The 132,188-nt window shown below is 55.0% G+C and overlaps 44 protein-coding genes across 44 annotated transcripts in view; 22 read left to right on the top strand and 22 right to left on the bottom strand.

The window, feature by feature from the left end:
• Positions 1 to 474: 474 nt before the first annotated feature.
• Positions 475 to 3,063, bottom strand: E0L32_005963 (uncharacterized protein; the record flags this gene model as incomplete). The annotated part of the gene is made up of 2 exons (XM_031140542.1): positions 475 to 2,698; positions 2,759 to 3,063. 2 exons carry the CDS (start codon positions 3,061 to 3,063, stop codon positions 475 to 477), a joined length of 2,529 nt encoding a protein of 842 aa, XP_030995203.1.
• Positions 3,064 to 4,255: 1,192 nt separating this feature from the next.
• Positions 4,256 to 5,071, top strand: E0L32_005964 (uncharacterized protein; the record flags this gene model as incomplete). Its single annotated transcript, XM_031140543.1, has 1 exon — positions 4,256 to 5,071. One exon carries the CDS (start codon positions 4,256 to 4,258, stop codon positions 5,069 to 5,071), a length of 816 nt encoding a protein of 271 aa, XP_030995204.1.
• A 387-nt stretch (positions 5,072 to 5,458) lies between these two features.
• On the top strand, positions 5,459 to 6,820 carry E0L32_005965 (uncharacterized protein; the record flags this gene model as incomplete). The annotated part of the gene is made up of 2 exons (XM_031140544.1): positions 5,459 to 6,160; positions 6,476 to 6,820. The coding sequence occupies 2 exons, from the start codon at positions 5,459 to 5,461 to the stop codon at positions 6,818 to 6,820; spliced, it is 1,047 nt and encodes a 348-aa protein (XP_030995205.1).
• An 858-nt stretch (positions 6,821 to 7,678) lies between these two features.
• Positions 7,679 to 8,599, top strand: E0L32_005966 (uncharacterized protein; the record flags this gene model as incomplete). Its single annotated transcript, XM_031140546.1, has 1 exon — positions 7,679 to 8,599. The coding sequence occupies one exon, from the start codon at positions 7,679 to 7,681 to the stop codon at positions 8,597 to 8,599; it is 921 nt and encodes a 306-aa protein (XP_030995206.1).
• A 198-nt stretch (positions 8,600 to 8,797) lies between these two features.
• E0L32_005967 (uncharacterized protein) lies at positions 8,798 to 9,703 on the bottom strand (the record flags this gene model as incomplete). Its single annotated transcript, XM_031140547.1, has 3 exons — positions 8,798 to 8,941; positions 9,010 to 9,239; positions 9,301 to 9,703. 3 exons carry the CDS (start codon positions 9,701 to 9,703, stop codon positions 8,798 to 8,800), a joined length of 777 nt encoding a protein of 258 aa, XP_030995207.1.
• Positions 9,704 to 10,173: 470 nt separating this feature from the next.
• On the top strand, positions 10,174 to 11,931 carry E0L32_005968 (uncharacterized protein; the record flags this gene model as incomplete). The annotated part of the gene is made up of 1 exon (XM_031140548.1): positions 10,174 to 11,931. The coding sequence occupies one exon, from the start codon at positions 10,174 to 10,176 to the stop codon at positions 11,929 to 11,931; it is 1,758 nt and encodes a 585-aa protein (XP_030995208.1).
• A 440-nt stretch (positions 11,932 to 12,371) lies between these two features.
• On the bottom strand, positions 12,372 to 14,059 carry E0L32_005969 (uncharacterized protein; the record flags this gene model as incomplete). Its single annotated transcript, XM_031140549.1, has 4 exons — positions 12,372 to 12,842; positions 12,923 to 13,156; positions 13,219 to 13,850; positions 13,936 to 14,059. The coding sequence occupies 4 exons, from the start codon at positions 14,057 to 14,059 to the stop codon at positions 12,372 to 12,374; spliced, it is 1,461 nt and encodes a 486-aa protein (XP_030995209.1).
• A 610-nt stretch (positions 14,060 to 14,669) lies between these two features.
• On the bottom strand, positions 14,670 to 15,521 carry E0L32_005970 (uncharacterized protein; the record flags this gene model as incomplete). The annotated part of the gene is made up of 2 exons (XM_031140550.1): positions 14,670 to 15,181; positions 15,239 to 15,521. The coding sequence occupies 2 exons, from the start codon at positions 15,519 to 15,521 to the stop codon at positions 14,670 to 14,672; spliced, it is 795 nt and encodes a 264-aa protein (XP_030995210.1).
• A 1,489-nt stretch (positions 15,522 to 17,010) lies between these two features.
• Positions 17,011 to 18,108, bottom strand: E0L32_005971 (uncharacterized protein; the record flags this gene model as incomplete). Its single annotated transcript, XM_031140551.1, has 3 exons — positions 17,011 to 17,530; positions 17,588 to 17,937; positions 17,992 to 18,108. 3 exons carry the CDS (start codon positions 18,106 to 18,108, stop codon positions 17,011 to 17,013), a joined length of 987 nt encoding a protein of 328 aa, XP_030995211.1.
• A 1,003-nt stretch (positions 18,109 to 19,111) lies between these two features.
• E0L32_005972 (uncharacterized protein) lies at positions 19,112 to 20,380 on the bottom strand (the record flags this gene model as incomplete). The annotated part of the gene is made up of 1 exon (XM_031140552.1): positions 19,112 to 20,380. The coding sequence occupies one exon, from the start codon at positions 20,378 to 20,380 to the stop codon at positions 19,112 to 19,114; it is 1,269 nt and encodes a 422-aa protein (XP_030995212.1).
• An 831-nt stretch (positions 20,381 to 21,211) lies between these two features.
• E0L32_005973 (uncharacterized protein) lies at positions 21,212 to 23,061 on the top strand (the record flags this gene model as incomplete). The annotated part of the gene is made up of 5 exons (XM_031140553.1): positions 21,212 to 21,343; positions 21,407 to 21,417; positions 21,499 to 22,328; positions 22,380 to 22,932; positions 22,986 to 23,061. The coding sequence occupies 5 exons, from the start codon at positions 21,212 to 21,214 to the stop codon at positions 23,059 to 23,061; spliced, it is 1,602 nt and encodes a 533-aa protein (XP_030995213.1).
• Positions 23,062 to 23,995: 934 nt separating this feature from the next.
• E0L32_005974 (uncharacterized protein) lies at positions 23,996 to 25,369 on the bottom strand (the record flags this gene model as incomplete). Its single annotated transcript, XM_031140554.1, has 2 exons — positions 23,996 to 24,812; positions 24,870 to 25,369. The coding sequence occupies 2 exons, from the start codon at positions 25,367 to 25,369 to the stop codon at positions 23,996 to 23,998; spliced, it is 1,317 nt and encodes a 438-aa protein (XP_030995214.1).
• Positions 25,370 to 26,401: 1,032 nt separating this feature from the next.
• E0L32_005975 (uncharacterized protein) lies at positions 26,402 to 28,090 on the bottom strand (the record flags this gene model as incomplete). Its single annotated transcript, XM_031140555.1, has 1 exon — positions 26,402 to 28,090. The coding sequence occupies one exon, from the start codon at positions 28,088 to 28,090 to the stop codon at positions 26,402 to 26,404; it is 1,689 nt and encodes a 562-aa protein (XP_030995215.1).
• A 1,937-nt stretch (positions 28,091 to 30,027) lies between these two features.
• E0L32_005976 (uncharacterized protein) lies at positions 30,028 to 30,733 on the top strand (the record flags this gene model as incomplete). The annotated part of the gene is made up of 2 exons (XM_031140557.1): positions 30,028 to 30,123; positions 30,302 to 30,733. 2 exons carry the CDS (start codon positions 30,028 to 30,030, stop codon positions 30,731 to 30,733), a joined length of 528 nt encoding a protein of 175 aa, XP_030995216.1.
• A 488-nt stretch (positions 30,734 to 31,221) lies between these two features.
• On the bottom strand, positions 31,222 to 35,166 carry E0L32_005977 (uncharacterized protein; the record flags this gene model as incomplete). Its single annotated transcript, XM_031140558.1, has 8 exons — positions 31,222 to 31,754; positions 31,823 to 31,895; positions 31,969 to 32,624; positions 32,692 to 32,797; positions 33,286 to 33,469; positions 33,736 to 34,151; positions 34,216 to 34,422; positions 34,483 to 35,166. 8 exons carry the CDS (start codon positions 35,164 to 35,166, stop codon positions 31,222 to 31,224), a joined length of 2,859 nt encoding a protein of 952 aa, XP_030995217.1.
• A 390-nt stretch (positions 35,167 to 35,556) lies between these two features.
• On the bottom strand, positions 35,557 to 36,522 carry E0L32_005978 (uncharacterized protein; the record flags this gene model as incomplete). The annotated part of the gene is made up of 1 exon (XM_031140559.1): positions 35,557 to 36,522. One exon carries the CDS (start codon positions 36,520 to 36,522, stop codon positions 35,557 to 35,559), a length of 966 nt encoding a protein of 321 aa, XP_030995218.1.
• A 902-nt stretch (positions 36,523 to 37,424) lies between these two features.
• On the bottom strand, positions 37,425 to 38,814 carry E0L32_005979 (uncharacterized protein; the record flags this gene model as incomplete). The annotated part of the gene is made up of 5 exons (XM_031140560.1): positions 37,425 to 37,509; positions 37,561 to 37,594; positions 37,915 to 38,515; positions 38,577 to 38,689; positions 38,742 to 38,814. 5 exons carry the CDS (start codon positions 38,812 to 38,814, stop codon positions 37,425 to 37,427), a joined length of 906 nt encoding a protein of 301 aa, XP_030995219.1.
• A 459-nt stretch (positions 38,815 to 39,273) lies between these two features.
• Positions 39,274 to 40,477, bottom strand: E0L32_005980 (uncharacterized protein; the record flags this gene model as incomplete). The annotated part of the gene is made up of 3 exons (XM_031140561.1): positions 39,274 to 39,756; positions 39,821 to 40,073; positions 40,137 to 40,477. The coding sequence occupies 3 exons, from the start codon at positions 40,475 to 40,477 to the stop codon at positions 39,274 to 39,276; spliced, it is 1,077 nt and encodes a 358-aa protein (XP_030995220.1).
• Positions 40,478 to 40,991: 514 nt separating this feature from the next.
• E0L32_005981 (uncharacterized protein) lies at positions 40,992 to 42,101 on the top strand (the record flags this gene model as incomplete). The annotated part of the gene is made up of 4 exons (XM_031140562.1): positions 40,992 to 41,097; positions 41,147 to 41,229; positions 41,356 to 41,814; positions 41,874 to 42,101. The coding sequence occupies 4 exons, from the start codon at positions 40,992 to 40,994 to the stop codon at positions 42,099 to 42,101; spliced, it is 876 nt and encodes a 291-aa protein (XP_030995221.1).
• Positions 42,102 to 43,210: 1,109 nt separating this feature from the next.
• On the bottom strand, positions 43,211 to 46,699 carry E0L32_005982 (uncharacterized protein; the record flags this gene model as incomplete). The annotated part of the gene is made up of 7 exons (XM_031140563.1): positions 43,211 to 44,279; positions 44,333 to 44,501; positions 44,747 to 44,914; positions 44,969 to 45,496; positions 45,556 to 45,754; positions 45,810 to 46,567; positions 46,645 to 46,699. The coding sequence occupies 7 exons, from the start codon at positions 46,697 to 46,699 to the stop codon at positions 43,211 to 43,213; spliced, it is 2,946 nt and encodes a 981-aa protein (XP_030995222.1).
• A 1,208-nt stretch (positions 46,700 to 47,907) lies between these two features.
• Positions 47,908 to 49,878, top strand: E0L32_005983 (uncharacterized protein; the record flags this gene model as incomplete). The annotated part of the gene is made up of 1 exon (XM_031140564.1): positions 47,908 to 49,878. The coding sequence occupies one exon, from the start codon at positions 47,908 to 47,910 to the stop codon at positions 49,876 to 49,878; it is 1,971 nt and encodes a 656-aa protein (XP_030995223.1).
• Positions 49,879 to 51,225: 1,347 nt separating this feature from the next.
• E0L32_005984 (uncharacterized protein) lies at positions 51,226 to 54,930 on the top strand (the record flags this gene model as incomplete). The annotated part of the gene is made up of 1 exon (XM_031140565.1): positions 51,226 to 54,930. The coding sequence occupies one exon, from the start codon at positions 51,226 to 51,228 to the stop codon at positions 54,928 to 54,930; it is 3,705 nt and encodes a 1,234-aa protein (XP_030995224.1).
• Positions 54,931 to 55,492: 562 nt separating this feature from the next.
• Positions 55,493 to 57,258, top strand: E0L32_005985 (uncharacterized protein; the record flags this gene model as incomplete). The annotated part of the gene is made up of 2 exons (XM_031140566.1): positions 55,493 to 55,846; positions 55,903 to 57,258. The coding sequence occupies 2 exons, from the start codon at positions 55,493 to 55,495 to the stop codon at positions 57,256 to 57,258; spliced, it is 1,710 nt and encodes a 569-aa protein (XP_030995225.1).
• A 417-nt stretch (positions 57,259 to 57,675) lies between these two features.
• E0L32_005986 (uncharacterized protein) lies at positions 57,676 to 58,770 on the top strand (the record flags this gene model as incomplete). The annotated part of the gene is made up of 1 exon (XM_031140570.1): positions 57,676 to 58,770. One exon carries the CDS (start codon positions 57,676 to 57,678, stop codon positions 58,768 to 58,770), a length of 1,095 nt encoding a protein of 364 aa, XP_030995226.1.
• A 787-nt stretch (positions 58,771 to 59,557) lies between these two features.
• On the bottom strand, positions 59,558 to 60,190 carry E0L32_005987 (uncharacterized protein; the record flags this gene model as incomplete). The annotated part of the gene is made up of 1 exon (XM_031140571.1): positions 59,558 to 60,190. The coding sequence occupies one exon, from the start codon at positions 60,188 to 60,190 to the stop codon at positions 59,558 to 59,560; it is 633 nt and encodes a 210-aa protein (XP_030995227.1).
• Positions 60,191 to 61,042: 852 nt separating this feature from the next.
• Positions 61,043 to 62,590, bottom strand: E0L32_005988 (uncharacterized protein; the record flags this gene model as incomplete). The annotated part of the gene is made up of 4 exons (XM_031140572.1): positions 61,043 to 61,144; positions 61,209 to 61,872; positions 61,915 to 62,513; positions 62,570 to 62,590. The coding sequence occupies 4 exons, from the start codon at positions 62,588 to 62,590 to the stop codon at positions 61,043 to 61,045; spliced, it is 1,386 nt and encodes a 461-aa protein (XP_030995228.1).
• A 1,952-nt stretch (positions 62,591 to 64,542) lies between these two features.
• Positions 64,543 to 65,235, top strand: E0L32_005989 (uncharacterized protein; the record flags this gene model as incomplete). The annotated part of the gene is made up of 1 exon (XM_031140573.1): positions 64,543 to 65,235. One exon carries the CDS (start codon positions 64,543 to 64,545, stop codon positions 65,233 to 65,235), a length of 693 nt encoding a protein of 230 aa, XP_030995229.1.
• A 602-nt stretch (positions 65,236 to 65,837) lies between these two features.
• E0L32_005990 (uncharacterized protein) lies at positions 65,838 to 66,170 on the top strand (the record flags this gene model as incomplete). The annotated part of the gene is made up of 1 exon (XM_031140574.1): positions 65,838 to 66,170. The coding sequence occupies one exon, from the start codon at positions 65,838 to 65,840 to the stop codon at positions 66,168 to 66,170; it is 333 nt and encodes a 110-aa protein (XP_030995230.1).
• Positions 66,171 to 67,060: 890 nt separating this feature from the next.
• E0L32_005991 (uncharacterized protein) lies at positions 67,061 to 68,014 on the top strand (the record flags this gene model as incomplete). The annotated part of the gene is made up of 1 exon (XM_031140575.1): positions 67,061 to 68,014. The coding sequence occupies one exon, from the start codon at positions 67,061 to 67,063 to the stop codon at positions 68,012 to 68,014; it is 954 nt and encodes a 317-aa protein (XP_030995231.1).
• A 1,672-nt stretch (positions 68,015 to 69,686) lies between these two features.
• On the top strand, positions 69,687 to 71,529 carry E0L32_005992 (uncharacterized protein; the record flags this gene model as incomplete). The annotated part of the gene is made up of 2 exons (XM_031140576.1): positions 69,687 to 69,762; positions 69,860 to 71,529. 2 exons carry the CDS (start codon positions 69,687 to 69,689, stop codon positions 71,527 to 71,529), a joined length of 1,746 nt encoding a protein of 581 aa, XP_030995232.1.
• Positions 71,530 to 73,117: 1,588 nt separating this feature from the next.
• On the top strand, positions 73,118 to 76,246 carry E0L32_005993 (uncharacterized protein; the record flags this gene model as incomplete). The annotated part of the gene is made up of 6 exons (XM_031140577.1): positions 73,118 to 73,269; positions 73,374 to 73,752; positions 73,827 to 74,861; positions 75,215 to 75,511; positions 75,573 to 75,587; positions 75,830 to 76,246. 6 exons carry the CDS (start codon positions 73,118 to 73,120, stop codon positions 76,244 to 76,246), a joined length of 2,295 nt encoding a protein of 764 aa, XP_030995233.1.
• A 624-nt stretch (positions 76,247 to 76,870) lies between these two features.
• On the top strand, positions 76,871 to 77,950 carry E0L32_005994 (uncharacterized protein; the record flags this gene model as incomplete). Its single annotated transcript, XM_031140578.1, has 1 exon — positions 76,871 to 77,950. One exon carries the CDS (start codon positions 76,871 to 76,873, stop codon positions 77,948 to 77,950), a length of 1,080 nt encoding a protein of 359 aa, XP_030995234.1.
• A 1,861-nt stretch (positions 77,951 to 79,811) lies between these two features.
• On the top strand, positions 79,812 to 80,452 carry E0L32_005995 (uncharacterized protein; the record flags this gene model as incomplete). Its single annotated transcript, XM_031140579.1, has 2 exons — positions 79,812 to 79,822; positions 79,897 to 80,452. 2 exons carry the CDS (start codon positions 79,812 to 79,814, stop codon positions 80,450 to 80,452), a joined length of 567 nt encoding a protein of 188 aa, XP_030995235.1.
• A 560-nt stretch (positions 80,453 to 81,012) lies between these two features.
• Positions 81,013 to 81,613, top strand: E0L32_005996 (uncharacterized protein; the record flags this gene model as incomplete). Its single annotated transcript, XM_031140581.1, has 2 exons — positions 81,013 to 81,029; positions 81,100 to 81,613. 2 exons carry the CDS (start codon positions 81,013 to 81,015, stop codon positions 81,611 to 81,613), a joined length of 531 nt encoding a protein of 176 aa, XP_030995236.1.
• Positions 81,614 to 91,223: 9,610 nt separating this feature from the next.
• On the bottom strand, positions 91,224 to 93,089 carry E0L32_005997 (uncharacterized protein; the record flags this gene model as incomplete). Its single annotated transcript, XM_031140582.1, has 5 exons — positions 91,224 to 91,334; positions 91,392 to 92,454; positions 92,527 to 92,763; positions 92,832 to 92,908; positions 92,985 to 93,089. 5 exons carry the CDS (start codon positions 93,087 to 93,089, stop codon positions 91,224 to 91,226), a joined length of 1,593 nt encoding a protein of 530 aa, XP_030995237.1.
• A 738-nt stretch (positions 93,090 to 93,827) lies between these two features.
• On the bottom strand, positions 93,828 to 99,604 carry E0L32_005998 (uncharacterized protein; the record flags this gene model as incomplete). The annotated part of the gene is made up of 7 exons (XM_031140583.1): positions 93,828 to 95,560; positions 95,632 to 95,838; positions 95,886 to 96,015; positions 96,082 to 96,169; positions 97,461 to 98,138; positions 98,220 to 99,411; positions 99,481 to 99,604. 7 exons carry the CDS (start codon positions 99,602 to 99,604, stop codon positions 93,828 to 93,830), a joined length of 4,152 nt encoding a protein of 1,383 aa, XP_030995238.1.
• A 924-nt stretch (positions 99,605 to 100,528) lies between these two features.
• Positions 100,529 to 102,327, bottom strand: E0L32_005999 (uncharacterized protein; the record flags this gene model as incomplete). Its single annotated transcript, XM_031140584.1, has 2 exons — positions 100,529 to 101,872; positions 101,929 to 102,327. The coding sequence occupies 2 exons, from the start codon at positions 102,325 to 102,327 to the stop codon at positions 100,529 to 100,531; spliced, it is 1,743 nt and encodes a 580-aa protein (XP_030995239.1).
• A 6,010-nt stretch (positions 102,328 to 108,337) lies between these two features.
• On the bottom strand, positions 108,338 to 111,538 carry E0L32_006000 (uncharacterized protein; the record flags this gene model as incomplete). Its single annotated transcript, XM_031140585.1, has 3 exons — positions 108,338 to 108,703; positions 108,784 to 111,205; positions 111,414 to 111,538. 3 exons carry the CDS (start codon positions 111,536 to 111,538, stop codon positions 108,338 to 108,340), a joined length of 2,913 nt encoding a protein of 970 aa, XP_030995240.1.
• Positions 111,539 to 114,317: 2,779 nt separating this feature from the next.
• E0L32_006001 (uncharacterized protein) lies at positions 114,318 to 115,553 on the top strand (the record flags this gene model as incomplete). The annotated part of the gene is made up of 1 exon (XM_031140586.1): positions 114,318 to 115,553. One exon carries the CDS (start codon positions 114,318 to 114,320, stop codon positions 115,551 to 115,553), a length of 1,236 nt encoding a protein of 411 aa, XP_030995241.1.
• Positions 115,554 to 118,074: 2,521 nt separating this feature from the next.
• Positions 118,075 to 119,890, top strand: E0L32_006002 (uncharacterized protein; the record flags this gene model as incomplete). Its single annotated transcript, XM_031140587.1, has 3 exons — positions 118,075 to 118,151; positions 118,238 to 119,063; positions 119,150 to 119,890. The coding sequence occupies 3 exons, from the start codon at positions 118,075 to 118,077 to the stop codon at positions 119,888 to 119,890; spliced, it is 1,644 nt and encodes a 547-aa protein (XP_030995242.1).
• Positions 119,891 to 120,085: 195 nt separating this feature from the next.
• Positions 120,086 to 121,206, bottom strand: E0L32_006003 (uncharacterized protein; the record flags this gene model as incomplete). The annotated part of the gene is made up of 2 exons (XM_031140588.1): positions 120,086 to 120,370; positions 120,439 to 121,206. The coding sequence occupies 2 exons, from the start codon at positions 121,204 to 121,206 to the stop codon at positions 120,086 to 120,088; spliced, it is 1,053 nt and encodes a 350-aa protein (XP_030995243.1).
• Positions 121,207 to 122,036: 830 nt separating this feature from the next.
• Positions 122,037 to 124,731, bottom strand: E0L32_006004 (uncharacterized protein; the record flags this gene model as incomplete). Its single annotated transcript, XM_031140589.1, has 3 exons — positions 122,037 to 123,098; positions 123,174 to 124,450; positions 124,509 to 124,731. 3 exons carry the CDS (start codon positions 124,729 to 124,731, stop codon positions 122,037 to 122,039), a joined length of 2,562 nt encoding a protein of 853 aa, XP_030995244.1.
• Positions 124,732 to 126,278: 1,547 nt separating this feature from the next.
• Positions 126,279 to 127,814, bottom strand: E0L32_006005 (uncharacterized protein; the record flags this gene model as incomplete). Its single annotated transcript, XM_031140590.1, has 8 exons — positions 126,279 to 126,331; positions 126,392 to 126,564; positions 126,623 to 126,708; positions 126,768 to 126,909; positions 126,974 to 127,176; positions 127,247 to 127,477; positions 127,545 to 127,599; positions 127,690 to 127,814. The coding sequence occupies 8 exons, from the start codon at positions 127,812 to 127,814 to the stop codon at positions 126,279 to 126,281; spliced, it is 1,068 nt and encodes a 355-aa protein (XP_030995245.1).
• A 1,261-nt stretch (positions 127,815 to 129,075) lies between these two features.
• E0L32_006006 (uncharacterized protein) overlaps positions 129,076 to 132,188 on the top strand; it is a gene marked incomplete at both ends in the record, with an annotated part of 4,969 nt that continues 1,856 nt past the window's right edge. The window contains 6 exons of the mRNA XM_031140592.1: positions 129,076 to 129,219; positions 129,278 to 129,533; positions 129,593 to 130,220; positions 130,276 to 130,409; positions 130,477 to 130,769; positions 131,558 to 132,188. The exon at positions 131,558 to 132,188 is cut by the window's right edge and continues 1,856 nt beyond it. Coding sequence (XP_030995246.1) covers positions 129,076 to 129,219; positions 129,278 to 129,533; positions 129,593 to 130,220; positions 130,276 to 130,409; positions 130,477 to 130,769; positions 131,558 to 132,188 — 2,086 coding nt within the window. The remainder of the gene's footprint in view (positions 129,220 to 129,277; positions 129,534 to 129,592; positions 130,221 to 130,275; positions 130,410 to 130,476; positions 130,770 to 131,557) is intronic.

Here is a 132,188-nt window from a genome sequence, read left to right on the forward strand (position 1 = left end):
GGTCCGGAGGGGGGGTGGTCCAAGATGTGGGCCTCCGACTTAGTTTTGGTTGATTAGGAATGGGGTTGCAAATGGCGGGGCTTTTCATGGGTGGCGGCTCAATACAGAAGAGCAATACGAGGCCTGATCCAGATCGTTGTCGTATGGATGACCATTCACCTTTAGTTGTTCAGTCCGTGCTTGTGTTTTGTCTGATACAGCAGTGATTACTTCTGAAAGACTGTCATAGTTCGTTCGGGAAGGCCCGCGAGTACTCGATCGAATGGCGTCTGGTCTGCGGAATGATGTTGGGTCACTCAGAAATGTAAATCTTCTCATACCTAGTACTTAAGAGACGCCGAACACATTGAACCCGTAAAAGCAACCCTCCATATCAACTAACAGTTAAGTTGGCCATCCGGAATAATCCGCCGAGAGCCATGCCGCCCGCGACACGAACTCGACAGTTTAGCCCACGTCTTGCCGATATAGCCCTCACCCAAAACCAGCACCAAGTCCTGGCACACCTGGAGTAAATAAAGGTGGTGGCTGCGTCTGACCAAAAGCGGCCCATGGAAGACTCTGGTTCACGCTCAATATTTCACTACTGAGGGTGGTCATCATCTCAGAGAAGAAGACCTTGTCCCCTTCCATCCATTCGAACGTTACCGCCATGACCGCCTCATCAGGGGAATCCAAAACGTCGTGTACCATGTGAAATGATACTTTCTTATTGGCGCCCAACACACGAACCTTCTTGGCGCGACACCGGTGCCGTGCGTGAGTGTAAGACCCCTCAAGAGTTCCAACCTCGACATCGAGTCGCCTCAGCACCTTTTCGTGTGACATGAGCACGTCTTGCGGCGCCATATGGCGGTCTGGAATCCCAATGTAGGAGACAAGGACGCGCTCTCCGATGAGCATAGGTGCGAGCCGCCGCTGAATGTTGGAGACCACATGCTTTGGCAGCGTGATGCCGCTCGAGTCCAGCTGCAGGGCTAGGCCGCCTGGACTGGGCCTAGCGGAAAGGCGCATGACACAGCCGTCATCTTCACAGTCAAGCACAAGTATATCTGGACCCTTCTGGACCGTTTCGGTGGAGACTGACAGGAAGTACAAAACATCTTCCACGTCTGCAAAGGTTTTGTCCCAAGACTTAGATGTGGGCAGAACCAGAGTAGTCGATGGCGTTGGCTGAGACGGTATGAAGGAGTACATGGGAGAATACGAAGACGGAAGGGATCTCATGGTGGGTTGGAACGGAGGTTCAAGGAAGCCGGGGGCGTTTGGCGTGGGAAGGCTGGCCCACGGCCAGCTCCCAGATGATGGGGGATCTTGCAACGAACTGGCTTGCTGCCCAACGTCTGATTTGGCCAGCCATGCTCGATGCCGAACTTCGTTAGCGGCTTGTGAGTTCCCGAGTCCATCGAGCGCATCTGCTAGAATCTCCATGGTCTGCTGAACCGTGTCGTCTGCCAGCGAGGCTCCCTCCGAGATCTGCTGATCAAGGAGGACATGGCATGTTCTTTCCGCGCTTTCGAAATCTCGTACCTCCATGTAGACCTGGGCTTGGCGGCATATAGCAGAAAAGGCGTCTGTGAGGGAACCTCGCTGGGTGAGTTCGTTGAACATGAATTCGTCGAGCTCGTCATCGTCATCGGGAGCCAAAGCTTCTTGTCTTGGGTCTCTAGAACTGGCAGCGGACGCCGGTCGGGAATGAGGCGGGCTCGAAGAACGAAGCCGATTGGAGGCTAGTAGCAGCTCCCCCTCACTTTCGTTCGAGTCTAGTTTCTGACTTTGTGCTGGATTAGGCTCGGGGGGGCAAGAAACCTTTTTCTGCCACATATCCCCAACCTTTGCAGCCAAATCGTCCATAGTGATGGAAGAGCTTTCCGGCACACTGCCCAATCGAGATTTGCCGACGCGAGGCTCGCCGGCTGGAAAGGCTTGTTTCAATTGCTGGGAGTTTTCCCATTTCTCCGGGGCACTTTGCAGTGCCTCTTTCAGAATGTTGGCTATATAGGGGTAGGGCCCGTTCTGGCCTCTTCGAATCTTGACCATCTGCGAGTGGTCTGCGTGTACAGGGCGTATGGTCTCGGTCTCGCAGCGCAGCCGAGCAGACTGCCTGCTGACCATCATTTCTTGCTCGCCGCCTCGCTGCCATTTGCCGTCCACTTGGACGACGGTAGGCGTTTCGTGATTCTCCACGAAAGAGTAGATCTTGATGGAGTTAGCAATCCTAGAAAAGCTGTCGGCCAAGCCTTCCAAAACAGCTGAGTCGACTCGAAGATCCCTAATCAAGTTCTCGTTTGGTTGGCCCTTGACCATGACTTGCAATGCCTTAATGTTGAGACCTCCATGAGGAACGCCAAAGAACAAGATAGACCTCACAGGAAGTCTTAATAGAATCTGCGGTTTGAGGTCCGCCAAGGCCTTCTTGATAATCAAACCGCCGAGGCTGTGGCCGATGAAGATGATAGGTCTGTCGTGCATGGCTGGGTGACTGCGGATGCCCATCAGATCTTGCATGAAACAATTGCTATAGTCGCCGAGGGAGCTCTGGCTGCGGCTGCCCTGGAGAGCTGAAGGATATCCGTAGATGAGTATGCGAGCTTTCTGTTGGAGATCTTTGGGTAGGTAGTCGAGTAGCCACATCTGGCCCCTTGAGTTGACCCACGAGCCGAAAGCATGGCCACTTAACCCTGTCACGGCAATGATGCTGTTTGATTCTGATTAGTATGTCGAAGATGCTACCACGGAATGCCTGGAGGGTGCATACTCTGCCGCCACGTTCCCTTCTGTCTCATTCAGGGGAGTGAAGCCACAGAAGTCCTTGTCAAGCTCGATGCCATTGGCATCGGCATCAAGCCTTGGAACGCCTTCTGATTGATACTCGATTGTCGCGGTGTGCTCGTTGCCGTCCGGATCCGAGATGCTTGGGACGAACGACCTGATGATTACGCGACTCTTATCATCGCTGTGAAAGCATTTCAGTAATTCCTCAGGGGTGCTATAGTCGCATGGAATTTCGTCAATCCGATAGGTCAGGGATCTGACCGTTCTGGTTGATATTGTGTGGTTCATGCTCACATGCAGGGAAAGACGGAGGGTAGTTTGGAAAAGAGGGTAAAGATTAATGGGCGAGAGGACAGTGTGGTAAGTGCGAATGATTGTTCTTGGGAGGTGAGCGAGGACACAAGCGGAGATTTATAGTAATGATGCGCAGGGCAGGCCAAGAAAGACGTCTACCTCTCACGCTGCGAATCGAACGCCGGCTAATCTTAGATCAGGCTGTGAAATGTCAACTGGGCGGTAAAGAGCCATCTGCACTGTCGTATCAGGCCTTGCCAGCGCATTTCTGACAGAAAGTGATATTTTTATTGGCTTGCCGCCGCGGTCAAGATTCTGGGGGCCGTAGCCTGATGATCGATGAGGTTCAGCTGGCGTCACAAAATCAAAATGCCAAGACCCGATTATCCAGTACAAATTCAGAGCTGCACACCATCATTAGGAATCAACTTGACAATTCCTGTTTCGGTGCTACCCCAAAGCTGCTGCGCCCAGAAGGGGGGCGCTTCCTGAACTGTTAGGCTACAGCAAAAAGCCATGGAACCTAGAAAAAGGGTAGGAATCGATTTGCAACCTTTGGCTAGATATCTAGTCGCATAATGGTGGCTGTCATCGAGGGATGCCACGGGCAGCCTGGAGTGATGGGAATCGGTTGAATTCTGCATATGTAGGCGCCAGGCAGTGACGACATGAGGGCCAAGCACTGACAAAGGTCCAAGACCAATATATTACGATGAACAGCATAAGAAGACACGAGCACGCAGAAGCTCCTACCTGATACGGCTGAAGCTCTCTCTCTAGAGTAGAGAACTGAATCGCATATATGGCAGAGATTTGGGCGGCTACAAGGCGAGTGAGGCATTGAAGCACGCCACCATCATTGGTTGCCTTGTTGACCGTAACCACAGGTCTCTCAACGGTCTGCCTAGACTAAGCCGCCACTTTCTATCTCAGGTGGTGATTAACCTAGAACGAGCGAGAAGCATTTTCGTGTGTCACTTTGTGGCACGAGTGTGTAACCATCGGGAGCTGTTGTGACAGCACTCTTGCATGTTAGACTACCCCGTTGGTGCTGCCCACCCGTCCTTAAAGTCATGGCGTTGCCCAGACCCCTTTTTCTCAAGCTCATTCACAGTTGTCTGGGTATATCCCTCATAAACTCGGTCACCCAAGTAGTACTGGTCAGCTCCAGTCTAAAATTGCCGATATGAACTCGTCAGCCGTTCAACTTCTTGAGTTGAGGCATTCCTCTGAGAGGCCTGGTACTCCAAGGAGTCCTCCTCTGTACGGCTCCAATCACAGCAATGAATCGGCCAGGACAATTTCCAGCACTTCTGAGAATGAGGCACCAGGACGCGTGCAGTCTGAGTCGCCAACACGAGTTGGATCACCTCCTGAGTCACCTGGCTCCCGTCAATCGCGGGCGGAATACACAGAAACGCAACGCCCAAAACATGGCTGGTTGTCTTTTAGTCGCGCGAATGATGCGTGGACATATGAGATTGCCAACATGATATTGAGCACGGTTTGCCTCGGAGTTATCGTGGGCATTCTATCTGGTGTCAACGGCAAGGCTCTGTTATCTTGGACACTACCTATCCAGCCTAACTCGCTCATCTCGATTTTCGCCGTTATCACCAAAGCTTCACTGGTGTTCCCAATGGCTGACTGTGCCAGCCAGCAAAAATGGATGCTCTTCAGTGGGAGTCGGCCGAATAGCCTCATTCGATTCGAACAGTTCGACGGTGCTAGCCGGGGGCCATGGGGGTCATTATTACTTTTATGGCATAGACGGCTCGAATCACTACCTGGCTCCATTTTGGCTTTTCTGACAGTCCTAGCCCTTGCTATCGACCCTTTCGCACAGCAAATCATCCACATTTCAGAACGCACAACTCCAGACGATGGGGCTTCTGCTTCCACGTTCCTGGCGCCAGCTTATAATTCTGGCCTGGTGACTTATCGCACTACACCTGGTGAGCCCTCCACGTGCCGTACCGGACCCGAACTCGCTTTAATATGAAAACAGCCCAGCTCATAGCTCCGGGGATGCAAGGGGCAATATTGATGGGGGTCTACGGTCGACCGTTGGGCTGGCCCTACACTTGCTCGACAGGAAGCTGTACCTATCCCGAGATATCAACACTGGGTGTCTGTGGCTCTTGTCAGAACGTCACTGCTCAATGCACCGTTTCCATTAGCCAGGATACTGGCAGTACGGTAAATTGGAAAAATATCACCACTCCGGGCAGCTTCAATCTATCCACCAAAGTCGTAAATGGTGGAGTCCGAGCCCATTGGAAGACGACGCTCACGTCGTCAGCGAGCTTTTATCTCCAGAGTCTTAAGCAGCCAGGACTGGTGAACTTTGCTACATGGAAAGAATCAAAGACCGATACCTGGCAGCAAAATGGGACCACTCACGAATGCAGGCTCGAGTTTTGTGAGCGAACGTATGCAGGATTCAACGTCACCAATGGGACTCCAGTCACACCCACCATCTCAGAGACTGGGCTACGCTGGAATGGCCAACACTATGGCGACAATGCTCACTTATGAGCCTATTCAGACAGATTCCGGGAGCGGACTAACGTACAACATCAGCAGTAATGATGTGACGGTGATATCGAAAACATTGAAAGATCTGTTCACCGTGACAAACTACTCTGAAGATGCCACGCTAGACGATGAGGACGCTGGGGGGTTCGACATCTCTGGTGCAATGTATGACGAGGACTTGGGCAAGCTTGTTGGGCTGGTCGCGCAGAGCATGACTTGTTATATTCGCGACATGAACTCGACAAAGATCCTGGTGCCCGGGACGGCGTTTCACCGGGAAGCCTATGTATCTGTACGCTGGCCTTGGCTATCACTTCCTGCAGCACTCGTGGCATTTGGAGCCATGATGTTAGTCTGGACCATATGGTTCAATAAAGTCCGGTCCGGCCCTGTTTGGAAGTCGTCGAGCTTGCCAGGCATACTGCATGCTAGGGCCGGAGATCAGGCTTCGTCAGATGTGCGGGACTTGGAGAAGTTGAGCGGGATAAGTGATGAAGCAGAGAGGACTCAAATGCGGCTGGTGCGGAATGAGGTTGGAACACTACGACTCAATGTGAGAGGAAGTGATGATTGATCTTGACGTCCGGCTCTGTGGTGGCTCGTTGAGGCTCTGGAATTCGGGTGACGGCGACTTCTCTTTGTGGATTTGGATCTAATAACTAATCATCTGTCTGCCTACATTACCTTTACATAATACCTTCTCTTGAGGCACATGCTCCATCGGTGATCGAACCATACAACTATACCGAACAAATGAGGTTTCAAATCTAGTTTCATCAAGTCATCGCTGGACGTATAGTAAGACATGCCAGGGTCTCCTCATTTCCGGTCCTAACAACCAACCTCAGCATCAGCACTTTCTCCACAGGATATGGTCAGAGCCGAGCAGGGCGAGGGCGGACCCTGCATTCCGGCCGTCGCGGCATACGCGGCATCCAAGATCGTAGCGCTACGTCACGCAGGGACTAGAGTGTCACACGAGCAGCCGGCCCTGAACGTCATGCACCTGCACCCGGATTTCGTGCTGGGCAGCAACGACGTGGCCGCCACGGCGCGCAGCGTCAAGTGCCTGGGGGGCACCAACTCGGTCATGCTGACCATCCTGCTGGGCAAGACGATGGGGCCATTTGCCGGCGCCAGTGCCCACGTCGACGACGTCGCGAGGGCTCATGTCGCATCGCTCGACGCGTGGGCGGGTCCCTGGTGGGAATAGTTACATTCTGGGCCGGGCGGCGTGTTGGGCTCGTGCCAAGGAGGTCGTGCTCGGGGTATTCCCCGAGACGTAGGAGCCGAGGCTGCCCGTGTCTATGGTTGAGATTCCCATCGATGTGAGTCTCTCACGGAGGGGATTCTCGGGATCGAGTTTGCCTGTTTGAAGAGCAGGTCAAGAGTGTGTCCAGATAGTTTCTGGAGCTGCTGTGTGTCAGCCAACACAAGCAGCAAAGCAAAGCCGGATTTCCATGGTGGTGGACGGAGAGCAAACGAGTCAGGAGAGGGTGTAAAACTGGTTATAGTTAATATGCTTTGAAGAACGCATTGCGCGGCGGTTTCAGGAGGCCTTGGTCCACAGTGTTTCTCGTAAGTGCCAGTCATATCATGGCAGCCTCCCCAGATATATTGATTGATTTATCATGGGCAAATCGCATCATGAAAGTGCCGGAAAGATTTCCGTAAGCAAGATCCACGTGCAAACACGCCCCGTCACGCTGACTGGTGGAGCGCTCGAGAACTTGGAAAATAAGCGACCCTGGTGACATCGGCTGCCCTATCACGGACTGGTGTCGTTCGTGTTGGCAGTAGCGCGCATAGCCAAGCGAGCAGAATTGTTACCGGGGGCCGTCTTTGCCCAAATCTTGGTCTACCTGGGCATGCCCACATTCCCGTGCCTCGCTTCTTTCCACTTCATGTACTACAACCAAGCGGCTCCCCCCCACCCATGAAGGAAATCGCCGTATAAGGAAATGTTGCAAGGGACCTCAAATAGGCACAGGGACACACTTACACCTCTGAAACAGATGGTCGAACACACCTTCTGCATGCAGCCTTTGAGCAATCCTTCGCCCTAGAGACGATGAGTACTACCACGGCGACCATCACCGTTACCACCATGACTCTGCCCGGCCCCGCTGGCACGGCTCCACCGCCGACGCCGACGCCGTCGTCGCAGACCGGCACTGGCACTGGCACTGGCATCGGCGCCGCCGCCGCCGCCGCCGAGCAACATCACCAACTCCGGCAGGACCCCGAGCAGACCTTCACTCTGTTCCCGGACCTGCCCGCCGAGCTGCGCCTGCGGATCTGGGACTTCTCCCTGCAGCCCCGCGTCGTGGTCCTGCACACCCGCAAGGCGCACTACTCGGACCCGGACAAGCAGCCGGGCAGCGTCGCCCTGCCGCCCTGGAAGAGCAGCTGCCGCAACCCGGCGGCGCTGTACGCCTGCTCCGAGTCGCGCTCCGTCGCCCTCGAGCGCTACCCCGTCACCATCCCGCTGCCCGGCGAGGGCAACCGCCGCCCGCACGGCCTGTACCTCGACCCGGAGCGCGACACGGTCGTCGTGCTCGGCGACTTTGACGTCCAGCGCCTGCGCAAGCTCAACGACGTCATTGAGATGCAGCAGCTCGAGCTTGAGCCGCTGCGGAGGCGCTACGACGCATACGACGGCCCCCTGTCGGAGAGGCTGGGCATGAAGCGCGCGGGGCTGAGCGCCGCCTGCTTCACGAGCGAAGGCTCCGGCGCCATGCTCGCCGCCTTTGGGCGCACCGCCCTTAGGAAATTCGACGAGGTGGTTCTCGTCCTGCATTTCGAGCTGACGCCTCCCTCCTGGTTCACCCGTGGGTCATGTTCCCTGGAGGAGTGCACGCCGGATAATTTTCAATATCAACGCTTCGCAGAGGGCAAAGGGAGGAGTCTCAGGGCGGGTTCTGGCTGGATGGTCGTCGGCAAGAACCCGCTTAAGTTGCGAGACCTGGTCTTCAAGCAAGACGGGTGGTGAGAGGTGTCCCGTGTTTCCGCGGCGGCCTATCGCATCTCTTGTACATTATCATGCAGCGGATCTTCTTGTTTGTCGTTTCTTGGGATACTTAAGGAAAGCCGGACACGGTCGGTCCTGGTTTATGTTGGTATAGCGTAGTCTAGATCAACAGGTATTGTACATCATTTTTACAGTTGCTCTCGGGCCCAATAAAACGCTTCATGCTGATATTCTCTTGAGTATCCTCTCCCTGACGACTCTGCTGGCCACTTCCGCGCCGGTCTGCAGGGACACGGCCCCGACGATCGCGAACATGGTGGTGGTAAGGACGACGGTCAGACCAGACGACTGGAGATTTTCGGGCTGTCGAAAGAGTCCCGTTAGCACATCTCCTTCCGCCAGAACAGATCGAAAACTCTCATGCGACTCACCAGCCGTGGTTTCCACCGCAGGACACTGTGCAGGCCAACATCTGCGGCCAGCTGTGACAGCTTCTCCTTCGACACAAGATCCTGGGGTTGGTGTACTGCAAGCTTGTCGACATTGGCGAGCGCGGGATGCTCGAAAGGCTCGCGGCCGTACGGGTCCTCAAGCTTAGCATCGGCAGTGGCGGGTGAAGCCAGAATCGAGCGAGTTGCCTCAAGAGCGATGATTTGACGCCCTGTCCCAAGTTCTGTCAGTTTTGGAATCGGGCAGTGCTAGAAGGACAGAGCGAGACCTACCAAAGAACGCAAGTCTTGTGTTGAATCCTCTCCTGCCTCCGTCGAAGCTCTTATGTGTCACGGCCAACCACTTCAGCTCGTCGGGGAGAAGTTGGGCCACGTCCTTGCCGAGCAGGCGCTCGTACATGCGCTCCAGCTTCTCCGGGTCCTCATTGACCTTCCAAATTTGGCGCTTAGGATCCTTCACTACGTTAATCGAGAAGGGTGCCTTCATGCCCTCGGGCGTGTACGCCCATCGCGGCTGGTCTTGGGACGGTGACGCAGCTGGGGATTCGGGGGTTTCATTTCTTCGGGTGACGGTGGTGGAGAAGGAGCGCGTGCACTGCCTCAATCCTGAGGCCTTGCATTGCCTCGATACGACTCGAGATATCCGGAATGCCTGCCTGGGGACCGTGGACGCCATCTTTGCGGCAGTTGCGGAGAAATGGTCGTTGGTAGATGAAGTAGCACTTCGGAGAGAGCTTCATGATATTTTTTGCGGATCCTTTCTGCCAAAGCCAATTCAGCACATGACCACGTGATGGGCGATAAGATAACTGCATTGTGCGCGTCGAGACCACTTTCCTCTCTGGGCTACTCTGTCGCATCGCTAGTCCCCTGTAAAACAAGGGCCAATTTAGCTCAATTAGTGCTAGACCTGCCGTCATCTGCACCTTTGCGGGGAAGCTGGAACCTGTACCTAGTGTCTGTCCTTGGGAGAGACGCGACAGAAGCGTGACGCAAAGGACACCTCCAGAGAAGCTGAGACAAAGCAATTGACGATCCCTTGCCTCAACTTCAAAACTTCAGCCATTGCCTGATTGCTTTGCTGCAGCACGCCATGCCACATCTCTTATCTCTCTGAGCCATCTCAACCTTATTGGAGCTGTCGCCATGGCAAAGACACTCTCAGTCGCGCCGAAGCAGCCGCAGAGCTGCGCAGCTCTGCTTGAGAAGCTGTCGTCCGTCCTTCCTAAGGGCCACCAATTCGGCATCTACCACCTCTCAACACCCCCGACCAAGACCGATGCGCTCTGTCATCCTCCACCCGACCAGAGGCCAGACAGAACATACTGCGAAAACCATTTCCTCGCCGTCACGATCAAGTCCGAGTCCAAGCCGTCCAGCTCCGAGCCGCACGCTGATTGGCGCCCTGTGATCGTCCTCGCCCTCGAAATCTTCATCTTCACCACCGCCTACTCGAGCATTTTCTTCGTATCAAAGGCCGACTCTACCGGCTACCTCCACCTCCTGAATCTCCCCAAGGGCACACCATCTCCGATCCGCGAGGTCAGCTCCGCCTTCCTCGCCTACCTCATCGACAAGCGCCGTCGCAAAGGCATCCAGACCACCGTCAACCTTTTCGCTCGAGCGCAAGATCAGTACCTCTTCCCAGGCAGCATTAAGAATGGCGGGAAGCACGTGCTGGACGACAGGGGCCTCGTCAAGTGGTGGTGCCGGGTGCTGGACCCTCTGCTCGAAGAGCAGCAGCAGAAGCAAGGCTCGCCGTGGCAGGTAGTTAAGGGCTACCTGCTCATCCCGGGCCTCGATCATTACGAGACACGAGCTTTCATACCGCGCACGGCGACCAGCGCGGCCAACTGGGTTCTCGGCCACCCCCTCGAGAAGATCTCTCACTATTGCCAGGAGTACGACTGGGTACCTCCGCGATGCCTGATCCCCAAGTACCCCGACGATCCCAAATCGCGATATCGTGATGAGCTGGACGAGGAGGCGTCGAACAAGGAGCAGAACAGCGGGGCTTGGAGGAGCGTCAAGACTTTGGAACAGTTCTGGGAAATGATGTCCTTTCGACAAGAGTGCTCGAGCGGCCGGATGACGGGTTTCATCTGGGTTGTATTTGATCCAAAAGATGCTGAGGTCAACAGAGGACGTGTTGGGGGAACGCCTATGCCCAATGGAACTCCGGATCAAGCACCACCAGGCACGCCATCGAGAAACCGACATGCGCTCAGCTCCGCGACACCAAAGTCCAGTCCCAAGAAGACGTTTGGATCTCCATCCAAGCAGGCGGACCTTGGCAGGGTAGAACAAAAGAAGAAAGCAAAGGATAAGAAGAAGAAAAAAAAGATCCTGAAAGGTCCAATCATACCTCGGCAACCGCGCATCAAGACCCGGCAGCGCAACTACCTCGTCGACCGCCCGGTCTCGTCAGCATACTACTACTGGCCCGCCGAGGGCCGAGGCCAGAAGATCGTGGACGAATCCGACTACAAGCGGTGCACAGAGCTGCTCCTAAGGCTTGACTTTGCCACGCTGGACAAGGCGGCTGGGAGCACGAGGCGCTGGATCGAGGAGGTTGGCATGGGGTCGCAGTGGGGGCTCGACGTGCAAGGGAAGATGGAGATGCCTCCGGCCGCGCAGGGCAGCGGTACTGCCGCAGGTGTGGTCAACAACCTGTCTGGACTGGTGAGGAAGAAACCCATTGAGGGCAGTGAAGGACAAGGTCAAAACGGCGCTGGCGTGAATATGCTTGGTGCGGGACTCGTCAGAAAGAAGAGAAAGGAGAGCACTGACGGGGCTGAGCCAAACACTGATGGCTCGTCCCATCCCGCCCCGTCCACAGCTGAGGAACCAAAGGTGAACATGCTTGGTGCTGGGATGGTCCGGAAGAAACCCAAGTTGGCATAGGCTTACTTACAGGCTTGGTGATTGGATTGGCGTCTTGGCGGAACGGGATTGGTACGGGTTCTCAAGAGTATTCTCTCGAGAAGAATAAGGTGCTTGGGAATTGTGTGAGGAATTCACAGGAGTACACTGGATTGTTGCGGTCTGATACCAAAACGCGAAGAGTTGCTCTCGCGATCCGCATCAAGGGGCGTTAGGATAGTGCAAGTTTATAGGCTTGTATTGAAGAGAACCAATATCAAAAGAAAACGTTGACTCTATGACCAAACCAGGCGTTGAGGCGTGGTATCTCTGTATGTAGGTAAAAGTAACTCCGGCTCCCATCTAGACCTGTCTTTTTTGTGTCACCGTAAATCACCAACCCCAATCCATATCTATCCCGTGTCCCGGAGATCAAAATGATACAACTGCAGCGTCTACAAGGCGAACGAGGTTCGTTCACATCACCTCTTCTGCCGCTTGGCGTCCCGCGCGTCGCCGTTCTGGTCCGCCAGGCTCCGCAGCTTCTGCTCCACGAGCTGCCTGGCCTCGAGCAGGAGGACCTTCTCCCCGAGCCGCACCTCGACGGCGTCGCGCAGGCGGCTGTCCCCGGCGGCGACGGCCTGGTCGAGCAGGACGCGGTCCTGGTCCGCGCTCGTCTCGTACTCGGCGAGCCGGGCGTCGAGGGCGGCCTGCGCGGCCGTGAGGTAGATCTCGTCGCGGCGGGTCTTGTCCGGGACGGACTCGGGCCGGACGTGCTTGACGGCCTTGAGGAGCATCTTGACCTGCTCGTCCATCTCGTGGGGCAGCTCCGTGAGCACGGCGGGCTGGCCGCTGGCGGCACCGGCGGGGAAGAGGCCCGTGGAGTCGGCCTCGTCGAGGTTGCGGTCGAGGATGAAGCTGTCCTCTAGCTCTTCGGGTTCGATGGAGTCGGCCTATAGGTGGGTGGAGGTTAGTACAAAAGCCTAGCGGTAGATAGGAGCTATAGGGGTCGTGGTGATGGGCATGAACGTACGATTTGTGTCCATTCTTGAGGGGAGAGGTTGATGAGCGACTTGAGGGACGCGAACACCGAATCCCATGACAGCTCGGCCACATCGTAACGGTGATGCCGGGACGTGGTGTAGCCATATCTGCGGAGAAGCTCGCTGTTAGGCAGCGGGCCGTAGTAGTTGAGGATCTCCTCGCCGGCCTTGATAGGGCGCAATGCGGTAGCGGTCAGTGCGTCCTCTCCGTGGTTGATGTGTGCCTGTGATGCGAGTCAGTTCCAGCTGAAAGCGTCTCATGTATAGTCAAGATTGTCATTCTTACGTTGAACTCGGCATCGGCATTCAGGATATCCGCCATGGGCACCATGCCCATCGTAGTCTTGCCCTCCCTGTCCTCAACCCACTCATCATCCTCATCCTCTCCGCCCCTTTCCTCGTCCTCGTCCTTGTCGAGGTCAAACGCATAGGCCATGATGGTGCTGCCCATCCGGTGAGCGAGAGCCAGGAGCTCGTCCTCACTGAGCCTGGCGCCGGCCCCGGCGTAAAAGACGTCGGCGTGCTCCTGCACGACGGGCAGGATCTTGCTCCTGATCATCGAGTCGGCCTCCTCCTTGCCGACCTTGGCCAGCACCGAGCTGGCCTGGAGCTGCCGCAGCTGGTCCTGGGACCAGAACATGAGCGTCTCGAACTCGGTGGGCAGGACCTCGAGGTAGGGCTTCCAGGGCGAGGCGTCGCCGCGCAGGTGCTCGTAGATCATGATGAGGATGAGCGAGGTCCACGAGTCCTGCGAGCGGTCCTCGTGCTCGTCGTCGGCCTCGCCATCCTCGGTGGCGTCGGCCGGGGGCGCAAAGACGGCGGGCAGCTGCCTCACGACCTCGGAGGTGGAGGCGCAGATGATGCTGCTGCGCGGGATGGTGAAGAGCACCGTGTCGGGCTCGATGTCGGCGGTGGCGACTGCATTAAGGTGTGGCGCGTGTGTGTGAGCTCTGATCATTCATGGAAGTGTCTTGGCGGGTGTATGTGTGGCTTTTAAGCTTACCTATGCCGCGTCCAGCGTGCCGGGGCCGCAGATCCGCTATCCTGATGTGATCATGGAAGGTCGCGCCCGGCAGGGACTTGAACCAGTCCTGGAAGGCCTGCGACTTTTGCGCAAACGCATCCATCTTGTCTGCAGTGGTGATGGACTGACGTGCTGGGGTTTCCGGCGCTTTTTTTTCCGTGTATGAGAGAGGAAAGTTTGGTCTCACCTCACTCAACACGCATAGATGAGAAGGGATTGAGAGACACGGGTACCTGCGAGGGAAAATGCTTTGGGCCAAGTTACCTCAGAGCTAGCCTGTATCGCGTGCTTTGCTATGGGCAGACGATAGTGTGCAAGTAGTTTTGGCGGCCATTTCCTGAGCTGAAAGTCTGCTCCGAATTTTGCTCTGATGCAGTGGGTGGCTCGTGCTTTAAAGTGGGCAAATGTCTTGGCATTATTCCCGTTTCTGGCCAAACAGCTTTGCGGATTTTCGGCAGTTCCCTGACGGCCAATACTGGCCATCACCTGGATAGCTGCAATTTGAACTCTTGGGCTTCGAGTTGGTTGTCGGATTGGACGACAGAGCACGAACTGTGTGTTGGTTGCTCAGACTTGGTCGATAATCCCATGCATTTTGACAGAAACAACCTTCCAAGAATACAAAATCTGTCCACACAGTTGGGAGTTTATGGTCTGGGAAATTAAATAATCCGCCCTCTGATTCAGAGACCACCCCTTCTGAGAACCAATCATTACCATGGAAGAAGTCCAACCTTCTCCACGATCTTGCCCGCATCAGCATCTCTATGGCCCTCGGCCACGCGCAGCAGTCTCTGCCCACCCTCGCTGGGATGGGTCGCGCCCATCTCTTCATATATCTTCCCTTTCAGTCCTCCCAGGTCCGTGTTACAGAGGCCGGGGCTGACGCTGAAGACCTTGATCCCGTCCGCCTTGAGCTTGTGGTTCCAGTCGAGCATCAGCATGCTCAAGGCCGTCTTGCTGCAGCGGTAGCCTATTGGGTCAAAGTCGATCTTCTTGGGCCACCCGGCTGGCTGCGGCGGCACGGGGAAGTAAGACTCGGCAGCCTGGGTCATCTGCGACAGGCCGGCGACGAAGAGCAGCCGAGGCTCCTTGGCCTTCATGAGCAAGGGGACAAAGGTCCAGGTGACGACGTTGGTGCCAGCCACGTTGACATCGTAGGCCTTGTTGAAGGACTCTCTGAGACCCATCGTCCCTTGCTTGAACTCAGTGTCATATGCGGCACCTAAGTAGCATACGTTAGAATGCCTCCTTTATAAGATCTATTCAACATTGGTCTTACCAGCATTATTGACAAGAACATCGAGATGACCATGGGCCTTCTTCACAATCTCAAATGCCTTCTCGATCGACTCATCACTGCTGACATCAATCTGGAGCAGCTCGACCGTGTTGGTTGAATCTGGACATTCGGCTTTGACCTTTTCAAGGGCAGCAGCACCCTTCTCGAGGGTCCTGCTGCCGAGATAGATATAATAAGAGTTTGGTGATTGGAGGAAGGCTTTGACGGTTTCAAATCCGATGCCGGTATTGGCACCAGTGACAAGAATGATCTTGGGAGTCATTGTTGGTTCTTGCGTAGATGCGAGGGGTAGAAAGGGCAGTGTCTTGAAGGAGTGAATTGCGTCTTGTCACAGCCGATAATTATCATTCACCGATGGATTTCTGCCTTTTTATAGACATTCGACATGCTCTCTCGGACTGTATCAACACCCCTAACGGAACTCTACTTGTATCTGATAATTGCATTTAATACATGAATAAGTGGAGCCGGAGGCAATTATTCAATAATCGAGGCGGCAGCTCCTAGCGGACTTAGGTCAACTGCAGGTCATACCGGATTTAATTGAATAACTCGGCGTTAATGACAATTGACGACAATCAGATGTCACGGGATTGTTGTACGTGACCAATAACGACAGAATCGATCAATGTCAGGTTGTCTTCATCGACTTGTACAAAAGGCACAAATCGTAACATGTGGGACAGTGCTCGAGCAGTATCTGAGTCTTGTCTTTACTTGCCTCACTGGAGATCGTTGCCTATTCTGCGGGGAAACCAAGTGATGCCCAGGGGTTCGTGCAATCCTGCGGGAAGTAGTCATCGTAAGGTTCAGAGATTGCTAATGGCTTTCACCGCTCTGGCTACCCACTCCGAGCTTAAAGCTCCGATTACAGTCGGTTTGATGAACCTGGTCAGAATTAACAGAGATTACGATAGGTCAGCCTCCCTAATAGTTTGCGCAAGAAGAACAGGGTTCGGATATAGCTATGGGGCGTTTGCCGTTGGCATGTTGTGGCAGTTCAGTTGACAGCAATCGAAAGAAAGGTATATAGAAGTGAATAACACCCTCTTTTCTTCTCTCGCTTCTGGAGCATGCCATAGTTTCTGTTTGGCTCCGTTTACAAGATACCGACAACAACACAGCTACTCTGTATTCAATACCATGCGCTTCGGCACTGTTCTCTTACTGCCATCCCTGTTCGCAGGGGCACTCGCCACCGTCTACTGCGGGTGCAGCAACGGCGGAATCAGCGGCGTTAATCAAAAGCAATCGGATTCATGCCAGGTGCACGATACCAGCGGGGCCACGGATGCCTGTAAGATGTACCAGGGCAAATGCTTATATCCCAAGTATGTCTCGATTGCCGCTCCTGTCCTATCGAACAAAACTGGTTCTGGAAGTAGGCTGACATTACGGCTCATAGTACTCTACATCTGATTGAGTGCTGTGGCAACAACGGCTATGGCATTGCTTGCCATTGATGATTCGGAGCGGGTTGGAGCAGGAGCGGATCCTAGGATTAAAGCATCGAACTCCTGTACCATAATGAGTTGTTTGAACTTTCGAATGCCAGGAAGTTCCTACCACGGAAAGAGGTGATACAATGTCAACGATGCTTAGAAGTTGCGCGCGGTGTGGCGAGGATACTCTTAGGTTCTTGCGGGCCGCAAGCTTTGCATAAGCATTATGGCAATCAACGGTAGATAAACACATAGAGAGTTTTTAGGATTCCGTATTGGACTAGAAGCCCCAACCATCAGTTTCTCAAACTACAAGTATGAGGTATCGACCCAGCTAGTGTAGTCGCTTCCGATAATGCTCCCAATCGTGAGCGGTGCACTAATCTTCGTAGCGAAGCTCGCCCTGTTGCCACTCGCACCGGATCCGGTGTTTCCATACTCTTGGAAGGTTACATGACCAGTGTTCGGTGTGCTACTGCTCCACACGGTCCAGCCGGCACTGTTGATAATGTTCGAAAGGCTGCATCGCTGGAAGCAGACACGGGCATACTCCCTCCACGGGCGGCCGAGATACACGCTTCCGGCCGCCACTGAGAAACCCGAGGCGGCCTGGACAGCGCTGTTGTCGATCACGTAGTAGCTCGGATCAGAGGACGAATCTCGCCCATTAGCAGTGATGTAATGGCCCCCTTCAGTAACGGCGATTACAGACTTGGTGATCCAGACCCGCGCGTGCTGCCCAAACACGAAGTCAACTGCGCCCTGTATGAGACAGTTGGCGTATACCTGGTTGCCAGTCTGTGCGAGGAGTGTGTCCTGGGAGCCGTAACTGATATCAAACCAAATCAGCCAGTGCTTCGAAGACGACGAAGAAAGCCGGACTTACAGTCCGACGCCGTAATAGCCTTGCGCAGTATTATAAGCAGATAGTGCCACGGCCTGCGACCCTTTGCCATAGGTATTTTTGATGTTGATATTGTACACTGCAACGTTCTTCGACAAGTTGATCAGCGCCGAGGTGTGCTGATCGTCCGGAGCACCACTAGCGAGACTAGAGCTCCACTGAAGATTCACAGCATTGTTACTGTAAGAGGCAGTGTTGGTGGTATAGCCATAGATGGTCAGCTTTCCAGCCAGAGAAGGAATTGTGACCTGCTCGGTGTAAGTGCCGCCATAGATGAAGATGCTATGCGCCGAAGTCGAGGTTGTTGAAATGGAGTTCACAGCATTCTGGATCTGATAAACAGTTAGCTGGTTGAGGCAAAAGAAAGCGGGTAAGTTGGGACAGACTTTGTTGTAGTTGCAGCCTGAACTGCACACCGTGATGCTTCCGGATGGGGGTGAAGTTCGCGATGCCGCTGCCACCAAACGCAACAACACGCCAAACACTGTGAAATGGGACAACATAGTGATTGGAAGACTGAACGAAGAACGAGAAAAGAAACTCGTTGAGGAGATTCTCGAGGGCTCAAGGTGGTTTTGGAACAAGATCTTGGAGCCATACTGATACCTTTATGCGACCTTTGTTTGGTACTTGACTTACACCTGGGCCTCGCCAATCGGTCTCGTTCCAGATCCAGAGTGCCGGTGCGAGTGAGAAACCCCACCAATCGTGCTTTTTAGCATAAAGCAGGGATCGGGCGGAGGCTATTCAAGTGCTGCAGTTCCAAGATAACCCCACCAATTACAGAGCCAGCAACGCTTCTGGGCCATTTTGATTTTGATGTTAGTTGCATTGAGACAATCGACTTGCCCCAATGTTGCATGCTTCAACGAGCCGTTTTCTACGTTCTGGACTCAGAGACTTTCAACCTCGGCGCTCGTGATGTTACATCGACTTGAGGGGAAGGGGCTTCGCCATCAATCCGATGGCGCTCTGCAAAGAGTCTATCCTCGATGCTCCATTGGAGGAATATCGACTTTGCTAGGACGACTTTGTTGCGGAGCTTCTCCTGGATATTGTCGTCGATAGTGTAAGTAACAATGCTCCTCTTGGTCCTGTGTATCTAAGCAGGATTCCTCGTCTCCAAGACGGCAGACGGAGAAACACAAGCGAGTCCAAGACTTGGCCTCTCACATCATCTTGCTATTTATGCACTTGCCTAGCCTTCTTCTGCTTGCCATCGCTACTCTCGAGGCGAGCCCGTAGTTGCCGCTGCAGTCATGGATCCACTGGCAAGCGAGCTCGTCAAAAGAGCCATACGCTGCACCTTTCCCGGCCCTGCCAACGCTTCATCGGCAAGCGAGCCCCCGAAGGTATGTTCACTGGTAGGACTTAGTCCATATCATGGTCACTCACTAATGAGAAGACCAGCGAAATCTACACCCATATTACAACATTCTTAGAACTAGGCTCGGTCGAGTACATAAACTGGAGAAGTAACACGGGTCTCTATTTCTCTCTAAGTTGCTACTCTCCTTTCTTTTCTTTAAGCTCCTGCAACACCTTGGGATACTCTGAGGCCGCATGTTCCTCACAGTCAAAGTTCAAGATCCACTCTTCTCGTTTCAGATGCAGACCCTCTGGGTTCTTCCATATGGCATCCCAGTCTGCCTTGTGCCAGCCATCCCTCGTTGACACACCAGTAGCTTGCACCTTGTGCACTCTCTCGTAACGAATCTTTTCATACACTCTGACAGCATCGGTGATATGCTCCTTGCCGGCCTTCTCGAGGCAGACCGCCATCGTGACACCGTCCTCCATTGACTGACTGGCTCCCTGGATCGAGGTAGGGAGGAACGGGTGAGCCGCATCGCCAATGAGCGCGATCCTCGCCTTGGGAGAGATAAAGGTCGGCAGCGGGTCTCGGTAGACGAGCTTGAAGTCAAAGAGACGATCTGGGGGTGTAGCCTTGACCACCTCTAGCACCACTGGGTCCCACCCTTCCAAGCACTTCAGGACATCTTCCTTATTGCCAGGGAACTGCCAGCTCTCCTCTATGTCGGCCTCGTCTTTGTGCGTGCACACCCAGCTCATCTCTTTGCCGTTTTTGACGGCTGCAGTGAGGAAGTGGATGTCTTGGCCCATCCACCCATTATGCGTATCGCCGTCGACCAGGTGCTTTGTCAAGTCGTTCTTAGCAAGCTCATCTGTCGCGAACCAAGCCCGGTAGACTGCGTACCCCGACGGCTGGGGTGGGTCCTCGAATCCCAGAACGATCTTGCGGCCGCGGGATCTCACTCCCTCACCAGCGAGGACGAGGTCTGCACGGTGTGTCTCGCCGTTCGCCTCGATCCCGGCACCCTCATCATCCTCGAAGTAGTTGGTCACATTCTGACCCAGCCGAATATCGATACCACGAGCAAGGGCGTGGCGGTACACGATCTGGTGCAGCTCGCCTCGGTGACAATTTACTCGCGGACCCCAAGCTGCGTGCTCCTCGGCGAAGGATTGCGTAGTGACGAAGCGGCCCTGCCAATCATGGTAGTGAAACTTGTCAGTTTGGTGCATGATCGGCTGGATCTCCTCCCAGACGCCAGGCCATTTCTGGAATATTCGAGAGGAATTCTGCCCGAAGCTGATGATATCTCCCAGTGGTTTGAGGTCGGCCACCTTCTCGAAAACGGTCACGGAATGGCCTTTGCGGTCGCATTCAATGGCAGCGGTCAAGCCACCGAAGCCGGCGCCGACGATGATGACTTTGATGCCAGTTGGTGGCTGATTGGGATAAGCGGTCATGATGAAGACGATGAAGGGAATGCTCAAACAGATAGTAACTAGCAGCACGAGACTAATGAGAGACTCTGCGACAGATCTCGGTACGGCGTATTGCTGCTGAAGCAGCCGAGGTGTGAACAACGAGCCTCGCGTCGAGGGAGGCTAGCTGAGTTACAATGCAGGGCCGGCTCTCCTGGCCATCGGATCATGCATGCCAGTTCTCGACGGCACTCCCTGATATCTGCAACATTCGGAATGAATGGAGCAACGATGCCGAATGCCGTGCCTTGGCGATGGCTGAGCGGCGTCAACTGCCGACAAGTCAGCTACCCCGCATAACCCCATATCACCCCGGAGGCCCTGATTGCTCGGATCTATTGATGCGCGCGCCATGCCTATCAAGTCGAAAACAATAGCACGGTAGTGTATGAGCAGGGTTACCCCACCTTTTGCTGTCGTCGCGAAGCGTGTCAGAGTAAGATTGCTGGCAACACGAGAGGCGCGGAGTCGGGTAAACGCACAGGCTATGGCCCCAAGGGTCCGGAAGGAAAAGGAGGGTGGTATTGCACATGGCGATCGCGTTAAGGGAGGGTTGCACAGGCCCCGTTTCTCCTATTAAACCAAGACTTGAACTTTCAAATTTCCATTTGCTCGTGGTTTTTCTGGCCCTTCCCAATCTCTTGGTACTGACAGCAGTTCAACTTTCCTTATCCCTGGTGACACGATGCCTTTTGGAATCCTGGAGTGCAAAAAGATGGAGGTCGTGCCTGGCACGGGTAAGACTTGATTTATACCAGCCGGGGATATACCGGAATGGAAGTCGTGAGCTAACCGTCCACGAAAACAGCCTTCATGAATGATCAAGATGATCTGCCACCGGAGTTTGCAGACGTCCCGAGGGACCTCCTCAAGCACGGCAAAGGACGGTATAAGGATGTCATCCTCGTGCCTCAGCCATCCGACAGCCCAAACGATCCCCTGAATGTGAGTAGTCGGCAAGTTTGACCCGTCAAGATGGAATTGGAGTAGATGCTGACAGTTATGAAGTGGCCTCAATGGTGCGTGACGGAATCTCTTTCCCGAGTTGCAGTTCCTAGACCGGCAAGACAAGAATCGCGCTGATGACGATGGAAAAATAGGCAGAAAGAAATGATCCTCCTCATCGTGGGCCTGTCGGCCGCCGTCGTCGGTGCTTACGGCCCCATGCTGTCTCCCGGCTTCGTCGAGGTTTCCCAGAACCTCGGCATCACCATCGAAACTCTCTCGCAGGCCACCGCCTGGCTGATCCTGTGCATCGGCCTGGGGCTGTTCCTCACCAACCCTCTCGCGAAGATCATCGGACGTCGGCCGGTGTACATCATCGCCATCATTATCATGTTTGCCACAAGCGTCTGGGGCGCCGCCGTCAAAGACTACAACTCCTTCCTTGCCAGCCGTATCCTGGCGGGTATCGGCATGGCGCCGTACGAGATCCTGGTTCAGTGCACCATTGGCGACTTGTACTTTGTGCACGAGCGAGCGACGCGTATCGCTGTCTGGAACTTGTTCCTACTGACGGGTATTGCTGGCGGAGCTCTGATCGCCGGGTACATCATCGAGCTTGATGGCTACCAGTGGACATTTGGAGTGTGCGCCATCTTCTTTGGTGTCCTGATGCTGGCTGTCATCTTCCTTGTCCCCGAGACGGCGTATCGACGAGATTCCGTGGTGGTAATCCCGGACACGCGCGAGAAGACCGAGGATGGCGGCGAGGGACACATGAAGTTGGCCCACGAGCACGATATCGAGCATCATACCATTCCAGTATCATATCAAGAGGAGACGGCTGCTACTGAGAAGAAACACACATATCTACAGTCTCTCAGGGTCTTCACAGGGCGATACAGTTATGCGCCCATGTGGAAGGTCTTTACGAGGCCAGTGGTGCTATTCTTCTACCCAGGAATCCTTTGGGCATTTCTCATCTATGGTCAGTCGTGGTAGTCTTAGATACAGATTAACATTACTGACCAATTCATAGGTACCACCATCACGTGGATCGTGGTCTTCTCTGTCGTGAACGGAGTCATTTTTGTCGCACCGCCATACAACTTCACCGTCAGCCAGACTGGTCTCATCAGTCTGTCGCCATTCATCATGACGGCACTGGCAGAGATTGTATCAGGCCCGCTAAACGATTATGTCTGTCTATATCTGACGCGCAAAAACAAAGGCATCTACGAGCCAGAGTTCCGACTGCCTCTGATGATCGTATCTGTGATCTTCGGTACCGTCGGCTTCTTTGGCTTTGGTGCAACAGTCCAGTTCCAGACCCACTGGATCGGCCCCGTACTGTGTTTCGGCTTTGCCAACGTGAGCTTGGTGTTTGCAGCCACTTGCGTGTTTGGGTACGTCGTGGACAGCTATCGGAAGCACAACGAGGAAGCGTTTGTCGCAATCAACGCGAGGAACCTTCTCACCTTTGGCTTGACCTACTTTGTCAATGACTGGCTGAAACAGCAGGGCCCGCTTGTTGTGTTTTGCATTCTTGGGGCGCTGTTCCTTTTCGTCTCCTTCTTGACTATCCCCCTCTGGTAAGCATCCTCTCGACTTTCTAAATGTCTTAGTTGCTGACGGCCTTAATCAGGATCTTTGGCAAGAAGCTTCGAAGCTTTACGGGCAGGAATAAGTGGCTCCAGGACTTTATGAATGACGATTCGTGAACAAGCGAATCGAGCGAGATGCAAACATCCACCCTTGGGTTAATGAAAGAGGGATAACTTGCAGCGACAAAAGGATTTAAAACAAGCTGTGACGTCTTTCGAACCCTGCATCGATGTTGTCTTGTTTGTTACTCGAGCATCATTCTCTCCAGCTAGGGTCTCCCACAGGTATCATGTCGATATGGACACCATACCATAAGAGAATACAAATTAGATGGCCCATTTGACTAACAAAATCACCCAAAAAGCGGTCATCATACTGTAAGCGGAATATGGGCTAGTAATGCATTGTCATGTCGTATCACGCATTAAAATGTGAGTGTCTAGGGGGGGTCCAAACGAGTCAATCATGAGACAGTCTCGTTTTCGGGATACTCAGCTGGATAAAAGCCATGGTAGCGTAGGTCGAGAGAGAACCGTCCAGTGGGATTGTTCTGCTTTTCCTTGGATCTTCTCGATGAGGCCAGCCCTAGCCAGCCACAAGACGGTGTTTCCGTTCCATTGACCTTGTGGATAACCTTTTCGGAGTTTGAGGTGAGATACCTAGGTGTGCTCGATGTCGAGGTAGATGAGCTCTTTTGCCCTTTAATTGCTAGCAGAAGCTGCCCGATGTCGGGTACCTCTCGTGACCTCGAGTCCACCCTAGTGAAATACGTCAAAACTCACAAAGGAGAAGCGGTTACTGTGTTAGGAGAATCTTTTGCAAGCCACACGCATTTAGAACCCCACACGGCGCTTCCTATGCCGGAGATATATCCCCGAAATTGCCCAGGGCGAGGGGAAAGAACACGTTGATTCCGCCTCTCTTTTGAAGGATAGTCTTATGAATGTAGCTTTTCACTAGTCAGATATGAACAGAGCCAGTGTGTTTATCCTTAACCGCGTCTAGACATGATCTCCTTGCTGCCTTCTTTTGTCTCCATTCGAATCCCACCTACTGGATATTCTTGCGCACTGTCTGGGAAAAGAACTCGGGAGCCACGCGGTTGCAGCCAATCCCAGAGCACTTCTGGCCAAGGATGTTGGCACACTGGAACACCTCGTACTGAATTTTTGTGTTCCAGTAAGGCAGTCCTAGCGTCGCGTTGATGCCAGTGATGTTGACATTCTCAAACTTGATACCAGGGCAAGGATGTAGGGCCGAGCAGTAGATTGACGCGCCAATGTTGTATCGGGAGGTGCCCGTGTAGTTGACCCAACGAACGTCCTCGATGGCCAGCTTGGACGTGTTGCACCCGTGACCTCCCTCACCTGCATAGATACACTGGCTGATCTGGATGGGCAGGGCTACATTCTTGAACCGGTAGTTCTGGAAGGTCACATTCTTGACACGTCCGCCGCCACCACCGCCCCCGTCTCCATTGGTGGTCTTGTTGAGATAGTCGCCTTGCCAAGTCTTGATGTAGGCACAGCCCGATGTGCTGATGCATGTGATGTTATCAAAGACGATGTTACTGACGTAGTCGGGCATGTCTGGGTACTGGCCGATGGAGCCGATTGTCGTGCCCGCCCCATTAATGCAGGTGACGTTCTTGATCAACATGTTGGTGGTGTTCCCCTTGACGGCAATGCAGTCATCATCGGTGTGGACGGTGGCGTTGTGGATGAGCAAGTTCTCGCTATTCCAGGAATCGAACCCGTCCGTGTTGGTGGTGCTGTTGCCATCGGTGCTCGTGGCGTTGGAGTAGTAGTTCACAATGGAGACATTCTTGCTTTGCCATACAAAGCTCGCCCAGAAGATGGGTTGGACACTGGACGCGAGTCAGTCAAACTAACGCAAGGCATAAGGCATGAGAAGTTTCTCCCACATCCTCAGATGGTCCATCCAGACATTCGTGGAATTGAACACAGTTATCTGAATCGGACGTCCCGGCATGTTCCCTTTGCCTCTGTTGAATGTATACCAAGCCTGGCCTGAGCCGTCAATATGCCCTCCATCCACGCCCTTGAATGTGACATTGGTGCCGCCAAAGAGCCATGCCGTCGTATGGTTCTGATAGATGACAGGGTAGGACTTGAGGCGCCAATAGGCAATATCGGTAGAGTATTTGAGGGTGCCGTGCAGCTCGACGTCACAGTTGACCAGATTCGTCGTGTTCATTACGCTACCGATGTTGAAAGTGTTCTTGGTAAACACCACTGTGCCATCTTTGCCGCATCGCTTGAAAGCATCGAGAATGGATGGCACGTCATCCACAGGCTTCCCACCGTGATCCAGCGATTCTGGATATAGCTCGCATCGATTGCCCTTCTGACGCACAGAGCCAGCCACAAGAGTGGCGAGCAAGAGCACAGGTGAACAACGCATTGCCAGTTCCTTCGCACCACGGGCAGACCGTCCGTCAATTACAGTGTGACTATCAAGAAAGATTTAACCCAGCATCTTGTGGTCCGGGAGTTGATTTTGTACTCGTCGTCTGGGCTCTCTCTTCCGCCCAGAAATAGGCATAGCTCCACCGATCGTCATGGCGTGCCGCTGCTTACCACACGTTCCTACACGTTCTCTGAGATCGGATGGTTTCCTGATGAGGCACAGGTGCCGACTATTAATAGGACACAATTAAGGAAGGATCCGCACTGCTTGAGAGACTAGTTGCGGGGTGTCACGTTGCACTTAGTGTAATCCCGGTTCGTCGGCTGGGCAAGCATGGAGCGATGATCAACGGGGCGTAGGAGGACATTCCTGATCTAAAAGCCTTTCTGCGACAACACGGAGGATAATTAACACAGATCTGGCAGGAGTAAGTACGCTCGCAAACCATTTGATACGACTATCAAACCAAGTGGTTGGAAGATAAGTAGCAGAACTTAGAGATTAGGCTACAACAATATGACAGAGGAATGATAACTGCGACCAATCTTGGAACGTGTGCCACTACAAAAATGGATATCATAAGGTCTCAGTGAGTTGCAAGCCTCGGAAGGTGGCCCCAGAGCAGCATTTGGACCTTTGTCTTGAAGTCAGGCAACAATGACAGGGAAACAAAGGCGTAATTGCTGAGTTTTCTTTCACGACAACAAGCCTTAGATGTATCTCTTTCAAGAACGAGCAATAGCGGTTCCAGATGCACTTACGTGGGGTCCACGATTACCGCCATAACTTCCGTCCCAGTCTTTTCCCTCTCAAGGAAAATAAGATATGCTAGGGGTGAATCGTTACAAAAAGTATTGCGCTATCAAAGAGTCCAGTTCCATGTACTTTCAGGTTGGCATCGTGTATGCGCCATTGACAATGAGAAACGCCCCCAATCAATCCTTCGGCCTCCGAGATCCATCCACTCGGGTAATGCCAACACAAAGGGGACAACAAATGCAATCTATGTTCCACCAACTCGTTCCTCTAAGCGTTCCGCCGCGCGTGGCGTTCAACCTCGCGCTGGAATGCCGAAATCGGCTCAAGTACCATACAGCGTAGCGCATGGTGGTCAAGCATATCTCGTCCAATGCCACCTGAGACGGTCAATGCAGGAATTGGACCCTCGGCATTATTGAATACGGTGTCCAAGGCGGACTGGACCCCCAGGATTACGCTCATCCCGATCGGCTGCTCACCGAGGAGCGTGATGCACCCAGGTCCTCCCGGCGCTCGGAGGAATTGTAGAACTAGGCGGTTGTCTTTGTTCTCGGACCAGATCTCAAAAATCTCCACCTTTGGCATAAACTCGAGGGCTATCAACATCTTCACGGCCAGGTCCACAACGGAACTCAAATGGCCCGGGTGGTTGGCGAACGTGTCTGATGTCAGAGCGATGTGCTTCAGCTCCGGCCATACAAACATGCACCGGTTTGAGACTTGCGAGATGGTCTGGTGAAGAAATCCAGACTGCAACTTCGGGATGGTGTAGTCGGCGAGGAACCCCTCTGCGGAGACGATGTGTGAGAGCGCGATCTTTTGGAGATCCAAGCAACGGAGGCTGTCGCAGATCGCTTCGGTATTGGGGAAGTCAAGGCAGATCGCTCGTCCACGATGGCCCAACCGTAGATCTGAGTCTTGGAAAACTATCAAGGCGGTAAGGCTCTTCGGGAGCGGAGATCCTCGCTCTGTTCGGCCCAGGTTCGGCGCAGGGAAAATCTCTCCACGACGACGATGACCGCACAGAAAGTCGACATAGTCTGTACCAAAAATCCCATGGTTATGCCCTCCAAAACCGTCGGGAAATTGCTCGTGGGAGAATGCAGTGAGGCAGGTAAAACTCTCATCAAGGAGCTTGGACAGAACATTGGGGGCCACAGATCGATAAAACTGGCGCCGCAACACCAATTGTGACACGACCGGCAGCTCGGGGAATCGCCTCTCGCTGTGGAAAGAGAAGTCCGAAAAGTCTAGGTTGAGCGGCCTCTCTCCCGTGATTCGGGCAATTGCTCCAATGGATTCACCAAGCACGGGGACTCGGTTCCAGCCACGGCAGTCATGATCATCAACAGGCTCTTTGAGCCCGAACGTCTTGCGGCTATGTCGATGCGTTCGAAGGAACTTGGCCGGGCTGACTACGAAGTCCATCAGGGCCGGATCTCTCGACTGCAATGGGTAGTCTGGGCATAGGCGGAAGTCGCGAAAGGTGTGCTTGCAGTCGCTTGGCGAGAATACGGCGATATCAAGAGTGATGCCTTCCTCAAGGATGCCCCTATAGAGACCCGGTCTTGGCCGTCTCCAGGCTGCCATGACCGAAAGAAGATTCCACAGAGTGTCGGTCAGGTATATCTCGTTGAGCTTCTTAGTCTCGGCTGATTCCGGCACCTCGGACTCTCCGCAATCATACTCGGCAAGTTTGACTTTCAGCCAGATGTGCTTTACTGCCTTCCGGCGCACCGGGTGCTTCGTGATGATTTCGTTCATGTCGTGGACTCGGTCATTGTCAACAACGATCGCTGAGAAAATCAGGGGCTCAAAGTAGCGCTGCCATTGTTGATCAACGGCGGCATAACCGGCGCGCACAGATGGCCGGGACGGATCATAGGTACAGTTCTCTGCCACAATAACCCAGATCATGTGGCGGATCTCATTTGGAAGTCTAGACCAGTACTCCATGGTTTCGTCCTTTTTGCTCCACCTGGTGGTTGAGCTGAGTGTTGGGTAGGATTTCCGAGCTCGTGATCGAAATTCAAGTGAGGTTCGTCCTCCTTGAACACGAATGCCGGAGAGGTGTTGAACTCGGGATATGAATTCGTTGTCGAAGGCTTTGAGTTTGTCTTGGAGTCTGTAGTGGAAAGAGGTGTGTATGGGAGTGTGCACCTTTCTTGATGAGTGTTGCAGAGAAAGGAGAACTCGGAGAGCAGGTCGTGTTGGGTCGTATATATACTAGAAATCTTTTGACCACTTGTATTCACTATTTAGTGCCTGGTTCGGCATCAAAGACATTGTTCCTCGTCATGAAAGCAGCCAAGCTGTTCCTTCCCGATGAGTGCAACAAATGTCCAAGATCCATTGTCCGAGTTTATATTCACTCCGGATTTACAACGATAGCACCAAGCGGTCTTATTTTACCAACCCATCTGGGACATCAGCCACTGCTGCTCTTCTTGACCTGATGAGGCTTCCGACAGATTCAATCTTCTGAAGTTAATCCTGCCGACAAAAGGAGATAAAGCCTAGGCAGAGACCCTGGTGCCATGGTTTACGCATTTGTACAACTATTGGGCCTTCACCTAAGTTGCCAACCTTTTCCCCGTATATATGTGTTGATCCTGGCTTCGAGGTGTTAACCAATGGTGAACGCTATCAAGTCTTTGTCTCAAAGGCAAAGTAAATTGCGTTGGACTTACCGCATGTCTTGTTCAACATCATCAAACTCGGCAAACATGAATATTGTGGCCATTAAAGCCGAGAGGTTATGATTCTTCGACAAAGAAGTTGTTCGTCCACTAGTATGAAATAATTTGCCAACAGGGCGCATATTCCCAAAGACAAAGGGAAGAGTACGATTCAATGAGGGGATCGGATTTCTGAACCCCAAACAGAGGAATTGTCTTGGGAAATGATAGGGAGTCCAAGTCCTTAATTTTATCGTGGGTGATAATATGAAGACCTGAGAACACGGCCATTGAAGTGTGCTGTTTACGTAACAGATAATCTTGCCTATCAAAGACTTAGGGATGGCGCTCGCAGACAAGCATACTATTCACAACTCATGGATGGCCGACAGTCATTCTGTAGATCTGTCGATTCAATTGCTTTCTGAGCCTGAGAAGAGACGCGATGCTTCCGCCGTGAGTCGTTTGAGAGCACTTCTTGCGGCAAGTTTTACTCCACGAAGGGCCGCGTACTAACCCCATATGGACGTACATTGTGTACGTCACAATGTACGTCCATATGGGGTTAGCTAAAATTTAAAGTGATTTGCTGAGACGTGCCAAGGCGTTCTCTCAAACAGGTGAAAGGAGCACAAGTTCTCTGATCAACTTGTCTATGTGAAAAGGCAAGGTGCTACTCGGGTTAGCCTTCTCTTGCCCGAGGAACAATACTTGTGAGCAACAGTATTAGCCAAGTGGACTCAGAAGGAGCTGTGTCACTAATCGGTAGAGGCCGATAAGACAAAGTCTTGTTGGGGTGAATGCGAGGATCCTGTGCAAATCCAAGTTGACTACCGAGTGAAAACAACTCGAAATGCACAATCAAATCTCAATCAAGTGGCCCCTTGTTCAGCAATCCAAGACTTTCACCTCAGCACGATTTCAGTTTCTTTTGACTTTTGATATCAGGATCCAAAAGCAAATCAGATGAATTTGCCTAGTCCAAACTTTGCCCGACAGTCGACCCCTTTCCACACAAACACCCATCCATATAAACGCTTCTCTCCACTCTCCTCCCGAATCTGCTTTCTCTCCTCTCCCACATCACATCGCATCCCGTCTTCCTTCGGCGTCATCATCAAGCATCGCCTTCGTGGTATCGCTCACTTCTACATTACCTCAATCCTCAATCCTCAATCTTCAATCATCAGCCACATCGCCCTCACCATCAGCAGCATGGCATCTCCCGCTCCCAAGATGAAGGGTGCCCTCACCGAGCGTGACCTCGAGATCATGGCCAAGGCCTGGCACTGCATGAAGGCTGAGCCTGAGGTAAGTCTTCCCATCACCATCGACTTTCATCCCCCAAAGCATCATTTTACGCCTTGCTCCTCTCCATGCGAATGCCATTTCATCCATCCAACACGCCTTCAAAGTATCTTCACAATGCTCAAAAGCTTTCCCATACGTCACCCGCTCTTCTCACTAACTTTCTCTTCCTCCCACACAGGTCGACTTTGCCAAACTCGCCGAGCTCACCGGCATGACCAACCCGCGCAGCGCCGGCAACGCCTGGCGCAACATCAAGACCAAACTCTTCGCCGACCTCCCGCCCGCCGAGCCCGCCACCCCGGGACCCGGCCGAAAGCGCAAGACCCCTGCCAAGAGCAGGGCCAAGGCCACTCCCAAGGCCGCTGCCGCCCCCGCCAGCGACGACGAAGACAACAAGCTCATCGCCACTGCCGACTCCGACGTCGACGAGCTCGAGGCTCAGAGCCCGACCAAGAAGCGCAAGAGCCCCGCCAAGAAGGCCGGCAAGAAGGCCCCTCTGTCTGCCGCCAAGGTCGAGGACGACTCTGATGAGGACGGGGAGATCAAGACGGAGCCTATCAAGGCTGAGGAACAGGAGGAGTACATCGAGGAGGACGTCGGCGAGATCTGAATATGCTGAGGCATTTTGCTTTTTCTTTCCTTTTAATTATTTTATTTCCCCTCAGCTACGTACCAACAATCTGTTGGGTCATCATCGGAATACTCAGGGACACAGGTTTTGCTTGACTGTTGCATCAATGAGAAGTGATGTCACCGCAAGTGCGTGTATCACCATGCGTCTTTACATGGAAGGAGGAATAGCATTTTACAGGTGCACATAGGCACAGACGACAGGGCTCTCTCGCAGGATTACATGGATTCATTGAAATGACAAACGAATTGCACAAGTAAAATTCCGCAATTAGTCCGCAATCCCTGGTAGTGACATGAGTTGATGAATTAGCCTGGACTGTTTTGTAGCGAACGAATTACATCTAAAAATCGGCATCTTTCATCATACCCTTCCCCTCGTTGTGCAGAGATACGCACTGCCTCAACACGACCCAGCATCCACTCATCATCCAATCTCGACCCAAAGCACCCAGCCAACCAGGTCCTTTATTTCTTAGCCAGCATAAAGATCTCGCCCTCGGCGCTGTTGTCGCTCGTCACCATCAGGCGCGTGCCCGCGGGGTCCCACCCCAGGCCCGCGAGGCGGAAGCAGTTGCTCTGCTGCAGGCCCATGGACTGGCACGAGCCCGGGTTGGCGGCGCCCCAGATGGTCTTGAAGCCCGTCTGGCTGTCGGCCTTGGCGACGGGCTCGTAGAGGCCCTCGGCGGTCTTGGTGAAGGGGATCTCGATGACGCTGTAGCCGGAGGCGGGCTGGCGGTCCCAGGACCCGTGCAGGGTGACGTACATGTTGGCGCCGTCCTTGTCGAAGGCGTTGGTGATGGGCGCCGTGTGGGCGGGCAGGGTCAGGCGCGGCGGGACCGACTTGCCGACGCAGCTGGCGTCGTTGAAGGTCGCGTTGGGCGTCACGACGAACTGGTCGCCCGTCTTGAACTGGGCGTCGCGGATGAGGTTGGCGCCCCAGACGGTGAAGCAGGTCGGGTAGCCGTACCAGTTGTTGTTGGGCTTGGTCGGGTCGCCGACTAGAGGTTTTGCCGGATCAGCAAGATGGGCATGCTTTGGAGAGGGAAGGCAGTGGGGAATGGCTTACGGTAGTTCAGTTCCTCGCCGGGGTTGTCGATGTGAATGTCGGTGGACTGGCCGTTGACAGTGCGACGGAAGTCCTTGAAGAGCGAAGCATGGTTAGCATCTCACTCATCAAACAACGCCACTTCGTATCAGCCGAAAGGTACTCACATCGCCGCTGTTCTCCACACCCCAAGCATGTCCAGCCGGGTCGATTGTAATGCCAACCTCGTTACGCAGTCCGTAGCCCATCTGGTAGCCATCGGTGTTGTAGCTGTATCCACCCGCAGGCACCTTGCTCATGTCGAACGCCTTTATGCAGGCGCGCCCCGTGGCTGGGCTCCCGGACTGATAGTCCCAGTTGTTGTTGCTGCCGACGGCAACGAGCACGATGTTGGGCGCCTGCGGCACGACGACCATTGTGCGGGTTGAGTGGATGCCCTGGCCGATGCCGCGGATGACGACCTTTTGGTTGCTGACCTTGCGCGTCGCGGCGTCGTAGTCCCACGCCCAGGCCGTGGTCTGGGAGCTGGCGTAGAGCGTCTTGCCGTCGGGCGTCAGGGACAGGCCGTGGTTGAGGCCGACGTTGGTGACGATCTGGGTGCTGCTGTTGACGCAGCCGTCGGCGCCGAACGTGTGCACGCTGACGCCCCTGGTGGCCTGCAGGACGAGCATGTTGCCGAGCGGGTCCCAGATGACGGTCCGGGGCTGCCGCAGGCCGCCGAGCAGCTTGGTCATCTTCCAGCCGCTGTCGACCCTGTTCTGATACCGGGTGGCCGTGACGCCGGTGCAGCTCGTGGGGAAGGGGAGCGGGTCGACTGCTTGCGCTGCGCGGGAGTTGTGGGTTAGCGGTGACTCCCTTGCGGCAGGCCAATACGTCTCGATAGAGCTTACCAGAGCTGCTCAGAGCAGCCACCGCTGCAACAAGCTGAGACCAACGCATCTTTGTTTTGTGGAACGCTGTCACGGGTGTAAAGGGAAGTAGTCGAGCGGAACGAAGCTGTACCCACAGAATCAGACTACGCCTGAAGGTCCAGGATCCAGGAAACGAGGATCTCCAGGTCTGCCGAGACCCGCCAGATGCGGTAGATGCAAATACTATATACATCACCCCTTCTCCCCGTGCACGCTCCCTGGACAGCTACTCTCTGGCGGATCGAGCCAAGCCGCATTAACCGATGTAGCATTTTCACAGGCGACTCGTCGTCATGATGCCGACCGATTATTACCCAGGGGGGGCAATTGGACGATTGATGAAGATGTAGTAGCAGCTGTGTTAATCAAGGCGTGGAAGGATCCTCGGAAGACAAAACAAACGACTGTCCAGGTCAGGTTATTGGGGCGAGCAATATGGGGAACGTGACGCCAAGTCGGATCAACTATATCGGCATTGGCACAATTGGCATCTGTCAGAGCAAGGGTTATGGGTGAGGTCGTCGAATCAGAAGTTCGAGAGCTGTCGGCACAAGGAAATAAGCTCTCCTATACGGGGCTGCCAATGATGATACTGCGGAGGGTGGTGTGTGGGAAGGGTATTTGGGCGGAGCGAGGAGAGGGATCGGCGTAGATTAAATGCCAATTAGGCGGAAGGTGAGCTAATATCCGGGGAGCAGGCGACGACACTGCTTGAACGTTCGAAGGAACGGACGGCACCAGCGTGGGAGGCTCCCGGCTAATTGAGCCAGAAATGTCCATGTCGAGATGGCAGATGCAAACTCATCTGACCCCCCGTGTGATTGGACACACTCGAACCCGGTCCGGGATCTGGACATCACCACTATCATCGCCTTTGAAACGATAACCGGCTTGCATCGCCGTACATCACGAGCATGTGACTTCTTCGGGCTATTGTGACATCGTGATTCATTTAAGTTGGTGGACGAATACAGTCCAATGATCCCTTGACCTCAGGGTTCTTCAAAGACTCTAGTCTCTCACCTTCGTGTCATCCGTTCTGCCAGGTCCTCTCGAGCCTCAGCAATCATCTTGTCCAGGTCAACGTTCCAAACATACGCCTGCCTATCGATAATGTCCTGTCTTATAACATCGTAGTCCCTCCCAAGCTCCGAGCTTCGCCACTCATAGATGTTTGCCGCCCTCCGACTACTTTGGGGCAGCCACTGATCGCGCTCCCTTCTGTTGGCATCGAATGACTGGAAGGCGACCTCTAGATCGCTAGCACTCTGAACACTATCATCATCCAGGATAGACGCCAGAGTGGCGCAGTCCTCGAGACAGAATCCGGCGCCGGCACCGTGGTGCGGAGTACTGGCATGAGCCGCATCTCCCACAAGACAGATGCGGCCTTTGCAGAATGACGAGACTGGGTTGTCTGCGAGATCAAACAGTCCCCACTACCGCGAGTTATCAATATCTACCTTGCAAATCTTATCTCTTTCGGGGACCTGGTCAACTCACTTTGTCGAAATCGCCCTTGATCTTGTCTATCAGGTTAAGGACGTTCGGACCGAACCCCTTGAAATCCTCCAAGGCCTGCTCCTTTGTTGCGGGCTGCACCAGGCTTCCACGGTTAGGCCATTCATTGGGGTCTGAGACAAAGGCAACAAGATTCATTGTCGCGCCCCGATTGACAAGGAATGTTAGAACATGACGGTCTGGTCCCATCTGTAAGGTGCGCGTTAGGATACACATGAAAACCTTAGCTGGAGTGCTGGCATCACCTACCCAAAGCTGCGCATTCTCTGCCTTCTCCGCCCCAAGCGCCTCGATGGCATCCTCCATCGGTATCAGCCCCCGATAGGCATACTTGTGACTGTACTTGCACCGGGCCTGCGGGCTGTCCTTGCCGACAGCAACCTCTCGCGTGCGCGACTTGATCCCGTCACAGCCCAGCACTGCGTCCGCCTCCGCGGTCGACCCGTCGTAGAACCTCATCAACATCTTGCCCGTCGGCCCTTGCGTATCATCGACAATGGTATCGAGGCGCTTATTGAAGTGTGCGATATCGCCTGGCAGCAGCTTCACCATCTCCTCCAGGAACCTGGCGCGGTGCACCCCGCCTCCCTCATTTGGCCCACGCCCGTCCACCGTGAATAGGGGCTTCAACTCCGGTGCTGGGACGGTGGAGGTACCGTCCAGAAAGTCAAACCATACCCTATCCTTGGATGGCCACTTGTTGCGCGTGGCGATCTTGTTGAAGCCGTCGACGAGGCGGGGGTCGCATATCTCCATCGCCCGCACGCCGTTTGGGTGCAGACCGACGCCGGCGCCGATCTCGCCGAAACCGGCCGACTGCTCATAGATGGTGCACTGGATGTTTCGCCTCTGGAGAGCGATGGCCAGCGTCACGCCCGTGATACCTCCGCCGATGATGGCGAGGTGGAAGGGCTTCTTTTGCGGGGTAGCCATGACGTCTGGTCAGGTGCAGGTGTCGGCGAAGCAGTCTCAGGGCCTGAGTGTATCGTGGATAAGATGACCTCGAATATTAAGTGTGTTTAGTATAAGAGTAGAACTATGACATCGATTTCGTCGCTTAGAAACACAGTAAACAACCACTGCAATGCAGTCACACAGAAACCAGAGCTCAACGCCAGTCTCGGTGCTGGTGCCGAACCGGACGTCGCTTGCATTTATCCGAGACTACCACAAGATAGATCGTTGATGCTGACATGCATTTGTCTGTATTCAGTGATAGCTCGGTCCCTTTGTCTTCCAACGTGGCAATGATAATCCACACCTGCGCCGCTCTACCCCGAACCCCGGGTTTTCTAGCATGGCCCTTTTCCGCATCCCGGAGCTTCACCCCGCTCTTTTGAGCCAGTACCAACCGCCGGCAGTGAAGATACTCGCGATCAAGAATAGTCTCCAGAATGCCCTCTCAATCCAAACCTTCGCCGCCTGCTGCTCCCGTGCCTTCCACCCGCCGGTCGCCGCGTTAGCATGGGGGAACTCCTCGTAAGGCACGTCCTTGCCCAGGAACTGGCAGAGTGGCTTCCAGCCGTCCTTGATGTCCCACTCGAGGAGCCGCTCCTTGGGCACAAGACCGCGGATCATGTTACAATGCTCTGGAATATTGCATATTATCAGTAAAACCCAGACAATGACATCACGACTGTCGAAATTGACACTGAACGTACCGCGATACACCCACTTGCCATTCCTCTTGATCGCGCCCGCCATGTCCCCGTCCGGCGCCCGGAAGAACAGCGGCCACATGTACCGCTCGTAGACGTGCCACGCCCAGAAGCACTCGCGGTCGACCCAGCTGGCCAGGTACCACGCCCAGCTCGAGTTGGCCCGCACGAGCGTCCGCACGACGCTTGCGTGCCACGCGTCCTCGTCGCCGCGCATGTTGAGCACCACCTTGGCGTCCGGGTACGCGGCGACCATCTCGGCGGCGAAGACGCTGGCCGCGGCGTCGGTGACGGCGACCGAGTGGCCCAGCAGCGCGTCAAAGTCGGCCGCCGTGAGGCCGCCGGACTCGCCGTCCTCGACGCCGAACCACTTGCGCCGCGCGAGCGCGCACCACCCCGGGGAGTGCACCTGCTCGTCGAAGACGATGTCCCAGCCGTGGTAGGTGTGATCGTAGCCCAGGATCAGCAGCGCCTGCTGCAGGGACTCGGTCCCGCTGCGCGGCGGGCCGACGCAGATGACCTCCATCGGCCGGGTGCGCTTGCGCGGCGGCGGCGGGCTGCGCAGGGCGTAGACGTGGTTCTCGAGGAAGCACCACCACCAGCTGTTGAGGCTGGGCGCGAGGAAGGACATGGTTGTTTTGCAATTTCTCTCGGTGTATTTCGAAGTGTTTTCGTCGTTTCACTTGGCGTACGATGTGATGATGTGATGTCTTTAGTCTCTGAGCGTGTCAAGGCTGGACATTGCAGCTCGGCCGGCGCATCGGTATAAATGGAGATTCTTAACAGCACACACTCCGTGGTCGCTTAGGGTGCGGTTGATTGAGCCTGTCCAGGTCAGGCCGTGTATAGAGTAGGTTGTTGCCCAACCGGCTATTTGAGACGGGGAATGCGGAAACAGCTCACCATGCCTGGAGAACTATCCCGGGAAGGTTAAAACGGACATGCTATCCCGGACCAGCGCATCGAGTGACCGGCTCCACCGGCCCAGTTTGTGGGGTGATGGACCATCCTCCAGGAAGAAATGTAGATATGTTGTCGATCATAATGTCTGTTCTATGTCCCCAAAGTTCCCTCCGCGCACCCCTGAGCCCCTGTCGCTTGCTCAGTCTCCTCAGGCTCGGCTCCGGCGCGGCTCAGGATCTGGTCAGCAGAGATCAGGGGAGACAACCGAATCTGGTTTAGTGTTGCTTTCTTGAATTTTCTAACCTCCTAGATCTCAGACATGAAAGGTAATCTCTTGACTCTTTGTAACTGCCTGAGATCTAGTACAGTAGATGTTAGGAACCAAATTGCAGTACGGCATCACACCGCAAGCAACTGAAGGTAGCGAATAGGCTCGCTTCGTTCTTGATGGAGGATTTTTATACAGATAACCTTTAAGCCGGATGTGATTACTCATCTCACAACGCCAAAGTTATCGAAGTTAGAGCGATCGCAGAGATTTATTTGTTATGTGACTACCAGCGTGAGTCCTCACCAACTATGCTTTACCTCAGTCCATGGATGTATCACCAGACAAACTCGATCAAAACCTTAACTGGTCGGGGAATCGCTGGCTGCAATGTAGTCATAACCACATGGATACTTCTCGACGAGATAGCGCATATCATCAAGAGCCCTAGAATGTAAATATCTATATGGAAATACTTAGATATCTGGACAAACTTACAATTCTCTTGGTTCGGTGTTCCCAGAATAATGAGCTGAAGATAGAAGGTTAAATCTGCTTCACGGATTATCAGCACTCATCCATGGCTACCTTGATAAACAACGGAGTTAGATCAAAGGGCTAGGCGAAGGAAAAGCATTTACATAGCGTAGAGTATATTTCTGTCCTCCCAATCTTCCACTGGCTCTGACTTGGGTATCAGCCGGTGATATTCCTCCATGTAGTGCCTCCCAATCGAAAATCTCGCAGGCCTCCACTTTCCCAGCTCGCCTACGGGTTGCCAACAATTTTCGTTAGCCGCTGGAAGATAGATAAATGTCAATGAAAGAAGTGAGTGGCTTGTTTGCAACTTACACTCGTTGTGGCCCCAGAAAGACCCGGCGTCGAAGATGAGAGGCTTTTGGGTCCCTTTATCCTTCTTCACATTGCGAATTTGGAGGTCTCCATGAACTAGTGACGACCGAAGGCTTCTCACGTGCGTCTCCATAGGGCGGAGGAGTCGTGGGATTACCTTCTCTAGGAGATTAACCGCTAGAGAAGCCAGTTCCATTGAGGATCCTTGAGCGTCGTTTTCATAGTCTAGGATCTTGCGCATGCCCCGGGCAAAAATTTCCTCCCAGGAGTCACACCAATCATTGTCCTGTGGGAACGCACCCATATGTGTGGTGAGGTGGAAACCGAATCTGCCCTGTGGCTTAGGATGTATCTTAGCTTGTTCGAATAGTTCGGAGCTCCCCTCGTGAAACCGAGCAACCATGGTGCAAAATTGCTGCATATCAGGCTGCTCGTTTATGAGATCGTAGAAGCTGCTGATGTAAAAGGAGTGATCCGGTTGCGACGAGCAAATCCCCCAGGCAAGCGGTTTAACAACATTGTCGGGTATAATCGAATAGAGCAATGACATTGACTCATACTCCCCTCGCAACATACTCATCCCGAGGTCACCCTTGGCTATCTGATATACTGTTAGTGAGACACGGGAGCCATCTTGGTGGAGAATACAATCAGACAATGACGAAGTAGCGCCGGGTCGTTGAGTCGTCCTTTACGAGCGAGACTCGTAGTGGCCAAGACCAGCCACTGTCTCCGATGTAAGTAGATTGAACCCGATCCCAATCACCAACGATACCTGTTGCTGGAAATTAACTTTGAAAGTTGCTTTTCAATTTTTCTTATCTTACATTTCATGATTGCCTCATCGACAGAGACATCACCAAGAAGCGCGAGCGGCGGCTGCGGTTTTGTGGAGAGCATTGCTTGGGGTTTTGGTTGGTCAGCAATGAACTCGCCTGTATCCCACAACATGGGCCTTAGACTGTTATGCTACGGCGGTGACAGATTACTGAGCAGCAAAGAGAAAAGAATGGGGAGCTAAAGTACTTAAGTACTTCAAATAGTTGCGTTACCAGCACTGCAGTGTCGGAGTTGCCTGGGCGGGCAGCCAGGCGAGGGTAGGTTCCAATTTTGGAAGGTTGCGGGTGCACGGGACGGTCTTGGGCTAGTCAGTTAGAACCTGACATTAGTGCTACCTAGTTAGGTATCTGGGAAGAGACTTATGAGGTACCGATCTACGTCTCTGCCTACTTTGCTCAGTAGGCTGGCAGGCAGTCCTTGAGCTTCGCGATATCAATTACAGATATAGACCGGACAGAATTAGTTTCATTCCTGTAGAGTCCGTGACTCCGTATAGAGTCAAGACATGAATGTCTATAGTCATAGCTCCTCATGCTGTGATTTAACCTTCTGCTCATTGGCGATCTTCTGCAAATCCGACAGAAACGCCCACCGGCCAGTCCCCTTCCAGCCTTTGGCTTTCCACCCATTTGCGATTGCTGGATAGTATTCCAACGTCTTGTACATGGTAACATCGTGCGCCCATACCACCAATACTCGCTCATCGGCATCAAACTTCTCTATACTCTCGATCGTTTTTTCTGCTGCATCGAGATCCTCAGGAAAGCATCGATCTAGGCCCAGAAACTGGAGCATTCGCGATGCCCTAGGATGGATTTGCAGCAGGTGCTCGGCAGGACAAGGTCGAGGAACTATGTTTGGGACATCAATCTCGTCCGGGAGTGGGAGAGAATGGGTAGGCCGAACTTCGCCCGCGAGGTGAACACTGTCGGCAGCCAAGAAAATGTATGTATCTGGGTCGGCTGATGTCCTAGCGAGGGCATTGATATGTCCAAGGGAATGCTAGAGGGGAGGGCTGGTCTTAGCAACCCATGTGTCAGGCTACCCCAGAAAAAGTATCACTCACCCCTGGTGCATTGAGTAGATAAAAGCTCCCATCTCCGAAGTAGTCGTACCCACGCAAGCCACCAATGTCAATTGTGAAACGCTGATTTTCCAAACCAGTGATCTTTCGGCCCAAGACATCGGACTCGCGGAAGTGCGAGTCGGCAACTGTTGGCCAGCCAGGCATGAAACGATCGACGATACCTGGACCCACGACAAGGTCAGTCGACGGTGGGAAACTAGCAAGGTTCCCTGTATGGTCCCAATGTATGTGACTATTGACTTGCAATTAGCACAAAACTTGTGTTCTTTGATGCAGGCGATGAGCTTGCCTCCACACCACAGCATCAATATCGTTCAGGTCAGTCCCGCCGTCACGCAAGATATCGACAAGCTCCTTCTCGACTACGACCGAGGTGCCGGATCTCTTGAGCCGCGCGACAGTGTCAGGAACGAGCTCTTCCCAATCCTTTTTGATGCCGAGGTCAAAAAGGACGTGGCGATTATTATGTGTGATCAAAAACGCGTAGGAGCAAATGTCAAAGGTATCGAGACCGGCGAATCGAGGATAGAAGAGATCTCTACACGGAATTTTGTATGCCCAGGATGTGGTGTCGATGATCGACACGGACACGGTGGAGTTTGAGGCTGGGATTGCCACTCCCAATGGCGATTCCATTTCAGCTTGCTTGCTTCGAAGTTGGAATGTAAGCGTGGAATGAAATTGTCGAAGTGAAGTTTGTGGAAATCTCAGGGTCCCCTGCGTAGAAGCCCGAATGAATCCAGTTGATTGCGAGGAGGGCACGCACCGTCTGCGCAAACGCACGCTGCGGCCTACGTGGATAAAGACTGTCCTCACCGGTCGTGGGGGGAGTGTCGGGGAGAGCGGAGGTGCCTGTCTGCACATTAAGGCAAGTAAATGTATTGCACTTGTACCTCCCTCTGGGAGGAGAGCACAAGTGGCACCAGCGAGAGGGTCGTCGTTTATGTGGTGTGTGTGACCTGAACTTGTCACATAACCCGAATTTCATCGTTTAGCAAACCGTGGACAGCAAAACAGGGCGGAACACGGATGAAAGTACATATCACCCCTCAATTCCGACGTAGTCATTCTGGCCGTGACAACTGTCCTAGGTAGGTACGATGAGGTAAAGTGAAAATTGATCTCGGGGATCTCCCCCTTCACCCCGAACATGGAGGCTGCGCACTCTTGCACCCCTGCAAACTATGAGGAGCATTGGCCGCTGTGCGCTACCTTTTACATCTCTAAGAGAGGCGGCGAAAGGAAGAAATCGATTTGTTTCGCTCTTTCACGGGTCAAATTATCAATACCGGACCTCTCCATCAGCGCCAACGAGAATGGGCGAAATCCGTCCTCGGTCCGGTGATAAGCCGCCCGAAGAAGTTAACGTAGTGGTGAGTGGCGGCGGAGTAAGTTTTCTTTTCCACCACACTGGTATCTTTTGATGCCCCAAGTACTACCTTAATAGATTCTCCCTTTATTCCCAATAATCTACTGGATCTCCAGGTGGCTAACAAAATTACCATCGTCCGCAGCCTTGGGGACCAGGCACGCCATGGCCACCAGTTCCCGTCAACTCCTCATGGCTTATAGCTGATGCATTGCCTCGAGTTGTATTTCGAGATGGCCGTCCCAATATTCGAGTGATTTTATATCCGGATCCGCTGCCCTCATCTTGGAAAGCAGTCCGCGAGACAGTGCCGCGTTTCTGGGACGGCGAGAAGGATTTCTTCCGCTTGTACCGCGACCCTGACGAACCGCCACAATTCTCGGTCACCGCGGTACTCCATATGGGGATGTTGGATAAGCCCCGAGAGGCATTTCGCCTTGAAAAGCACGGCTATAAACTCGGCTACCAGCTCCCGGATGTTGATGGCAAGTATCCTGACCACGATGATCTGACTGGGGGGGGAACTTGGGCAGGGGTGCCGGACAGGCTCAGCACCGATTTGGACATTGACACAATACACCGTAGAGTGGAATCTGATATTGAGGTATCCTATCTGTTATTCTGGCTAATTACCTACTTTGTGCTGATGATACATTGCACCAGGGTGCCAATATTGTGATCTCCCACGACCATCCACGTTTCATCTGCGGTTACGAATACTTCAATTCTCTAGCAAGCCTTTTCAACCGCCAAGAGAAGAAGAGGGTGCTCTTTATGCACACGCCAATTGAGCATGAGAGCAGGGACATTCAGCATGGCGTGCGCATCGCGGTGAAGGTTCTCGAGTCTATGGTGGATGACTTGGATCATCAAGAAAGCTATGCAGAGTAAGGTGTATCTAGTATTATGAAGAACACCATGCAACCACATGAGATCAAGAGACCAACATATGCTCGTTGTAAATGTCTTGAAAGCTCTACCCATGTTCCTAGGTATTGACTCGTGACAAGGGACACATTGTACCCCCTAGAAATACTATTCGAATCCCACGATAAACACCAACGCTAATATGTCGCTTATAATATGCAGCAATGGCCAGCGTGTTTGTGCCGATAAGGCACATAAATTGTCATGATTATAATACCACTGGCTTGTTCTGTCGCTAAAGGCATAATTTTGTTCGTCACTGGGGGCCTCGGTCTTCCAAGTCCAAATGGTGGTCCATGGTGTGTGCGCTGTCCTTAAGTAGTTGGTGATCTTGGATCATAATCATGGTTGGAATACGGTCGATGGAAATATGCTCCTAGAGAAGAAACAGCGCTGTATTTATGCACCGCTGCTCTTTTACTGAAAGGGGTGTCAGAGCGAGTGAAAGAACACCTGGGCAAGCTGTGGGGCACATCCTTCAGCATTCGATCCTTGGGCCGCACTACAACGAGCGAGAAACGCGACCTTCTGCAACAGATCTCTCCTTTGAATAAGAGCAGGCTACCGCACAGAAACTACGAACGGGAGAACTATATCAGTTCATATTCGATAAAAACCCCTCCTAGGATTAGGCAGCTGTATTGTCAAGACCTTCAGGTAATCCATACCTGAACCTATTTCTTAGGAACCCATCTCCCTGCCAGTAGGGATACCTTGTATTCAAAACTCTCCAGCTCTTCTGCTGGCTCCAGTACCTGTCTGTAACTTGGTCCAATTTTCCTTCTCGTTTCCCTCGCGCTGTTGAATAGCTCTTCGGCCTCCTTAGTTCTCTCGACGGTGAGCTGGTCAGTTCTCGCTCCAATCACCAAACCGAGATGGTACCTCGCCCGTGCGATTGCTTCCTCACTACCTTTTCATTAGCCAGTGACACCGTGCTGGGACTCGGGTAGTTGCACATACGGCCAGCTTAGTTCGATATTGCTGAGGACTAAGCGCAAGTGGGATCTATATATGCATCAATTTCGCTGTACGCGTTGTTGGGGGAAGAGGGCTGATGAGACAGCGTGGAGCACTTACTCTGCCTTATCCAGCTTTCCTTTGAGCCGGTATAGCTCAGCAACCAAGTACAAGCTGTTTTTGGTGTGCAGATTCGTCTCGCCGAGGATCTCCTTCCTTGTATGGTAGACGCTCTTGTGTAAGCGCAATGCTTCGTCACCCTTACCAATATTCATCAAAACCACCCCGAGAATGGAGCGGGCTTTCTGTGTCGATGCATCCCTGTCAGTGCGTCCAGAGCAACAGAGCTGGCAAGAGTGTCGGGCTAGGTCTTCAGCGCCCGCCGCGTCCCCTTGGTAGAGCTTTACGAGAGCGAGATTTTTGTATAGCTCCCCGAAGTGCCAAGGTAGCTCATCCTCAGTGGCGTGTTTCTGCTTGAGCGTCTGCGACTCAAGGAACAATGGCAATGCCCCATCAGCGTCCTCGAAAGAAAGCTTAGCACAGCCCACGTCGTTTTTGGCATTGGCCAGCTGCAGAGCCGTAGAGGAAGTTATGACTTGGCCGCGCTCTTCAATCAACCTGATCCTATCTTCCCGAAGTTTGAGGGCATGTTCACACTTCTTCAACGCAGTCGCCCGTCCGCTTAGCCCAATAGTCTCGTGTACCGACCCTCCGATCGCAAGAAGGTCCGCGTGCACCAGCGAGATCTGTTCCGTGCTGGCCAGACTGCTGCAGACCTGCTCCCCCGTATTCAGGACCTCGATAGCGTCACCTGATAATGCACGTTCCCACATGTAGTTTGTGGCCGTGTCGGAGAGAAGTGTCGCGAATTCATAGGTTGGTTCCGTTTTCGGGGACCAATCCCTGTATACCGACATTAGACTGATGATGTGCGGCAAACACCGCTCGCATTCCACGACTGTCAGGCTCGTCGGTGTCTGCAACTCGTCACTCTTGGGGAACTCATGCCGAACCATGGCCACAGCACGCTTGAAGACAGTATCCAGGGAACGAGCTCCGGTATAATCCAATTGTTGAATGATATGTCTTTTAAGAACCCTGTGCATCGATAGGAAATTCTTGCCCAAGTCACTGGTCACTCCGACGAGGTGCCGATCGATTAGACTCTGCCTGATCTCGTTGAACCTAAAGAAAAGAATCAGCAGGTCTGTGGCATTCTCGATGGTGACGAGACTTACTCGAATCGCTTATCTTTTGATAGGAAGTCAAGGTCCTTGTCTGTCCAATCACCGAAAAGCATATCTTCGTCGACTTCATCGGGGCTCAGCATGGCCATGAGTTGAAGGGTTCGCCGAGCCTCCGGAGTGAGCGAGTTTAAGGCTAGGCGCCAGGCTTTGGCCATCGGTTCTCCATAGTGAAAATTTGTTGACACTCTCGAATCATATGCCTAAATTCTTTTGAATTGAGACGGGGCCCGGAGATTGTCCAGAATGCTATTCAGGGGCGCTCGTGTGCCTTCGACATAGCCTGCCACATGTGATAAGAGGAGAGGGAGACACCAAGCTCATGTGAGATATTGCGAGCTATGCTGACGGTCTCTGGAGAGTGCGTCTGGGTTGCATGATCAACGACCCCGAGTATGAGCTGCGCACCCTCATTTTCGTCGAACGCATCCAGATGAATACCAGTGGCTGCCCAATGCGAAACCACTCGACGCTGCGTTGTCACGATGATGGAACCGTGGGAACCAGGGGACCAGAAGAGTGACAGATCGACGTCAGGATCATCTGCATTGTCAAAGACCAGAAGCCAATTGCCATCTGTATCAAGTTAGTCAGACTCTTTGCTTACAAAGTCTTATCAAGGCAATGTACTCTGAACCAGCCAATCCTTTACTAATTTCACATTGGTGACTTGATCTTGAACGGCGGAAGCAGGAGTCAGGGCTCTTGCGAACCGTGCAAAGTATGTCAGTAGCTCAACGCTGTTTTCGGCTCTGACCCAGAAGATGTAAGCATAATCCTCTCGAAAGCGGTAGGTATACTCCAATGCGACCTGGGTCTTGCCCACTCCGCCGATACCGTGAATGACACATGAAGTTTGACCAAGTGATGGTGGGGTCCTTGCCGTGTTCCTCGGACGCAGGTTCTTGTGTAGATCATCCAGTACATTGTCCCTGCCCTGAAATCGATAGTTGCGGTGAAATGGAACGCCGTTCACTACAATCTGCCGCCGCAGATTCGCTTGGGTCAACCCAATGATGTGTTCGTGAGCGCGAACCCCCAGGCGGGTCCGGGCGATGTCGACTTGTGCCTGAAAGCTTGACGCATTCTTAGCCACCTGGAGACGGGTTCGCTCAAACTCCTTGCGCAAGCCGCCAAAGCTCAGACGCAGGAGTAGTTCTGGGACATGCGGTTAGCACTTATGGTTGCACATTCTGATGTGACTGGTAATGTCTCACTCCATCGCTTAGATTTGAGGAATAACACGGTGTCAATGCAGAAACTTATGTAGTTGAAATAAAGCTTCCTGAGGGGCTCATCCAACTCATATGCGGTGGGGAAGAGTGAACGATACTCTTCAAAGAGAGGGAGTTGCTGGGTCATCTCGGTAATCATTTCACTGATGGCAGCCATCGTATCCACGAATGTGTACCCAATCTGCAGTCGGTCAGCGACAATACTGGCTTGTTTTGAAAGTCTTACGCGGCCGTACCTTCAGTATCGCCTGGAGACTGCCCCAAACAAAACATGCGATGTCACTAGCCTGGCACACGGTGCTAATTGCAGCAGTAAATTCCTTAATTTGCTCAAGGACCGTAAGCTTCAAGAGTCGTCCCAGCCCACGCAGCGCCCTGCGGTCTTCGAGATCTCTTAGATAGATGTCGAAGGTGTCGAAGGAAAGCTTTGTGTCGACCTCCCCGAGATGTTTGCCCAGCCGGCGCTTCTGTACATTGAGTGTCTCTTCCCAGCGCACCCGCGACCTCATTTGCCAAGCCATGCCGCAGCAGTAGATACACTCGGGGGTTGCTCCTGCGCAGTTGGGACAGAGAAAGGTTGGAGTCAGCCCAGGCTGGAGATTCAGCGCTGAGGGCCGAGATATAGGACCAAAAATGACCATGCGACACATTTTAAGGCGAGATGAGGCCTCAGGGGGCCGGAGGTTGGGTTGCAGGTGTTGGGCCCAAGGCACGATTAGTGAGCGCTCGGAATGGGGGCCAAGAGGCAGACTCGGTGATGGCTTGTCATCGATGAGAGGGTGTGGGAGGACGAATATGACAGGATGGTAGTACGGTTGAACAGGAGGATAGGAGAGCATGAGATGTGAGTGGAGACGGAAGAGAAATCTAGCGAATCGAATGCGCTTGGGCAAGGCAAGAGCATTAAGCGCACGAAGAGAAGTTTTCTCGAGCCTGAGAGATTCATCAAGATGAGTTGTGTTGGCAATTTGGCCATGGCTTGCCCATTGGGCCTCTATTCTTGTCAGTTCGATCAAACATCAAACAGATCACGAAAGTTGGCTGTCAAACCCGATAACGTGGCACTCGTACCATGGCTGCCGAGGAGGTGCAAAAACAGGTCAGAGGTGTAGGAAGGGTAGCACATAAATGTGCAATGTCAGTAATGGGGATGAGTGGGGATCATGAATTGAATTGAGCCCTACTATGTTGAGACTTGAACTATTGCTGAACATGAGGAGTAGATATGTCACTGATTCTTACTCTCTCTAGCGAGAACTGATAAGAACAGGTCGAGCGACTGACCAGTTTGAAACGGTCGAAAGAAAGTGTGCCGTTAAGTCTCTTGATATACCAATGAAGTAGCCCTTATCTACTGTTTTCTTGACAGAACTTCAGGAAATCGTGTATCGGTGTAAGAGAATCAAGTCCAACATCCTAGAGGAAAGGCAATTCTCTCTGCCCAGCAGCGACAACTCCATAATCCTTCAAGCAAGCCACCCTAACACGTAGAAGTGTCAAAAGTAACCGCTCAGGGAGACCTTATCTTAGTCTACCGTCTTGGCTCCCAGCCTCTAGACCTCATGCTATCATGATATAACACAGAGTAGTGTTGGTATAGAGCATATTGGATACGGAATGAACCACTAGCACCGTGGGGCAGGGGCCCGGTCAGGACATTGCCCTGTGGCCGTGCAGTCAGGCTATTTTTTATCCAGCCGGTAGAAACAAGTTATCAGTGACGGAGACAAGTGTGGGGCTATTTCCGAGACGGGAAACCGCCAGCATAGGTGGGTTTTTCCACACAGAAGAAGACAATAGTGTCTAGCAAGGGCTCAGGCTCGGTTCAGGCTCAGACCGTATCAACTCACCCTTATGCACGAGGAAGGAAATTGCTGAGGGGAACTTTCGGGTGTGACATTTATCTGTAATGACGACATTCGAGCTTTCTTGAGATCATGCTTTTGTACTCTTGCTTCCACGAAAAGCTGTCTGTTGATTTCTTATCCCATCAGCAGACAAAGTGGAATTCTGACCCGTGCACATAAGGATGACACTGCCATACAAGAGACCGGGCTCCTGGGATCTTGGATATCGAGTTGCTCTTCAACACGGACGACATTTAGAATGGACGTCCAAGATACAGCCAACGAGCTAGAGGCATGGATTAAGCGCTCGCTACCGAGGCGCATCTCAGCCGCACACGACTGGATCTCAGCTGCACATGACTTGGCATGCGCACCTGCGCAAAACCAAGTTTTACCGACCCAACGTCGATGGAATCTATCTCCCACCATCGTCAAGCCAAAAGGGATAAATCAATCTCCCTTGTGTTACCCCTAGGCCCCAGGGACCATGCGTCTTATCAACACAAAGACGCTCCGGCTGAGCGAGTTCTTCGGCGATGCGGTCCCCGAGTACGCCATCCTCTCCCACACATGGGGCGACGAGGAGGTCGACTTCCGCAGCTGGTCCATCGTCCAGGACTTCGACGCCGAGGAGGCCAACCCTTCTGGCGCCCAGCGTCGCCGCCGCCGCCTCCGCGCGGCCTGGCCCCTTGGCGGTGGGTCCCGCGACGACCCCGTGGCCGACGAGGTGCAGCGCATAAAGGCGCTCTCGGGCTACGCCAAGGTCGTGGCCGCCGCGGGGCTCGCGCTGCGCGAGGACGGCCTCGAGTGGGTGTGGGTCGACACGTGCTGCATCGACAAGTCGAGCTCGGCGGAGCTGTCCGAGGCCATCAACTCCATGTTCCGGTGGTACGCCGGGGCGGCCGTCTGCTACGCGTACCTGGTCGACGTGCCGGGCGGGCTGACGGAGGAGCAGTGCGGGGCCGAGGGCAGCGCGTTCCGGGCGAGCCGCTGGTTCACGCGCGGGTGGACGCTGCAGGAGCTCATCGCGCCGCGCGAGGTCGACTTCTACGCGCGCGACTGGACGCCGCTGGCCAAGAAAGGGCACGTCCTGCAGACGCTCGAGGAGGTCACCCACGTGTCGTACTTTGCGCTCTCGCACGACTCGGAGCTGTCCGAGTTTACCATCGCCGAGCGCATGTCGTGGGCTGCGGGCAGGCAGACGACGCGCAAGGAGGACGTGGCGTACTGCCTGCTGGGCCTGTTTGGGGTGCACATGCCGCTGCTCTACGGCGAGGGGGACAGGGCGTTTGTGCGGCTCCAGGAGGAGATCATCAGGTACGATCCGGATATCTCGTTTCTCTCCTGGTGCTATCCCAAGGAGGTCATCCAGTATGATGTGGAACCTGGGACGTGGCAAGTGACATCGACATGCAGCGTGCTTGCAAAGAACCCGGCGTGCTTTGATAGCGCGTCTGGGCTCATCCCGACCTACATTCCGGATTGGCTGGATGACGCTGTCAGGAGCGTCGATTATGATGACTATGACCATGGCTACGAGGATGAGCCAGAACCAGAAGAAGAATCAGATCCTCCTCTTTTCTTTATGTATCCGCACAGGATCACGAATTTGGGCTTGCTCACATCTCGGCCGCTGATCCGGACACTCGTGGACGGAGTGTACATGGTTGCTCTCTCGTCTTTGGTAACGGGCTCGAAATCTGATGGAACGGACCACTGGATGCCAGTCGCTGTCTGTTTCTTAGGTGTTGCAAACCGGTACACACGTCTAGCCTTCCCAAGCCCAACGGTCACAGCTCGAAGCAAACCACTCCGAGAGGCAATATTAGCCATGAACTTGCTCGACCAATTCATGGATCGTCACAAGCCGCAAGAAATGTTCATTGCTCTCGACGTCTCCAGAGGGGCGCAGCTGGTGCAGTCGAATACACAGTCAGACGACGCTCCCGGGGTGACAGGCGTCTTCGTCACGTTCCCTGTCGAAGACGGCCAGGCCAAGGACTTGGACCTGTCTGTCTGGCCGCCCAAAACCACGCCTGGAAAACTGCCCTTCATAGAGCTTCGGGGGAAATCAGAGCAGAGGCTGTCGTACGGGCTGCTGCATTTTTATGACGAACACAATGCGGTGTCCTATGGGGTCCTCTTTGTGGCGGAAACGGATGCGAGCGGCAAGCCCACCAAATGGACTTGCCGGGTCATAGAACGGGCTGGAAGAATACTTGGCCACTCTGTGGAAGGATGGGTTGAGGATGAGTTGAGCAAGGCCATGGAGAGCTGCTCAGAGGATCAGCCGTGGCCGACTACGCATATCATGGAGCGGAAGTGCGCAGTGGTGATGGAAGATTCGCTCTGGACGGGGAAAAGGCGCGGCGTGCCCTCGAAGTCGTACGGGCGGCATGCGTTCCACACGCTGATGGCGCATATCATCTTCTACTACCCAGTGCCCGCTGCCTGCTGAGATATGAAAGCATGCGCAGGTGCTGGTTGGAGCCTTGTCGAGAGTCGTGTTCGGCGGTGATCAAGGTTCCTCGTAGCTGGAGGCGACCGGGTAATTGCTGCCAAATACGAAGTGTTCAGGTCCAGGGCACGGACCTCTGCCGGCCAAAGATGCCCTTTGGTGTTCGATTTCTGGTCGGGCTTCGAGCCTGTAGCTATTTCCATCATGCATACTCTATGAACCGATTGATGGGTTCGGGAACAAAGTCTGGGTCGGATAGATGCATTGGCGGCGGGCGAGATTGGCCGTTGGCGCTGGGGCTGATGGTCTGGTCGGCCGTTTCAAGGGACCGAATAGCGGCATGCGTTAGTGCCCGCAGCTACTAAATGAGCCTCGGTCCTTGTGCAGAAGTCTGCCGAAGTCACAATTACATGTATGTAGATACCTGTCTGATCCATCGGTGGAGGGGTTTTATCAATCATCTGATGAACCGAAAGTCTGACGAGGGGCTCCCACCACTTGGTGCCTCTAGGTTACTTTATGCTGTTGGAATGGAGATCTCGTCATCGGGGCGACGGACCTCAGTCAACACTCCACTGTGCCCTGAAGGACTCGAGGCAGTCCTGGAAGCCTGAACATGGACGCCTCCACTGCTGGGATGGTGGGATGACTCCACTTTTCTGGTCCCTAGGCCCCCCCTTGGGCCCCTGTTCCTCGTTATTACAGCACTAAATAAGCCTGGCCTCGGACGCCCAACGCCAATTGGCAAAAAAAAAAAGTGTCAGGGAGCTGGCAACGCGAAGATGGATCAACACTCCAAGTACAAAACCATGACACACTACAGAAAGCTGCTAAAGGAATGCACAATTGCGGCTTAGCGCTAGTCATCGCCTCTGCTGCCATGGACTGAGACATGGCTGCTTCGTCTTCCATTCCTCCCGTATCCCGAACGATTTGATGCTGTCAGCGAACAACTGTCCGTTCAACATCGCACGCTTCCTGCCATGAGCAATTGAACTGCAACCCACCGCGAGGCACATGGCGCCACCAGCTTCTGACGCCATCTCCACGTCCTCCACGGCCAACCGAATCATCCCAAGCGATCGATTGGTACACCTAACGTTTCCCTGGGTAGCTTATCCCGAGTCCGAGTGCGCGTGTACCTCGAGATCCACGCAAGCACAACGGCATCCATGAGCTCTCCGCTTCTGCACCGTCGACAGCCGCTGCTCCCAGCTATCTCTGTTTCTTCGTCGACAACCACTCCGCCCGACCGACACGAGCCTCGATCCTCAATCGCCTGAAATCGCTTATCGCCAGGCGCAGAGTGCGCAACTCGCGCCCGCGCCTCGCCAAACCCTGCCAGCCATGTTCCAACGATTCCACCGGCGTGGTCCGTCCAACCCAAGCTCTCCCTCCTTGCCTGACCAGACCAGTCCGTGGGATACAGCGTCGTCTCCAGACCAGCTCCAACCGCCCAAGGAGCCATCGTCCCGCGGCGATGCGCGCTCCCAGTCACCTGGCGCCTCAAACCTCCCGCCATCCCTACCCCCGATTCCCCGCGTTCTCTCTGGCGACTTTAGCTCGTCATACCCTTTCGAGCACCAGAACCACCACCACGACCACGGGCCTGATCCTGCCCTCCGCTCCGATTCGCAGTCTCCGCCCACGAAATCGCCATACAATGGCACCGACCAGGGGTTCATCGGCGGCGTGGCCTTGAGGAAATACCGTCAGAGCATGCAGGATGCTGGGAAAGATGCCGAACTGCCTGCTCTCCCAAGCCAAAACAATAGACTGCCCGAAAACCTGCTGTCGCGCTCAAAGCCGCCGCCGCCGCCAATCGATACAAGTTTCTCGCAAAGACCCCCTCCCATACCTCTCAAACAGGTCAAGCCGGCATCCTCGTTCGCAACGCCCACCGAGCTCCAGAATGTTGCCGCGGGACCGGCACGGCGGCCAGCGGGCACCCGGCTTGCCAGCGACTCTACGGTGGCAGCATCGACCCAGCCAGTCAGCGAAACCCACAAGGCACGCAAAGGCCTCCCCTTCCTCAAGAACCCCATGTCCACCCTGTTGAACCGGAGGAGAGCCGGACAAGGGCCGTCAGATATATCGCCTGTCCCTCCGCCTGAAGAGCCAAACGAGTTTGCCTACGCCCCGATCCGAGGCACTCGAGTGCATGACTTCAGCGCCCCGCGACCGAAGCCTCGCCCCGGCCAGCCAGGGGATGGGAAGACATCTGGGCGGCGCGATGCTCTCGGCCTGCCCATGGACAGCAGCTACGGATCGATGGGGCAAAGTAGTGACACGACCGGCCCTTTTACTGAAATTTCGAGTGTTGCCAGCCATGGCAAGCCGTCGGGGCTCATTAAGAGCGTCTCTGGTCAGAGTTGGGCTTCTGAAGACCGTCATTCTGAGGCCGAGACCATCCCTCCCGTACCTCCAAAGGATAGCCCTGATCCGAATGCCCAGAGAAAGTCTCGCAGCTCGAAAACTCCGTCCATCGACAGCTCACCGGGCCAGGTACGGTACACGCCTTCTGATCGAACTGGAAGATCAAGAAATGTATCTCTATCCGACGCGTCAATCAAGGATGGGCCGAGTGCAATCCCTCGCCACATGAAGAGCACCTCGTCCCGGTTCAGCTTCATGGTGGGCTCCGCTAATCAAGAGCTTTTACTCGAGGAAAGGCACAGGCAGAAGGAACTCGAGAAGCAGGGCTCAACACCCAATGCTGGCACCCGAGACTCGCGTTTTGATGACTTTGACGAGGACAGCTTCGACTACGACGCCATGATGGATGACGATGGGCTGGAGGAGAGGATACCCGGAGTCAACGCCGATGCGGAGGATGATTATGCTTTTGAGGAGGAAAACATCTACGAGAATGAGAGCGTCTACGAAGACGAGATGGACCCGGACAACGACCAGGAGAACTTTGCGGGCTTTGTCTTTCAGAGATCCAATCCCACTTCATCACTCGCCACACCGCATACTGCTGGCAACACCATCACTCCTAGAGATGCCACGGGTAATGCGATCGGTTTTGCGATGACAAAGGACCAGACGCCAGATGTTTCCCAGCCCCCTTCGGCGACAACCTATCAAATGGAGGAGGCGACGCTCCGGCTCAAGGCAGATGATATCGAAGGACTCGGTATCCAAGGCCTCAGGTTACGAGATCAGTCAGAGGGCCCAGAAGACGCCGTGCCTATCACCGAAGAACAAACCGAACCACGGGGTCAGAGGCTCTCTGTTGACATACCCAAACAGCCGACTAACCTGGACGATGGACTCTACTTCGACGAAGGACTGATGGACGAACTCAACTTTGGCGATCCAGGGTCGGGCGACAAGTTCGACGAGTCGATCTTTGACCTCAACGACACCGATGAATATGGCCGTCCCATTCCCGGCGCCTTTGCCCAAGCACAGGCGCAGCGATTAGCCATGAGCCAGGATGCCTCAAAGCGCGAGAGCAATGCCACATCGCGCTTGTCGGGGCAGTCTCAAGTATCGCAGTCGACGACGCATACCTCTATGAGTGTGGGGCTGCAGCACATGACCTCTATCTCGGAGAAGCGCTCTGAACCTGAGACATTTCCTCATGGGCATGAGATCGTGCCGGCAATGCTCCAGTCGCCTCTGACTGGACAAGACAGAGTTGCTGCGTATCAGGCCGCCTTGGCTGAAGCCGCCCACAAGGCCGCCGCGTCGGGCAAATTCCGCAGAGGCTCATCGCCTCCACCACTAGGAGACTCGACACTGCTTTCTCCCTCCGCTGGTGAGCAGGATGAGCTGGACGAGTATGGACAAGAAGACCCAGCATTTGACGACTATGACGACGGGGCCTTCACGCAGGATATGGACGACTACGACTTCGACGATGATGCTATCATCGCGGCTGCAAATGCCGAAGCGCTCGCAAACGACATGGATGGTTTCTACGGCCAAGAGTTTGGCTTCTACTCGGCCCCGGCTCACCAAGGCCATGGACATGGGCATTCTCCATCGAAGCCGGCATCCACTGGTTCTGCCCCCCTCAATGAGCAGAACCTCTACGAGTATGCGGCTGGTGGCTACTTTGGGCCCTCTGGCCTCGGCAGATCAAAGAGCGGTCGCATCGTGTCCCGCGAGCCCAACCTGACGCCTATCACGGAGCGCTCGGAGTATTCGAATCGCAACAGTGTCATGTCCTTGGGCTTCCCACCCGGTGGCGTTGGCAGTGCTGGTGATTTGAGGTCTCCAGGCCTGGCTCAGCTAGCCATGATGGCCGACGACAGCGACATGACGCTGTCGGCACTCATGCGTCTCCGCAGTCGCGCTTTCGGCGGTAGCCAGGCCAGTCTAGCGTCGAGCAGGGAGGGGAGTCCCAAGTCGGCAGCTGGAGACCGCGAAGGTGCAACCTCGCCTTGGAATATCAACGGTGGCCAGACGGGATTTCTGGGCGTGAGAGACAGCTCACACGGCCGCATGGGGTCGCAAACGGGGTTTTCCGTCCGGAGCCGTGATTCCGACGCGGGGAGTGCGAGCGGCAGCCCGACTCTGACGATGAACATGCCGATGCCGGTCTCGTCGCCTTCGCCTATGCCCATAATCCCGCCGCTGCATCCGCATCGCTCGCAGAGTCCTGCCATGATTGGCTCGCTGAACGGGTGTCCGCCGGTGCTCGAGGACGACGAGACGTTTGACGACACGGAACCGCCGAGCGCTATGACCGGCGCGAGCACCGGCAGCATGGCCAACTCGGGCCTTTGGATGAGCCCCGGCGAGGGCCAGCAGTTTTCACAGGGTAGTGGTAGCCTGTCATCTCCGGCTACGAATACGGCGACGACGATATCGCCCCAGCAGCAACAGGCGCCGCCGGGGTACCCGCCCAGCGCGTCCTCGTCGTCGCGGTCGCGGCCGGGCATGGGTCACCGGCACAAGGGCTCGGCGGACAGCATTTCGTACATGAAGGAGGAGGAGGAGAGCGGGGAGACGCGCTGGGTCATGGAGCGGCGCCGCACGGCCGAGACGGGCGAGGTGGAGATCCTCGAGAGGGGGGTCGTGGAGGGCGGGAGGATTTAATACATCGGCGTTCTGCATATCATATCTCGACTTTTGTGATAGAGAAGGGGGCAACATTATATTAGCGATATATCTCGATACGGAGTGTGTTTTTGCTCGGGAGTCACACTTTCTTTTGGTATCATATAGAGAAAAGCAAACGCTGAGGATGGATCGGCTTTTAGGGCGTTTTGATGGGAAAGACCTGGTAGGCACGACGGTGCTGCTCGGCATAGCATTTGGGGAGTCCGCAGGCAGGAGATAATATGACGGATCTGACTTTACCTGCTGCGTCCTGGCACGCTTGTCGCGCGTGATATCTTGTCCAATGGACAGAATTGAGGCTTGTTGGTCGGCCTCCCGCATATGCAGCTGCATGTGCCATTGGTTGGTCCCTCGTGGAGGCCATGATGGCTGTTCGTGGAAGAGATCTCACCTGCAGAAAGCGATGGGGTTGCCCTGCTCCAAGCTTGTGGACCTGCTCATCATGTTGTTCAGCGGCTACATCTTTGTTCCCGATACATTCAGAAAGTGCTGATATATCGGTGAATCTGGTGTAGCGGGGGCTTCAAAACACTCTGCCATGACGCGGACGGTCAAACTCTGGACGCCTTCACTCGAGCGAGAGTTCCATAGTGCTGTCCAGGAGCTGCACGGGGTGACGCAAATTCCCTCGAGACCGGAAGGATACGCTCATGCGCCTAGTCCGACAACACCAGCAGGGTCTCATGTTCTGTCGTTGCAGGATGAGAGCCAGCTGGCGGACGACCTGGCGTTCCTGTGCCATTGCCAGGACGGCGTGCAGTACGTGTCAGCGGTGACGGTGCAGGAGCATGATGCAGGCCTTGTAATCGTTATTGCAAGCAACGAGACGCCCTCGGATGAGGTCGTTGATGGGTTGAAGAAGATCCTGGACATTGTAGTTGAATATGGGAGCGTACGTAGGTGCTACACTTGATTGGGACCAACACCGCACCGTTCACCACTGACAAGAGATGGACAGAACGCGATCGCGAGAACTTTTGTCAGAGATTGTTCGATGAGGTCCTTCGTCTCAACCAGGCTAGGATCCTCGGCCGTATTCGGCCTCCAAGCTGGCAACCGCCACCGCATATCGCCAACAGGGCCAAGCAGAAGCCTTCTTTATATTCTGACGTGCGCCACGCCATGAAAATCCTCAGAACAAGCGCGAGCTCCTTGCAAGGCATGGAAGAGATATCTTCAAGACTTGAAGAGCTGAGAGATTGCTTGCGTCATTTCAATCACTCTTGGCATCCGGACAGCCCATATAACGGCATTGACCGTATCGTCCAAGCATGTGTGGCGCTGGCAAATCTGGGCGATCGACGCTCTCTGGAGAAACACCTCGAGTCTCTCGGCGTCGCGGCCAACACTACGGAGAGCGCCGTCGCTCGGCAGATCGATAAGCTGGCGCGATATTCTCTGCTCTGCAGGAGCCTTTTGCGCATGGCGAGGCAGCAAGAGTACAACAGCCTGTTCAGAGCCGTCTCGGTGGTCGCCCTGCCAGCTTTTCCAGCCATAGCCCGACGAACAACGGGCCAGATTGCGAGCCACGAGTGCCACGTCCACGCAGAGGTGCAGCAGGTCCTCCACTACGAGCAGAACCCGTACGCTCCGCGGCCAAGGGCCATCGGGTGCAGCAAGTCTGCGTGCTACCTGTGCGATATGTTTATCGCCCAGCAGGGAGATTACATCATCACGCATGCCCATAGGCGGCTGTACAACAAGTGGACGCTGCCGGACGCGACGTGGATGGATCGTGCCCAGGTGCAGCGTTATCGGGGCGTTCTCAGAGCCATGGTTCGTCTTTTGCAAGGGCAGATCCAGATGTGCCGTCGGCCAGGACAGGTTCCCGGTCCGTACCCTAATGAGAGCGTGGCCGTCCTGCGGACTTTTCTCAGCGACTCAACACTAAGTCGCGGAAGCAGTGTTGGGAAAGAGAGTGTCGTCCGGAGCTCCTTTGGGGAAGCTCGCTCGTCCTCCAATGGCTCCTATTCAACACTCTCGACGATTGTTGAGTTGCAGGAGTTACCCCTGGAACAAGAGCTTAACTTCGGCCAAGGGCCAGTCGAGGTCGAGGTGGGCAGATCGGTCTTCTCCTTTGAGTCCCTCAATAAGCAGTCAGCTGTTTTGTTGGTCGCACGCTTGGCTGCACCGGCCGGAGGTTTGGCGCGCTCTGTTGATGTTGACGACATACCCACAGATGATGAGATGAGGGTCGCATGCTCCGGGAGTTCGTCTGAAGTCAATTTCGACGTGCGGGTCGACGAGGGGCTTTTCGTCCATGTCACAGTTCGGTGGGTCGAGGCAGAAGGTTCTGTGGAATGACCGAATGGCGAATTGAGCAGAAATGCCCAATCTTGGTTCGCGTTATCTTTCAGATGTCGTTCGTTTGACAGGAGGCTGCGCGGGTATTTGTCGCGCTACTTGTTGACGGTCGCGTTTCAAGATCTATGGTTCGCCTACCGGAACCTCACTTTATTCAGGTTGGGAGAGCTTGGCAAGAAAAGGAAGTATGGCTCTCCAATAAGGATAGACTTTGGCTAGACCTGAGTGCTTCCCGGGTTTATCATGAGGGAATTAACCACCGGACAAGTTTACGGACATCAATGGGTGGTAGCCGGAAAAGGACACAAAAGCAGACCGACATTCGAAACTTTGTCAACTTTGTCCCGGCCTCTTTCCTCTTCTCTAAAGTTTTCTGCTTCTTGACTAAAACAAGGCTTTGTAAGCTGTGCCGCCAAGATGGTCCGTTCTCCGGCCTTTGCATCGTTGCTAGTTGCGGGCCTGTTGGCCGCTCAGGCAGCCGCAGCTCCTCCTCCGTCGGCAGACAAGGAAGAGCTGCGGTCTCACACCTTGCCCATCATCATGCCTGACCCGAGGCCTACGGTGGCACCGGTTGATGAGGAGCCTCTTCCTCCCATCGTCGTCAGCGGCGGCGGCGACCCTGTCCTTTCGCCCAACCCGGCCCCTCTGACGACCGAAGATATACCATTAGATGACGAGGCACGCAAAGCAAACGAAGTCGGCAAATCCGGCGAAACCAGGAAAGGCGACAATGTTCTTCAGAAGTTTGCCAAGAAACTCAAAAAGATCTTCCATCGAGGACCTCCTCCGCCGCCCCCGACCCCGGAGCCTTGGTACCAAGAGCAGCTCCTGGCAGCCAAGTTCGGGACGACCCAGACAGGCATCCTGCCCCTGGAGACCGACATCTCGGACGCACTGCAAGCTCGGGATCTCGATCACAGAGACCATGCTATCGCTGCCAACGCCGCCGCTCCTACAGCTGCAGGATTCCGGCATGAGGAGGAGTTTCCCTTCCACCCGTCCTTCAGCAGAAAGACACTCTACAAATTGGAGACACTGAGCATCACCGGATCGCTGCACAAGCCCACCGAGGAGGCCAAGCCGGACCCCGACAAGAAGAAGAAAAAGGAGAAGAAGGAGGACAAGAAGAAGAAGAACGACGATGACAAGCACGTGACCGACCTGCTCAATGCCATTGACAAGATGCACACAACGACGACCACCACCAAGACCACCACCAAGACTAAGACTATGACGACGGCCAAGCCCAAGAAGCACAAGGCGGCCGGCGTTATTGTGGAGGACATCCCCGACTGGAAGACGTATCTCGCGGGGCCGGGGCCGGTTGTGGCGCAGGCTCCTACGCCGACGGTTGAGAGCACCGTCACGCTGCTCAAGACCAGGATCAAGTTCACGACCCGGACGTCGGTCCGGACGCGGACGCTGTTCCAGACTGTGTGGAAGCAGTTTACTGTCACTGGCTTTGTCACTGCGCAGCCGACGCAGCCTGCGGATGCCACCTCGAGTGCTTGAAGTTGTAAGGGTCCTGAAGGAGGTTGGTATGGTGGGCAAGGTCTGGGAAAAGTTATTGGTGATAGTTCTCGTTTTCAATGAGACTTTGCTTTTGTTTTGTTCTTCAGGGCTTTGGATTGTCATATTATCTTTTCGCAACTCGGTAATGGGAAACCAAGCCTTCTCTTTCGCTGCAGTGACATCGTGCCATGCTTGTTCCATCCCGTGTCTCTTCGTGTCGTCATAAACCCTGCCGCCGTTGGGCCGTGTCCGCCTTGCTCGCCGAGTCGCCGTAATAAGACTACATGTATCTGTAGTTCAATTTTCCTTCGCCTTTCTTCGCCGTTTCCGGCGCCGCGACCCCAGAGTCACCAACGACCTCTTTCATTTTCCCCTTTGATGCCGGCTCGTCCTCCTTCGGCAGTTCCGGTAGGTCTTTGGCATCCGCAGGCTGCTTCCCGTTCTTGGCGTACGCTGCCACCTCGGCCGCCGCTTTCAAGTCTCTGTCTCTGCGTCTGCCGCGTAGGATGAACCAGCCACATACCATGAGTGGTATGGCAACGCCAACGGTAATCCCGACGCCAAGCCCGATAGCCAACTTGGTAGATAGATCATCCGAACCATTGCCACCGACATCATGTGGTGAGTCTGTCCTCGTCGGTACGGCAGGGCTGGTCGTCGTCGTCGTCGTTTCTTGGTCTCGGCATGGGCCCCATGATCCCGGATTGTATGTCAAGCGGACATAGGTACACTGTTTGGCGAATGCGTCAATACTTGTTGAAGAAGATTGACGAAAACCCCATGGGGACTAGAAGTAGTAACTCGCCGTATTCATAATGGCTCGTGTTTTTGAGCCATTGTCTCCAAAGACTACCATCGCCGTCCCCAGAGTCACATTCATGCCTTCAAACCCAGGCACCAGGTAGGCCATGGCCTTCTGCTGGTACCAGTGCTCGAACCGGTCGGTGAGGTTGAGCGTGTACTGGCCCAGCCCGTCGCGCAGCGGCGTGCAGTACGGCCCCAGCGCGGACGCGAACCTCGTCGAGTTCCAGGACCAGCCGTCGAGGTAGATCCAGTTGTCCCGGCTCACGGTCGTGTTGTCGTTGAACTGGCCCAGGTACGCGTTGGCCATGTACTTGTCGCCGACGGGCAGGGCCGAGGCCGGCACCAGCGAGGTCAGGTTCCATCGGATCTGCCCGCCGGCGACGGGGAAGTCGACCCGCGCGGCGTCGGGCGGAATCGGCACAATCGCACACGCAAACTCGGCCTGGTCTCCCTCGGGCTGCGGGCCGACGGGTCGGCCGTCGACGATGGACTCGTGCGCGTTGTGCGGCGGCGGCCAGAGGAGGTCGACGTGCGCATCCTCGTCGACCCAGGCCCGGCTGAGACGGCAGCACGAGAGGACCAGGCCGAGAGAGGATACGAGCGTAGGCGGTCTCATCTTGAGTTCCGGCTTGAGTGCCTCCCAGTGGCGGTAGACCTTTGGAAAGTAGCCGGGAGGGCTCGAGGAGAGACCATGCTCCCGAAATTTGACGTTCTCAAGGACTTGTCAGATTACAATGTTGCCTGGTGGGTGAATCCTTCGAACCCCTCCTGTGCCCGTGGCCGAAGGCAGTTAGCGATAGTGGGGTGAAGCTGACATGTTGACTTAATCGGGCTGGAGGCCAGTTGTTAGCGGATGTCTGGTAAGTACTTCGATGTGACCTCGATGTCATACCTGTTCATGAGTCTTTTCAACTGCCGCAGGGTTGTCCTAGAACTTGAATGCCAGCACTATCCTGAGGCGTTGCTGAGAGAACATGTCTTGCCTGGCGCTTCGCTCCGGATGTTTCCCAAGATTGACCTTCGTGATGACTTTGCTTTGGGCGGTCCTGCAGTGCGCCCCTGGAGTTCAAGATGGAGATACCTCAGTGATGTAATTATGTAGGCCTGATGCCTGATCCTGATACTTTATGCAGTCCTATTTGTATCTTGACGTTGGAACTTGAGAGTTAAGGAAGGTGCAAAGACTGGGCTGGGGGGGGCACAAACGTTCCACCAACACCATCCTGCGCAAATCATTCCATGCCACATAATTCCACAGGGCTATGCCCGTTAGTATGCTGTGACTCAATTTCAGCATTCACACCTGGCTTATCGCCGTTGAATAGAAAACTCCAATTATCTGGGAGCAAAGTTGACTTCAATTCCAGCCATTCTTCCATGCATTGGTGGAATACGTGGCTTAAATATTTGCTAGTTCGACAACCTCCATCGTCACCTTTTTACTCCCGAGATGGGATCGAACCCGATTTCAGATCTCGCTCTCGTGTGAATGTTCCAAGTCTTTCAGCTGGCTCTTCCCTTCTTCCGTTGTAGCATCAATAATGGCCTTTTCGAGACTCAGGCAGCCGGACTTGGAACAGAACAAGTAGTTAGCATAAAGACCAACGCCAAAGCAATCACAGGTGATAACTTACGTCCCCTAGAAGACCGACTAGAGTCTCTGCATCTGCCACGTCCATCTTTGCCAGAACCTTATTGACCTCTTCCAACGAGCCAGTCTCCAGAGCGGCCTTCATATCAGGCTCAAAGGTCTCGAAAATCGACCTGGCCTTCTTGCCATCGTCGTCTGCGCTGTCGGCCGGTGGGATCCGGATACGGATCTCGGTGTCTTTATCCACAGCATAGAGCTGTATCTGTTCTACACCGCCTTCAACGCCTTCCTCACGTCGCTTGGCGTGCTTCTTCACTGCCTGCTTGATATGCTCGACTTTCTCCGAGACTTCCTTCTCGAATAGCGCGCGGGCCTGGTGCCCTGGGGATGTGATGCGTTTGAAGAATAGCGCCACGCCATCTGGGCCTAGGAGACGGCACCACTGTAGGATCAAGGCTTGGTGCACAAACTGTCGTGCCTGCTCAACATCGTTTCCTTCAAAGACTGTGTTGAATGCCTCAACCAGAAGTCCGTCTGTCTCGGCCTCGCGGAGGATCTCAGGGTGCGCTGAAATGAACTGCTGACTAGCGTGGAAGTCATTCCTCTTGATCCGCGCAAACTCCTTCGCAACAGAAGAGGCGCTCATCTCCTCAGCATTGTCATCTAGGGGGTCCAGTGCGTCTGCGCCAGTAGTAGCTGATGCCGCGCTATAGTCTGGATTAAGCAACTCGAGAGTGGTCCCCTTTTACGAGGTCGTTCCGGAATTGTCCTTGTTGACGTGCGAGCTATCAAACCCTGTGTGATAGCTGTCGCTGGTGATCTTCGTGGTTTCGAGCTTCTCCAATGCAGCAAGGTTTTCTTGCAGATCCTTCTGACAGCTTCGGATTTTGTCTAGATGGATCTGGAACTGGTCGAGAATGGTCTTGAAGCTTTCCTCAGGGGCATGTTGCTCATCCCTGAGGTCCTTATGAACTTGGTCCAAAATGCCCATCAGCATCTTGGTGTAGGTAGGCAGGGCTTGATCTTTCTCGTAAACGCCTTCTGGACGAGGTGGCGGCTCATCGGTCTTCTCATCTCGCGGAGCCAGCTCCATGATAGTCCGGAATATAACATTAGATACATCAGTTGAAGCTATTCGATCATTGGTCAGCCTCAGTTTGGAGAGCAAGGTAGAGAGGCGCTCCTCAAGAGCAGCGTTGATCACTCGTTCGTATTTAAGACCCTCGATTTGCAGTTTTCGTTGTTGCCGTTCCAGGTGGATCTGGTTTTGCTTTGCTCTAATGAAAGATCGTTTGTCGACATTGGGATGTACCTCGATATCAGAGTCGTCGCTGAGCTCCAGCGCATCCTGCCAGGGTGCTGATCAGTTCTGGGCACGACTTGCCGGCAAACACGAGAGCTCACCCATTTGCTATAATCGACCATCGTGACAGGTATTTTTGTCGAAATGGTACGCCACGTTTCGCTGATGGCCAAGATCGATGTGCGCCCCAAGATCAGACTAAGCGGTTGTCTATGATGGAAGGGTCCTCCGAATGTGGGTTGAGGTTGGACTAGCATGACTGCCTAGAGGATGACTGACCATTTTGCCAAGTGCGGGGCTACACCGATTTGAGGGAGGGGAGCTACGGATAAATGAGGAGACCTGCTCGGGGCACTGTTACCTTTTGTTGCGGGCACGGCTTTTCCACACCGCCTTCATTTTTCCCCCACTCACTAAATGAGGAAAGGCAGATGTCGAGACAATGATGCTGCTGCAAGAGAGAGACCAGCGAAGTAGGTTGAGGAATCACGCTTTGTACCTCCTGAAAATCCTGGACATCTGGCATGTCGACGCAAGCATTCCGACGTATCGCCGTCTAGCAGACTTGAGGAGGCAGCTTACTGTGGCGAAGCGATGAAACTCAGATTACCAACACCTAATAAGAAACTGACCACCTGAGCCTTAATGAAACGGCCAACATGCTTGAACATAGTCATCTGACTTGCGATTGTTTCGTTTCTTGGAGTTGACCCATCAAAGACCACAAGCGCTCGTTGTCACATCTAAACTTAGATGGAAGGAAGCCTTTACTCTCCCAGATACGCAGGCGGCAATGTATCGAAACCAACCATGTCCAGTGCTCAAGACCTATTGTCATAGTTGGCCGCCTGCGTTCACCTTGATCGGCTCCACCACTACCAGGCTCAATTTGGGACAACTTTTACCGCGCTACGGCGGCGGCAGCACCACCTCGGGATGAGCTCCTGATTTGGATTAAGTTTGTGTGTGAGTTCTTATGTTGGGCGCCCATTTTCAGCCTTGAGCAATGGTCAAGTCATGGATAGATTCACTTAGCACATCTGTAATTGCAAGCAACTTGGAGAATTGGAAGAACTTACTGTATGCATCTCAGTCTCAGTAATCCCCCTCATGATTTGACCCTAGGTTCTGTCTTTACAGACTCTGAAGAAGTCCTCTGACGCCAAGTCCGATCCTGCGGAACATTCAAGTTACTCAGCCATCCGGCGCTGCAAACCTGAAAATCTCGAGAACCAACAGTTTAGCTAGTGTTTTATTCTGATGTTGTTATTTTGTGTTGGTTCTTCTCGCTAGACGCTATTGGTTCCCGGAAGCGCTGAAGTGGGTCGAGTCATATCCGCCGCCGTCCCGGCCAGTTCGGCCATCCAAGGTAGCCCCCGGCCCGGCCATGAGCGGATCCAGTGGCGAAGACCCGGTAATGCCCATGATGTTGGAAGGGGACAGCCCTCACAGCCTAGCACGAGGCGCTTCCATTCACACCTCTTAGAGTCTACGACAACGAGATGGACGCCGTGCGTAGTATAGTATATATATTTTCCCACAAGTCGCCTGTCAAAATCTTGTTTGACGTCAAACTAGCCACTTATGAATAACTCACACCTCTCTGATCTACTCCACTGAACTCTACTCAACACAAGCTCTTCTTTCGACGACTATCGTTTTACCTCCTTACTCTGATCCTACCATAAATGAAAATGGCCCAGCTGCCGGGCTTAACCTCCAGTAAGGCCAGGCCCCTGGACTCACTTAAATTTCCCGTATGCATTGGTCTTGCCACTGACGTGCAAAGAACGATCTTGGTCGAAAATTCTTCTCTTCCCGGTCATCGTCGGCATCTTTTTGACCCAAAGTGCGTCATCTCCCCTACTACCAGACACTGATCTGAGCGTGTGTGCTGATCCCATGGCAGTACTGGTCCTGACTGGGTGCATCTCCAACTCACCAGGTCTCTCTAATATATACCTGGTTGAATTGAAGTCAACTCGTTCCGTTGACCATGTCGTTCGAGTTGGTTACTATGGTAAGTTTTACTCTTTCTTGTCTTGTCCCATTGCTAATTCGTATTGGGGAAGGGATGTGTGTGTCGTCTGTACTGAATGGTCGTCGCTTCACCTGCGGTCCGACCTATGCCTCTAGCAACGAGCAGCTTTACCAACAATTCTTTCCTACCTCGAACCAAGCTACGACAGCTAAACCTCGGGCCGAGAGTGCGACAGCTGACTTATCCGACCTTATTGTCATGGCACATTCGTTTCAGACCACAGTGCAGTATGCTATTTTGGCAGGCTCTGGAGTCTTTTTCTTTCTCAGCCTTGTGTGTTTCTTGAACATCAGCCGATTGGAGAAGAGAGAATCTGGGCCCACTGGAACGAGAGTCCCCGCTTGGGGGGTGACCATGATGATATTTGGACAGTACGCTCTCGGTCTTGCAATCGCTGCAGGCTTCGCGACCTTGGAGACAGTCAAAGCTTTGGAGTTCAGTACTGCACCCATCTCGAATGGAAAGACTGAAGCGACCGTCCATATCGATGCAACACTTCAGGGTCTGCAGTGGGCTAGTATTGGGCTGTTATTTATCTACCACTGCCAAAGCTTTTACACCTTCTGGAAGATCACACATGGAGAGAAAACGTTGCCATCCTTTGGTCCGCTAGGAGGAGGCAGGCCAGGACCGATGCCGAATCTTCCAGCGAGACCAATGGGCATGGCAGGTGGTCCAGCCCAAGCAATGCCCCCTCGCCCTGCTATGCCGCCCATGGCAAGATAGGTGGGTAGACCTGGTCAATTGGTGGAAAGCCCACACTTACACCATCGGGGCTTAGTGTCCATGGCATACGTACACTACTTGTTTTCGGAAATCTCTGGTGGGCTGGGATTTGATGTTGATGTTAACATGGAGCAAAGATTGGCGAGAGGACATAATGGGTGACGTTAGAGTAGCTACTCCAGTAGAGTCCAATGGAATTCCATTCTTACCAAGTATTTTCGAGTGGATTATGATTGATGTCATAGAAATGAGGCTGTGAGAGATCGGCTTGCACAGCGGCTCGGGTGTGCAAGCCATGTGAAATTGAGAGGGTGCTGATGGACAAGTACGTGGCGGCTCGCAGCCCGGAATCGACGCACCTCAGATGCTAAATAGCGCCTGCATCCCCTAATTATCGTCATTCTTCTCTCTGGGCCCGTGTCGCCCTCTGATGACCACTGAACGTGCACTTCCTGCGCCCTATGGGCAAGGAAATGACAAGCTAGACAGGAGAAGTTCAAAAAACGTATTAAAGCTCAGTTGCGATGGTCGAAGAATGGCGGACGAAGAATGATCATGTCTAAGGACCAGGCTGGAGAGTCGAACATTGAGACGAGACGAGCATGAACCCGTACTTCTTCCTCGGCGACGAGGAGCGGCAGGAGTGCATCGACACCATCGTCGGGATGCTGCCGGTGAACCTCGAGGTGCTGGTGCTGACGCTGACCATCCATGGTACATGGATGGGGTTCGCGGATATGGGGAACATACTGCCGAGCGCCGAGCCCGACGACTGGGACGACGAGGCGCTGGACGATGAGACGCTCGATAGGCGAGACCGGGACGATATTCCGATCCGGGAGCGGTCTGTTTTCGTTGCCTCGGTGTGTCTGGTGCACCTGATCAAGCGACGGCCGGAGCTCAAGACCATTTTCATTGACCAATCACTGGCCTAGAGAGTATCGTCCTCACTTTTGCGCGTGGTTCCGACGCGTCGTCCGGACAGGGGAGCAGCACGGCGTGGCTGTTTACCTCGGAAACGAGGATCGGCACGGCCTCCATTTCCCGGCGGTGCCGGATCTGGAGTCTGGACTGAATACTAAACCAAGAGATGAAGGGGCGTGGGAGATTGATCCGTACAATGGGCGCTGGAGACAAAGGTCATAGAGATGGGCTGCTTCGATGGCGCTGCTTGGCATGGCGCACTTGCGCGCTTGAAGCCCCGTGTCACGCTCATTGAGGATTTGTCGCTGGAGCTATTGATTGTTGGCCGCCAAGGGAAGAAGGGCTGCTTCCGTATTGGAAGTACAAAGCAGTCTTGGATTGGAATCGATGTGTCCTGTCCTGGCTAGGAAATGGTTTCAGCTGCGGAAGCTGGAGGAAGTCCGCCAAGGCCGGTCGGATAGATTTGTCACCTGTTCCCGCCGTCCAGTTCCCACACGACACCAGTCGAGGCTTGACCGTATTAGGAAAATGAGATGTTAGCGCAGATCCCTGCCATTTGATGATAGGTATAAAAAAGCTTCATCTTCGCCCTCGCGAGTCTGCCTAAGTCGAGAAAGTTTCCGAACAAACATATGATCGATCCCAAAGCATGACTTTTGCCCACTAATGTACTGTTAACCGCTGCCGTTCGGTTTCTCCTTCGCCCGATGCCGATCCAAGCAAGCCCGCGAAGCGCGCACTTCGTTTCCTGGACATGGCATTGCATTTGTAATGCCAAATGACGCAAAATGTATATAAACAAGGTCTCAAGGGTGTCCCGTGTTCAAGATACTTGTCCTGGCAATCAAACTCACTATCTGCGCTTTGATCCATCCTTCCCGACCCCCACACATCATCCAACATGTCCAAAATCCTTGCCGTCTTTGGCGCCACCGGCCAGCAGGGCGCCTCAGTCATCAACCACGTGCTGAGCGACCCAGAGCTGTCGAAGCAATACAAGATCCGCGCCATCACCCGCGACGTCAACTCGGCCAAGGCGAAGCAGCTCAGCGCCAAGGTCGAAGTCGTCCGCGGCGACATGGAGGACCGGGCCTCGCTCGAGGCGGCGCTGACCGGCGCCCACACCGTCTTCATCATGACGGTCCCCTCCTTCGCCCCCAGCGGCACCGAGGTCGAGTACGAGCAGGCCAAGACTATGGCCGACGTCGCCGTCGACAAGGGTGCTCAGTACATTATTCTCAGCACCCTGCCCTCGCCATCGCAGATCTCGGGCGGCAAGTACACCCGGGTCGGCCCCTTCGAGTCCAAGGCCAGGGCCGAGAGGTACATACGCGGCCTGCCTGTCAAGAGCGCCTTCTTCTCCGGCGGCTACTTCATGAGCAACTGGGCGCTGCAGCCGTTCCTCGGGCCCAAGAAGGTCGAGGGCGAGGAGGAGACCTGGGTCATCGGCCGGCCGTTCCCGGGGAGCACGCTGATGCCTTACTTTGACGTCGATGCCGACGCCGGCAAGTTCGTCGGTGCTATCTTGGCCGAGCCGGATAGACTGGAGGGCAAGGTCATTTGCGCCGCCCAGGCGCTGTATCCCATCGAGGAGTGCGCCGCCATCATCTCCAGGGCTACGGGTAAGAACGTCATTTTCAAGCAGATCTCGATAGAGGAAGCCAAGAAGGCCTTTGCCGGACTGCCACCGGTGTTTGAGGACATCTTTGCGGACGCATTCCAATGTCAGGCCGAGTTCGGATACTGGGGACCAGAGTCTGCGAAGCTGGTAGAGGAGGGGAAGAAACTCGCGCGCGGCCGCCTGACTACACTTGAGGAGTTCTTTCAGAAGCATCCTCTCGCGCTGCAAGAATGAAGAAAGCATTAGCAATATGATACATCCGTGGGAATTTTAATTATATAATATCTGGTGTGCAATTATTATTCGTGCCTATCTAATTCAATTTCTCTTTGGTTTCAATTCAAAATGTCAGCGGCACCTCCGCTTAAGGTTGTCCCATGAAGGCGGCGGCCGATTTGGCTGTTATGACCGAATTCTTTTCAGCGGGCCGCGACTGATTTCCCCTTTCCTAGAGGAGACACATAATCTTCCCAACCTGACATTTAAATCTAGCTCAAGCTTGAGAAATCACAGAACGAGGCAGTAAGTACCTGCCAGCAGAAGCGATGCTTGTTTTCCGTTATGCGGAGCGTGATGTGCAGACGGCCGAGATTGGAGATCTGGTTTCATCTGAGCAGAAAGATTCCTTTTATACACTGTTATTCTGACGAACTTGCCATCCAAGACACAGGATTGTTTATTGACAAAGAACAATGGCGCACATCAAGGAAGCCTTGACTCAAGATCATGTCTCGAAATGTGGATCAAATGCATTGTGTGCAACAAAGAGAAGTTCTCAACCGCCAATTGACTCAGAACATTGGCTGTTGACTAACCAATGGCAATGCAACCTCCAGTATTCAACACCATTGAATTTTGCATAGCTGGCAGAACCGTTCAAAATCCGCTGAAGAGCGACGCTGAATGAACCATAGACGGCAGCATCAAGGCCCGCGCGGATGAACCTTGGATTAGGCAATGAAACCAATGGCAACATTGGCGCATGCATTAAATCGTTACTGTTTTACTGCTAAACAAGGTCACAGTTCAGGAGCTGTGGTAGAATCAACAATCAATGTCTTTGTGGATTCGTGGAGGTGATGGGACAATAAGTCCTCGCGAGTCAAATTGGCATTCAGCCAGTGTTTGTGGCTCTCGTGGAAAGTGATCAAGATGAATGGTGCTACCGTTCAATTGACAGACTCCAAGTAGTCGATGTGTTTCGCCCAGAGAGGGCACAGGTCCCCTGAAAAGCTATTGTTCCCTATTGTTTGGCCCCAGGTCACTTGCTGGAGTGCCATTCACCTGCTGCCCAAACACATCAACAGGTATTACCACATTGACAACAATATTGATGATTCTATATAAAGCAGAGGCGATTCCCATCTCACAGTTCCGTAGTCAACCCAATCCTTTCCGATCTTTGCTCCAGCAACAATAGCGCTCTCAGCGCCGAGCCATTGTGGCCTATATATATATCATTCTTCAACATTACTCTTGTGGCACAGCTGTCAATAGAATCTCACTTGCAAGTCATTGTTTGGTTATGCACAATAGCAGGCGAACTAGCGTAGCCAATTAAGACCAACAATGCCTATTGGCCGAATCGCAATGCTATTCAGGAACAATAGCCACGCAAGGTCGGCCACGGACAATGGGAACTTGTTGCGAATAGCTTCTGTTCACCAGGGTTGATTTGTCGGCTATAAAAGAAAATCTTCGCTCCTTTCTTGATCTCTTTCTTCTCTCTTCTCGATTCCTCAGCTTCAGACTTCGCAGTTGTCTTCTTTCTCAGAGAACAAGTTCTTCGTCTTGACGAGTTTCTTTCTTTCGTAAAGAAAGATACCTGCACCCACCACCACCACCACTGAAGCACATGCCCCCCTTGGCCAGAGGCCACCCGTCACCAACCCCCCCCTCGCCGACAATGTCTTCCGACGTTGGCACCACCCCTTCCACGGTGGACAACAGGTCCACCAGCACTGAGGAGGATGATCTCCTGGGTATGCTCACACTCTCGCTTACCTCCTCGCATCCCCTCCTCCCACACACAAACGCTGCTCCCTCTTCTCCTTCGGTGGTGACTAACAACGTGGCCAGCCGAGTTCGAGGCCGCTGGCAACGACAACGACACGGACAGTCTCTTCGGAGACGCGCCCGGCGACGACGACGACAACGACAGTCTCTTCGGAGACTCACTCGTCGAACCAGACGAGTCCAGCGTCGTCGCGCCGGAGTCCGCAGTCACGCCTCCGTCGCCCGCCAAGCCCTCGCCCGCCAAGCCCTTGCCGGCCACACCTTCGCCCCCGGCCCGGGCGCCTTCGCCGGCGCCCTTCGCCCTGAGTCTTCCGCCGCGCCCGCCAACCCCTCCTCCCAGTGAGGAGAAGCCGGCCAAGAAGAAGAAGGCGAAGCAGCCGAAGAAGGCTCCGGCACCCCGCGGCCGCCGCCTCAAAGGCGCGCTCGACCCCGTCCTCAAGCCCACGCTGGCGGAGCGGCTCGCCGACAGCCCGGAGACGGCCGCGCCGCCGCCCGGGCGCGCGACCGTCGACAAGCTGCACGACCTCAACAGCTGGGTGAACCGGGCCCGCATCAACCTCGAGGACTGGAAGCAGAAGGGGGAGCAGAAGGTCAGGCTGAGCAACAGCCTGAACATGGATTGGGAGTGGGTGCACGCCCACCACGGCAAGTGTCCCGGCGTCCCCGACCGGCGCGAGATCTTCGCCGCCTACCTGTCTGCCGGTGCTGGCGCCGGCACGCTCGACGAGGAGACCATGGACCGGCTGATCTACACCAGCGCTTTGGGTTGGGTCCTCAACCCAAAGTTCGTCCGGCCCAAGTTCTGGGTAGGGTTCGACCCCCTTGACCCACTCCACTGTCACCAGGAGGTGTGGGTGCCCGCCGAGCCCAGCGCCGCTGTCCCCGCCGCTTCGTCTTCGTCTCCCGCCGCCGCCGCCACATCTTCTTCTTCTTCCGCCGCCGCCGCCACATCTTCCTCTTCTTCCGCCGTCGCAACCGCCACCACCACCACACCCTCCTCTTCGTCTCCGCCCCCCGTCGCCGCTCAGAGAGCTCCGACTCCGCCTCGCGGTGGAACGTCCACGGCCGCTGGCGGTCGTGGCCATACCACCGCAGGCGCCAACAACAACAACAAGCGCAAGAGGGACGACGCCCCTGCCGCCGCCGCCGCCGGCGCCAACAGAGAGGGCGACGAGGTAGTCGAGGTTCCGCCTCCGCCGCCGCAGAAGAGGGCTCGTACCTCGCGGCGGTCGGCTGCGGTCCCCGGCTCCTCGTCGGCCGCGCCCATCGTCCTCGCGGACGATGAGGTTGCGGACCCTCGACCGGCAATGACGACGACGAACGTCGGCTCTGCTATCCCCGCCCCCGCCGCCATGATGCGCGGTGCGCCGTCGTGGCCGCAGGCCACCAACCCATCCGGTCGTCCTCCCGCCGCTCCCGCCGCCGCCGCCCACACCTCCACACCTGCGCAGCAGGTTTCCACCCCTCCCGCCAGCCAAGAGGCCGGTGGCCACGCCTACCAGACGCCGCCGAGGAGGTCTGTTTGCCCTGGATACGGCGACATGGCGGACCTGCGCGCCTGGAAGCAGCAGCAGCAGCAGCTACCGCCGGAGCAGCGGCAGCGGCAGCCGCCGTTCAAGATCTGGGACCCCAGCGCGGATTTCTCCGCCATGGCCGGCACGCTCGCCCCTGGTCAGGGCAGCGCCTATGCCGGTGGCGGAGTGCCGCGGCAGGACCCTCCTTGGACGCGGTAGATGATGGTGGATGAGAGAGGAGAGGAGAGGAGAGTTTTCTTGTTGGTGTCTCTGTTTGTTTGTGTGTGTGTGTGTGAGAGAGAGAGAGAGAGAAAGAGAGACAGAGAGACAGACAGACAGAGAAAGAGAGAAAGAGTGAAAGAGAGAGAGACAGAGACAGAGAGAGAGAGAGAGAGAGGAAGAGAGCCAAAACTACGAGCAGAGCTTGATGGTTTTGGGGAGTTTAAACTATTTTTTATGATGATGAAGATACGAGTGAATTGAACTCCATTATGATTTCCTGCCAATACTTGCCTGACTACCAACCCGACCTCTTTGTGTGTAATCCTGCCTGTTCTTGTGGCTTCTGTTGACATGCTGTGGTTCAGAGAACTCGGACGTTTGCAGAAGAGCTGACCCAAGCCGCATGGTCTCGTCTCACTCACTAGCCCGTAGTCTGCTCTCCGGAAGTCGTCATCCTGCCCCGGTCGTGGAGCCCCGGATCTGCCGCAGGGCTGTCCAATGGGAGCAGTGACAGGTCCTCTTTGGGCTGCGTGGCCCCAGTTGAGGCTCTTTTTCATGCTGGAGCCGAGCTTAAGAGGCTGCAGCTTCGGACGAAGGGAAGCGGGAGTTGCCGAGTTTAGTCCGAGCGGCCCAGTGCTGCGCCAGATATTATCAAGCCTCCGCCTGCCTGTCACTTGCGCCTGCTGCAGATTGACGTCGCATTTGGCTTTTTTTTCTTTGTCTGGCCCAGGGACACCAGTCACGTTATCGTCATTTTTTCCGACACCGGCTTCTTGTTCTGAATCCCTGGCCGCCAAAGGGCCGTATGAATCTCCTGATATCCGCTCTTTTAATCGCCGCAAATATCACCAGATGAACAATGACGAAAAAAGAGCCGTGGTCCAAGCTCAAGCTTGCTTTACATGCCTTCTTTGGCCGGCCGGGTACGCGTTGCCGGCATTGACAAGTCTGTCCGGTTAGCAGCGCAACTGGCATAGTTGGTGTGGCACTGTTAGTGCAGATGGAGGGCACCTGTGGACGCTGAAAGAATGCCCCGCGCCTCCATGTTTGGCGCCTGTATTTTGTGCCTTTGGGCGCAGATATTAGCGGCTAATACAGCGGTCGCGCGCCTTTGATAGCCAGAAAGATACAGATAGACAGGGGTCTTTGCTAGGCAATGCTAGCACTGGAGCTTCTCTTTTTGGTGGGATGAATAAAGCCAGGCGCATCATCATGTCATCAATACCGAGGAAGTCCCAGAGTTCCCACCAGCCAGCCAGCCAGCATGATATGGGCTGATCGCGACAAGACCCAGAAAAGGTCCAGAGCTCCCCCATCTTCCCTCTGCGCCTCTCCCAGCCCATTGGCTCTACTGTCTCTTGCGTGGGAGGAATGCTTCCCAAGATCCTTAAAACCTTAGCCTGCCGCTAGCCGAGTCGTCGTCCCCATACGGAGCAGCTTGTCTCTCCCTGCTCTCTTCTCCTCCTCCACACCTCACACTCTCTCTTCTTTTGTTTTTTTCCCTTGTCGTGTGCCTTTCCTTTTGCTTGTCGTTGCTTGTCCCTGAACTTGGCCCCCCAATTGACCCCTCAGAGACCCGGCAGTCATGGCTTCTCCCATCGCTTCGGCGGCGCTCAAGGCCCGCGTCCATCGCCCCTCCATGCTCAAGAAGCTGTGCCAGCCCAAGGACCTGCTTCACCACTTCCCCAACGGTGCCACCATCGGCTGGTCCGGCTTCACCGGTGTTGGCTATCCTAAGTAAGTGCGCGCCCGTGGGAGCATTCGCTGAAGCGCAGAGATGCGTCGCGACAGCGAGAGAGAGAGGGACAGAAATAGCTGACCCGTCATCCCACCGCAACCAGGAAGATGCCCACTTTCCTCGCCGACCACGTCGAGCAGAACAAGCTCCAGGGCCAGCTCCGATACACCCTCTTCGTGGGCGCATCGTCGGGCGCCGAGACCGAGAACAGATGGGCGAGCCTGGACATGATTGAGAGGCGGAGTCCCCACCAGGTCGGCAAGGCCATCTCCAAGGGCATCAACGAGGGCCGCATCAAGTTCTTTGACAAGCACTTGTCCATGTTCCCCGTCGATCTCGTCTACGGCTTCTACACCAAGGACAGGCCCAATGCCGCCCTCGACGTCGCCGTCGTCGAGGCTTCCGAGATCAAGCCCGACGGTAGCATTGTTCCCGGCGCGTCGGTTGGCGCGACGCCAGAGCTGATCCAGCTGGCCGACAAGGTATGTCGGAAAAGCCGATGGCTACCACATGCGATGTGCGCGATGTGCGGCTAACATGATTCTCCCCTTGCCAGATCATTATCGAGGTCAACACGGCCATCCCTAGCTTTGACGGCCTGCACGACATCACGATGACCGACCTGCCGCCCCGCCGCAAGCCCTACCTGATCATGGGCGTCGAGGACCGCATCGGCACCACCTCCATCCCCATCGACCCGGAGAAGGTGGTGGGCATCATCGAGTCCGACTACGCCGACCAGACCGCGCCCAACACCCCCGCCGACGAGGGCTCGGCGCGCATCGCCGGCCACCTCATCGAGTTCTTCGAGCACGAGGTCGCCCACGGCCGCCTGCCCAAGAGCCTGCTGCCCCTGCAGTCGGGCATCGGCAACATCGCCAACGCCGTCATCGGCGGCCTCAACGAGTCCAACTTCAAGAACCTCAAGGTCTGGACCGAGGTCATCCAGGACACCTTCCTCGACCTGTTCGACTCGGGCAAGCTCGACTTCGCGACGGCGACGTCGGTGCGCTTCTCGCCCGACGGCTTCAAGCGCTTCTACGACAACTGGGAGCGCTACTACGACAAGCTGCTGCTGCGCGCGCAGCAGGTCTCCAACAGCCCCGAGATCATCCGCCGCCTCGGCGTCATCGGCATGAACACGCCCGTCGAGGTCGACATCTACGCCCACGCCAACTCGACCTGCGTCATGGGCTCGCGCATGCTCAACGGCCTCGGCGGCTCCGCCGACTTCCTCCGCTCCTCCAAGTACTCCATCATGCACACGCCGTCCACCCGCCCCTCCAAGACGGACCCGCACGGCGTCTCGTGCATCGTGCCCATGTGCACCCACGTCGACCAGACGGAGCACGACCTCGACGTCATCGTCACCGAGAACGGGCTCGCCGACGTGCGCGGGCTGAGCCCGCGCGAGCGCGCGCGCGTCATCATCGACAAGTGCGCGCACGAGGTCTACAAGCCCATCCTCAAGGCCTACTTTGAGCGCGCCGAGTCCGAGTGCCTGCGCAAGGGCATGGGCCACGAGCCGCACCTGCTGTTCAACTCGTTTGACATGCACAAGGCCCTGCTGGAGGAGGGCAGCATGGCCAAGGTCAAGAGCTGGTAGATGTTGCAGTGTGGGGGGAGTGAAGGGATGTACGGGGGAGCGGAGGAAAAGTGGAGGATTGTAGAAAAGTTCCATCTTGTACACAACAGACCTGATTGCCATGTGTAGATGAGATGGCTTGCGAATGGCGCTACTCTTGGTTTATTTGGGCGGTTTGCGCTTTTACTCTGGATAGATGCATAGATTCAGATTCGAGATAAAGAGTCGGTATCCTACACTTTCTCCAACATCTGCCCCTTTTGGCAGGTTCAATCGTGTCGGACCCTACCTACTCTTTCCTCTTCCACCTTTTCCCCATTTTCCATTAGGGTTCCATTCATTTTTGAATCGACTCACAGGACATTTTCATCACCCGAACTGCTACCAGACACTCACCTTCTCCAAATCCCGACTTGAGAATTGACTGCCCTCATCATACCTTTCGCTTCTCTCCTTTCCCTGTTACAGTACCGAACCAGTCTCGCCGTCTGCCTCCCGGATCTGGCGACATGTCTCGCCGCAGGATTTCTCGGAAACAGTGCCCGGTTGAAGAGGAGGAGGAGGTAGATGAAGATTACGACACGATAAAGAAGCGCTTCCAGACATTCCCTGCATCTGGACGGTTCCAGTCCCCGACCCGACGGTACATCTTGGCTGTAAGCGGCTTTCACTACTGCTCTGATTTGACAATCCTGTACGACGACGACTACAGCATAGCTTGTTGCTCCAGTTGTCAGTGGTGCCTTACCATGGAGGAACTCGAGAAGATCACGACCTGGCCCGGTACCATAGTATCCAAATTTCACAGGCTTAGATGCCCTTTTGGGTCTCAGACCTGCGGTGAATGTAAGGGCGTTTTCACAGACTGGCTATCGTGGCAGGGCCACATGATGGCAGTCCACGTTGTGCCGGCTATGATCGAGGACGATGAGAAACAGGCCAAGTCCAAGGCAAGCAATGCATCCGACCCTTAGTCCAAGGCTTCCAAGGAAACTAACACCCACGCTAAGCTGAAGCGAAAGCGAGATGGAATGACCGCGCAAGGCACCGGTACCCCAGTCGAGCTCGCTATGACCAAAGTCGTCACTACGATTTCTATTCAGCCTGCCTCCGTCGCGACGGAGCTCTCCCAGTCCCTCATCGTTGTTGCGTCGTACGATCAGGTCCGACACAAAATCATCATAGGCTCCATGAGCGGAATCAACTCGACGGCTGGGATTATGTCGCTCTCCGCGAGGAGCGCGATCAAACAACTCAAACCTATGATCCAGCTATTAGCTGACCCGGGAGCACGGCCAAAAGTGGGAGAGCCGAAAACCATTTTTGTGCAGATGGAAAAAGACGAATACAAGGCTCTGCGAGAGAACATCGAGCTCTTGAACTCCATGTAGGGGTGAGATCACGGAGCTAGTTGCGGCTTTGGAGGATTTCTCGAATGGGGTTGCGTACGTCTGATGCTTGAGTCTCGGTGGGTAGGATACTGGGTATCGCGAAGAGGTTTCGGGCATTATCAAAGGGAGGTCGCGCGGTATCATGCTTTCATATCAGTGGCGATGCGTTGTTACATGATCATTCAAAGTTGAACAGGAGAGTCAGGGGATGCAGAGAAGCCATGCCTCAATCAGGACAGTCATTTCTCAAGATGAATCATTTCAACCGTAGTGAGGCCCATAGAGGCATCAATAATCCAGACATCTGATTTCCTCGACCTGAGCCCTCCGTGCCCCAATCCTTCCACCACATCGTGGCCGCACTCTTTCCTCAGCCTCCTCTCACTCCTTGCACCCCCTCCTGGCTTCACGATCTCCAGCGAACTTCATCTGGGTCGCTGGCTCGCGCCTTGAAAATTGATCCGCTGCTCTCTTCAAGGCTGAAATTACACACCTCCTTTCGTATCCTCTCCCCTTCGATCTCCCTGCTGGAAATCCTCACTTTCATCCTGATCACATCCGCTCACGACTTTCGATAGCGGAACCCCAATCCAAAACCCCGTATTCTCATCCACACCCCTCGCCATGCCCCTTCCTGCCAACTCACCCTCTGAGCCACCGAAACCTCTTACGGACATGGCAAGAAAGAACAGACATTCCCGAGTGCTTCCCGTGCACATTCGCTTTGACGCTCGGCACCAGCCAGTCTACGAGCGGTACCAGACCTACAAAAACACGAGCTACTCCGATGTCAAGAAATACATGCTCGCCATCTGCGGATTCGCCCAGTCCAAACATAACCTTGGCGCGACTTGCTATATGTGCTCTAACCACCTCAAGGCCGACCAGCTAAATGCAGTCATCACCTCTGTCGATGACTGCGCTCAACACCACAAACTCAATTGCGCTTTTGTACACGGCCAGGTCCCCAAGTGCCACGACTGCTCCATCACCTTCAACACGCGACAGGCATGGAAGCACCACATGCTGAGCCAACATCTCGTTCCGGACCTGCTCAGGCACGAGACGGGTGTCGTAGCCCCGGCCCCTCCCTCGCGCGACTCGCCGCCCCCCCTCGATCATGTTGAGTCGTGCCCTCTGGACCGTGCGTTTAACCCGCGATGGCCCTCTGGCTCGTCTGCACAGAAGTCGGGACAGAAGTCCGACACTCAGAACCAATCCCGGGACTGCCCCAACCGTGAAAAGCGCACGCCGAGAGGCTCCAAGCCTTCCAAGCCCCGCAAGCGAAAGGGCGACAGCCTCCAGACGCCCTCGGGCAAGACAGACCCGCCGCACAATAACAAGAGGATCAAGTCCACTCCAGGCGACTCCTCCCCGCCACCCCCTCTGACCTCCGTCGCTCCCGTCGACCCCCGGCCCGAACACCTCCTCGCCATCGTGTCGTACAACCCAGCCAGCAAGCGCATCATTGTCGGCCGCGCCGAGGACGGCTCCTGCCTCGGCGACTACCCGCACTTCACGGCCTGGGACATGATCAGACAGCTGATCCCCATGGCCAAGGGCGACCACGGGTTCTTTGCCGCCGTGCTGCTGAGCGACGAGTCGCCGGCGAACGAGCTGAGGACCAAGTACGGCACGATGAGCCGGATCGAGTACGACCACCTGCGGGCTCTCGTGGAGCTCGCGGTTGCTCTCCGGGACTGAGAAGGGCAATGCTGGCTGGGGGAGACGGGCAGAGAAGAGTGTGGGAAAAAGTTTGCATTCATCGCGTTTGCTGTGAAGAAGTTTGGTTGACGGTGAGACTCCCGCGAGTCATTTGCGACTGGGCTTTGTGTCAGCAGTGCCTAGCATTTTCTATCCAGCTTACAGGTCGTCGCGTTCACGTTGGGATTTCCGGGCGTTTCTGTGGGTGGTGCTAGGACGATAAGTGTTTGGTATTGATGCTCGAGTGCCATGCCTACGGAGCCAAGGGTAGACGGAAATGGTACAACAATACGATTTGGGGTGTTCGGTCGGCAGAGAATCAACTCAACGACCACGTATTCGAAGCATAACAAGGGCGAGATGGGTCTGAAAATGGAACTTTGGGCAGCACACGGGCGGAGTTGAATTGCTTTTTTCCTTCTTTCTTTTTGCTTGATATACTGCGCAAGAGGCACTGAATGCAGAAACAATAAATCTTCTTTTCAGGGCCAAATAACCGGAGTGTTGTTTCCCATTTCTCTCTCCATTGAAACTGGTAAGGTCGCCATGTGCCTTGGGCCAATTGAACTGTTGCTTGCGGTGATACAGTGTTTTCAGCGGGCTGATTCCTTGCCTTCAGGAATTCAAGAATTGCCAAACTGCGTACCGTCCTTGGCCATGATATGACTCGCGGGTTGTCAAACATTATGTCACTCTGCCCATGCTGAGGTTTGGTAAAGCATTGCGCCAGGGCTCAAGCACACATCGTGTCATACACACGCATGATCGTGAAACTACATTCTGACATCTCTCGGAGTGCTGGAGTCATGACAAAGTCTGCATAAACCTTTGATGGGCACATTGCACATCAATTGGTGGAGCACACATTTGATGTACTGCATGGGCATGCTTGTCCATGCAGCGATGACTATCAAATTCATGGGATTTCACTTTGAGAGCAGGATATGATGTGCCAGATGGAAGTCTGTATTGTGAAAAGACCTTTGGTGTGCTTTTGACCAGGAACTGGCTTGCTTGCTGGTGGATAACAAACGCGATTTCTTGCATCATCTTTGCTATTCTTCATGGAAAGGCAGTGAAGCCGGTAGATCTTCGGGTGACAACTTTGGATGACAACTTTGGATGACTGGGACAACTTCGGTTGACTGGGAAAACTTCGGTTGACTGGGAAATCTTCGGTTGACTGGGACAACTTCGGATAAGGCTCTCACAACGAGTGGCTTCGTTGGCAAAAAACTATAAATCGAACAGAAATTCCCCACCAACTTGGACCTGGACTCATTTCCAAACATCAACACCACCCACTGGCCTGGGCATATTGCACATCTCAACCCGCCTCGTTTCAGTCAACGTTCACTCTGAAGCTTACTCTCTTCGGACTCTTTCCTGAACCCGTCTTCACCCTCTTGTGTTGGGAGTTGGAGTCATCTCATCCACCACATCACCATACATCTCGTCCACCACACCACCATAAATATATCAACTCCCGAGTTTCACCCCTCTTCTCTCGAACGCCTTCACGACAATCACTCACCTTCATTGAAGAGTCCAGCCCTCTGGCCTCGACAGTGATCAAGCGTCATCTTTACGCCGGTTTCAAGAGCTCCAAGAACAACTGCCCAACCCAACCCCCCTCGTGACCGTTCCAGCTTGTGGGTGCCTCAGTACGCGCCAACGTACCCACGGTGGTTGTCTAGGCGCGCCAACGCATCCTCACGGGTGCCGGTCGGGTTTTGTCAACAAAGGCGAAGAAGGAGACGTCCTCTACTACTCCGGCACAGGCCGACACAAGAGCCCTGACTCCGTCATCCCTCCAAGTCAAGTCTTCGCTGGCCGGTGCGTGTCTCCAAGCTTGACAGCAATGGCATCGCAGTAAGTACAAAGTTCAACAATCCCTGTGCTCATCCTCCATGACTGGCAACTCGGGATCTGACTTGTGTGAACAGGGCTCCTCAGGATGCGGGCTGCCCCTGGTGCGGCGAGGTGATGGTCGCGGCCAGGTGGCCGAGGCACATCAAAGACAACCACCTGCACCTTGGTGTGCTACGCTGCCATGTCCCCAACTGCGGCTGGAGCACGCACTTCGCGCGCACCGACGCGCTGTTCGACCACTGGAGCAATGTGCACGACTACTACCGGCCCGGAGACCCCAAGGCGCGCAGCACCGACGAATCCCACCTGTCACGAAAGGTGCGGGAGGTCCTGGAGCAGATCCTGACCGACGACTGCAGCGAGCTCGAGGCGCGGAAGACTCGTGTCCGGTTCCTAGAGGCGGAGATCACCACATACCAGCCGGGGTATGTCCCGAGCCATGGACTGACGACGACGCCGGGAGAGCCGCTGCACGTCCTGCTCAACAAGACCAAAAGCCAGTTGGTCGACGAGGTGATCAGAGCTCGGACCCAGCTCAGTCAGGACTGGGACGGTACCCTGGCAGCCTTGACCCTCTGTGTCATCAGCAACAAAGCTCAGGCCCAACAACAAGCTGACAACCAGGGTTGATTTGGGATGGGATACAAGGTCACATGGGTGCTTGGGGCTGGAGTCAGAGAAAAGGGATGGTTCCGCTGGTTTCCGGAACAAGTAGCATTAGGGAATTGTATTATGGAATTGTAATGAGTATGGTCCAAAGCAATGGTTGTGTCTTTTTTTTCCCTGACAATGAATTGCTGACTTGTCTATCCAGCAGCAAGACATCAATTGTGATATGGCTCTGAGCAATGGCTGCCTCGCCTGCACATTTTCAGACACACTGACCGCAATAGGTTCTGCCACCATTGTTGGGTGAATAGCTTAGGCACCGCAATGCCACTCTCCGCTTTTCTTGCGGTGCGGCCAATGATAGAAATGCGGTCCCGGTGGGCATCTCCATTGTCTCACGATGTTTTGCCAGCCGAGTCCCCGCGAGGCTCGCACCAGACGGATATAAAAAGGCCACAACTCGGCGGACTCGACCTTCTTTTCTGGCAACAACATCACCATCTTTCGGCAGCCGCCCCCAACCTACCTCCCCCATCCACAAAGACAAGATCGCTGGTCGATCTTTGAAAGAAAACCGAACCATGGCTGCCCCTGCTCCGTAAGTATTGCTGCTTCGACCCTCAGGACTACCTGACTCCGAAGCCGAGAAACTAACAGTGCTGCCACAGGAACGCGGAGTGCCCTTGTGGCACTCCATACTTCGACAAAATCATGCCGCACGTCAAGGAGGCCCATGTCGCCGGCGAGACCGTGTTCTGCCCTGTTGCCAGGTGCGAATGGACGGGAGGTCGCCACCGTGACGTCGTTGACCACCTCGTCCGGGTGCACTACTACTACCAGCCGAGCGACCCGAACAAGGGGACTTCGAAGAAGTCTCACCTCAAGCGGCTGGAGAAGCTCGTCCTGCTCGACCTGATTGAGGAGGAATACCTCAAACTGGAGTCCCAGAAGGACAATGCTCGCGAGTTCGAGGAGCAGATCGCGGCGGTGGACCCAACCTTCGTCTCACAGCACGGTCTTTCGACCGTTGCTGGAGAGCCTCTCGAAGAGCGGGAGCTGAAGACTCGCACCGACAAGTGGCTCGCCAACAAGCTAGGCGACATCCGGGACCTTTCGAGGAAGTGGACCGAAGCCATGGACTGGCTGAAGGATGAGGCAGGTAGGCGGGGGATTGAGGAGTGAGGAGGAGCGGGAGGAAGAGGACGATGATGGTCAAGAGGAGGAGTACGCCGAGGAGAATAAAGAACAGACAGGAGAGTTACACCCCTGGGGCTGTAGATTAGCAATTGATTTTCGGTGCCATTCTTTCGGCACTTTTTCCTTTCAAACACACCTGGCCCATCTTATGATTTCTCTACGAGTGCTCTCCATCTGATGGAACCATCCGACTTTGTGATGTCTCCTGTGTGGCGCAAGCGCAGGATACGTGCAGACACTGCCTTCGTTTGCTCTGCGAGGGTTTTAGTCGGAAGGCAACATGAATGGCCGCAATTCTCCGATGATATGGGCCCTCGGACCATCAGCGAAGCTGCTTCTCATGCCATGGCCTCCAAGCACAAGCCCCCAAAGCCGTGAGGCTTGCATTTTCAATTGGCACACAGCACCAAGTCCCTCCGTATGTCCTGCCCAGGATGAAGTTATGGGTTGCTTACCATCCTATTGTTCCAATGGAAATCATGACTTGTACGTTAACACAAAGACGTTTGACGCTCAGACCGCGTTTATCTACGCACAAGCAAAGCATCAAGGCCCGTGACTTTGTGATGCAAACACAATGGTAAATGCCTCAAGTGTTCTTTTTCATGTGTGAAGGCAGCAAAACAAAGACCGGCCAAAAGAAGTGGTGTCTCAACACAAGCCCAGAAGGTATTTCAGTCTGGTGAATCAGGTAAACATGATGCTTATTGCAACCATGAAGCCACCCAAAATCATATTCATCTGCATGGTAAATTATCGAAAGCCTTCATATGTTCCAGCGGCATTTAGTTTAGCCATGCTAACCACGGTCCTTGATATGCTGTCCTAAGCCTGGAGTGGTTCTGACAAGGCGACATATGGCCATTGAGCTTGCACATCAACCCGTATCAGCATCCGGGCTGTCTTTGGCTTACATAATGTCGTCCTGCAAGCCCTGCTATCCCTTTGCTATGAGTTGGGTTGGAGACTTGGGGAGACCACCCAGCAGTAGTCATGGATATTCGCGCACTCTCTGTAATCAACTCCAGGTAGACACACGAAACAGCAGATCTGATGTGCAATCTAGCGGGCTCCAGAAAATCCGTTCAACACCACCATGGAGGTTAATCGCTTTATGGAAAGGCGAAGCATAGTATGACGAGGCCACTGGGCTGCTCAAACAAAGCCATCCCTTGCAAGGTGAATTCGCACCTCGGTTTAAGCACATTCACTTTGGCTTCTCTATGTTAAACCACGGGGTCGAAGGATCCCAACCCCTTTAAATACTTGGCTCCGAGGACATCTCTAACCATGAGAAACCTGAAACAAATCCACCGTACCATTCCTATCCACCAACATTCTCATTCAACGCAGTTTCACCCTATTCTTCTACCTCATGGAGACGAATCTTGTAATTCGTCAACGAAATAAGATGATAGACCCGTAAGTCGTCCTTGCTTGAGCCATAGCATCCTAAAAGTTGCTGTCCGAGTTTCACAGCTAAATCTTGAATGACAGCACGAAATGCAGTGTCTGCAGCCAGCCTGCCACCACGTCAGCCAAGGATCATATAAAAAAGGCCCATACCCACAACGGAATCGCGTTCTGCAACATCCAAGCTTGTCCTTGGAGTTGCGATGTCGATCGGGCCGACGATCTCTGGGATCATTGGCATATCGAACATAACTTCTACCGGCAAGGCGACCCGCTGGCTCGCAGCACAGCAGAGTCACACCTGTATAGAAAGACCAAGCCCCTCTTGTCCGCCCTGGTTCGAGCAGAAGCTGCCGAACTGAACGCAAAGAAAGACCGTGTTCGCTAGATTGAACTGGACATCACCTATGCCAATGAATATTGGATCACAACTCACGACCTGTCGTCGGAAGAAGTAGTGCTGCCAGGAGACCTTGATGCCCCGGAGAAGTACAGGCTGGTCGAGCTGTTAATCGATGTGCGTCGGGAGCTCCTTCAGGATTGGGATCAAGTATTGCAGGATCTGGCTGAGGAACTCGATAGACAGGTGAAGATGGAGAAGCTTATCAATGGATGGCCTTGAGATTATAAATCTTTGCTATGACGTCTATCTTGTTGGCAGACTTTGAGTTCTTATGCCCTGTTTGATAGTTGCGCCACCTCGTCCACTCGTGAATCAGTAGAGCCGAGACAGTCTGTGCTGTATTGCCTCCCTCCTTTGTTCGCGTTTGTTCCAGGTAGTGTCGCCAAGAGAATTGGCTGTTGAGCAAGCATTGGTTTATATGGTTTCATTCAAGCTTGTCATATGTCTTGCTTTGCGATGGGCTGGAACTCGAGGCAGTACTACCTGTTGACGGCAGAGCTGCTCCCGCTGCGGATCCGGGCCGCATCTAACCACATCGCTCATTATGTGCATCCACTTTCTGAACGCGTACGGTAATAAGCAAAGCTACCAAACATGCTCCTGACAGGGTCAGCCGGGAGCTTGTCATATGCCGGTTCTTTCTGGATATTCTCCGACCTCGCCATCCTCTGCGGGCTCTTGGTGTGGGTCACCATCCCAGAGACAGCTGGGAGGAGCCTAGGGCGGATGAACGAGCTCTTCTCCCTGCTGCGGTACCAGATAAGATTGTATGGAAACAACATTGCGGTGGCAGATTCGGATAATGAGCATTCCGAAACTGGTGACGTGAAAGAGCTATCTTCCCGACAGAGGGAGAGATCCGGGGATCTATCGAAACGGCCAATGGCGTCATCCTCGCAACGATTGTCAATGTGTAGTATTCTCGTACAAGCGAGATTCAGACGGGTACAGGGCTTGTGGTTTTGTCGTCTCGAATAATGGGGCTCCCGGAGAGTGCTCACTGCCTCGAGATATTGTCGTCGACAGAGATTTAGCTAGACGGAACTCTGTCCGCAGGAGTGGCGCTGGGGCTTGAGTGTATCAGATGGAGGAATCTTGATCATACGAATGAGCAAACGTTCAATTGAGGCGGATTGCCTGTATAATTATGGAAGATTGTAAGTTCGACGATTTGACTATGGGAGACGGTAGGAGGGTGCTAAAGACCTTGCTAAGTCTTTTTCCATCCACATAGTTACTTGACAACTGACATCGCCTCCATGTCACTAACACAGCCAATGTCTTCATTAATGAGTAGTGACTTGGCAACATACGTAAGTAATCCTGGTAATCTAGGTATGATGCATGATGAAAACGGGACTTTCATGTTCTACTTCATAATGGTCTTTATCATCGTTGGACCGACTTTGGCTCCTCGGATGAAACTAAACACAAGTCCACACTGGTGAAACAATACCACATGAGCTGTGCCATCATGCCTCAAAACAGCTCTTATATAACTGGGTCAATATACGGTATTGTCCCTATCTATAGTTGATATGCTTAACCAGGAGAAGGCGTACACGCATTCGTAGTCCGTGAAATTGATCTCGCCATTCACATTCATCAAGCCCGCGAGACCCCAAAGCTATGCGTGTCTGGAGAAAGTAAGTATCCACATTTCACGACTGGTCTGGATAATTAGTCCGTACTTCGAGGAATTGCTTCTCCGGAGCATCTGAGTCAGCACACATCTTTCGATAGTTCTCATCTGGCCGAAACCCACATGAAGTGCGTAGCCTTCCTCAAGTGCTCGGGGACCTCGGGGCGACAGTCCTCTTCGCACCATAAGAGGATGATCCTGAACATCGACAGATGGGGAGCGATCATTACTATGATAGTTTATCGACTCTCTATCAACCCCATAAGGTGCAGTGTGGCTCCTGTTTGCAGGTAGTGAGCGAAGCCGGCGGCAATGGCTCCGTCGAAGGAAGAACTGTAGGAACAAGGAGCCAGGAATGCAAGTGACAACCAATGCGATTATGGCAATCGTCGCTTCTGTTGAAAGCGCCATTGAGAGAATAATACACTGTATGGGGTACGAAGAAGCAGAGTTTGAGTAGAATAACGGTTTTGGAAAGTTCTCTATTGATTGAAAAACATTGAGTGACAAGTTTCAGGACACCGCACCATGAATCTTGGGCGGTCGCGGTTTTCTCACCCAGCATGCCGTGCACATCGTCGTCAAGTATAAAACTTACCAGTGAAAATGCGACAGGGAGGGGTGGGATGAGGCCACAAGTGGCTCGAAGAAAGGTGGACGGATTACTAACAGGTAATTCGTTTGCACTTGCATACCTCCAGATAAAACCCGGTCTTCTTTACTTCGAGGTACTTCGAGGTATGGGAGGGAGGTGTGAAGATTCGGCGCGTGGCTGGCAGAGGCGTCCCGCAGCTCAGATCAGCAGGCGGATATCCACATGGAATCCCCAAGCACGCCCAAATCCCGTGCTTGCCCGTGCTTGCCCACGCTTGCCCCCTGTCGCCCCAAGCCAGATGGCAGATTCTCACCTCCACCTCCAGGCGGCTTTCCCTACCGGTGGGTACTGGTGGGTCAATCATAAACCAATCCTACCTACTCTCCACAATGACGCCCGAGAAGACTGGTGGGAAACACATGCATGCTGCAGTAGGGCCGTTCCATGCTTGACGTTGCGGCCCGGGGTGCTGTCAGCTTTTGTAAAGTTAAGCCTGATTTGGCACAGCATGGATGTCGAAGTCCTTCAAACGCAGGAAAAATGCTGACCTTGCTACGGCCTTTTAAAGTCTTTTTATGGTCGGTGGTATCCTATACCGCCTGCTATGAGGCCAAAATGTTCCGTTAGGTCTGGGCTCTCGACCTTGATTGCACTCCCTTGGGGCGCTGCGGGTTGCGGCGGGTCGCGTTGCTGTCTCTTCCAGTCGGCTGTCGACATTCGGTGGCTTGCTTTGCAGCTAATGTGTGTGGACATCCTTTTGAATAGCCCACAAAAACGCTACGTCTTCACTAATTGAAGTACACTGCCATGCTCCTAAACAGGACACTGCTGCGCTTGTGTTCTGCGACACGCATACCAGGGGCATGGTGGGATCCGCGTTTTCCATCCAGGGGTATCCTGGACATACCCTTTTGGGAATCATGACCAGCTTGATTGGTTAGCAGACACCAGCTGGTCAGCAGACCCTGTGTTTAAAAAGAAGACGTCGCTCCTTCAAATCAGAATGTCTGCTTTGCTACACGCTCTACCGTTTTCTTTTTGCTCAAAACACCTAGCCCATCAAGGCATATGCACTTATCGACTGAAGCCGTTGTCGCCATTGTGGCTCTGATCACCATGTGCATTCCGGGGACGCTCATTGTGAAGTACCTAGCACGAGCAGGCTACTTTCGCCGTCTTGGGTTTGACCCAAGCAACAGAGTTACAAGACCTGGCACAGGATCGGATGGTGCAGATGAGGTTGGGCTTCTCTTGGATGGAACCGACTCCCCAGATGTGACCAGCGGTGTCTTGAGAGATCCAAATAACGAATGGGTAGCGGTCGTAAGTAGCGCCTTCTGGGTCACTCTGGGGTATTGCTGATTCATCGAAGCGCATCCGCGAAGTCCAGACAATACACTCAAACGAGCAGATGTGGATCCGATCTCAGACTGGATCTTCCCGGCGGTAGGGAACAACAGAGGAAACTTAAAAGTTTGGCGTTTGGGTGGAAGACGCAGTTTTGGTATCATTCAATTCATTGATGTGATGAAGCACGATGGAGTCGAGCCAAGGAGCGCTGAATAGCGGTGCATACTATCAAAAAGGCACCGATACCTTGATTTTCATGCTTGGCTCCTCTTAAAGACCAACCAAAATCTCGTTTGATGTTCCCTACTTCTTTTTCTTTTCGTGGTCTTACACAGTGGTCGCGGCGTACCGATGTATTGTCAACACGATTTTCCCCACGCTGTCCTTTTAGAAAGATCTTGCACAATGTATAACATAGAACTCGGAACCTCAATAGGATACAACGTACTACTTCTCCAATGAACTTCTGTTGAAGAACAGTCCAATGACTGCAGATCACGCAAATCAGCGATCGTCCCCTTGAATGGCAGCGAGGGGTAAATCGCCTGCAACCAATGGTGATGCGGCGGCAAGCACAGCACTACGACTTCTAGTAAGGCCTTTTCCTCGCTGCTAATTCGACCCATAAACAGTTCTGCGAGATTGCAGAATCGCTTGCTGTTGTGTCGTTGCTCGTTGTTATCGCCCCTGAAGCGATCTCGGCAGCCGTAAATACCCACAGGCAGACTCAATTGTGATGCACCCGGGGAAGAATGGGACACCTTGGGTTGGACATGAGCTTTATCATAAGATATAAGCGTTGCCATTGCAGCTATTGCATCTAGCTCGCAGGCAAATAGCTCTTCCGACAACCCCACATACATGTACGATGTCCCTTGTTCCGCCAGGCTTCAGAAAGATGGAGAGTCATCACCGCTCCCTATGGGTGCCCACAATTCGAGCCTTATGCCATCTGAAAGCTCTCGGCGTGATGGTATACGCTTTCAGAACGTACCCACGCATATTCTCTTGCGTGGAAATGCCGTGGCTCACAACACCCCTTCTTTTCGGAGTACAGGTCAGCCAGCATCTCACTCGTAAAGCTGCCTGTACCCACATGGATGAAATGGCCTTCCTCGAGAGTTCGAGGGTCAGAAGCTAGCCTCCTTTGTTGCAACATAAGCGCAGCATGTGTGTCTGGAGCTGGAGCGTTTCCAGAGAATGTTCCAAGCCGGCGTACCGGTCTATCTCGGTGGGTGGTGGTGGTGGCTGTAGTGGGCGACAGGCCCAGCCAGGCCAGGTAACCTCGCTGGACAATTATTATCGCGCTCGGTATGCAGGTTGCAAGTAAGGCTACGATCGCGATCGTGGCTTCAGCCGACAGAGTCATGGCATGGGCTGACTGTGCAATGGACGAATAAATTGATCGGATGAGAATGTGGATAAAGAATATCGAGAGAGTTAGAATAATCAGTGACGGTGCATGCTGGTTTTGTATCCCACGCAAGCGCCCTGGGGATTTGATGCAAGCGCCCCTCGAGGTTCAGATGCAAGCTGTGCTCGGTGAGTCGCTGCAGGTACCCCCACAGCTCCCTTGAGAACATTGCTTTTGGCGCAGCCAAGCAGCAGCCGCATTCCCGCCCGACGATCTTTGGTGACGTTTACCCTGTATGAATGCGTAACGGTCGGCGAAAAGACCGGTGCTATCCATCGCCTTGACTGTTAAGAATCGGCATTTTCCGTGTTTTTCGCAGTACAGTAGAGATTTCGGCCAAAAGATCAACACCGATCATCTAACATACCTGGTCAAGCCCTAGCCAAACCCCGGCCGATCCTAGCAATTGTTGGCTTCATTGGCACCCATACCTAGATCATCGACAAGGCTGAGAAACCCTTGTATTTTGAAGTGATTATCTTGCCACTCCGAACATTTCGGAGAGTCTCATTTCGTACAGTCCTAGGACGTACCATTCCGATACGAAAAAGATAACGTTTGGCAATTAAGGGGATACTTCGAAGAAGTGCCTATCAGACCTGCCTACACTCTATACCTCGCTTTGAAAAAGGTTCAGGACTTTCAACGATGAAAAGCGGTTGCACTGTAAATGTGACTTTGTAGCATTGGCATTGCGAATTACTGTCACATCGTACCTCTACATAATCTAGACTCTATGTACAGTAGACCAAGTTGGCACACCTCGGGCGTGTCATGGGAGGCTCATACCACCGGTGCGGCAGAAGACAATTACTCTTCTTGGTTGACCCCACCCATCGGTATTCTCGCCGCTTGCCTCGCGAAGATCTACTCTTTCGGAAAATCTTCCGTCTCCCCTTGGCAGTTCGACTTCCTCGCCAAACGGTCTCGTGTGATCTACGTCCCGTCTGTTATGGTGCGGAAAGCTGATCAGCGGGAGCATACTGCCTAGAGCTTGGTTCAGTTCCACCTTCGAGGCAATCAAATCTAGGATAGAGCATACATACAATGAGAAGTACTCGAACCCATGGCGTAGGGTAGAGATGTGTGCGGCATGGCAGACACGACCCGCCGATGAAGGGTGACTCGGTTCGAATCTCGCCAAGAACCCAAGAACTGGGACCGTGAGGGTCTTCAGTCTGGTTTGACCACGGGCTCAGCTGCGTGCCTGCAATCTCTACTTGTACGCAAGGATTTGGAGGGAGCACGAGGGTGCGCTCCAAGCGATAACATGACATAGAAACATTGAAGAGTACTCTGCGGATCTTTCACAGGAAATCCTTCATTATGACAGATTCCGGTGTTTTCCCCTGAGATACCCCTGTGCCCCACAGAATTTGGGCCGCAAAACCTCAACTTGGTAGAGCGGACGAGGAGTAAGCATTGGCAATGCCATTCATCCTCTACCAATCACCATTGGGAATAAATCGCCTGTGAGGTATTGAGCGCCAACAGCCACACTCATACTTTTGCCAGTGGGCAGAAATTGGTACCAAAATGTCTGCTGGCCGCTTGAGCCTGAACAACGGCAGTCTATTCAAACACCAAAACTAACCTTGGCCTAGCATACCCGAGCGACCCCCACAAGCCTAAATTCTGGAGACACTAGGAAGCTTATCTTTACACCATTCCCGAGTCCTTTTCGCGCAACATCTTGCCCGTCCTCAAGCAAGTAACACATATTCCACCATTGCAATACCGGGGCTGGGACTGTAATCTCGTGTTCACTGTGGTGCCATCCGTTTTTCTTGTGTTTCATGCTCCCACAAGTGTTGCGCTTGCGGGTGGGCTTGCAACCGCCAGATTTGTAGGTACTCGAGGTTTCCAACAGCCTGTCTGGTCTGGGCCCCAAATAAGCTTGGATCATTACACGCGGGACCGGTGGAGGAGAAGTACCAAACACTTTGTGTAGTTCGAACGGTGAACGACTCCTTGCGCTACTACATGTATATCCTCGTCAGCAAATATCTTCAAGTGGTTTTTTTTTTCGTAAATATCGCGAACACCTACATGTTCCAATCGCCCTTCCTCTAACAAATGGTTCTGCCTCTGAGAAATCGCAGTGGGCAGCATTTGAGAAGATGCATCTAGTTCGAATATGGTGTCTTGGCTGTTGGTCAAATCGCTGGTACGATGTGGAAGGAAGCGGCGAAGGTATCCTCTTCTGACAACACAGTTAACAATGGGGATGCAGATCATGGCGAACAGACCAACTAGGCCTATGGTTGCTTCAGCGGAGAGGGGCATGGCGTCCAAAGCGAAGCGACGTGCACGAGAGAATGTTGACTGAGGAAATGTGTTGAAAGTGTGGTGCTTGGTGCCAATATCCAAGAATGCTGATGAGTTTCCTCTTACTACCTAGGTAGCTAGTAGGCGGTGATAAAGATTGCAAAGTTGAGACAAATGAGCTGGGGCCGACCGAAGCTCCCTAGTGTCATCGTTGGTCTTGCCTTGATCATCCATGTATGTTACACAGTAGTGTTCGAAAGCATCCTGAATGGTCGCAAACCTCAATCTGCGACCAGGGGGGCACATGCATCTCGTACTCAGAAGCGCAGCAGGGTGCCCTGGTTGGCTCTCTACGGAGTACTCACTCAGGTACGTTGTCCAACCCACCTGGCAATCGGCCTTGTACCTAGCACGCCCGCACCACTCAACTGCTTGCTGATGACCCCCCTTGCAAGTTTACCACACATTACTGGCCAAAGCTGCCACCCATCCCATTCAAGCGCTTGGCTTCTACACTCTCTCTGTGTGCTCAGCCTGATCATGCTTGGCCGCCATGCCCACATCCTCCAGTCCAGAAAAGTCAGCCACACCAAACAGCTCGTCCATTCGCTCGAGGGAGATCTGTTTACGTCATAGGGTTAGCCATTATCCTGTTGAAAGTGGAAAACACAGCCTTACCCCTTTGGTCTCCGGGATCCAGAACGCAGCGACTCCCATCGCGAAGCAGAACGACCCGTAGATGAAATACGTCCCGTACCCGGTCGAGCCGCCGGCGTTCACGAGCATCACGGGGCTGACCCTCGCGACGACCAAGTTGAACAACCACTGCGTCGCCGCCGCCAGCGCGACGTTGTAGCCCCGCAGCCGGTTGCTCGGGATCTCGGACACGTAGATCCAGCACACGGGGCCCCAGCCGAACTGGAAGGCCGCGGCGAAGATGTACACCATGACCAGCGCCACGTACCCGGCGGCGGGGATGCTCGCGGCGTCGGCCTTGGGCGGGTCGAAGCGCACGTAGAAGCCGAGGTAGAACATGCAGAACCACATGGCGAAGGCGGTCCAGACGAAGGACCACCGCCGGCCCAGGGTGTCGGCCAGGAAGACGATGAAGATGGCGCACGAGGTCATCTTGACGATGCCGTACACGCCCGTCGCCAGCAGCGAGTTGGCGTTGCCCGTGACGCCCAGCGCCGTGAAGATGGTCGGCGCGTAGTAGTTGATGGCGTTGGTGCCCGTCCACTGCTGGCACACCATCAGCCCGATCGACAGCAGCGCCCGGTTCCGGTTGCCCGGGATCAGCCAGCACTCCTTCTGCTCGGCCCAGAAGCCCTCGCCGTGCACGCTGCGGCGCTCGTTCTCGAGCTGGGTGCGCAGCTCGAGCAGCTCCTGCTGGATGTAGGGGTGGCCCACGGGCAGGTGGCGCACGTCGGACAGGACCTCGGACGCCTTCTCCCAGTTGTCCTTGCTGGCGAGCCAGCGCGGCGACTCCGGGCAGAAGATGATGCTGGCGAAGATGAGCACGGGCGGCAGGGACTGCATGGCGAGCGGGACCATCCAGGCGCCGTGGCCGGCGATGTGCAGCAGGGAGCCGTAGTCGATGAAGAAGGCGACCATGGCGCCCATGGTCTCGAAGAGCTGGTAGAAGCCGACGAGGAGGCCGCGGATGCCGCGGGGCGAGTTCTCCGAGACGTAGGTCGGGGCCAGCATGGTGGCGCCGCCAAGGCCGAGGCCTTCGACGAATCTTTTGATGCCGTCAGCCACTCCATTATATCTGCTGTGGGTGCGAGGATATGCGGCGCTCAGTCTAGCCTACCTTCCGATGTAGAAACAGGCATAGTTGCCATACGAGAAAGCCTGGAGTATGCCGCCGATGAAGGCAAAGACGGATACGATCATCAGGCTGGGTTTGCGTCCGAGGAGATGGGCGATCGGGTTGGTGAGCAGCGCCCCCGCAAAGGCACCAGCTTGCATGACCGTGACAAAGTTGGCGGAAAGATTGGCTCGCGCCAGCTTGTCATCTGCGCTATTGCCCGTTGGAATGCGGAACTCGCTATAATGTCATTGGAGGTTAGTTTTGATTCTCACTCGGCCGGGACATGCATTTGCGACGATGCGTACTGTTGGAAATCGGGCATCGTGAGGACTCCGCCGATGATACCGGTGTCCATGCCAAAGAGTGTGCCGCCGAAGCATGCCTATACAGGTTGGAAGACATGAGTAAACGCGAGATCACAGATCAGCAGTCCCTGCCTGAGGGGTTGGATGACATACCGCAGCGGCCAGCGCAAACACACGCCAGTTGTACACTTCGGGCGGATCGAGCTCGATAGAGTCATTGCGCACAACGCGCCGCAGGAGGCGGTAACTACGACCCATGTTTGAAAGCCGTCTGTACACTAGACTTGGAGGTTTGATCTAGAGGTTGTCTCGCGGCGTTGGGCAGTCAAGACAGTTTCCGGGCAGCGGCCTCTCTATTTAACAGCAGATCCGGCGAGCGCACCTCCTGTGGCCCCGCGCGTTCACCCAGCAAATCACCCTCGAGTAAGCGCAAGGGTGTCGGCATCAACTGGCCGCATTGGTGCGTCATTTGCTGAGTGAGAATTCTCTCGACAAGGTGCCCAGCAATGAGAATCCACCCCGTCATGTCCCCCCTCCCCCTTCCGTCCGCAGAGCGGATCCGCCTCGCTTCAGGCTGATTACCGTTCCCCATCCCCATGCGGGGGTTGGCAGACCTTGCCAAATGCAGGTCGGATTGGAAGGGTGAGACAGCGTGCCGCGCACACTAGCATGGGCTCTCGCGCTACGAGGAGGTGGTGATCATTTGAGAATATCCGTGGGATGGCAGTGGTGTGGGGGGCAACTCTCGGTGATTGGTGCGGCAGCAAAGGTAAGCTTTCTCGGTTGTTACATCCGTTCTTGGCTTGTTGAAGACAAGCTTTTGCGTTGTTGCAAGTCCGGTCTCGGCAACTTTAGTGTCATTGGCAAGAGTTGGCAAGAGTCTCGATGATACAAAGACCTAGAGTTGATGAAAGCGCAACATCTTTGTGCGCAAAACCCCTTTCAAAGACTGATTCCCGGAAGCAAAGAGGCCTCAGGCCCCCCACTGCATAGTAACTATCGACCAAACTCATAGCACCGCACTCCGTGCGTCTTGCCTTCAACACTGTCCACGGTCCTCTTCTGCCACTTGGGGTTGAACGCCAGTTGCAGCTCTTCTCTCCCCTCTCCGGCCGCCATTGATGGTTCCACGGCCTCCACAGTGGCAATCAATCCCATAGTCTTCAATGAGGCGATGCCTGCGCAGGTGTTGTCCAATTCTCCAGACCTTACCGGGGCAGACTGCTGCGACAAAACCAGCAGCTCCAGTATAGAGTCCCAAGCCTCGCTCGCCCGAGACTTCCAAAGTCCCCAAATGGTATGAAGAAGGGCGATCAGCGCGTGCAGCAAGAGCAACACCACGGCAATATAATCAAACCAGGTTTTCAGAGCCATGACGTAGCCCGTGAATACCGCGTGCATCTCGGTGCGCATCGAGTCGTGGTCCTGCAGCACTTCCGGCAGCGAGAAAGACTCGACCGGCGGCCCGATGCGGACTATCTTCCACGCCAGGTGTTCTGGCATCTCGGTCCACTTCTTGACCCAGGGCGGAAAGAGGTTCTGGGTATCCCGCTGCAGCTGCCAGCCAACCCGGGACAGTCCATCGGCTAGGAACATGGAGATGGTGATTTCCATGCTCGTCAGCCTAACTCCCGCATCAAATTCATTGTTTTTGTCCACTGTCGGATACGGCGTTCTCGAGAGCAGCCGTTCAAGTAGCGTGACTTCGTTGGGTGAGCTGGAATGACCTCTTGCGGCACTGTCCTCCGCAAGCGAAGCATCCGACACACTCGGCGACAACAGGTCGTACCAGTTTGGGTGCAGGCTTATATGATCCCATGCACCATCGTTCCTGGGGTGCCATGAAGGGGATGCCTGGTCGATATTATTGTCATTGGCAAGCTGCGCTTTGACAACGTTGCGCAACCTGTTGCTCGTGAACTCGTGGGACTGCAATTCATCGCCTTCCAGTCTTGCATCGATGATGGATTGGCCTCTGCCCCAGCGTGCGTCCACGGTGCATGTCACTGGCGACATGTCTGTCCCGTTTGAGCCGGCCAGTAATATCAAGCCCAGTGAGCTTGCATCTCCAGCGTCAATATCAATAGGGATGACAAATAGATTGAACTCGCGAGGCTTGAGAGAGAATATGCTGCCATTTACTACCCCCAACCCCCGTTCCTTGAAGGCCTGCTGAACGTTTGCCGTGACAGCAACGGTTTTATTGGCCCGAGTCCGACGGTACAAGGAGAATTGCTCCAACACAGGGAAGGTCATGTTGGTTGCTGCATATTCGATCGAGACATTCCAGTGACGTACACAGCTTGTCCTGACCACAGGGAGTTTCATGTCCACCTCGAAAGACTTGACCTTTGCTAGATCGAGTGACCTTGGATACGCCGGCCGACCTGTCTGGGATTGGTCTCGGAGCATCCTAAGCGCTACCTTGTAGAAATGAACCGAGGCATCTAGCATGTTCGCAGAAGGGCCGTGCGTTGTATAGACCCAGGTATCTTTGTCTAATTGTTGATCGGCGACAACGTAGAAAACTTTCCGCATCGTTTCATCCTGGAGGGTGACCTGGTAAGGCCGCTCAGGGAACTGCCACCATGTCCACAAGTGAGCACGCAGGGCAGTGAAGCCGGACGATGGGCATTTATAGTTGTGGATTCTGGAGTAGTCCGACGAGCAGTTGTAGCCTTCCAAGTAATGGGCGTCGAGTCTTGTTGGCCAGATCTGGGCTTCGCTTCCTACGACCGTTCCAAATCAGAGTTGAATAGGTGCGTTGAGACTGTTGCAAACAACATAGTTCCTGACTTACCATTAAGCCAGTAAACCATCCCCCCGGCAGGCCATTCCATCACTCTAGGGATCATGAGAATAGCACTAGCTGGCCCTGCGAGTGCGGCTATGATTCCTCCTACCCCGAGTAGCACGATGACTGGCAGGTTTCTTTTCCATCGATGGCCTCGATAAGCCAGCAGGCCTCCCCAGAAGTCCGGGGACCAGAAGTAACTAGAAGAATCAACTAGGAGTCAACCATATTTGCCAAGTCGAAGCGCTTCCAAGTTGGACAAATGGACCTTATCTGTGTGAACGCCTTGTCCGAAGCTAGCCAACCCAGTGGCACACCGTCTCCGGAAGCTAACTGAGCCCGTAAAACGTGTAGAATTACAGTTGTAAGACTCGCAATGATAAGAAGCTCCTGGTGAGTCGTTCAGCTCTTGCTTGTATATCCAAACCGAGCATGGATCAAAGGAATGAGATGTACCTGCATCTTGGCAGCGACCTGCAATAATCCCATCTTGACGCCGTCCATATTGAGGGGACCCTCAAGGTCTCTCCCGATGAAGCGGCCCCTGATATTGATAGCAATCAAAGCCAGTGAGATGGTGGCTGGTAGGATGTGCACGGCCGAGCGCGACAGGGCGGCGCGTCGTGATTGATAAATGATGGGTTTTCTGGGCTCATCTCTGAAGATGGCAACGACAATTGCCAGGCCAACGGCTCGGAGGAGCAATCTGAATCGATGCCTCAAGTCTACTAGGCTGGCTAGTGCTGCATGAAACAGCGCACCAGGTCTCCATTTCTGTAACCTGCTAGCTTGAGACGATAGAGCCCACATCAGACAGCAATGGCAGAAAGTCAACAGTTGTTCAAGTAACCTAGGTTAGAATTTGAGGTGAATTGACAATCACTAAGTATTGTAATTGGAAAAGAAAATCAAGGACTAAGTATCATTGATGCATTGACGACGTCTGCTTACCATCAGGCTGTGACAACTCTCGAACTTTCGAAATTACCCCACCCTAGCTGCCTGTAAACATGGCTATGTTCGATTAACATCCAATCAGAGCCAGAGCTCTAGGCAAACCTGGGCTGACATTGCTTTTGTCTGCATAGCCTGGTGGATGCTGTCAGCATTTCAACCTGATCTTCGCGGCTACACTTCGTCAAGCACTTCATACCAGCTTCATGATGAATATCAATGACTATCTGGGTGTGTGGTGGATTCCCAGTATCATCAGCGTACCCTCAGATAAGAAAAAGTCAGTCCAGCAAGTCTTTACTCTTGACCAGATCCCAAGTTGTCTCGGCGTTGTGTGCGAGAAACGCTTAAGCGATATTATCCACAAACTCCATTTTGACAGCAGTTAGGCACTTGTGAGTATGTTCAGGGTCTAAGAGGCCGTGTCCTTGAAGTAACGCCTGCAATATTTGGCTTTGAAGACAGGTTGACTTCTGGTTCCCAGAACTTTATAATGTCCGGTGTTGTTCAGGCAATTACATTCTGTCGACTTCGTACCTGCCTTCTCTCTCAGCGTTTTGGTTGCCACCTTGTCCAGCCGCTCCTAAGCTTTGTACCAAGTTAAACCACCCGTTCATCTGTTATGTCATCACCCTCAACCGCAACACCCTATCCACCTTGGCGAGCTTCTAACACCGTCTTCCCTCTCATCAACACCTCTCACTCCTCCTACCCCTCAGTCCTCAAGACTGTCAATCCCCAACCCCAAAGCATCACACCTCGCGCTCTCCCCAAACACAACCTGCCGCCCTCCCCACTGCAAAAGCCTCTGCGTCGGCCTCTCCCCCTCCCCGACGGGACTCCACCTGCCCCCGCTCTCCACCTCGGCCAGCAGCTCCCACCGGCCCCTGGCCCGTAGATACTCCGGGTCCGGGTTGGGATCCCCCGTCCGCGCGAAGGCGGTCCAGTACTCGCCGACGAGCCTCATGAACGGCCCGTCCAGGCCGTCCCTGTCGGGCGCGCCGGCGCGCCTCTCCGTGCCGAACACGACCATCTGCTCGCCGGCGTGGCACTTGAAGTACTCGAGATCCGGGTCGCCGTCGGGCCGCGCGGCAGTCTTGGGCGGGTCGCAGTAGGCCGTCGTGTAGCCCCGCGGGCTGTACGTCCGGTTGAACACGTAGCTGTAGACGTCGCCGCCGAAGGCGCGGTGCCGCGCGGCGGAGTAGGCCTTGGCGTTGTCGAGGCACGCGAACACGCCCTCCGTCACCAGCGCGACGGAGACGTTGTAGATCTGCGCGGGGGTCAGCTTGTCGCCCTGCTTCACGCCGGGCGGCAGGAAGGGCCTGATGGCGGGGCTGCAGGCCGAGATGTTGGCGTTGGACATGCCCAGCCGCCCGAGGACGTGGTCGCGCAGGTAGGAGCCCAGTGTGTCGTTGGCGGCGGGGAAGTCGGGCATGTCGATGGCCGACTCGTCGCGGTTGGTGCCCGTCATGACAGCGATGCCCGCCGGCGGCGGGTGGTTGGTCTGGTTGACGACTGTCTCGGGGGAGTCTAGGTAGACGCCGTCTTCGACGGCGGTGCTGTTGAGTGAACACTAATTTAGTAGCTCGCTCTTAGACCATTGCCTCTCCCTTTTCAAGGGACAGCATCGGGAAACTTACTTGACATTCGGATCGAGATTCACAAGATCGAACCCATCAATCTTAGCAAGGCAACCAATCTCATCCTCCGCACCCTTGCACCCCGCCGCCTCCAACACTTTCACCGTCTGGTCCTCGTACGCCTGCTCGGGGGTAGGGTACCGCGCGTACCGGAACTTGCCCCCGCTCGGCCACCCGACGGGGTCGGACATCATGATCGCGCGGTGGAACAGGCCGCGGGCCCGGGGGCTGCCGAGCATCATGCGCGTGGCCTGCGCGCCGGCGGACTCGCCAAACAGCGTCACCCGCGCCGGGTCGCCGCCGAAGAAGGCGACGTTGTCGCGCACCCACTCGAGCGCCGCGACCATGTCGCTCAGGCCGTAGTTGCCCCTGTGGATGCCGTCCGCGAAGGCCAGGAACCCGGCGTTGCCGACGCGGTAGTTGACCGACACGGCCACGACGTCGCCCCTGCTGGCGAGGTTCGTCCCGTCCGTGTTGGTGTTCTTGCCGGACCCGCTCGTGAAGCCGCCGCCGTAGAGGTACAGCATGACGGGCTTGAGCTTCGACGAGCCTGCCGCCGCCGCCGTGCCGTTCTCCCCCGGCTCCGGCAGGCTGCTCGTCCAGATATTCATAAACAGACAGTCCTCGCTGCTCCCGCTCTTGACCTCGCCCACGGGCTGCACGCAGTCGGCGCCCGCCTCGACGGCCAGGACCTCGGCGCCGGGCGCCTCCTCCGCCCCTTTCCGGACGCGCGCGTACGCGAACCGCGCCGGCCGCTCGGCGTACCGGACGCCGCGGAACTTGAACGCGTGCGCGTCCCGGTACCCCGTCATGCGGTACCCGGCGACGGGCAGCGCCACGCGCCACCTCTCCGAGGAGTCGGCCGTGGACGAGTTGGACAGCGGCGCCGACTGCGTGCACAGCGCGGGCAGCTCGCTGGCGCAGACGACGTCGGACCTCACGCTGCCCCGCGGGCTGATGGCGCGGCACGTGCCGTTGCTGCTGCTGCTGCTACGGGCGATCCAGTACAGCGTGTCGCTCGCCGCGCGGCCCTGGTAGACCTGGTAGGACAGCGAGGCGTTGAGGGCGGCGGCGAAGGACGCGGCGTCCGGGTCCCAGAGGGTCTCGCCGAGGAGGGCGCAGGACCGGGATGCCTCGCCGTAGGTGCTCTTCTGGCTGACGAGGATGGCGGAGGAGCCGTTTGTCGGTGCGGCTGGAGGGGAAAAATAGGGGGTGTCAGTCAGGGGGGTGTCTTTCTCTGATATGCATGTCCCTCACGTACAGTCCAGGTTATTCTCCGAGAGAATCGTAAGACCACCGCCCGTGTATAGCCCGCTGACGGCGAGAGGGAACGCCAGGGCGCGCAAGGCGTGAACACGCCACGAACAAGTCCTCATCGTAGCCATTGCTCTGTCGTACAGTATGTAGGGTATGTAGGGCCTAGGCTATAACAAGATAAAAGTCCCAAGAGCCAGGACAGGAGAGAGAGCCGCAACATGTTACACCACAGCATGCGCGAGCATACCCTCCTCAATATATATCCCTCCCCCGATTTTACCCCAACCTCTGGCGATCTGCCGCCCGGAGCTTCTGTGCAGAAAAAGCTTGAGCCTCGGGCCTTCTCCCCCCCGCCCATTGCGGCCCACGCGGGAATTGGCCTTTTAAATTGCGAACTGCACATTAACCGGACGAGTGCCTCGTGCCGTGTTCCTGCATGTAAAGTGCAGCGACGGCCCGAGCGCGCGAACAGTGCCAAGAGCGTTGCGTTCATACGACAGGGTTTGAGCTGGCCGTAGGAAGGAAGGTTGCATCGTACGGGAGTCACTGAAGCCAATGTCTTAGCATTGGGGGCCGGACAGTCCGGGACCTCGTGGCAGGGCCGACTTCGACGGCGTGTCTCGTTGCTTGTACGGCCTCAAGCTTGGCATCCAGTCTCCGACTCTTGAAGGCCGCCTTGTTGAAATTCCTGTCAGCATTTAGTTCAGCATCCTCCCCGCGAACCGGGCCGTCGGTATCATCATCATCCAGTCGAACATGTCAAGCCGTTTGATGCGCCCCAATCTCCACCACCAGGGACCTCCAAGAATATCACACTCAAGGCGATGCCAACGTTGTTGCTCATGGGTATGTAAGATTGAAAAATATGCTGCTATGCATAGGCTGAAAATAATCCCTCTCCAAGAAAACGCCGTGTGTAGATGCTGATTATGACCCGTCCTTTTGTTTCCCTCCCGTGCATGCAAAGTATCCGTCGCTCACGCGCGCGAACTATCGTCACCCGCCACGGCCCTTGATAAAGCCCATATCTACAGTACTTTCGTCCTCCGCTGTCAGCCGACCCATGGCCCTGCCGCCCGTCTGTGGTGGGCCGGCTTGCCGATGCTGCTCCAGAACGCCCGTATGGAGATGTTCCACCGGACCATGTCCGCCGACTGCTGAGCGATATTCTCGATCGCGCGCTGGGATAGGGTGAAGGCGTCGTGGAAGAGGTAATTCTCCGGGTCGCCGCAAGCAGCGCCGTCCCTCCTTCCGAGTCGGCCAGTCGTCGGATGAAACGACATGCTCTCCAGGGTAGCCCTGACATCGTGCGTCCTCTTGGACTGCTGTTGCTCGTCGTCGGCAACATCGTCACCAGGTGCACCCGTGTTCGGGTTGTCTATTTCCTTGACACTGACAGCAAGACTGGGCTCGGTGCTGGTGTTGTTGTAGGCCACCTCAACACACGGCGCGAGGACCTCGACGAACTCGGCGGCCGTCTCGTTCGCCCCGACTCCAGTCGCATCTTCTAATCCCAGATCCCGAAACTGGCGCTCGATGATCAATGGGATAATGTAGTGGGGCATGTCATACAAAACGGCATCTCGCACAGGAGGTGGCAAAGCGGGTTGAGGCTCCTCTTCTTTCTTGTTCCCTTCAGCGACGTCGCGTCGTCCAAAGGTCAGGTTCGGGGGCGGCTTGGAACTCATAACGCCATTGTGACCGTGCTCGTCCTTCTCGTTCTGCGCTTCTGTCTTGACCCAGCTTTCCAAGGCGTTGGCCATGCCTTGGTTCCATCTCTCGGTCAGACTAACAGCATTCCGCTGCTGTTCTACCTTTGAGTGCGGCTTGATCGCAGCCGGACGCGCCCGCGCCCAGGCGGGAGTGAGCGATGGGTCGAAAATCTGCGGGATGACGATTCGAAAGGGTTCGATGGTGGGGTCGCCGGTGCTTCGATAGGTCGAGTTCGGATCGAGATGAGGTACGGGAGTCGTCCGGCCATAGTAGTCCGAGTGCGCGATCGACTTTCCATCTAGAGAAGCCTGATAGAGGCGTTCTACGTTGACGAATACTTGTTGGACAAGCCTGTCGACATAGATGAAGGAATCCTCGCGAGGCAGGGCGGCCAGGGACCAGACGTCCCAAAAGCCGAGATTAAACACCCAAAGCGTCTCTCTGGGTGGCCTCTCGGGCGCCGGCATCGACAAAAAGGTCGACACCTGGGATGCGAGATCGGGAATATCGCTGGACACGGGATACTGATCGTGGAGAAACGAGTAATCGGGTCCTGGCGGGTTGGCGCTTTGCGAGTCCTGGATAGCCTCTTCAACGGCTGCCGCAAATACGTCGTTGGAGACGAGCGATCGATGAGGGGGTTTGAGAGTAGGTATCAGCGACAAATACCTCGTGCAGTTCAACTGAGTCTGGGTCAGCATGGCACGGCCACTGGGTTGTGCAGCGATGGGGTGCATACCTCTTTACAAAGCACCTCGGTCCACCCCTTGGCGCTCTCAGAGCCGCCGCCGTTCTCCGACCGTGCTGGCACGGCGATACCATTTTCTCCAAACACCACTATCCTCAGTCCTCCACCTATCTCTTCCTCTGATGGTGGGCGCTGGCCGTCCTCCTTGCCGCCTGGTTTCCACCGTACCAGGTCGCTGTACGACGACCCGAATGTGACATCTGACACCCTTTCCGGGAGAAGCCTCGTGAGGAGAATTATGCCGACCAGACAGAGGGCCAAATGCAGCAGTAATCTCGGACCTCCTTTCAAGACGCGATTGGAGAAGAAGGCCAGGAGGGAGCGCAGGCAGAAGTGGTCGTGGCCGGTGTGGTCGCCGAGCAGCCAGCCCGAGGGCCCGTTGGCGATCATTGTGTTTTGTTGTGTCGCCGCCGCGTCCACGGCCATCGAGCGGCTACACTGGTCCTTCAGGTTCGCAAATGGACGGATTGATTGATTAAAGCAATGCCGGGGCCTGGTCGTGGCTGGCAGCGAGATCCTCGGCCGACTCTCAAGCTCAAACGGGTATGATCGAGCGGTTGAGAGAGGCAAGAAAGACAATGCCGAAAAGCGTATGTGGTCGGATGAAGTCCAGAGCTCCCTTGGATCTGCTTCGTCTCAAGAAGGGACCCGCCTGTCGGGGAGGGTGGGATGACGATCGGATCGTTTGGCTGGTGGATGCGGGCGTTCGGGCGGCGGCGATGCCAAGAGATTGCCAAGCCGGCTTGGTAACGGGCTTGGGCAGACGGGCAGGAAACGCCAAACAAGCGACGTGACAAGTGTGTCGATCTTTCGGACAGGCGCCAGGACGAAAATCGCACTTGGTGGATTGAACTTGCTCCTCTGTGCAGCAGGATGTGGGATGTGTGTGTATTGAGAAAAGGAGAGAGAGAGAGAGCTGAGAGGGAAGTGCGGCGTTGACAAAATCAGAAGGACAGAACCGGGGGGGAATTGGGGGAATTGGGGGAAGGAATCGTGGAGGGCCGAGTCGACCAAGAAACGGCAGGAACCGCGCGGACGCACGCTAACTAGTTACTGCCAACAATAGCAGCAAGGGTCAGGTCAGATGGGGGCAGGGCAGTCGAGCTGGCGTGTATCGTCGTCTCGCGTAGTCTGGCCGCCAAAGAAAAGCCACAGCAGCGATGGCGTGGCTCGAGATCTGGTCCCTGGGATGGCACCATTCACAAGACTGCACACGGTAGAAGGGGAGGAAGAGGAAGAGGGAGCAAGAAAGGAGATCCAGCCCGACAAAGAGGGAGAGGAGGGCTACCTACACGTACAATTGCTTCTGGCAGACATTCACACGCACGGAGGAAGAGAGAAGACTACAAGTACTCGACTGCTCAACGGCCACATCCCTCCCCTCCCTCTGTGCTGAGAAAGCAGAAAGCATACGGAGTACGTCTCGCTCTGTCACTCTTGTCCCACGCTGCTTGTACCTGACACTTTGCCACCTTGCGGGATGCCGCTGGGGAGACAGGCAAAGCTGGAGAAGCGGCGTGTGGAATGGGTGCACTGCGCAAGGTGCGCCAGCACCTCCATCTGGCTGGCGAATTGCTTCAGGAAATGAGAGTTCCCCGCCCAGGCATGCCCATGGCGAGCATATTCCTCGAATCGAGAAGAGTGAGTGTGGCTCGTGTGGGCAGATGGAGCCAGAGGTTTTGAGTTGGTGGCCGAGCCAGTCCTTGCAGACCCTGGGTGCCGGGCCCCGGCTTGCTGTTGCTCGGCGCTAGTCCCGCATTTCGAGTCTGGGCGTCGTCAGCTCTTTCGTCCCCCATCCTTGCTTGACCTCGACCTGGACCACCCTTGACGGATTTATTTCCATCAACTATTGCCTGCCTTGTCTTGTTCATGACCAATTTCCTCCCCACTTCACGGAAATCTCTTGAAGAAAAGCAAGTCACTAACCGGGTTTTGCAAACCTCTGGTAGCCGCTCCTGAATGGACCTCTCCGTCCCTGCGTTCGTGCCACGAGGCTTTTCCTAGCCGGGCTTCCACCATGCCACAAGGATAGACGCAGCAAGACATTGCTTCTTCTTCTTCAAGTGTTTGATCTGTTGCACTGCACCGCGTGCCACGTTGAGCAATGTCAGAGTCGAGTCGCACTCTTACTCATCCCTCCCCCGTCTGGTCCATCCTCGGCATCTTGGCGCAAAAGAACAGTCCACAAAATGTCACACCTGCTCATCTCTTGTTTCTTGACAAGCAGGCCGTGTCCCTCTCCCCCTTCTCCACAATGCCCAGCACGGCCGTCCCCATCGGGAGATCATGCACACGACAGTGCTCATCACTGTCCATTGAGCAGTTCGTGTCCTGGCGCCGTCTTTGCCGTTCCATTGATCCTCTGCGAATGAATGTTTGAACATGGACGAGACAAGCACGACAAGTCATGCTCTTGTGGTGGAGTCAGTCTGTGCCGTTCTAAAAATGGAAGCATACACTTTAGTTATGTACAGCACGCCATTGCGCCCAAGCGAGAGCCGGGCTGTTAGATCCGCTCATCCATTGAATATCATCCACAGTGGCTTGGGCCGATGCATTCTCCGTCGAACGAAGCCTCATTATGCCAATTATGCTGTCAAGTAATAGGCTTTCTGTGTAGAAACTGCACCTGATCCCAAGACCCGGTCTGAGACACTGTGCCTCCTGTCAACGAGACCAAGGGAGACAAGTCTGGCTAAACTGTGTGATTGTCTTGAATCCACAAACGCCAGATCGACAGAACACGATCAGTTGTGCTCCCGGCAATCTTCACCTGTGCCTCAGTCGTGCTCGCCGCCCAGTGCCTCCCACCACAGCCCGGCCGAATACCCGACTTGGCATGCGATCCTTACATAACCCCTTTCACGCCCTGCTTCCCAGGTCCAGTCTTAATCATCCTTCCATCCATCCATCCATCCCTTCTCACAATCACACGCACACCCTCCGGACATCCATCGCATCCTCCCGTCACATGCCAGCCGGCCGGCCGGTCAGCCAACCCGACAAGACACATCACATCGTCATCGGACCCCTCGTCTCCAAGACCCAGCCCGCGCCGGCACACGCCGCGAAGAAGGCAAACAGCCAGCCCTGCGGGAACCCGGGCCCGCCAAACTCCGGGTCCAGCCCGGACACATTGGGGAACAGGATCGCCGCGAGCCCGGCCGCCCAGTACAGCACGCCCGTGAAGGCCGCCATGTCGAGCGCCGCGCGGCGGGGGCCCGGCCGCAGCCAGGCGTTGTAGAGCGTCGCGAGGCCGAGGACGACGGACATGGTGATGGTCTGCGCGTTGTGGAACCTAGGGGTCGGGGGGGCGTGAGCGTGAGCCGGACATGCCAAGGAGCCTCCCAAGGTGAAAAGGGTACCCAAAGGCAGAGTCAATGCTCCGAGGCGGCGATGAGGGGTGGGCTAGGGATCCCCGTGGAAAGGGGAAGGAAGCTACGCCGAGAGGAGGGAGGCATGAAAAGGTGAGTGGGTGTGTGCGTCGCGAGAAGAACCTACTTTGCGTGCGGCGGCCAGCGCGGGTTGAACTGGTGCGAGGCGCTGAAGTCGGCGTAGGGGGAGCCGACGATCAGGCCCAGGGCGCTGATGCTCATGAGGATGCGGCCGAGCATGGCGGTTGACTGACAAGTATCCGGAGCAGTGGTGGTGGGAGGGCGGCGGTGATCACGGTGAGTCTGTTATGATGTGTGTGCTAGCTGCAGTGCCTATGCGCCTCTTCGCTGGATGGCCCGGTAAGTTGTACTGCATGTAAAATATGGTGTTGCAAGGGGTTTTTGTTGCAGGATCTGGACCAGAGAGGCCGAGGTCTGGCCTTCTCTGCCGGGCTTGCTCTTTGTCGGCGGATCCCCAAATGCACCGGCAGGTGCCCGGCTGCCACTGACGACATGACGCATCACCATCGAACCGCGCTGTCGGCTCCGGTGGTCGGGCTTAGCTGCTTGGCCCAGCAAAAATAAGGTCTGGGAGGGAGGGTAAAGGAGCAACCTTGGACACACTCGAATTGCATTGGCTCCCTGGTCGACCGGCAAGACTCCTAGGCTAGCATTGTGAGTACCGCGACTTGGACACATCTTTGTCCGCTAACTGCTATGCCCGCATGCACCCTCTCTCTCCTACCTACCATCGACCTACGGCTAGGCAACGCGATGAGCCCAGTGACACTGCGACTGGAATTAGTTCATCCCGAGAGCTCAAGGCGTGAATCAATACCCTGTGGCCCAATGTTCACCCAGTCAGCCAAGCAAGTGGTAGGTACTCTGCTTGTGCCTGATAGCCAGGCCTGGAGTCAAAGAAACCCACTGAATAACAGCGCACCGACACACCAAGTCCTAGCACTGAACTACCTACCACTCAGACCCGAAACCTAGAAACAGCATGCAAAGAAGCCCGATTCACAGCTGTTTGGATCTAAATCGTTATATCTGATATCAAGCATGTTCCCTAATCTCGCCTCTGATCTTTCCAGTCTCTCTCTCCCTTGTTACTTGCATGCCTACCTACCTACTTGTACACAATGAAACCAAATGTCCAGGAAGCCAGCCCACACCATGGGAAAATAACTAGTTACCTAGGTAGGTAAGGTACCTTAGGTCAGTTAGGTATAGGTAGACAACCCCACAACCACACCTCCGTCATCCCAAGTCCGGCGGGAAGCCCGAAAGGGGGTTCTGCCCAATTTTCATTGTGCTCCATCCCTCCTCCACCTTAGACAACCTAGGTACCACCTCGCTCTCTCTCTCCCTTGCTCGAGACACAAAAAATGGACGAAGATAATTCCCAAGCCAGCCCCCTACTCACCCAGACTCGTTTTATATTTGATCGGCCAGCCTATCTGAACAGCTCGATACCGCCCTCCCTTCCCTGCAGATCTGCCCGTCTCGGTCGGCCAGACTGCGAAGAGAGAGAGACAGAGAGAGAGAGAAAGCCATGGCTTTGACCGCCGCCTCTATTGTCCCCCAGAGAGGGAGGGCATTCTCCTCATGAGCATCACGACAGCCAGGCCTACGAGGCACCTGCAACACCTTCTCTCCTCCAACCCCCTCCGTCACGGCAAGATTTCAGCAGTTTCTTATTTTCACAAAAGAAAGCTTCTCTCGCTAGTATGTCTACCCGTCTCGTCCGTCCCGACAGCCCTCTCCGCAAGGCGGCTCAGCCCTTGGGGCCGTGGGGCACCACCACCAGTCTCTTGCCGCAGATCGTGCAGATCTTACGACAGCGAGAAAAGCAGAAGAAAACTACCTCCTCCTTCTCTCGCTTTCCCCCTCCCGAGCTTGACAGAACAAGAAAGGGCAGACTTTTACTAACTCTCCTCCCCCTCTTACCTCTAGGGCACGAACAACACACCCGAGCGAAATCCTGATCATTCTACCATTGGGGCAAACCCGGACCTCGCAGCAGGCCATCCAACCCCAACCACTACGTCTTCCCCACGGGTCTGCCACTACGACTAATGAAAACGATCACGGCAGCAAGAAACACGCATTTCACGAACCAAGCGGGCAAGTCAAGACCGTGCTTCGGAAAAAGCGCATGGGGGAATCAATCTATTGCCATTACGCCTCCAAGCCGACGCGGAAAATGGAAAAAAGAAGTCCTCCGCCAGACAAAGTCGGCCAGAAATCCTCAAAAGTCCCCCCGGTATCCCGACGACGACCCCCTTGTTCCCCGGATCCTCGAAGAGCAAGCGCAAAAAAAAGAGAAAGAGACCCCCCAACGTGTCCATCACACACACGCCAACGCTCGCCATGAAAAGAAGAGACGTCGACAACAAAAAAAAAGAGTCGACCGAAGAAACCGAAGCGGGAAACATCCTCCCACGATCATGAACCCATCCCCGCCCCGGGAAAGGGCAAAAACGCGATGCGCAAGAATGGAGGCAAAAGTTTGCTTTTCTTCTTCTCTTTTCTTCTCTTTCCCCCCGGCTTCCCCAGAAGATCCCATCCATTCCCTGGATGCTTCTTCGTTTTCGTTCCATATTCTTCCCCCCAACGCGCGCCATTTTTTCGGGGTATTTTGTTCCTCATTGTTTCCCAACAGACAAGAGGGCGACGTACTGATGGGCACAAGTCTTCTCCCTCTCCCTCTCCCTCCCTCCCAAAACGATCAAGTCATTAATGTACAGGTTTGTTGCGACAAGGATATCATTACACAATGTTCAGCAGACAGTTGCCAATCTGCAGTCGCGCGGGGCCGCAGACAAACCGTCCAGGCAGGCGCGCAAAAAAAGAGAAAAAGGTCGAAGAGGCCGGCGCCCAGTCGAGTCGACAAAGACACCACATGCCCCGAAACTCAAGTCGAATCGAAGCAGCAAAGGCGCTCCTCATCGTCAGAGCCGAGAGACAGCAACCCCTCAACGACCGGTACCGCGCCGCCCCGTGGTGGAGACAACGGAGGCCATCTACTCTTCCTCCGAGTCGGCCTCGCTCTCGTCGTCGCTGTCGTACGCCTGAGCCGCCTGGTTCCCCTCGACCGAGGGCAGCGGCTCCTGGCTGCCGCTCCCGGGCCGCTGGAACTGGGCCTTGATCTCCTGCAGCTTCTGGATGCGCGACTCCTGCTCGGCCTTGCCCATCGGCTTGTGCTTCTTGGGCTTGTGGCCGGCGCCCTTGCCGGCGCCCTCGAGGCCCGCCGCCGACGCCGCCGGCGCCTTCTTGACCTCCTTCACCTTGAGGTGCGGCATGTGCTTGACCACCAGCTCGTACAGCTGCCGGAGCGCGTCCTGAGAGAGCTGGTCGATATCCAGCTCGAGCTCGCCATCTTCGCTCTCCTGTGGAAAAGAAAGGTAAGTCAGCATCTGTCTGTGGCTGACCACGATGTTTCAAAGGGAACTTTTCGGGGGGGTCTTACCTCTTGGTGAGTATCCTTCTTGATGATCTCGATAGCCTTCTCGAGGTTGCTACCCTCAAGAAGGTTGATTCCGTTGGTGATGGCATCCTTCTCGGGCTGGCCCATAACCGCACGACCCTTGGGAGCCTTCTTTGCACCGCCTCCGGACTTCTTCGCAGCACCGGCGCCTCCAGCAGCCTTCTTCCCCCCACCGGCTGCCGCGCCCGCGCCGCCAGCCTTCTTGGCCTTGGCGGCTTTGGGCTTGGACGCCTTCTTGCGGGGACCGCCCTGCTGAGCGAGCTTGGTCTTCTCCTCCACTATCTGCGTGGTGATCATGCTCACCACAGTCTCCTGGGTCTTGATAAGAGCCATGTTGGGCAGTGGTGCGTCGATCAGAGAGCTGAGCCTGTCTCGCTCCTCCTTAAGGCGCTGGGCAAGGGCTTCAATGGTCGCGTTGGATACCGGCGCCGCCTCCTCCTCCTCGGGCTCGCTGGCCTCTTCCTCCTCGTCAGAGTCTTTGGCGTCCGCGCCGGGGCTAGCGGCGGTCGGCAGAGGCGCGTGCGCGGCCATCCACTGATCCTTCTCTGCGACCTTGGCGTTGTACAAATCCTGGAGCTTGGCGGCTGCACTTGTGACCAGGTGGCCGTTGTCCAAGGGCCCGTTGAATTTGATGCAGTTCTTGATGATCAGCTTGAAGTCAGCGTCAAACTCTTTGAATGAGTCGTATTCTCCAGACTGGAGTTTCTCTTGCATGGTACGCAAGTCCATCGGCTTCTTGATGAACTTGAAGTAATCGGGTGCGCCATCCTGGACGGGATCAACGGGACGTTCGAAGAACTGGTTCGCGTCCCAATTTTTCCCCTTCAGGAGCTCCTTCAACACTTCATCGCAGAAGCGGTGATCAAGCGAAGACTTCTTCTTCTTCAGGTTCTTGGGTTCGTAGCCCAGATCCTTGGACTTGGGAGGGTGGATTGGCCGCTTGGGCCGGTCATCGTCGACCTTGGCCGAGTCGCGTCGGATCATGGGCATGCCCGAGGGAGGGATGGCGTAGACGGGAGACTCGACTACCTGGTCACTAGGTGAGACGGCGGCACCGCGGGATTCGCGCCTGCCCTGGGCTGCAGCACGGGGCTCGTGAGTGCGAGCGCCCTGTGCCTTGGCGTTGTTGCGCTCCGGCTTGGCCGGCTGCTCGGCGGGCACCTCGGCCATGCGGGTGAAAATGTTCTCCACCAACGACTTTGCGTGACCGGTGACGTCGTGTTGCGGACCGTTGAACTGTAGAGAATTCTCGTAGAGAAGGAAGACTTCCTCCACGAATTGACCAAAGCGCTCATATGTATTCTGTCGCAGACCGTGCTCGAGGTGGCTGATATCTACGGGGCGGTCGACTTTGGCGATATAGGCGTCCCACAAGTGAGGCCACTTAGTCTTCACTGGGTCCTTGAATATCGCACCGGCCTTGGTCTTCTTGACGTTGGCCAGGACCTTGCGTATCTCGCGATTCGCAAACTGGGAGATGGGCTTCTCGTCCTGGGAGAAGTCGCCCATGCTGCCAGGCTCACCGGGAACGCGTGTCGGCCGCGCGACGTGGGGCTTCTCGACCTCGATGTTATCGAGGGCGGCAGGCTCGTCGGCCGAGTGCAGGAGAGGCTGCGCGGAGATGGAGGATTCCTCTGGTTGAGAGGCGGCTTCCTCGGTCCTCGCGCGCTTGGCCACCGGCTCCTCGACATCATCCTCCTCGCGCTCGCGAGCAACTTTCGGTGCCGGTTGCGAAGGAGCATCGGTCATGGAAGTATCGGCGGTGGCAGGTGCTGAGACATCTTCTTGGGAGTTCTCCAGGGCCGCATTTGATATGACGGTCGGATCTTGGCTGGGCTCGCCAACAGACGAAAGGGCCGGCGCCTCGCTGGCCTCGGTCGCCTGGGTGGGCTGGACATCTTCGTTCTGCTCCATCGGGGCGGGTGCCTCGGGCTGCGGCGCATCGATCATATCAACATCCTCGGCGGGTTTTGGCTCCGGCGCTGACTTCTCCTCGGAGGGTTCTTCGGTCGGTGGCAGATCGGGGCTTGCCTTGGGCTCTGATGCAACTGCGGCAGGTGCTTCTGGCTCTTTCGGCGGAGAAAGGGAAGGGGACGGGGCTGGTGATGCATCCTTGGGGGCGGCGGGAGCAAGAGACTCGACTGGCGGCGGATCGTCCTTGGGCGCTTCTGGTGCAGGAACCGCGGCCTCAACAGCTGTTGTCTCCGTCGATTCCGCGGGCTTCGGTGAAGGCTCGTCCGCTGCGGGTTGCTTCTGCGTCTCCTCCGCCTGAACATCGGTCTTCTCTGGTGACTTGGGTGCCTCGGTAGGTGCCTCGGTCTCCTCCTTCGATGCGTCGAGCTTTGACAGAGTGTTGTCTTCGACAGCGGATGTGGTAGCTGGAGCCACCTTGGGTGATGTGTGTCTATAGAGAACAAAGAATGTTAGCGGTGGCGATCAGTCAAGCTGGGTCGCGATGACAAGTAATAAGAAAACGCGTTTGCAACAGATGTGCGATACTCGATGCGCCAGTTCGAGATGCGCAACCCAGAGGTTGCTGCAATGACAACGGAATGACGCGGAGAGGGGCACAGGCCGCAGCGAGCGCGGTAGAGGGAACAAGTGCAACTTACCCGTTGATGCCGTTTGTCGGTTGCGCCGCTGCGGGCAGCGACTGGTCTGGCGAAGCCATCTTGAGTGCGACTGGTTGCTGCTTCTGATCGACAAGACCTCCGTCTGGTTGTTGCGCGGTGGTCATTAATGCCATCCAGAAGATGGGATTGCGAAAATCAGATGGCGCGATGCGACATGTAAAAAAGAATCGGGTGAGAGTAAGGTGTCGCCTGATTCAAAAAAAACGCAGGTGGGCGCGCGCGCGCTCTCCTTATATATGTTTTTGGTACGGACCACCAAAGGACGTCGCAGGGCGGGAAGGAGGGTGGCCAGACCAAGTGAAAGGTGACCAGCCGCAAAGGAAGGAGTGAAGAAAGGAGGGTGAAGAGGGTGATGGCAAAGTGAATGAATGCGACCAATGCCTGGTGAGAACAGGAAGGCTGACAACAGGTCTAGAGCGGGACCCAGCCTTGTTGGGCGTTGGTCGTGGTCGTGGTCGTGGTGAATGGGATGCGACGCCGGAGTCGGACGGGGATTGCTGCTACTGCGACTGCTACTGCGACTGCTACTGCGACTGCTACTGCGACTGCGACTGTGGCTGCAATGGGAGGCGAGGCGAGGCGAGGCGATTTTGGTAAGAATCGATGCGCTCACACTGTGAATGGCGGACGAGAAGGAAGTGGCGCGCCAGAGGGTTTTGTGCCGGGCGGTGGGAGTTTAAAATCGCAAAAGGCCGGGGCGGCTGAGCGATAATTGGGTGGCTGGGGGGCTGGCAGGGGGGGAGGGGGTTGAGGTTACGGCTTTGGGCTGGTCTAGTCCACTGCTGGAAACCCGGATCCTCGGTTTGATGACTGCCTGTACCTGAAAATTATAAGGGATTTGGGGGGGGTTGACCGTCATGAAATAAAATAAAATAAAAACGAGTCAATAAAAGTGGCTTGGGCCCGAATCCACCCTGCAGGAGCTGGACGGTGGTTGGCTGGGGCGGAGACTCGAGTTGTTCCGGTACAGGCGCTGATTGGCAGGGGGGCGGTGGTACGTCCCTTTTTTCCAACTTTTCTGAGAAAAAACACATGTCAGTCCTGGTCGGAAGCACGAAGGTATTTATTTCAACAAAGCTCCCGGCGCCGTTTATCTGTTCTTATCGCTGATTCGCTCTGTGGTTGGGCAGAATTTTTGAGGGGTGCGGTGGCTCGTGCACGATCGCCTTGTTCCCTCGTTCCCCTGCCGCTAAGCTGGGGTCCACAGTGGACGCTGCAGCAGCTTGTTCTGTGTAGAGTACTGAACTGGTGTACCTACTTGTATGTGCTGACGATGATGAAAGGAACCTTGGAAGCTTTCACAAGCCTGCTTTTGATTCTTGAACCATACACACAAAGAAATAGTGTGCTGAAAGTTGCCTTTCAACAATAGAAACTCACTTCCTTTACTGGGCCCTACACATGCAGTGTTGCGTGCAAAGAAGATGCAAGTGGTGGGGGGGAGCCAGCATTCAAAGGCGGCGCGGCCAAAAGACGCCCTCGGGACAAACAAAGGACACGATGGTCCGGTACGACTCACTTTCTTTTTGTTGCTGCTGTTATTGTTGCACTGAATCTTTGCGGTGCGCCCGTGTCGCCCGCCGCTCTCCAGCTCCTCGCTTCCTGCTCTCGCACACAGTCCAGCCAAGCCGTCGAGTCAGTGAGAGGGTCACGAAGCAACGACGAGTCGAGCGGGTTGCACCTGAGTAACGTGCAAACAGTGGGCTCGACGTCAGGTACGCGACCACGGAAGGATAGACGGTTGACGGTGACGGAGACTCGGCCGTCGTGGAAGCACAAGAATCAGTTCACAAAGAGCCGATCAGGGTCCTCCATGAACTTTTTTACTTTTTTGGAGGCGTCCTGTCTCGACGCGTCGCGCGATGCAAGGAATCGCGGGAGCAGGTGCAGGGAGGGCTCGGCTGAAAGGGGAATGGCGGGTTACCGAAAGCAATATGGCGCTCGTGTGCCCGTGTGCCCGTGCTTGGTTCGCTGCCTCAGGAGTCAGGATATAGGCCGAAGAAGCCGGTGGGGCGGAGGGGGGGGTGAGAATTCCAGGACTTTTCCACGGGCAAGAATCGCAAATTGGACAAATCGGGGCGAGATCTTATTTGTAGAAACCCACTATCAACCAGGCGGTCCTCAGCAAGACTCCCATGGTTTTTCCTCAGGCTAGACTGCGAGCTAGCAGGGATTACAGTTGCACTAGTGCTTCTCTCTACCAATCAGAACAGCTATAGTGGGAACTCATGAGACATGAATGCGAGGGGGCGTCTGCAAGACGAGAGAGTAGGATGGTGGATGGTGGAGGCGGGTGTGCGAGGAAAGGCAGCAGGTCGGGATGTCCAATCAACTTGTTTCAGTCGCTGCCTTGAGATTTTGCGACACCAATCAAAGGCGTCTGAACAGCTCTCGATGATGCTATTTCTGTTTCCAAGCAATGACGTCGAACAACCATCACGTTATCGTTCTCTTCATAAGTACCAGTTGCTGAATTCCAACCGGAGTTCGTCGGGTGGGATGATTCACCATCAGGTCATGTGAGCGCTTAGTCACGGTTGACACTAGTCACATGACTCTTCACGAGACTTGATGCCGCACAGACCATCTCTTATCCGGGCGGAGAGACTTGCTTTGGGCGGCAGAAAAAAAAGTTCCAATCAGTGGAGCCAGAAATTTTCCGCAGTCGAGTGCGGCCGCCATTGAACGCTTCAATCGATGGGCGTCTTTGGGTCAACAGGCAGGTAGACGCAAGTAATCTGCTCGCACCTCATCTACGATTTGATTTGTTTCTTCTAATCTTTAGAAGTGTCTTGTGACTATCATTTCGTCTCATCTTAAATTGTACCGCACCATCTCTTCCCCTCCATTTCTCGGCTCCCAGCCATCCCACCGCCCGGAGCCATGTCCACCAAACGCAAGGCCGCAGCCAAGCTGGCGCAGCCCGTCGTCAAGCAGAGCGCCAAGGGGCCTTCAAGGAGTAGGATAGACGAGAGCAAGACCTCGGTATCAGCTTCCGCTGCCAAGCCCACAGAAACGGCCCAGACGATAGAGATCTCGAGCGACTCGGAGAGCGTTTATGATGAGGCGGGGGACAGCATGGACGAGGACGAGGAGGACCAGCCATCAAAGCAGAAGCTGGCAGCACAGAGCAATTCAAATGCCGACACCGAGATGAAGTCCGCCCAATCCTCAAAACAACAAGACCAGGAGGATGACGGATCCGACGCCGAGGCCACCTCCCCCACCTTCGGCGACCTCGTCCGCAACAACGAGATGGTCGAGGTCCCGTCCTCGCTAGCTGCCCAACACTCCGCCACGGCGCTGACCGCGCTCCAATCCCGCACGATCGCGCCCCCGGCCACGTCCTCCCTCGGCACCGTCCTCAACCAGGCGCTGCGCACCGACGACACCGACCTCCTCGAGTCCTGCCTGCACACGACGGACCTCAACACCGTCCGCAACACCATCCAGCGCATGGACTCGTCCCTCGCGGGCACCCTGCTCACCAAGCTCGCCGCCCGCATGCACAGGCGGCCCGGCCGCGCGCACAGCCTCATGAGCTGGGTCCAGTGGACGCTCGTCGCCCACGGCGGCGCCCTGGCCACGCAGCCCGACCTCGTCCGCCGCCTCGGCGAGCTGAACCGCGTGCTCGAGGAGCGCGCGCGCGGGCTCAACAGCCTGCTCGCCCTCAAAGGCAAGCTCGACATGCTCGAGGCCCAGATGCAGCTGCGGCGCACGCGTAGGGCGCGTGGGTCCGCGGCCAAGGAGGAGGAGGACAGCAGCGACGACGAGGCGGCCGAGGAGGGCATCATCTACGTCGAGGGTGAGGAGGAGGACGGAGGTGTCGCGGGCCTCACGAACGGTGCGTCGCGGGGTGGAGCGCGGGACGAGGAGGACGAGTTCCCTATCGCCAATGGCGTTTCTGATTCCGAAGACGACGATCTGGAGGACGATGATGACGACGATGATGATATGGAGGTGGATGATGGGGCCAGCGCGGCTGGAGAGTCTCTGGATGAGGACGATGTGGACCACGAGGACGTCGAGGAGTCTGCCGACGAGGAGGAGAGCGACGTGGAGACGGCGCCGCCACCCAAGGTGCAGAAGACGAGCAAGGCGTTTTCCAAGAGGAGGTGAGGGGTGAGACGGCTGACTCTTTGCTTTTAACTCCTTGTAGAAAAGAGGACATCTTAGAGCAGATACGTATCTGGCATAATGAATGGCGCATTGCGTTGGTTTTCTGTTGGCATACCCAGAATACAGACTGGATTCAGAGATTTGCTTTCTTCAATGTCGCTGTCATATAATTAAACCCATTGGGTTTCTTGGCTTGCACTCGATTTGATTTGACGTGAGCCCGAACGGCATTTTGTTGATCTTCAGACTGTATTCCATGTGTTATGCCATGGCCTGTACCCTGAGTCGTTTCATAGGGTCATGAATTACGAGTTGAAACTTAGACATTGACAACATTAATCTATTACCTGCGGTTGACTTGATTAAGTCAACCTAACTCCCAACTTAGGAAGCACGAGGTTATCTGAGTCATCCCAAAGACCGTTATCTGCCTCAGTCCTAATTAACTACACAGGAAGTATCTAGGTGCTGTCAACGGAAATATAAGAATCTTACGGTATTTCCATGTCGTGAGTCCAAGGGAATCTCAGTAGAAAGAAGTACTTCTTGGTGAGATGGGTATCTATTGCTGTATCTATATCAACTTCACTTGATCTCAGCACCGTAGAGTTTCTCTGTCAACTCGAAGAGCCGCCACCAAGTGCCTGATATGGGTGAATAGACCTGCAAACTGAGATGATGCTATTCCCCTTATTGTATACTCAATTTGACCAATCGACGATTTTGATGTCCTAATTTTACGTTTGCTTGCAATAGTTGTACGCAGCGGGACTGGCTGACTGTTGGGATTAAAGTTTTGGATAGCTGGAAGCCATTTCAAATTGTTGGTTGCGCCTGCTTTGCTCTTCCGTGACGTTCTACACTGCCAGTGCACACTGACAGTTGAGATTTTGCCCCCAAGTTATTGAGGCCTCTACTATGCCTCCGATGTTGATAATTTATGGATTAATAACCTCCAGTCTTTGTCGACCGCCGTATTGATTTTTATTCTGATTCAACAGGATGGCTTGATATCCACGACAGATAGGCAACTTAGTTTGTCTGTGACCCCCGCGGCACCATACCCTGAAGGCTATAATGGTCCGGGCCACATGATGATGACAGGCAAAGGATCATGGGACTTAAGCCTCTGGCTTACTGAGCGGTGGACCTGGCCCATCACCAGTGCAGCCGCCACCGACAAGACGGTTACGAAGCCATTGATCATCTGCTGCAGCACCGTTAGCTGAAGAGTGCGGGGAAACATGTCTATAGGGGTGGGCAAGGGGCAGTCAAGTCAGATGGAATCAGCACTTGGTGCATATCCAGTGCAGGGAGAGAGGTCTGGACTAACCGATTGACGAGGTGTGTGTGTGTGTCAAGAATGACTATAGTCATTTCGGTGTGTTATCTCCGACGGATATTCAAGCCGCAAGGGCGTTATAGGCTAGAGTCAGCGACTCAAATATGACAATGGAAAACCACCGGCGAAAAGGCGGGCTGGTCACCGTGCGCGAGGTGTACGCACAGCTCTCCACGACAGGAAGGTCCCTCTTCCGGACATATGTCGGCTTCCGCCCACTGGGTGGTAATCCGAATTACTGATCGCCCGCCAACGGCAGTTGACGTATGATCCAATGGAAACTCATTTATTGTGCTTGTATAGATCACATGGGACGCAGGGACTTGCGACAGAATCCCTTCTGGGTGATTGCGTCACCACTTACCTTTTTTTATTTCTGGTTAATCTTCTCTGTCAGCATCTTATTTTGCTTACAGACCACGGCGTGGCCTCGGGTTCCGGGCTTCGGAGGGTCTTACGGAGCGAAGCTGTTCGGGTGATAGTAGTCCGTCATCCTGCGCCAAGATTCCAGAGCCTCACGTCTTTTGACCCGGAAAGTACACACAAAGATCTACCCCCTCACCTTATTTCCCCGCGGGAGTTTTGTACTCGATGCAAGCAACACTAGGGACATGAAGTTGGACAATAATACCCCCACCCGTACGTGTCATTGAGCCCCTCCCCAGACGTGCATCCGCAACCATCGCACGGCCTCGCCGGGGGGAAAGATCAGCTTCAGGATGCCGAGTTAAGTGCCGCACTGTCGTCTGTATACAGTCAAACATCCAGATGCGGAAGGCAATGTGGAAGTCAATCGGTCGACTCTTGTTCCGACAGGATTTCTCACGGGAACAACGACAGTGCCCTCGCTTCGAGGGCCACGTCACATCGTTCAACCGCCGCTGCATGGTATCACACTTTAATGCAGTGCCTCCAGGAAGACCCCGCGGATGGAGCCTCGCCCTATAGAGGATGTGATATCTGTTTCTATATTTACGATCTCAGAGTCTGTCATATGTCACTTATATGTAGACATGCATGCAGGAGTAGAGTTTGGCTGCAGCGAGCATAAACCTTGAGAGGATTATAAAAGGGCGTCCTCACTCCCATTCTTATCGTGCGTGGTGCGTGGCAGCAGTCAGCACGACACGCGGAACCGTGCATCAAAATCCAAAGTCTTTTCGCAAAACTCTTGACAACATGTATAGACAAGGAGCCCTTTTAGCCCTGGGCCTGCTCCAGGCCATGCCTTTCGCCCTGGCGGCCCCAGCTCCTCAGTATGTCACTTACACACCCCCGGATCATGATTCAAACATGTGATCCTATAGACACACAAGGACGAAAGTCACTGACGCACATCCAGAATGGGAGACTTTGGCGAGAACTCCGGTGCCGTCGGCGGGATCAGCCCGCCCATCCCGACCGTCACCGCGGCGACCGGCGCCCTTCGCGGGAGCGAGGACCTCCTCGGCGGCCGCACCCCGGACCCGGACACTTCCGACCCGGACGAGTCGGCCATCGTGGAGAACCCGCAGTTCGTCAACGGGCAGGGCGCCGACAGCAAGCTGGGGCTCTACCTCGACTTCGACGGCATCGAGGTGCCCCAGCCCGTGCGCGGCGGCTTCGGCGCGACGGACCCCGGCCCGCGGACGTACGACTACGAGCGCCTGAACCCGGACCTCTTCGCGCCGCCGGGGACCGACAACGGCGCCGTCGAGCAGGCCGTCTGGCCGCTGGGCCTCTCGCACAACCGCCTCGGCTCGCAGCCGGGCGCCGGCTGGGCGCGCCAGCAGAACACGGACCAGCTGCCGAGCGCGACGGCCATGGCGGGCGTGGACATGCGCCTCGCGCCGCACGCCTACCGCGAGCTGCACTGGCACACGGCCAACGAGTGGTCGCTCGTGCTCAAGGGCTGCGCGCGCGTGTCGTCGATCGACACGGACGGCGCGTCGTTTGTCGACGACGTCTGCGCCGGCGACGTCTGGTTCTTCCCCTCGGGCTACCCGCACAGCATCCAGGCGTTCGGGCAGGGCGTCGAGTTCCTGCTCGTGTTCGACGACGGCGCCTTCAGCGAGGACGAGACCTTTCTCGTGTCGGAGATGTTCCTGCGGACGCCCGTCAGCGTGCTGGCTAAGAATTTCGAGGCGGATCCGAGCGCGTTCAAGAATATTCCTCAGGGAGAGCTTTACGTGAGTTGAAACTTTTGGTTCCTCTCTTTGAAGGAACTGTGTCAGGACGTATGTGTTACTTGCTAATAACCGTGCGTTTTGTGCAGATCTTCAACGGCACGCCGCAGCCCAAGGAAATCGACAAGACCCAGAACCTGACCTCGTCGGCCGGGTCCCTGAGCGGCACCAACAAGTCGCAGACGTACCACTGGTCCAAGCAGGAGCCCTTCCAGGTCCCCGGCGGCTCCGTCAAGATCCTCGACTCGACGACCTTCCCCGTCGCGCCCAACTTCGCCGCGGCGCTCGTCACCGTGCAGCCGGGCGCCATGCGCGAGATCCACTGGCACACGACGTCGCCCGAGTGGAACTACTTCCTGCAGGGGTCGGCGCGCGTCACCGTCTTCAAGGCGCCCGAGGCGGCGCGCACCTTTGACTTCACGGCCGGCAGCGTCGGGTACATCCCGCAGGCGGCGTCGCACTACGTCGAGAACACGGGCAACGAGGACGTCATCTTCCTCGAGGTGCTGCAGGCGCCCGTGTTCAGCGACATCAGCGCGGCGCAGTGGCTCGCGCTCACGCCCAAGCAGGTCGTGCAGGACCACCTGAAGCTGGCCGAGGGCGTGTGGGAGAGCCTGCCCCGGGAGAAGCAGTTCATGAAGACGGGGGACAAGAACATGACGGCTATAGCGACGGCCGCCGTTGGGAATGGGGGCTCAGGCTCAGGCAGCAGCAGCAGCAGCACCATGGCCTCGCCGTCTTACACTCCCTCGGCTGCAGCCAAGCGGCCGAGGGACATCAAGGACGATGGGGTGCAGGAGACTAGGAGAAAGGTCACTTTCTTTGCCTAAGGACAAGGGGTCCAAGTCCCGCGAGAAACACACTGCGGACTCTCTTATTTTCTAGCCAGATTATTCCTAGCCATTATTCTTTCATAATAATAATCCATGATGTTCAAGTATCGTGCGTTTGAGCTGTTATTGTTCAGCTATACCGATATCATCGCAATGAAAACGTTTTGTACCGTAATTAGACGGCAGTTTGAATTACTCTGCCTTGATCTTCAGCACGGCCTTGCCAAAGTTGCCTCCCTTCAGCATGTTGACGAAGCCCTCTGCCGCATTATCGATGCCCTCCGTGACGTAGATCTTGGGGTGGAAGCTGCCCTCGGTAATCCACTTGCCCACGTTCTCCTGGTGCTCCTGGTAATATGCCGGTCCGAACTCCTTGTCGCCCACCATGAATCCCTGCAGGGTAATCCGCCTGGCGATGGCCATGTGCAGGTTCTTGATGCCGTACCGCTTCTCGGGCGGGGTGTTGTAGTCAGAAATCTGTTTCCGAGCAGTCAGTATCTCTCTAACCAGATCACAACAGACAAAGAACATAAAGAGAGACGTACCATGCCGCAGATGGGGATCCTGCCGCCCTGCTTCATGTTGTCGATAGCCGCCTCGAGCTGCTCGCCGCCGACGTTCTCAAAGTAGATGTCGATGCCCTCGGGGGCCAGCCTCTTGAGCGCGTCGCCGGGCTTCTCGGTCTTGTAGTTGAAGCCGCCGTCGAAGCCGAGCTCCTCGGTGATGAACTTGAGCTTGTCGTCGGAGCCGACGGAGCCGATGACCCGCAGGCCCTCCCGCTTGGCCACCTGGCCGACGACCTGCCCCACGGCGCCGGCGGCCGAGCTCACGAAGACGGTCTCGCCCTTCTTGGGCTTGCCGATGCGGTGCAGGCCCGCGTACCCCGTGAGGCCGGGCATGCCGAGCGGGCCCAGGAAGACGGCGAGGTCGAGCCCCTTGTCGTTGGTGACGCGGCGGAAGCGCGCCGCCTTGAGGGCGTCGGCGTCGAGGCGCGCGTACTCGGCGATGGGCAGGAAGGCGATGGCCAGGTCGCCCTCCTTCCACTCGGGGCTGTCGGACTTGAGCACGCGGACGACGGTGTCGTTGACGACGGGCGCGTCGGGCTGGAAGGGCGGCGAGTAGGACGGGATCTTGGGGTCGCGCATGCGGCCGCGCAGGTAGGGGTCGTAGGAGGCGTAGAGGAGCTCGGCGAGGACGCCGCCCGCGGGCGCGGAGGAGGTGTCGACGGGCCGGTCCTCGACGGTGATGTGCTCGCCCGGCACGGGGTAGCCGGTGGGCGGGGACTTGAAGATGAAGGTCTTGTTTCGGGTCATGATGGGCAGAAGACGTGTGTATGCAATGTATGTATGTCGGTGCAAGGGTGGTTTTTCTTATTTAATGGGTCTTGCTTATGGTGGGATTGGCGATGCGACGCAAGTGATCTGAATGAAGCTTATTCTGACTTCGTGATGCTGAGAAGATTGCGAGTTCAACACACCGCACAATTGGAGGAATGTGATGATGGAAATGAATGAGGATTGAGAACAGAAGGTGATGCAACATCTGATGATGATGTCTTCTTTTATTATGAGACACTCCCCCACCATTGGATGCCCCCGTGGCGCGTGCGCCGTGTCCCCCGAATTGGCGAATTCTTGTTCAACGGTGATGGGTGTATTTGTCAGTCGCGCAGGACCTGCCTCGGCTCAGTTTAAGCTTCGAAACCCAAGGACCCCTTCTCTGGAATTCGCTGGAGACGGTGACGTGATTCATGCGATCGAGCTATGCCTATCTGCGTAATGCTGCACCGCTGCACCGACACGGCGAGCCCACTTGGCGCCGGCGCGGGCTCCAAAGACGATGCGCAGGGCCGCCGGGAGGAGCATTAGAGTGCTTGTACAGTCCTTGTGCATGCTTAGTGGGCGGATGTGGACACGAGAGGAGACATATGGAACTGTTCCTGTCGGGATTGGGCCTGGTTGGCAGGTAAAAGAAGATCTTTGCCGGCAACCCACCTCGTGGCGCGGCAACTAAGATGTACCGGACACAAAGAAGGGCGATGCAATGCATTGCAAAGCTGCTACTAGCCTGGGCTGAATGCCTACTTGTATACGCAACGATGTCCTGCTTGGTAATCGCAAAACCCACACCCTCCTCCCTCCCTCTAGATCTTGATCTCAACGGCCTCGGTCAGCGGCCACGACCCCTGCGCCGCCGCCGCGCCCTCGCCGGCCATGACCGACGCCTTGGTGCCCTGCTTGGCCCCGCCCATGAAGACGACGCTCTCGATGCGCACGTCCGTCTTGTACCCGAACTTGCCGCTCGACCGCAGCACGCTGCCGTCCCATGTGAAGTCGATGCGCGAGAACGCGTCCCCGACGTCGATGCTCTTGCCGTCGTCCAGGTACAGCGACCCGGACGCCTTGCCGTCCCGGCCGGGGGCCACCAGCAGGCTGAAGTTCTTGGTCCGCAGCGCCGCCGTCGTGTTGGCCGACTGCGCGCGCGTGGCGACGATGCTGCCGCCGCGCACGTGCAGCGGGATGTCGTCCCACGCGACGCCCGTGCGCGTGACCGTCTTGCCTGCGCCCTCGACCTTCTCGCCCGTCCAGAAGTCGTAGAAGACGTCGTCGGGCAGGTAGAAGGTCACGTCCTGGCTGTAGTCGCCCGTGACGGGGCTGACGAGCAGGGAGTCGCCGAAGAAGTACTGCAGGTCGATGGGGAAGGTGTTGGCGTCCTCCGGGTACAGGTAGAAGAGCGGCTTGACCGCCGGCTCGCCCGTCTCGGTCTGCCGCTGCATGTGCGTGTAGAAGTAGTCGATGAGGCGGTAGCGCATGTCGATGGCCTTCTTGGCCGTCTGCGCCACGAGCGGCCACCGGTAGAACTCCTGCGGCGGCGCGCTCTGGTCCGCGTGGTTGCGGTAGAAGGGCGACAGGGCGCCGAGCATGGCCCACCGCGAGCACATCTTCTCGTCGGCCACGCCGTTGAACCCGCACACGTCGGAGCCCACCATCGACACCTGGTGGACCGACGTGAAGGCGATCATCTGCGCGATCTGGATCCGGTAGTCCGACCACGTCGAGTTGTTGTCGCCGAACCAGTGCGCGCCGTGCGTGCCCATGCCCGCGTACGAGGCGCGCGTCAGCACGAACGGGCGCACGCCGGGCCGGCGCCTGAGGAGGGCGCCGCGCGTGGAGGCGACCATGCCGTTGCCGTACAGGCTGTGCGTCTGTGAAGCGAGAGGTCCTCAAGTCAGTGATCATGTCATGTGAGTGAGTAGATAAGCAGCAGACGGAGCACTCACGTCGTATTGGACTGAGCCGTCAAAGTTGGTGACGTTGGTCGACAGAGCCTGGTGGCTGAGGTTGCCGCGGTGGTTGCCGATCTTGTAGGCGGGATATACAAGATTGCGATACTCCTGCAGGCCCAAAGCAGCACCCTCCTTGGGCTTGTTCTTGGGGTTCCTGACCTGGTTGACCGGACACCTGTCCTCGTGGCAGAAGTTGGAGACCTCGTTCATGTCGTTCCACAGGCCGTCAACATTGACGCCCTTGTCGGCATCGAAGAACCGCATGATCTCCGACTGCCACCACTCGTTGGTGTTGGGCGCGAACCAATCTGGCCAGACCGAGGTCCCCGCCCACTGCGCGCCGTAGTAATCAGACCCATCGTCGGCCTTGAGGAAGGCGTCGACCTTCTTGCCACGGACATAGGGCTCGTAGGTGGTGCGCTGCGGAATGGCGGGGTCGACCATCATCACCATGTGCTGGTCGTGGCTGTGCAGCCTGTCGACGAGCTCGCGGTACTTGGGCAGCGGGAAGTTGACCGGGTCGAGGGTGAAGTCGGCGCGGCCGTCCATGTAGTCGATGTCGCCCCACAGCGTCTCGAGCGGGATGCCCGCGTCCGAGTAGTTCTGGACCACGGCGTTGTACGTCTCGATGTTCTTCCAGCCGAACTTGCACTGGTGGTAGCCGAACGTCCAGTACTGCTGCATCACGGGCAGGCCGGCCACCTCGGCATACTGCTTGCTCACGTCGTTGGGCGTGGGCCCCGCGAGGAAGTACATGTCCACGATGCCGCCGATCGTGTTGTACTCGAGGAACTGGCCGGCGGCGTCCTGGTCGATCTTGACGTCCATGCCGTTGGCATTGAGCAGGAAGACACCGTGGGTGCCTCCTTTGCCTCGGTGCTCGAAATAGACGGGGTGAGTGCCATAGAGGTTGGATTTGCGTGGGATAAAGGGAGACTCGGCATTCCACATGGTCCGCTTGTACCCCTTGGTCGGCAGGCGAAAGGAGTCGCTGTGCTCCCCGAGGCCGTAGAGGTTGGGGTCTTGAGGGAGCGAAGTCCGAAGCCTTACGTATTGCGTCTCCATGATGAGCTGAGACCCTGTCGTGTTGAAAAGGACCTCGCCCGAGGACTTGCGTGAGACCACAAAGGAGAAGGGGTTCTCAACCATGTCGATCTTCAGGTTCGAGTCTGCGGCAGAAACCTTGTTGCTCTTGGGTCGTGTAAAGATTGACTCATGAACTTGGTAGACATTGTTGCCCGCATCGGAAATCTTGACGTGGAGACGGTCCTCTGGGCCACGGATGTCAGTGAAATGACCGTGTTAGTTGATCGCATCAGGCAGACATACTAGTCTCGTACTCAATGAGCAATTTCAAGTTCTTCAAATCTCTGCTGTACGCATTGCAAGCAGCGCCGGCGAGGTTCAGGTCGGCAGTAATACCACTGTCAGTCTTGGCGATGTTCTCGGCTTTGTACCCCGGGCATTTTGACGGATCGCCACGGCACTTCAGACTGGCCCCGGTCATGGCCTGGGCCAGAATGACCAGGCCAAACAGGATATTCCGGACCATCGTAGCGGCAACAAAATCTCAAACCCCGTTCGAGGTGAACGGAAAAAGTACGGAGTCCTTCGGCTCGTGCCTGTTCGGAGGAGTGGTTCGAGGACTACATAGAGGTGAATGAGGTGTGCGCCATGACTGTATTTATCTTTTTCTATCGACAGGGTTCAGAGGATGGCAATTGGGTGAGGATCGTCAGCGCGTGGGCTCGGGATTGGTGGCAGCATCATCAGGCAGCATGGCCTCAAAAGTTATTTCTGCTGCAATCCTACGACCTATTAAAAGAGGGTACCCCCGGCTTCCGCTATGTCAGGTACCGCGTCTTGCCACATCCTGCCCAGGCAGCGCTGATCCGGGACCCCCAAGTCGGGGCAAGTAGAGCATAGAATGGGCGAGGGAAGTTCATCAAGAGATACCTCAATGCTAACAATGCATATCAAGCTATTGAGTGTCACATATATTATTTCACTCCCTTCCGCCGGTGAGTCTAATGAACGCCAAGTACTTCTGTTACCAAATTGGCATCTGATGTAACCATCACTTGCGAGCCCGAGTCCGAAGGGATGTGCCGCACGCTAGCCAGGCCTCTGCGGCACGCGGCCATCAGTTTGCACGATTTCAACGCTGTGCTGCCCACTATTCCTCCTGCCGGTTTGGGCAACCTCCTGGAAAGTCCGATGCTGTTCTTGCGGGGTTTGGCGGGTCCCTTGAGATGTTCAAGGATCAACATACCGACTGCGCCCTGGTCAGATCACCAGTGCAACATCGTTCGTTCATGGAACTATTCCTTGAGCGGCCGTTCTATCGGTCCGGTTGGGAACACAGGAGCGGCACCCCGCACTTGTATCTCTCGGTAGGGTTCCCAGTTCTTCCATGTCCGCCCCGGGCCGTGCCCGAACAGGCGGTAGCCGATTGTTTTGATTCCGGGAACCTGGGAAGGGCCGAATGTGTCTCTCTCTCTCGAGGAGTAAGTCACTTGACGCTTTATCTGATTGAGATCTTTGATTGTATTTCGAACGTCGCTACTTAAGAGCAGAGCGTTGGTCGATTCGGTCCACATGTGCAACCATGCTCGTATATTTTGCCTGCAGTCGTGGGGACCTGGTCCTTCTATTGGCTGAAGAAGTCTCAAATTCGGTCTAGCATAAAATATTGGCACTGGAGAACCAAGGGCCCTTGCAATGGTACTTCCGGTCTCTTGAGTCGCTTCATAGGCACGAACTATTCGTATTGATGAGCAGTAGTTGAGAAGATGCAGAGTCAAAGAACCAGCACACATCGAAGCCACATGACTGTCATGAGGTCAACACGGATTTAAATTCATCGAGCTGGTCTAGTTTTCAAGGCTTGGAGACCAATTGACATGTATATTAGACGAGTTTAGTAAGCTACTTGCGGTCGATCGCCAAAGATAGAACGGTCGATAGAATTTAACGAGAGTTGCGTGGAATAAGAGTTACAAAATAAATGGAATGAATAGCACTCAACCACAACTTATAGCAGGACTCCTAAAACTTGGCGAACGGGTTGTTGCAAAAGCGATGATATCTCGACATTGCTTAGAAGACCATACCCGACATAGACATGCCCTGTCCCGGGAGCTTATCGAGCCCTAGTTTAACTTGTCAGGGTTCCTTCTTCCATACCTCACACGCGAGTGGGGACAACTTACATCCGTCCATGTTCTCGCTGACTTGGGACTTGAGGGTGCACTTGTTTGCGGCAGGGAATGCCTGAGTCTTGAGACCGTTGCAGCTGGGTCCGAAGCATTTCCCATCCATAGCCTTCTGGAGACTGTCGCCTTTCCAGCCGAAGACGTAGTCACCGTGTTGCGAGTAGCCGGTCCTGCAGACGTGTTAGGAAAGGCCAAAACGTGCTCGGAGATAGAGTGGCTGATACGTACGTATCCCCGTTGCTAAGAACAAGTGGCTGAGATCCATCCTCGGGCCAGTCAGCCTTGTTGGCGAACATCCTGGTGTCCCAAACGATCTGCGGAAGCCATCGGGTGAGCAAAGATCTCTAGATTTATATACAAGTCAACCGCCTACCTCGTAGTGAACCTGTGGGATCTTGACCGGGTGCGATGCTGGGCATTTGCCGTTGACCACTGCGAAGGATGCCGGACCGCCCACGGGCGGAGAAACGTGGTCGATGTGGTTGGGGCTATCCAGGTTCTTACCATCCCAGCAGCTAACGTATAGATTAGTTCATGTGTTATTTATATTTGAGTTTTCAAGGTAGGCAGTTCACTCACATTGGGAAGATGACACTAGATCGGATCCCGCCCGGGCAGGGAGTCTTGGGAAAATCCTCGCTATCGATCTTGGGGTCCATGCAAGGCGACTGGGTGTTGGCCTGGAAGTTGGGACCCGGGAAGCAGCGGTAGCAACTCTGCATGTTCCTCCCGAGACCAGCCGACTTCTGCCTCATGGCATCGCCGCTGAACATGCGGAAACCCTACGAGAGGTGACGTAAGTCACTGGCGTCACATTATCTGTTATTTCCAGGGTGGTAGAGGATGACTTACGGGCTTGAACGCAGTGACCTTCTCAGTTGCAGTGTAATAAACGGTTACACCACCGTCTGCGTTGCCTATCTGCTGGTTGGGCATCTGTGGCACGCGCTTGTAGCTGCCGTTGCGAGCTCTGAAGTAGACTGCGGCCGTCCAGTAGTTGGAGAAGTCCTCGGCAAAGGTGCATGTAGTGCAGCTAGCCAGGTTCGAAACGTCGGTCGATGCCATGCTTGCGTTGAAGGCATTCTAGATAGTGAACGAGGTACGGTTAGACGACGGAGGCATATTGGTAGGTGGTGATGTCTGCACATACTCCTCCAACGACCTGGTGCACATGCGGGGACGGGATCTTGCCTGGATCGACGAGCCTATCCGTTCGCAGTCAGCTCTCAACTCCCTTTCTGCCTTGTTCGCCTTGCCTCCTACCCAAAAAGCATCCCTCGCGATGGGTAACTTACGGGTCGATTCGGTCGATGACGGACTGGGCACAGCCGAATCTCAACATGGACAGGCCACCCGCGCCACCACGCTGCGGCACTGCCTGGACGGTAGCGCCAAGGGCGAGAAGCGAAACCCAAAACATCTCGTAGGTGATGCGAGGTAGTAACTGCGATCTTACAAAAGCAGCGTCAAAGATCGACGAGATAGGAAGTGGAGAAAAAAAAGGAGTGCCATCGGTCCCATGCACGGCTTGTCTTTATAGACATGCCGACTTGGCAGCATACCAGCTACCTTCATACCCCGACAGCTTGAGCCTTGGCCTCGCCCAGGCACAGCTCAAGTACCGAGCCAGAGATCACGGGAATGACGGGGCAATATTGTGTTAGATGTCAAATATGTACAAGCGAAAGCTTAATTGGACAGCCGGCTAAGGAGGTTAATGTTGGGTTATTAACTTACATTGAGAACCGGCAAATGTCAGCAAAACTTCGTTCTGACGGCTGTCGCTTTTGCGTAGCACGGCGGTGCCGAGGCCCTGACCCCATGTTCGATGCAAGATCTACTTACGCCAATCACTACTCAGCAAGGGTTATCTGCTGCTTCACGAGACTGTGGCGTTAAGTCTAGACGCCTTACCCGGCGTGGCTGTGGCCGGTGTGGCTTGAGTAGATTGAAGGATTTTACATCTGTGTCGCGCGGCTCTTGAAATACCACCCTTGTGTCCATTCTGTGACCCATCATTGGCTTTGTCCAGGACTTTGGATGCCTCATTTTTTGGCGAAATCCAAGCCACAGGTGTGGATATGACTATAGTTCCTGGTAGAACATAGTACCTGGAGGAGAGCGGAAACCGCAGGGTAGTGAGATAACGCACTACTCAATTTTATTTCTAAGAAGCCAGTTTCACTCCAAGCTATCGAGGAGGCTCAAGTCCCTCGGTGCCTCAACCCCAGACCTCGCGCGTGCGTACGACGAAAAAGTTGGCCGATTTGTACGTCTTGACGAACTCATGCTGGTCGAGCATCAGCACCTCGTCAACACTTATAAAGTTGACATGCATACAGGCCAGTATCCCGCTCGCCTCGGAGATGTAGTCCCACTGCTCGTCTTTTACCTCGGACAGGCTAGAAGTAGAAAAGTAGATAAAGAGGGATAGGATCGTATGGCGGAGAAGGGCGGGGTTGGATTGGGTCCATACTTGATGGCACCCAAGAAGAATACACCAATAGGAAGCTGTGCCGCCGGCCAGTCAATGCTGTTGGCAACAGATTGAGACGGAGGCGCTTAGACGATTTATCAAATCGCCCAAGGGTCCGGGCTCGCTGCACGGCCAGCGTTCGAGTTCTCCTTGAGCTGGTTGCACTCTCAGGAATCAACCTCGATGTTGTTTCGCCCTTTTCTCAATGGAGAGGCCACAGCTACCCCTCGACAACGCGCTTCATGCGCTTGTACCAACCCGACTACTAGCAACGCTTCCTGTCCAAGTTCTGGTGATACTTGCTGTCTATTGTATCTCTCTTGTCATCAAAAGAGTTCAGCAGTATCAGGTAAGATCGTCGTCGGTCCATCTCCACCCATCTGCAGGGTACTCACATGTTCAACTAGGCCGATCTCGCCATCGCTCAACGGCACGGGTGCAAGCTGCCACCGGAGCTGTCAAAACGGTGGCCCTTTGGAATTGATCGAATCCGAGATCTGTGGATATGCAATGCTGAGGGTCGACTCTTGGCATATCTGTGTAATGTCGCCAAGGACTATGAACCGCGCAACACCCTCTCCCAGTACCTCCTGATCGGACCTCGTGCCTACCATATTCTCCGACCAGAGAATGTCGAGGCTGTATTGTCAACAAACTTCAAAGGTAAGAGAGAGGATTGTGTGTGCTTGAAATTGAGTTTTTAATTCATTAAACCATTTTAGACTATGGGTTTGGCAGCCGGCCTGCTGTCTTCGCACCCCTGCTCGGGAATGGCATCTTCACGCAGGAGGGTGCTGCATGGAAACACTCCAGAGAGCTGCTGAGGAAACAGTTCATCCGAGCCCAGTATCAGAACCTCGACCGATCTTTCCGTGAGCACCTTAACAACCTCGTGGCGTGTATGCCTTCTAAGGGTGAAGTCGATTTGCAACCTCTGTTCTTTAGACTGACCATGGATATTGCAACGGAACTGCTTTTTGGACGCTCCGTCTATAGTTTGAGATCAGATGTGGATCAGGACGCGGAGAACAGAGAGTTTGCTGAGAGTTTCACCATTGCGCAGGAAGGCCTTGCAAAGCGATTTCGTTCCGCCCCGTTTCATTCATTGTACAGCCCTCCAGCGTTTAGAAGAGCATGCCGCAATGTGCACCGATTTGTCGAGAAGTACATCCGACAGAATGGGATAGCAATCAGCAAGTCAGCGGCCGGGTCAGTATCCGACAATTCCACCTCATGGTTCATAAAGCAGATAGCTACGGAGTGTGCCTCAGAAACTGATCTCAGAGACCAACTCCTCAACATTTTTTTGGCAGGGCGAGATACCACAGCTTGCTGTCTATCGTGGACATTGTGAGTCACATCCAAGACCTCTCTACACACTTTCTGAGTTACTGACACATGCAAGCCGTCTTCTCGTCCGCCACCCTGACGTTTTACGGCGTCTTCGGCGTGAGGTCGCTTCAGTCATAGATACCTCGGCAGGTCCTACGCGAGAGGAAATAATGAAAATGCCTTTCTTATCTTGCGTTGTTAAGGAGAGTATGTACATACAGACATACATACAAAGCCATGGTTCGGGTTTCTTAACTAATCTATGTCATATTAGGTCTCCGGCTCTACCCTCCCGTTCCATTGAACAATCGTGAAGCCATCCGGACCACCATTCTACCAACTGGAGGCGGCCCGGATGGGGAGGATCCTATCCTCGTAAGAGCAGGTGAACTGGTCGTCTTTTCACAATACATCAACTCGCGTCGGAAGAACATATACGGTGCCGATGCCGAGCAGTTCCGCCCTGAGAGATGGGAGACTGGCGAACTTGACGATATCGGGTGGGCGTACTTCCCTTTCAATGGGGGGCCAAGGCAATGCCTCGGTGAAGACTTTGCTCGGATGGAAGTTTGTTACACCATTGTTAGGCTTTTGCAGACTTTTCCTGTGATTCAACTCCCTGAAAGAGAAAAGATTGAGGCAGTTGGAACGGAGCGGCAAACACTAACGCTAGTGTTGTCTCCGGCAGATGGTTGCAGGGTCACGGTCAGGAACCAGGGAAAGGGCAATGAAGCAGAGTAGTTGGCTTCTCAGGATCTATACAAGACGGCATTCAACCCTCCGTGACCATAGACACGCAATGCACAACGCGATAGCGAATGAGTGGCTCCTCTGTACGACGAGACGGCAGAGCGGCCAGGCATCGTGGCTAGCCACTCCGGCATGGCAGGGTTCAGGACCCTTCCAGTTAGGGAGGCTCGCAAGCTCGAACTGCCTTCTTTGGAAGGGTTGCCCTAAAACGCCTCTATTCGTCTTAAGGAAAAGACGCCTAAGTGTCAGTTGATATGACTTGATTTGTATTTCGCTGCGGAATATGCGTTAAGCGCCGCTGTCGGAGACCAGTAGTAGCATTGCATGGCGCCATGTGGAGAGGGGTCCAAGTCACCGACGTCATCCCGCTAAAGGGTGTGGTCGGTTCATCCCGACCTTCTTCATTATCGCAAGCTCAGGTCTGGCAGAACCGAGATCAGGCCTTCGCCCTCGCTACAAGATCAGAAAAGAAGTTTGGCGACAGAGTTCTTTTCAATTTGTAGACTAGTTGGCTGGGGATAGACAAGATCACCGCCAACTCAAGGCTTATTTCTCACTTCTTTCCGTTATCTCCCTCGCATTTGTGTCTGGTCGTCCTGGTGCAGCACTCCAGAGAGACTTCACGAGTGATGTTGGAGTACGACTTTCCAGCTCATCCCGTAGCGGAGGAAGACGCGGTGATCTGTGGCCCAAATTATCGCTTTACGATCATCAACGATGTTGTTCTCCGGTATGAATGGTCAGCTGACGGCACCTTCGAGGATCGAGCCTCGACCTTTGCAATCAATCGTCGCTTTTCTCAGAGGCCCAAACCAGTGGTGCAGGACAGCGAGGTCGGCCTGGAGATCATCACACCCAGCCTTCATCTCTCATATGACAAGAAGCGTTTCAGCCCCGGCGGTCTGGTAGTCGACCTGAAAAGCAAGACCACCCTGTGGGGCGCCCAGTGGCGCTTCGGGCATACACCCGAGGAGAACTTGGGAGGCACGGCCAGAACGCTGGACGGTGTCAACGGCCGCTGTGACATGGGCACAGGCATCTTGTCCAAGGCGGGTTACTCTATTGTGGACGACAGCGATACCATGCTCTTCGACGACAGTGGATTTGTCTCCCCGCGGAAGCCCGGAGATCGCATCGACGGCTACCTATTTGCCTATGGCCGTGACTACAAAGCGGCGATGAACGCCTTCTTCGCCCTGTCTGGGCAGACACCTAGGCTACCCAGATGGGCTCTTG

Source organism: Thyridium curvatum (genome assembly GCF_004353045.1).
Source record: "Thyridium curvatum strain D216 chromosome Unknown NODE_33_length_396248_cov_80.180210, whole genome shotgun sequence".
In the NCBI taxonomy this organism is placed as follows: domain Eukaryota; kingdom Fungi; phylum Ascomycota; class Sordariomycetes; order Thyridiales; family Thyridiaceae; genus Thyridium; species Thyridium curvatum.